The following is a 128,269-nucleotide window of genomic DNA, read 5'->3' as shown; positions in this document are numbered from 1 at the left end:
GACATAAAACAAAGAATCTTGAAAAAGGAAAGTGAACTTAAAGAAAATATCACAAAACAAAGAGAGAATCTCATCACAAAATTAGACAAGCTGTGGAAGCCAAGAGAAGGAGAAATATCAAGACAGTTGAAGGATGCTAAAGAAAAATATGATGCCCTTGCAAGAACCAGCGCTCAAATTGAAGAGACATTCCAATCCCACAATGCAACAGCTATTTTTACAGCTTCTGGAAAACTGAACAATGATTTACCTTCCAGACCAGTGAATACGTCAATATCAGAACAAAAATTAATATTTTCAGAAACAAGAAATCTTGATTATAATAAAGAAGTCTTTGGGTCAACATTAACCATTCCAGAGTGCAAAATCGCTGGAAGATTTACATCAGATACAAAAGATAGCATCTACAAAATTCAAACTTTTGAAAATAATACAAATATCTTATCTTCAACAAACAAAATAACCATCAAATCGTTTGAACTCAAAGATGCAAAGTGTATCACTACAAGTATAGCAAAAGATAAAGAAGTAACTATTATTGACATGACAAAAACATCGGATGATAAATTACTGTTCACGGTTGCTGCACCAGAAATTAGATGCCTATCGACTTTCAAAGGGGACAGTAAAATTGAAACATTCACATCTATCTGGCCACTTATTGCCAGAGGAATTCATGCTACTGATATAAACATTCTAGTTGGATTTAGAGAGCACGGAAGTAATTTCCCACTTCAAAACGAAAGCAGAAGAGGAATACTTGTATATGATTATAACTGTAGACATATGAGAACATATGAGTATGACACAAACAATCAGAGATTATTTACCTTACCAGATACAATATCAACCAATATAAATGAGGATATTTGTGTAATAGATCATGTTAATACCATGTGGGAAGGGAGGGTAGTTGTCATTGGTTTGTATGGGAATCTTAAATGGACATATAAGGGGCAGCCTAGTATCAACTCTGAATTCAATTTTGCACCTATTGACCTAATTACAACAAAAGAAGGGTTAATATTAGTGTCAGATAGAAACAGCAATGCTGTTCACATGTTATCTATGGAAGGTTGTCTAGTCACTAGTTTGAATAAAAATCATGGTATTGAGAAACCTTTGGCTCTAAATATAGATCAAAAGGGCCAGTTACAAATAGGATGTTCTAGTAAAGGAGCAAAAGATGGGCTTAGTAAATTATATACAGTAGATGTTTCTTTCTAAAGAAAACTCAAAGGGGCCTTTTAAAGTCATGCATCCGACATGTGAATTATACTTTATTCATGTCAAATAAATAGCTCTATTGAATTTTGCCGTTTAAAAATCCCATCACATTTATAGAATATGGAAGCTAGCTGGTTTCAAACCAACTATAGACATTAACATGAATGCTCCTTCGAATATCAACTTATCATTGTGGATACTTTCGTTTTCAACCGTTCCTATAGCTATATATATAGAGAGACTTTGCAGAAATAAAATTTTCGGATTGTTCCAACATTGTTGATTTATTTATAAAAGAGATCCTAAATTAACATATATATATTCATGATATTTTATATATTCTTACAAAGGTCAAGTTGCAATTGTGTGGAAATTGTTTATAAAAAATGATTGATTTACAGTATCCAATTAAGAATATATTATTAAATGCCTTTTTAGCTCATCTGACCTAAAAAGTTGAGTGAACTTTTCTCATCAATTGGCGTTCGTCGTCCTACGTCGTCTTCGTCTGTTAACCTTTACAAAAAACTTCTCATCTGATTTAACCAGACTTGGCCACAATCACCACTAGGGTATCTTGTTTAAAAATGTGTCCTATGACCCCACCTGCCAACCAAAATGACCGAAACGGCTAAAAATAATCATAGGGACACAATGCAGTTTTTGGCTTGTATCTCTGAAATTAAAGCATTTGGAGCAAATCTGAGTAAAAATGTTCATCAGCTGGTTAATACTTATTCGTCCTTAAATTTTCAGACGAATCGGACAACCCATCGTTGGGTTGCTGCCCCTGAATTGGTAATTTTGTGGATTTTTTTGTTTTTTTATAATGATCTTATTATTAAAGATAGAGATTAACTGTAAAGAGCAAAAATGATCAGCCATGTAAGATCTACAAATAAGTCAATATGACCAAAATTGTCAATCGAATCCTTAAGAAGGTTTAACCTTTTTATCGGACCACAGATGAATTATCACGTTGTGATTGGTTAAACGCCGTCACGTGGTGACCCCCTATGAGACCGTATGGAAATTGTTTATAAAAAAGGATTGTAAATTTATGTAATCTTTTACAAAAATCTTCTTCTCTGCAACTACTGAAACAAATTAAACCAAAATTGGCTTGATATTTTTTCAAAATAAACTATGGCTTCAAAATGAAATAAGTTTTTATTCCTATTTTAAGGTATCCTGAGATACAAAAAGAGGTATTTGATAGAACTAAAAAGGGTGAAATAACAAAAAACTAGACATAGTGATATGGATGTCCTGCACTCAACTCTGAAGTAACTGATTATTACAAAGTCAATGTAGAACTTTCTTTGAGATATAATGACCCAACAAAGGCAAAGTGTTATTACAAAATAACTTTAAAATTTAACCGCTTATACCCCAAAATTGACAAAGTTCAACTATCTCCCAAAAGAGCAAATATTAATAAATATCAAAACCCTGACCATATGCACACCTTTAATATATGTACAAACAGCCAGCAAAATGAAAACTTGTTAGCATTCAAATTGTAGGAGGAGTTATCTGGAAACACTCCTCTTATGCAAGTTAATACTCCAAAAAATGACAGAGTTCAACTATCTCCAAAAAGAGCAAATATTAATAAATATCAAAACCCTGACCATATGCACACCTTTAATATATGTGCAAACAGCCAGCAAAATGAAAACTTGTTAGCATTCAAACTGTAGGAGGAGTTATCTGGAAACGCTCCTCTTATGCAAGTTAATACTCCATAATGCTCCAAAAAGAGCAAATATTAATACAAATCAAACCTTGAACACATGCACACCTTCAATATATGTACAATCAGCAAGCAAAGTGAACACTTCCTAGCATTAAAATTGTAGGAGGAGCAATCTGGAAGCGCTTGATCATTTGTTTTTGCTTAATGTCCAGCGGCAAATATTTCATGCATGTTCGGGACGAGAACAAGTCATCAATAAATACAATAGGTAGTCTTGTAATTGAGGCCATCTTGGATGGAGGTCACTGAGGAAAATTTATGCCTCGTTCACACGTACATTTAATCCGAATTTAATTCGAATCGAATGCGAATCGAATTCGCTAATCGCGTTCACACACTCATCTTTTTTAATTCGAATTGATTCGAATTATCTAATTCGCATTAGAAATACTCTTTTGTTATGACGAATTGAAAGTTAACGTCGTTTGGACAGTAAAGCGGATTGTTTGTAATTAATAAAACATGTATGTAACTGTTCAATGATGCTATTATATTTGTATATGTAAATTTTATAAGCTGTATTGCTTCTGAATAAAAGACTATTATTATTATCATTATATTGGATAGAGCAAATATTAATACATAGAGGCTCCTGTGTCGCTCACCTGATATTTTTATTTACAAATGATGCATGAAATAATGCAGCCGTTGTACTTCTGCTTTAGTTTCAGCATGTTAAGAGTTATAAGATTAAAACTGCATTTTACCCCTATGTTTCTTTTTTTTAGCCTTGTCTGCCATGTTGGTTGGCAGGCAGGGTCATCTGACACATTTTTTCAACTAGATACCCTAATGATGATTGCAACCAAGTATGGTAAAATTTGTCTCAGTTGTTTAAGAGGAGAATATTTTTGTAAAAGAAATAACAAAAAATAACAAAAAAATGGTAAAAATTGACTTCAAAGGGCAATAAATCCTTATGGTTTCATTTGACCATTTTGGTCATATTGACTTAATTGTAGATCTTACTTTGCTAAACATTATTTCTGTAATCAGAAACTTTAACTTAAGCGGGACAGACAGACGAACGGACACACAGACCAGAAAACATAATGCCACTCTACTAAAGTGGGGCATAAAAACTGCAAATTTCCTTAAAATTACTTAATCCTTGGCAGCAAACCAACAACGAATAGAATAAAAATGTGTCAAAGAGACAACAACCCGACATAAGAGCAGACAAAATGGACCTTCAGCGAGAAACTGCCGTACCCGACGGTGTGTTTTAGCCTAAACAAAAAAGTGTACTAGTTCAGTGATAATGAACTTCATTTTAAACTCCGAAATATAAACAAGAAACTAAATTTCAAACAAGTCAAAACAATCACAGGAGCTCCTGACTTGGGACAGGCGCAAAAATGCATGTTTAACATCGGTTTATTGACATCTCAGCCCTCCCCCTATACCTCTAGTCAATATAGAAATAAAAACACAAAACATTGTACAAAGAAAAAGTTCGAGTCCGATGTCAGAATAGGTAACAACAGACTTTTTATATATAACTTTCTGTTATGTGTGAGCCAAGACTCCGTGTTGAAGACCGTACTTTGACCTATAATGGTTTACTTTTACAAGTTGTGACTTGGATGGAGATTTGTCTCATTGGCACTCATACCACATCTTCTTATTTATATTCATCTGGTGAATAGTGACCTTAATTATTGATGATATTATTACACATCCTATTAATCCATAAGACATTTCTGAATATATGTAACTTTAACAACAAAACTTGTGTTTGATCCTAAAAGTGAACGAGACATTTTTTTGTGTCCACATCAAGAATATCGAGAAGGTATCCACGAAGTTGACCGAGTCAAACGAAAATTGGTACTTAGCTTTTTCTCCTCCGAGCAAACAGCATTTGAGAGTAGAGTAAAGACTGAGCGTGTCAGAATAATATGTCAATCCCATATCTTCCTACCGTAACAAAAACGTTAAAAGTCCGACAGCATGTCAGCCTATAAAGAAGAGCGGGGATTTATTAAGCTTTCATCATCGATATCATTAGATACAGGCACTTAATCTGATGTACAGTAGTTGTCGTTTATTTATGTTATTTATACGTGATTCTCGTTTTTTATATAGATTAGACCGTTGGTTTTCACGTTTGGATTGTTTTACACTAGTAATTTTGGGGCCCTTTATAGCTAGTTGTTCGGTGTGATCCAATGCTCCGTGTTGAAGGCCGTACATTGACCTTTAATGGTTTACTTTTATAAATTGTTATTTGGATGGGGAGTTGTCTCATTGGCACTCAAATCACATCTTCCTTTATCTACTTATCGTATTTAATAAATCTGATACGAGTATAGTAGTATTAGCTGAACTGTACTCTCACTTTTTTGTATGTTAGAAAAACTAAATGCAAAACTTTTTTTTAATAATATTAAATGCTTCGCTGAGCGAAGCCTGATACGATCAGAGGTCGAACCAAAAACAATTAGAGCAAATTTTGGTCGCAATATTCAAGGTTTATATTGTCTGAATTTGGATTGTAATCAAATATTTAATTACATAATAGAAGTTTCTGACCCAAAAATTTAAGGTCAATGATCTTAAAAATCTATTGAAATTTATAACATTTTGAAAAAAAGAATATGAACCTCTATAAAAAAGTGGCAAAATAAATACCCCCGACTTTTTGATCCCCACTTTTACCCAAAGAAATAACCCAAACTCAATCGTAGCCTTCCTTTTGTAGTATGGAACCTAGCAGTACAATTTTTGATAGATCAATGCACTACAACACAAGTTAGTGTAAGGAAACTAGAAAAAATACGTTTTCTGATGTTTGGGGCGTTTATCCCCAAACCTCAATCCCATCCTCCTTTTGTGATATGAAAACTTGTGAATATGAAAACTACACTGACAAGATGATTCCCCAGCTTGCATATAAGCTTACAAAGAGACATAACTCAACAACGGTAAAAGCGACACAACAAAAACTGTATACTTAATCTGAGTTTTGTGGTTATAAGCATTGTATATAAAATGTATAATATTTGGTTGAGGCAAAGTAAAGTTAGAGAACGGAAACGAAACATTCAGCATTTTTTCCATTTTTAAAGACCATAACTTTAGAATGGTAAAAGTAATCCTACCCAAATTCAAACTTGGTCTGTGTTTCGTGGTAATAAGCATACTAGTATTGTAAAGTTTCATAACATTTGTATGAGGCAAGCTTAAGTAAGAGAACGGACAATGGGAAGTGCGAACGTGCAGAAGGATAAGGGTAAAACTTAATGCCCCCCCGCTATGGCGGGATTATGAAAAATTATTCGTGTTCTGTTGAAAAAGGTCATGACTACTGTGTTTTTCAAGCAAAACTCCAATTATCTGATGCGTGATGTGCGATCACGCAAATTTCTGAGTCATAAAATTATATTTTGGCTGTGTAAAAGCACAATTCGTTTTGATTTGAAGGTTTTATAAAAAAAAATAACTTGGAAACTTGAGGTTACATGGTTACTTAATCTTATAGATATGGAAACAAATGGTGAGACTTTGATTGGTTAACCTCCATTGATGGTTTTTATCAAATGCAATTAAATGTTATGAGAAATTTAGTCTGTAGTATTTGACAGGAGTAAAACTTTACTTATGCCAAATATTTTTTTATTTGAAAAAAAAGATAAATTCTGCATAACTTTTTGTGAAATGTCAATTTAATAAAGATAACGATGGTTCTTACAAACATTGACATGTACACATACTGGTGTGTACAAACATTGATGCGTACAAATTTTGACTTTTTCAAACATTGGTGTGTACCAAAATTGATGCACATAAACATTGTTTTGAAAAGCAAAGTTATTTATGCATTTATTTGTGCCTAGTGTTCTTGCGTTTGTTTTTACTGTATTTTTGTCATGAAGGGTAATCCTGTTAGAGATACTTTTGTTAACATCGCATATAAGCGGGGGGTTTGGTTTGCTATAACACATGGTTCAACTAACCAAAATCATGGTTCTGTACCAAGTCTGGAATAAGGCAGTTGTTATAAAATAGTATTGTAAAAAAATAATACCTATAAATAAATTGTGAAGGAGACAACAACGCGACGAAAGAGCAGACAACAGACGAAGGCCACCAATGGGTCTTCAACGCAGCGAGAAAATATCGCACCAGAGGTGGTTATCAGCTGAATGTTTGTTTTTGTTGTTGTTGCATTTAAGTCTTTCTGTTGTTGCATTGTTTTCCTCCTATAGTTGATGTGTTTTGGCTTCTTTTAGTTTGTTACCCGGATTTTTTTTAATTCTCTTAATCGATTTATGACCTCCGAACAGCGGTATACATTTGTACTACTGTTGTCTTTATTTGGTACACAGTTTACATGTTTTAATTTTTGCACCGTATAATTATTCTATACTCTTTAGTACCGAATTTTTTCAATAGCTTAATCTGTGAAGACAAATATTAGAGAAAACAAATCAATTCAAAATTTTAATCATCAGAATTATACTGGACACACTGTTGAATAATGTCCAGAAACCGGTTCGTGACCTTCATTTCCTCGTCATGGAATTCTTTCATCATTCTCATTCGGTCATCTTCACGTATTTTCTGTTCCTCTCGGTATTTTTCGAAACTAGCCAATAATGTTTGTAAGTCGTTATTTTTGCTTTTTTTAATTCGTTCTTGTCTGGATTCATTTTCAGAACTCGAACGTTTCCTGTCATTACAAAGGTCAATAACAGATGTATTTTGATAATTATGGCGACCGTTTTCGGTGGGGTGTGATAATGGTGCTGTCGTGGTTTGTATGGGACTAGGAGGTGGATTTCTCTGTTGAAAACTAGATGATTGGTGACTGGATAGACGCCTCTCGGTATGATTGTCTGATGCTTTCTGTAGTCCAAGACTCTGTCCTTGTGAAATTTGTTTGTTGCCACTAGAGCTATTTCGTTGTGCGGAAGCTTCTAATAGCATGGATGCAGAAACATAGAACTGACTATTTGGACTAGAATTTGGTACAGAATGTGCTGGTGTATTATTCGATCTTTTATCAAAGGGTGATTCAGAGTTCGTTTGAGGAAGGGGTGAATGTTGAGGTCCTTGTTGGCGTTGTGTAGGAAATCGATATGCGGAGTGATCGGTAGGTGGAGAGGTTATAGAAGAACTTCTTTCTTTTCCTTCAGAAACTGGCACCACTTGTACGTTATTGGCATTCGGTATCAGACGAATCGGCGATGGCTGGAGATTCACTGGTGTCTTTCCATCGTCAATACCAATCTGCATCTGAAAAATCTCGTGTAACTCGGAAAAGAATGCGCATGTTCTAGACATATTTCCAGTCATGCAATTATGCTGAATTGTATTCCTGTAACTAGTTTTCAGGTTCAAAAATTTTCTTTCACAACGATCTGCGTCAAAAGCGTATCCATTCTGTTGCATTACGTCTGCTATTTCCCGCCAAACCACTTTCTTTTTCACGTGAGGATTATTGAATTTCATTTGCTTTTCACGATAAAGTTTCAACATCAGAGCGGTTGCTGAGTCACACCATTTAAAATCCGACATAAGAACTGGACTTTCTGGTGGCATATTCTGAGATTGTTCGGCCATTTCTGCAAATAAATTAAACGATTTCTGATCTGAAATATAAAACACTCTAAGGTGAATAGTCATTCATACATAGAATAATTCTATTAATTAAATGTTTCGCCGCCTATGACAATATTTATTACTTTATTTAAATGTACTTTAATCCCCCAATCAAGCCAAACATCTAAATCATTTACTTTCTTTATTGTCACGTGAAATCATTTATGTGATTGAATTGCAGCAATTTTGGGCCCCATGACTTGACGGTTAAAAATATATTTATCATTTGGCAAGTTAAGTATATGTATATAATTTAGAAGGGGCAGGTGGCCGAGTGGTCGACCTAAGTAGGCCACCTAGTTAAATGTACCATTCTAAAATGAGGAGATGTGGTATGATTGATAAAAAAATCGCCACATAATAGTCAACAGTCATAAAAATCTTTTTGTATACAGATTAGACTGTTCGTTTTCTTGTTTCTTTGGTTTTACACTAGTAATTTTTATGCACTTTATAGCTTGCTGTTCGGTGTAATCCACGGAATCGTATTGAAGAGGGTACTTTGACCTATGATGGTTAACGTTTATACGTTGTGACTTGGATGGAGTGTTGTTTCATTGACACGCATACCACATCTTCTTATATCTATTGTCGTAAGCTTGCTGATCTTTAATTGACTCTCTTTTAAAATATTACCAATGCTATGATCTCCTTTACTCGATTCTTCATTCTGTTGGTCCATCTTTATCAACTAAAAATAAGAAAACAATATAGTTAGCAATTGTTAGTAAACGTGATGACGACGATAATGGATTATTTTGTAAGGTCCAGTGGCAAATATTACATGCATCATATAGAGGATGGAAGAGTGTATGCAATAGAGAATAATGGACCAAATTTAAAGAAAAAAAAAGAAAAAAAAAGAGAACAATGAGAAATAGGGTTAAAAATAAGGAATAGAGATATACAAGTTTTATTAAGATATTAAATTAGAATATTGGGCATAGTGAAAATGACCTAAAAAGCAAATGATACAGAAATGAATTAGGACCTAAAACTCATACCAATTGTGTATTCTTATTTTTTTTAAATCGTTTCCCTCTATTCTTTATAAATTAAGCCCACTATTCTCCGTTATTCCCTGTACTTTTTTCTCATTTTTTTTTCAACTTCTACCGTTCCTTCGTATTTATAATTTTGTATTTTATTTTTATATATTTATTTTTATTTTTATTTTTACTAACATGACTTAAACAAGGCAAATAAATACACGATGTCAAACAATTTAAAACACTTTTAAACAATTAAAATGTAGAAAGATACCCCCTTATCAACAGGTGCCTCCTTGGTTATTAGAATACAAATCCCATAAGTAATGTTTGTTTTCATTTATTACATACAATTAACTCTGTCACAATACATATTAATTTATCCGAACTTTCTCGAGTATGGTATTTTAAATTAATATGTAAATAATTATAAATAGATGTTTACCCTCAACATGGCCCCTCAATAAAATACAAAGTATTTACATAGAGATTCACAGAGCATGACGGATCAAGGCCAACATAATCATGTTCATTTTTAACATTTTTTGCATGCAGTGAGGACTTACTTTCTGATTAATCAATCGTGCATATATTGTAAATAAACAAAGTAAAACGGGTAACATATTGTTTACATAATGGCCTACTTATGATAAAATTATGATTATTGTGGTCTTTGTCACCTTGTAAAGTCGGTCGGGAAAAGGGGTCATTAAAATCATTTAAGCGTTGTCAGCCTTTTACGTGCATTTAATTTTGTCAGTAAATATTGTTTGTTGGAAATTATTATTTTACAAATGTTCCGGTTTATTTTGATACTGTAAATTGTATGATATACGTGCCTGATAAACAGAATGATCAGCTTCCTAAACACTACAAACATGATCCGCCATGTTGGAGAAAAACCAATTGATCATGATCGTGATGGGGGCTCCTGAAGGGTATTTTATATACTGGAAGTAAATCGTTTTGAAAATGCTCTAGAATACTAAAATATGTAAAAAAAAAAAAAAGAATGTTTGTATAAAATGAGTTCACAAAAAAAAAATAATTAAGAAACTAAAAATCCTGCGTCAAAATACTTTGCCATTCATAAATGATTAAATTGATTATTCATGTCAATATCGGATCTTGGTTATCGTATTTAATTGGTCAAATATGTTAAGTAATTTGAAGGACTGGTCATTGTTTCAAGGTTGAGAACCTTGGAGGAAACACTAGAATTTCTGTTATTTTTTTTCAAGTCGGCCCTACTTTGAAGAACGTTAATAATAAGTTCATAACCCCATCTTTCAAAGGCATTACAATTTCACCCCCTCCAATATTGATAAATATTTGTCAATACTAGTAATTTAGATCTTTATAACAAAATATTTGTATATATGATTTCTATAAATAATATGATATTGTTACAGAAGTAGATCAGGAGTTTAGATAGGAAGCGGATCAATAATTATTGAAAAGGGGGGGGGGGGATAATTCATGAAATTGAAATATATTCAAGCGAACGAAAAATATCGATTTTTTCCCGGAAAATCATGTCAATCATGCATAAAAATTAAAGGTGGATGAGGAACGAGGAGGGGGTGCTTCTCCGCCCTGGATTTGCCACTGTCAAAACTGAATAGGAAAGTTGGATGATGTGCCTGCCACAGTTTTATGGACATTTCCGTTGTGATCTCTTTTTTTTCACTGAATCGAAAGACGTGGAGTGATATTTACATGTAGACAATTGAAAATCTATTCAACAAACTTTTAATATTAAAAAAGAATAAATAGCAATCTTCATCATCAGGCGTCTATAAATGTCACATTACAGTCTTCAACGGACTAATATCTTTGACGTAGATTTTAATTGTAGTTCAAAACAAGTTCATTACTCGCGGTTGATCAATTGTCAAATCTAACTTGATCTATTGTTAATCTACTGTCGTTGTATGAACAATGCTATCTTCACGTGTTTAAGGTTGATTTTTCTAATCCCTCTTTTATAAACACCAATGTAATTAAGTTTACTAAATTTTATTAAGCAACTAATTCCAGCGTTATCATAAAACAAAAGTTTACATTGAATATTCTAAGTACCCCTTGTATTAAAACCTAGTTCAAAACCCAATTTCAGCTTATAAATCAAGTTCTCTCAGACTCAACTATCAATCAAAACTCCTGTGATAAATTCAGATTATGAGCGCAGTCTGCGAAAAAAATGACCCTTTTTTCTAAATATGCCCAGCCCTAGTGTCGACAAGATGAAAGACCTTGAGTGGTTACTAGTATACCTGCATATAAATACAAATACATGTATAAAAGTATTTAAACAAAATAATGTTTATATAATCAATACAGATAGTTTGACATAATTTCTTAATTCTTTATTTAAAAGCACTTTACGCCCATATGGACCAATGGCTTAAAACATTATACATAATATACAGTTTACATAAAACAATGAAAATAAACAATGGAGACACTTTGAACTATAATTTGTAGTGACTAGTATTTTACCATAGATGTTATACTAATAGATCAAAACTGTAAACCCTTCCGGGGCACATGGATTTATCCACAGTTGGCATTTGACGTCGATGTTATAGCGTTGCTCTGGTGTTTATTCACTGTAAACACTTTTAAACATCCTTTGCATCTGATCATTATTATGAGATTGTCTGTTTGGGACGCTGAAAGCAAATCAGAACGTTCAGTGTCAGTGGCGGATCCAGACGGAGGGAGGGGGTTGGGGCAAATGATGTTCTCCGTGACAACGTCTCAAATAATACACAGAAAAAAGGACGATCTTTCGAAAAGCTTGATTTACTTTAGAACTAAAGTTTATTGGTTGCAGCTTAACAAACAAATCAAATCAAACTTTTTATTGCCATATAAGCCAACTTATACGATTTGTGACAAAAACAACATTAACATAATGAAAGAAAAAAAAAATGCATAATCTTATTTAGCAAACTAATGAAATTAAGTCACTATAGTGAAAGAATGGAACGCTCTTTTGTGTATATGTATACAAAAAACGTTGACTGTGTACACATTTTTAGTATGAAGAGTTTTCATTCAAAATGCGCAGCGGTCAATGCCTTAACACATATCATTCTATCTGGTTGTTTTACTTCGTGTTGGTCCTTAATGTATGTTGTACTGTTATACCACTGTCCCAGATAAGGAGAGGTTTGGATTCCGCTAACATGTTTTACCCCGCAACATTATTTATGTATGTGCCTGTCCCAAGTCAGGAGCCTGTAATTCAGTTGAATTGTTTGACATTATACGGGGCCTTTTATAGTGGACTATGTTATATGGACTTTGCTCATTGATGTAGGCCATACGGTGACCTATAGTTGTTAATTTCTGTGTCATTTTGGTCTCTTGTGGACAGTTGTCTCATTGACAATCGTACCACATCTTCTTTTTTATATATGCAATATCTGTCATTAGAATTTAAATCTTCAAATTCAACCGATCTTATCACAACTGAGATGTGTAACTGTCGTAGATATCGTTTTCAGATTCACATGATGGCATTTATCCAATGAAGATGTCACAATGATAATTTGCCACACGTTAGTATACCCGGTAGATATAGACTGATCTATGTTTAGATTTGTTTATATTTGAGCGTCTTCATTTCTGTTTTCGTTTTTATTTGAAATGGTCTTTATTCCCTTTTCCCTATATTTAAGTACCCATTATTCTCTTTTTTCTATTGTGGTATATTTTTTCTATTCATTACTGTGTTGGACCAATTTTCTATACTCTTACATACTTGTCAAATAATTCTTTACTCTGTAAAACCTACTTAGATCCCCATATATAAAGAAAAAAGAAGTGCAATCACGACAAATTTGAATTATGCTTAGCTCAGCATTTTACGTCCGTGATCAAAACAACAACAGAAGAAAACACAACAAAAAAACACGTAACACTTTTACTAATCCATCTTCGGCAATAAATAGTGTCTATAACATTGAGAATGAGAATGTGAAATGTGTCAAAGAAATAACAATTCGCGCTAAAGAGCAGAAAACAGCACAAGGCCACCGATGGGTCTTCAATACAGCGAAAACAATCCGGCACCCGAGGTGTGACTTAGCTGGCCAATACAAATAAATATGTACTATAGTTTATTGTCATGGATTAAGGACATCAAACTAAACTCCAAAATATACAAATGAACTAAAATTAAAAATCATACAAAATTTACAAAGGACGTGCATAGGCTCCTGGCAGGACAGGCGCAAAAATGTGGTGGGGTTAATTAAACTTTTCTTGTGAGATCTCAACCCCCCCTTTATACCTCTAACCAATTTAGAAAAAAACAATAACACAGCAATACGAGCAGTATACAACTCAGTTTAAAAGAAGCATATGCATGTATTTATATAATGTCTAGGTTACGATCGTTAACATCTATATATATGATCTGAGGGTTAATAGCAGACAGATCGTGGCATTAAAAGCTAATTCTTGAATGGACATAACGCATTTATGATAATTTATTAGTTAAAATAATAACGCTAAATACAAAGCTAGGCAAACTTTGAAATCCAACTGGTACTTTATCTATGGTTTGAATTGTAGTGGGGGAGGGGAGAATAAAATTTGATAATATCGTTTATCGCTATTTTGTGCATTTTTTCTTTGATCTTTTTTTGTGATAATTTTCATATCATGCTTCTCGCTTGAGATGGAAAAATTATTGCTAAAAACTAAGGAGGCCACGTGGCGTTGCTAACGAAATTAACATTGAAATTGACAACGTCGTCATAGGTAAAATAGCGATAAACAGATTATCATTGGTCATCTCAACTCGATTGCTTTTCTCACTTTCGCTGTTCCAGCTCAAGCGAGAAAATCAATCTCGTTGAGATAATCAACGATAATCTATAAAGCACAGGAGTTTTAATTTTAAAAAAATGAGGCAGGATGACAATTTAGGTAACATGAAAAAAAATTCAGAATAAACAAAAAATGTAAAAAGTCAGGACTGAAAAGAATGTAAAGTAAATAAGCAAAGTAAGAGATTACAACTAAAAAAAAACCAGCACACAATTTTTCATTCTTGTCCCCCGTCCCCCATAAAAATCAAATGGAAGCTCCCCAAGAATCCCAGATGTCCGTAACACAAACTGGGTGCAAATTTGATACTGAGTGCAATTCGGGTACTGTGATGTTATATAAATGACGAAATATAAATTTTACAAAACAAAAACAATTTTGACATTGAACCCTTAATAACTTTACAATCTTATTTTTTTAATCGTTAAAATGACCATAAGATAGGGTCAGCACTTTTCAAAATCACGACTTCTAAACAATTATTTGCGTGTTTCATTTATTTATCAAAACATGTACGTCAATAACTTAACGTTAAGAAAATAATATCTCATGGTTGATTTAATTATAACATGGTACTTGGATAGCCAATGGCCCATCGGTGATATATATTCAATTAACTTTTAGAGGTACCATTTAGGATTTAGTACCTACCTTTAATTTGTTTTCATTGAATACAAACAGTAGACAGTAATACAATTTGCATTTTAAATTAATTCAAACTTATTAAGAAGCTTAATTATAATTTTACATGGTATTATTCAACAAACACATTTAAGAAGACATGGGTTTAAATTAAACCCGTGACGATCCTCATGACTATCTATAATATAAAAGATACCCAGTACCCCGAATTCGTTATAACGCAAAATCACCTTCAAAATGGAACAGTTAAAGTTCCTTTTCTATTTTATTTGGATTGCTACCTGTGCAGCAGAGTGTCCGGAATCTGATGCAAATTTACTGAAATGGAGCGATCATGCTGGAACGTGGAGCGGCTCGGTAAATATACTTACATCAAGAATTAAATAATATTCTTGCATTTTACAATAAACGACATTATAATAATTGGCCAATTTCAATATAATATTTTTTCGATTTGATTCAGTTTGGAGCCCTCTCTTGGGGGTTTTGGTAATGTGATTACATGGCCGTTTTCTTAGGGATTATTTGATAACCATACCAAATATTTAAAATCTGAGTTACTGTCTACAAAAAGTCCAAAACATCCTAAACAATCCAAAAACTTTCGTCCCGAGTCACTACAGTCGAGCACACACTAGAAGCTGTACTTATTATAGGTCCATTTTTATACTTGTTTTAACCAATATCTTTATCATATACTGATTTTAAGGAAATTGCTAGCACTGCATGCCGTACTTCCATGTCTTTTAATAGTCAGATATATTCAAAAGGGACAAGCTGCTCATTTTAAATAAAATTTCCATATGTTTGGCATTGAAGTAACAAAAAGGAACACTTTCCTTAATTGATAGACCAAAATTGTTAAAATTTAGATTTTTTTTATTGGATTGTCAAAAGTTCACAGATAATACGAACTGTTTATGGGTTGAACACTTGAAAAGTTCAGAAATGTATCTGATACTATTTTCTTAATTTTTGTGAATTGCGACGGAATGGTTGCCACAAAAAAACAAAAAAAGAACTTACATTTTTTTTGAATAATTGTATGCAGCATTTAATGAAAAAAAAAAAATACAATTAAGAAATAAGATCTGGTATAATGTCCGATGAAACAACTCTCCACAATAAATCAAATTACAGAACATAACATATATAAGTCACCTTGTGTCCTTCATCAATGAGTAAAACCTAAACCGCATAGTCAGCTATTAAAGGTCCCTATAAGACCAATGCAAAACCGTTTAGACGAGAAAATTAACGGCCTTATATGTACAAATAATGAACGAAAAACAGGCAAATACATAATGTGGCGGGCTTAAACTAGTTTAAAGGCGCAAACACTTCCCGCTCCATAAACATAGGATATTGGTGTAACAGTACAAAAAAAGAACACACTTTATTGTTTTAAAATGTCAGTTACGGTTGCAATAAATTATGAATTAATAGTGATAACTATGAAAATACAACCTCGAAGTTGTAAATAACGACTGAAAACCATTACAATTGTCCGTTTCAGAATCAAATGCATCCTGGGTAATATTTTCAAAAGTGTACACCAAAATGTCATGATTGGTTAAAATTGTAATAAACAATGGAAATTCGACCAACGACGTGACGTTATTTTCATTTTGGGGTACGAACAATGAAACTACCCATGATTCTTTAGATTCTGAAAAGGCTAATTGTCCTGGTGTAAAATTATCTAAGGAGATATTGGTCTGACTAGTTTTCCTACAGATTCATCTAAATATGTTTGAGATTACAAGAGTTGGACCATTAGAAACATTTTAATTTTGACGATTTTTTAATATTCACTGATAACTCATTCAAAAAGAAGATTAGTGTTATTTGGATTCTCTATATAAAAACCAACATGTTTAGTCAGCCTAACTAACTGAATTAATAAGAAAAAACGTAATTCCACATGTATATAGTACTACATGTATCATATAAACTTTGCATTGAAATTGAGAATGGAAATGGGGAATGTGTCAAAGAGACAACAACCCGACCATAGAGCAGACAACAGCAGAAGGTCACCAACAGGTCTTCAATGCAGCGAGAAATTCCTGCACAGGCTTCTGACTTGGGACAGGCGCAAAAATGCGGCGGGGTTAAACATGTTTATGAGACCTCAACCCTCCCCAAATACCTCTAGCCAATGCATTAGTTCATATTTTTTGTTTTTGTTTAGTGCTTTCCAAATTTCCGTAAAATCATCGTTTAACTAAGTTTTAAACTAATGTTCTTCATTTAATTTGATAGATTGACAAACGCCTAGGTTTGCTCGCCATGAGTGCACGAGATCATGGATTCGATCCGCGTCGAAACCTGCAGGGTCGCATCGAAGACTTGAAACTGTAATTTGTTGCTTCTCTGCGTATCACACTCGACATTAAGGACCAAATATAATAAGACTGGTCGGCTTTTAGTAAAAAAATTGTTCCTGTGGATTGTTTACATTGTGAACTACCATGTTGAACAACCTGACTCGTCCAAATAAAATGTAATATTAAGGAAATTTTAAAAGATATTATGTAAATTTAATTTGATTAAAAAAACAAGTACATGTGAAAGTACGATAATATTTTTACAGTTAAAATCTGGTATCTAAACATTTGTTTTCTTTGCGATAAATATTTGATTTAAATTTCGTTTTTGTCATTTTAAAGTGGTTAAATAAAACATTAATGTGATATTACTCGAACGATTTAAATCTTTTATTACCTTTTTGACCGTTAGCTATTAGATTTTATTTTATTAGTCTATTTCTAAAAAATAAACGACCACTTCGATAATGATGGGAGATAACACGGGATTTGGGATCCAATCGAACAGACACTATCTAGGCTGTTTACAGGAATGTTTTGGAGCACAGTGCTTCATTGATATATATTAAAGAAAAAAAAAGAAAAATCATACAATACTAACAAAGGTCAGAGGCTCATGACTTGTTTTTTGAGATCTCAATCCCCTCAATTAAACTGATTGAAAGAGTATGTCTTCATATATGCATACTATATAATATGTATTTATTATTTTACTACAGCCTCCAGCTGAAAATGACAACTTGACAATCACACAACCAATATTACTAGACGAACAGCCACCAACGTTATACTCAATAATCATTACAGCTACTGGTAAATTAGTTTGGGACCCAAACACTGAGGTCCACTTGAAGGTACATTGGGTCCAAGTTGACGGAGAACTACACATTGGGTCAGAGGATTGTCCATTTCTGTCAAACACTCACATCACCTTTCTAGGTAAGCAGATTAGGGATGGGGTTGTAGTTGTGGGGGATGTTGAGGTTGGGAATAATCCAAGTTGTTACACCTACACGTTTAATAGTACTGATATGACAATTGGATTCTCAGTTAGCAAAATGTAAAATCACAAAAATACTGAACTCCGAGGAAAATTCAAAACGGAAAGTCCGTAATCAAATGACAAAATTAAATGATAAAACACATCAAACTAATGGACAACAACTGTCATATTCCTGACTTTCTACAGGCACTTTCGAATATAGAAAATAGTAGATTGAAACTGGGGTTGTAGCGCTCAACCTCTCACTTGTATGACAGTAGCATCAAATTCCAGTATATGCATAACGATGCGTGAACAAAACCGACATAAAAGATAAAATTGTAAAAATAGGGATACAACAGTCATCAACGTGTCACAATCTCCATTAGCACAAACACAAACAAATATTTAACAAAGTGCACAATATATAATGCATCTATCAAATTTAACAACAACATTCATTGCTTACTTATATATGTATTTTTAAATCAACCTATAAAGGATTGACACATTCGAAGTCATGTGACTAGTGAATAGTCGCATGTTTGACGTCAGTATGTAAACGTCACACAGGAAGATATATAAAATAATTTTGTCGTTCAAAGTATTTTCAAAATTATAACAGAACAATAACGTAATGCCGGAATGTTTAAAAATACAGTAACTTCATATGTACCAAAGAAATAGAAAAAGTCACACGTACAAAACACGCCAGCAAAAATGAAAGATAATTCAAGCAACACTTTGACGGGATGTATAAGTACCGAGCCACGTCAAATAGATATCACTGAAAACAGATTAAAAAGTAAAAGTAATATTTATGATAGAACAATATAACATGTTTTTAAGATTATAAACAACGTCAGTACGCAGAATCTTTACACCAAGACCATCTTGTATTATTTGTGAAGTTGATACTTATCATCAAGGTCTTTGCACCTTCCGATCAACTTTTTTAAGTACAATAACAAGATGCAACAATGAAGAAAAAAGTATTTCAGTCACTGCACGTTTCGAAGCAGTTCCAAGATAAAGGCTCTCTACTTATAATGAAACACACTGGTACCTAAATCCCTCTTGTTGCTAGAAACAAACAGACAAAAGACAGGGAACCATCAGTATATCCCACGATAAAGAGCGGTGTTATTATTCCACTATTTATTTTAAAAACAAATTAAAATCACGTTGACGATGACTAAGTTAATACGATCTGTAACTTCAAAGAAAACGACAAAAAACATCATACTTACACATTTTAATTACCTCTCTTAAATATTGACGTTTTACCGATAAATAAACTTTTTAGTCAAAATGGTAAGTGATATCTTTAAATGTTATAAATAAAATCATTGGTAATAAAAAGAACGTTATATGCTTTATTTTATAAATATAAAAAAGAAATGAGAAATATATCCTTTTAAGTTCTTTGATATTAATGATGAAATGTATGTACACAAAATGTATTTATGTTATTATATACTGTTCTAGTACTTTTAATTTATCTTATGTTTGGTATCTATGTACGCTTTACTTATTTAATGGACCCCCAGGAAGAGACATTTTGGTTTGATGAGTTAAATGGTATTTATCTACTTAGTACATTTACTTTTGCCTTGGTGGCTGAATGTTTTTTAAAGTACTTTATTTAATGTATCACTATCCTCTCAACACTTGGGTATGTGAGTACTAACCGCACAGTCACATGATTGATGCGTAAAACTCGGATCCTAATTAACAAGAATTACTAGTTATCACACCAAAGGTCGTGGGCCCGGGCAATCGGACTTCCCTCACCAATTAAAACTAGACGCCACGATATAGCTATGACTACTGAAAGTGGCATATAATACCAAACAACCAATCATTCGTTAAATGAACATTATAGTCGTATGAAACGAGTGAGTGGTAAAAAATAATGTTTTTCTATTTATTGAACCAATGCATGTATATATCATAAACTTAGTCCCCTGTGCACGATTTTATATTTGTTTACGCAAATATATGGTATAATCGTCATTTTTGTTTTATCTCTGTCTGTTATGATTTAACAAATATGGCTGCTCATTAAATGCCGTGTTTTGAAGTCGAAGTTTACCGATTGTCACCTTATAGTAAATAAATATAAAAAAAGCATGGGTATTGAGCACGTTTTTAACATGTACAATCAGATAATTGTTTATTTTAATGACAGATTCATGCGTTTTACGAACACCGGATTTTTACGAGGAGGGTTACGCTTAGGTCACTATGCATACGGAAAATATTTCGATGAATGGATTCCTGGAAGCAAGCAATTAAAAATAAGTAAACTTCATCTAAATGTGGACAAATTAAAGAATTTTCATCAGAAAAAAAAAGAAAATGTACATAAGTTGTATAATGAAAACTATCCATTTAGTTATAAAAAAACATATGCATCTTTTTTTTAATCTAAGGTTTCTTATGACTTTAAAGGCTGATTTGATTTCGTTGTAATGACATTTGTTCTATAGTGAATGTAAAAACTTAAATGACACATGTATTTATGTAAGTTCCTTTTCTGATAAGTCGATAAACAATGTAGTTCATCTATCAATTAGCCAAGTATTGTTAAAATAAAAGGGACACAAATAATTTGCTTCATATTGAGCAAACGGTAATGGGAATATTTCATTTTGTAAGACAGTTGATATTGATGTCCTCTTCGCAGTCCGCGTTTAAACTGTGTCGATTTCGTTGAAAAAACTAAACTAAAAATGAATAACACATATATCTGAGAGTGTCACCTGAAAATATATAAATTACACGTAGCTGAGAGGATGACAGAGCAGATTATTACCACGAGAAAACATTGTCAACCGCGAAAAAGCTAAAACACCCTCTCAGCTATGTGTTATTTAATTTATTATATTGAATGTCATATTCTTATTGTCATTCTAGCTTAAATTAAAAGAAATGATATCTGTTGTCGTTCACAAAATAACGTACGTTACCATTCTACAAAATTAACAAAAGTGAAGCAAAAAGTATTTTTTTTATTTAATATTTAAGTTGGTAACTAGAAAATTCATAAATGAGACCGAATGATAATTGCACTGCTCACTTTGACGACATTGAACAATATCACCGCATTTAACCCGGTTTAATTCTTGAAACGTTTCGATGAATTAATTGTTCACATATTTTGCAAACTTTTGAATTGTTTGTTTCAGGAAATGTTGAAGAAAACAATCTTGGTGCCGGCGGAGATAAAGCATTGTTTGTTACTGCTGGTGGAACACTCGAAATTCACGGAAAACCAAAACTTTCCTGGACAAAATTTGCGCAGACAGCTCCAAAATTCAACACCGAGACAGAAGTTATTGCTAGCCAAATAGTAAGTAAAATTTGATAACATTCAGGTACACTGACTAGAGAAACGGGAATGTTTGGCTAATTGGTCTGAGTTGTTCAAATATCGTATCATTAGGTTGTGAGTAAAAAATCCAGCACGTGACAGGTGCGCGAGACTCCTATCGGTCATTCGTCACAACTCGGCCGATTCCGTACCTCATATAAAAGAGGGACGAAAGATACCAAAAGGGACAGTCAAACTCGTAAATCTAAAACAAACTGATAACGCCATGGCTAAAAATGAAAAAGACAAACAGAAAAACAATAGTACACATGACACAACATAGAAAACTAAAGAATAAACAACACGAACCCCACCAAAAACTAGGGGTGATCTCAGGTGCTCCGGAAGGGTAAGCAGATCCTGCTCCACATGCGGCACCCGTCGTGTTGCTTATGTGATTACAAATCCGGTTAATAGTCTAATTCGGGAGGTCAAATTCATGAAAGGGAAGGGGATTATAGTTACGACGTAAGGAACATATCCGATATCATTTGTGAAACGGTTATTCCATAACGGTCAACCAACTCGTGATGGCGTCCGTAAATATAAGATAGGAGAGTAGCGAAGTCAACCGAGGGTTGCCGATTATCCTATCGGTTGATTTTTATGGACACTGATTCGGGTTTCTTCCATCAATAAAAACTGAGTGCTACAAAATAGACAACAATACTTATCATCAATCAATCAATCAGTTAATTTGAATAATCTTCTTACAGGAAGATACTAATGAAAGAGGACTAGCTGTTTACAGTATTAACCCAACTACCGGAGAACTAGTTGACTCGGCTGTCTTCAACTTTTTGACCCAGCGTAGAAAATATCCAGAACTTATAATTTCATTTGTAAACTTCTTAGATGGTAAGATTTATTATATAGAGCTTTTTGTTGCGTAAATCCTGACTAATATTCAGAGATAAATGTGTTACAGTTTTTCAACATGTTTCAAATGAAGATGAATACGTGACAAATGAGCAGTGTCCATAATACATGTAATATAATGTATGTGAATTTGTAATATCATACCTAAACATCAATATTCACGATCTAATATACACATAAAGTGTACTCTAAATAAAAGTTATATTCCTGACGTGATTTTCTAATTTTTATTTCCAAAACTGTATTTTAACACAAAAATTTAAAATCGATATTAGAAGTTTAAACTTCAAATTAAACATGGTCGATTTTTTTTAAAATCTTTTCGACAATGGCTATTTTTTTTATATATATAATAATTACTAATAACACCTCACAATGAAAAATCCGTCAGTAAAATGTATCTGCGAATTAGATATATGAATGAGAGAAACATATTATTTTGGAATTTTGTAATAGTTATTTATAAATTTAATATCAGTATTACAAATTTAATGTTGAATCATTATTAGGTATTAGGATTGATTGGTTTTTTTTTAGAATTTCAAATGTGACGTCACTTTGTGCGTTGATGCTTTGGCTAACTCAGCTGTGTGTTTTTATGTGCTGGACTAAGTTGTTTTTATGTAATGTATCCGTTTTTATTTGTAGTTAGTCACCACGTCAGTTATTAATGTATATCTATTATATAGTCATTTAAAAAAAAAATAATGTCTGCAAAAGTATAAATTATTCTAAATAATAAGGATGTTCTTATCCCAGGCAGAAAAACCATAGCCGTATCGGGCACTAATTTTTGGAACGTTTGGTCCTCAGTGCTCTTCAACTTTGTACTTTTTTGGCTTTCAAACTTTTTTCATCTGACCATCACTGGTTAGTCTTGTGTGGACGAAACGCACGTCTTACGTATTAAGTTTTAAACCTGCAGATACCTTTTGTAAGCTATTATGCGTGTGTTTCTTTGTCCTATGAGTTCACTCATTTATTTGTATTGTTGTTCTTTTAATGTTATATTTAACATTGCCATAAAAGCGGGAGGTTTGGCATGTTACAAAACCAGATTCAATCCACCATTTTTTTCTTTAAATGTCCTGGTACCAAGTGAAGAAAATGGTCATTGTTATATTATATTTCGTTTCTGTGTGTGTTACATTTTAATGTTGTGTTCCTGTTGTGTCGTTGTTCTCTTATTATATTTGATGCGTTTCCTCCAGTTTTAGTTTGTAACCCGGCTTTGTTTTTTTCTCAATGGATTTATGAGTTTCTTACAGCGGTATACTGCTGTTGCCTTTATTTAGCATAATTTAGGTCTAAATAATTATATGGCCAAATTTCATTTTTTTTTTGTGTAAACTGTATTTTGTATGTAAAATTGTAAAATACAGGTATTCCCGATGGCAACATAGTTGGTATTGCAATACACAAAGACCTACCTCGGAGAGGTGACATCACTGGAGCACTTGAAGCAATCGAGATTTTAGCTGGACAAACAGATGGAACAAATCCGCTCAGGGACGACACTGAGGTTGCAATGTATGCTCTTCTTACAACAAAAGGTAAAATTAAATAAATGGTTTTACGTTAGCTATTTCGTGGCCCATTTGTCAGCCAAGACCGTGCTGTGACGTACTAGTATATGTATAGTTTACTTTGTCTCATTATCAATCATACCAGACCTTCTTTTATCTATTTATTCATAAAGATATGAATATGATTAAGCAACAGGGACAGCATATAACAGCTGTCTCCAAATTACATGTATGTTCTGCCTACACCAAAATGTGAAACAATAAATCTGTTCAGGGATGCTTAAGATGATTATACACTCTTCTTTCAACAAAAGATAGAACAATGAATTTGCTCAAGGAAACAAGTGATCCTATGTCTGGTATTCTGATAACCAAATGTGTTTACTTAGTATGACTAACATTGTCTTTGTCAGAAATGGAGTACACGTTCTTGATAGTGAGAACCAAGATATCGAGGATTGAAGTTGTGTTCTAAGTAAGATTATTGTGATAAAAACATAAAAAGAAGCATATTCTATTTACAGGTTCAACTTCCATGACGAAAGAGGTGTACCTACCGTTGAAGTCAGAAGGCAAAACGATTGCCGAAGCTTCAATGGTTGTTGCAGAATTCATCGTCATTGTGACTAGTACATTTGATATGAAAAGGAAAAGATTGTCTAAAGCTGAAGTCTTGGTAGCAGTTGATTTGAAGTACAGACCCATTTTGACTTTTATAGAAGATGTCAGCACATGGGAAACAGGTAGCAAAAGTCATAATTATATAACAATTGAGTAGAAAATAATTGTGCAGTTGTCTCACATTTTGTGTTATCCATGTGGCTAACTTCATGATATACACTTATTTTCCTTCATTTTTGATGGCCTTACGGTGATCTTAAGTAGTAAACATCCATATCCTTTGACCTTAAGTTAGTCCTAATTATTTTTATGTAACATTTCTCTTATCTTATTTTCTAATTTCAATTCAGTACTCATATCAAACAAGTTAAAATAGTTTCACATTGATGATTTCAAAACTGTTTTTGTTTTGTTTCTTTATTTCCTATTCTATAAACATGATAACAGAAACAATTGTTTTTATTTGACCATGAGGTGTTAGATTATGTATACATAAAATTTCAATTATATTTTTATTGAAAACCGATATGAATTATTTTCATACTTTTTACATTTTCCCCCTCAATTTTGTCTATTTTTCGACAATTGAGAAAGAAATGTTTTTCATCTTCTGTTATTTTATTGTATAGGCGATACTGTCGTAATTGCATCTACCGACTATGACTGGAGGCAAGCAGAAGACAAAACTCTCATTGATTGCCCGTCCTGTAGTGATAAACAAATACGGGTGTCAAGTAAGTTATTGTAATAATAAAACTCACGTGACCAGACCTTTGTGAACAGATGCGTAAAGTTATGATTTACTTTTGATTGTTATCCTATATTTTCGATATTGGTTGATAATATGGCTGGGTCTTTTATATTCTCTTTTTATAAAATAATATTAAATTTAAAAAAAAATGGATTTCAACTGAATCATGGCTAAGAATAGTGAAGTAATTTATGGAACTCTTTTACGCGTATAAGACATTGCGATAGCTGTTTGGTTGTATGATTGACGCCGGGGTTTGATTGACGTCAAGTGCATTTCATTGATAAATTCACGAAGATGGATATGGAGGAAAATAACATTGAATGGTTTTCATATTTCATTCATTTATCATTAATAGTTGACGAAGAGCATTAAGAGAGGGAGGCAAAGCTATTCTTATTATTGCATCATGTATTGGTTATCTTTTACAGGTCCATTGAAGTTCACTCACTATGGAGAAATCTACAAAAATGTTGATATGAGAGGCGAAGTCGGACTACTAACCAGAAACATTTTGTTCGACACTGAAGATGCAGAAGGATCGACTACATATGGTGGAAATCTTAAGGTTATTATATCACTGTGTAAACAAATGTCATTCACAGTCAGAAAAGAAAAATACAAAAAACACCGAACTCCGAGGATAATTCAAAACGGAACGCCCCTAATCAAATTGCAAAATCAAAAGCTTCACCTGTCATATTCCTGAATTATTATATGCATTTTCTTAAATTATATATCGCCACGAAAAGGTACCTGTTTGTGCAAACTCAGTGCATTGATCATTTCAGGTTCCGGAACTATTTTTCTTTACTTCATCAAGTTGGTGTAGAGTAAGAAGTGTGGAACATGCTGTTGACATATCATCTATACTGTAACATTAAAATACCTAATTTGAAAGTTTCTTTCCACCTACGCTTATTGCAGACAACACTTTCCTTTCTTTATTTATTTTGTAGATTTAGCCTTAAATAATGTGTTGTTTCACACTTTTAGTTTTCAATACGTAATGAATGGTAGAAGGATGGGTTAGAACCGATCCCCAGACGACCCAAGTTTCTTTTCTGTAATGGAAGTTTGTAAATTGCATCCATGCTCAAATTCACATCCCTAAAAATGTAATAACAGACGTTTTGTTTTATTTCTTCACATTTGTAGAGCTTTATTTATATTCAAGTAATAAAAGAATTCGTAAGCATTAATATTGAAAATTCCATTATATTTAACTCTATATTGATATACTGAAAAGATTCAAATTTATTCGTATTGAAAATGTCAACATTGAACTCTATGTTGAGGTACTGAAAACATTAGAAAGCGTTCATACCGAAAATGCCATTAAATTTAACTCTATATTTAGGTACTGAAAGGATTCAAAAGTGTTCATATTGAAAATGCAGAATTTAATGATCTTGGTCAACAAGAAGTGTTAGGTACGTAAAAATAATCTCAGAATAGATTGTTCTTCACTGTTTTTGATTTCTTTTTATACAGCTAGGTATTAAGCAAGTAACATTACAGAAACATCTGTTTTCTACTTTTGAAAAATCGAATCAGGACATTTTCTTGAAAGCGAAGATCAGACGACAGTTGTTTACCAACTTTAAAATCTGATAAATAATGTTATTTAACATACACTGAAGGAATGTAATGAACTCAAACATAACTCATCAAAGTTATCTGGGTTATTATTGTATACACCAAAAAACGCGTTTCGTCTACAACAAACTCATTGTTCATGCTTTGAATAATAAGAATAGTTGAAATGCAAAATAAAACACGCAGTTGAACAGTATTGATGGCTTGCGAAACATGTTGGAAATAATGACTTCAACTTTACCACTTTGAACTTTGGGTTATTTAAGCTCTCCCACAGCGCCCTTCTATCAATGAAGCCAAGAAAGGAAATTCAACGACTGGAATAACAATATAATTAGGATATATCAGCTCTATAGACAGGCGTTATTGGAATGGTGCTTCATAGAAATGGAAAGTTAACAATTTGTGATAGATCCGTTCATTTTAGTCACTGAAATTTGAAATATTCTTTTTTTTTATTATTTTATCAGCTGTTCAAATATTTTGGACTCGGGCATCACTGTAGAGATTCTTGTTGTAAAAATGCAGTAAAATATGTACTATTAATATTATCTTATTATTGGCATTCATATTACATCTCATTATCTTTATATTTATCAATTTTATGTTTGTTATTTAAACTTACAGGCAGATACCCAATTCATTTCCATATGTGTGAAGATGTTGATGCTGATGATGCTACTCGGCCATGGATCAAACACAATTCTATACATCATTCCAACAGCAGATGTGTTACTATACACGGAACACATGGTCTTATTGTAAGTATGATTATTGGTTATGACCGATACAAGGTAAAACAAAATACTGAACTCTAATTGGCCATTTCAGAACCTAAAGCGTCATGGGTAATTTCATTGTTCGTACCCCAAAGTGAAAATAGCGATACGTCATTGGTTGAATTTCCATTGTTTATAACGTTTTAAACCAATCAAAACGCTTTGGTGTACGCTTTTGAAAATATTACCCAGGATGCATTAGATTCTGAAGCGGCCAATTTAAAGTCGAAAATGGAAAGTCCATCAAAACTGAGAAAATCATACGAAACCAATCAACGAAACAAGTGTAAGATATAGTCGTGTACATTTCTTATTTCCCCTTTTCGTAAAGTATAAATAAGTGTTACGATAATAAAACCTTCAAAATGCTGAAACACGGCCTTTAAACGAAGTGCTTTGCGCTCATGTATTAGTAATATCATGCTAAAAAATGTCCTGTTGAAACAATTGTCAAGTGAGATATAGTACTCTAAATATACTCCAATATCACAATAGTTATTGATTTAGTGAATAAACTCAATATGAATACTAGACTTTAAATTGTGAATGCTTGACAAGCGTTCCAACTGCCAGAGGCTCATTAATGGCACACAAATAGAGTTAGAGTAGCGAGAGAGAGAAAAGTATGAAGTGAAGAGCATTTATGAACCAATTCCGAAAAGTTCATGCTAATTAATCTAGGGTAACCTATTTTATAGATCTAATACTAGTACATTTAAATGAAGGTCGATTTTGATCATTTGTTTGTGTGTTTAGGTTGAAGATAATGTATGTTACATGACAAAGGGTCACGGTTATTTCTTGGAAGATGGTGGCGAAAAGAGAACGGTATTGAATGGAAACTTAGGACTCGGACAGGAAAAAGGAACACTTATTAAAGCCGATAAGTAAATATCTTATTTATCTCATAAATGCATTTTTCTTCCAACAATAACTTTGGTAGTTTTTAAGTTGCCACTTAAGAAAAAAAAATCACAATCTGCAATTTTTCAAATTTATTATTTCAACATCTATTATTCCTTAACAAGCTGTGCGTATTTTAAAAAAAACATGTGCTGTAATATAGAAAAATTTGTTGATATTGGACAAAATGTTTTACCCTGTAACAAAGTCCCAACATCTAAAAAATATCTTAAACCTCTCCTGGAAGAAATACGTCAAAATTTAAAACTGCCATTTTACTTCTTTCACAGATCACCATCTACCTTCTGGATTACGAATCCTCTTAGTAACGTCACAAACAACGTAGCAGCAGGGGGAGAGGTAAAGGTTTTCTTAATCAGCACTGTAGTTTAGTTTATATTCAACATTCAACTTTCAACATTCCCATTTCAAAAATACGTTTTTTAACATTCAATATTCAACATTTGTTTTTTCAACATTCAACATTCGACATTCGATTTCAACATTCAACATTCGACATTCGATTTCAACATTCCACAATGTTCAAATTCAACATCAAAATATTTGTATTCATCAGATTAATATTCTTAAAATTTACAATTACAATTTATTGTTTGTTCAGGCCAGTTTCAAGCAAATGATTATTCTGCGAACGTTGCCTTTTGGGTCGCTGTTTACTCAGACCGTATAAGAACATCTAAATCTATCAATGTACTTTTGACATGTAGAATGTAATGACTTATTTAGTAAAGCACTATGGGACTGTGTGAGGGTTGTTTTCACACTTTTTCAACTCTCATGATCTCTGTCATCGCCTCGAGTGTTGGAGTTTATAGGTATGAGCCCCGGTAAGGTCAACCAAAGACTTTGTAACTGTGTTTGCTGTTTCTCCGCTTAGTACGTGGCATTTAGGAGAAGTCGTTTTGGAGTAAGAACAATGTGTCTTGGTAGGAATACAGGATTAATACCTTGTGAAATAGCACGTTACAAATCTGGCTCAGCGTGTCGATGTAGTACATAGTAAAGTTTATATTCCTTTCACATTACCATGTTGTCCTTTTGAGAATGCGTTTAATTTGTCACTGGACGTGAAACAGCCTTCCAACCATTCATAAACAACTTTTATATTTCACAGGGACGAGGATATTGGTTTACATATCCACGAATTCCAACGGGACCCTCAGCTGATAAAGGATACATGTTAAAAGACGAAGCAAGACACACAGTTATTACTGAATTTGACAACAATGTTGCCCATTCAAATAGACAGGTAGGGATGGAAAATATTTTCACCTCGTTTTTTCATGACGAAAGGACAATTATGGTACCGATGTGTTATTACGGGTTTCCCTATTGAAAGAACTACAACAATCACAAGTAACTAAGTAGACTTTACATAGATAAATTAAGTCGTATAAGAAAAGCAAAATGAGTATGTTAAATTTGATGTATGCCTTTTTGTGCTTCTTTGTTACATTTGTAGTTTTTATAGTGATATTAAGATGATAACACAATATTTACTGCTGTTCCCCTATTTTTGACATTTTTACTCTTTGAGTATGTTTGTTTTGTTCATGCATCGTTGTCAATGTAATGGAATTTGATGCGACTGTCATACAAGTGAGAGGTTTAGCTAGCTATAAAACCAGGTTCAATCCACCATTTTCTACATTAGAAAATGCCTGTACCAAGTCAGGAATATGACAGTTGTTATCCATTCCTTTGATGTGTTTGGACTTTTGCCTTTTGGTTTTGGATTTTCCTTTTTGAATTTTCCTCGAAGTTCAGTATTTTTGTGTTTTTACTTTTAAGGTAGCATTTGCTTATAAGTTAAACTGAACCAAGTACCTAGTTATCAAAATCTATCATTTTATACATGTTATATCTCCTGATGTTTACAAAAAAAAGAGTAAATTAACGAAAATATCGAACTCCAAAGAAATTGCAAAACGGAAAGTCCCTTATCAAATGGCAAACTCATACACATAAAACGAACAGAATACAACTATTGTAACTAAACTTGATACAGGTATTTCCTTATTAAGAAAATTGTTAATTAATCCTGGTATTATATATGTTATAGGTAGCTAAACCTCTTCCTTGTATTACATTCAAATGGACATAGCCATTTATTCAGAAGCTTCATATACTGTAATATGTTTATTTTTGGTTGCCATATTAATTTCAGCATGGATTTTTCCTTGACAACGAATTTCAACCCGACGGAAGTGCTTCAGGATATAACAGATATAGACCTAAGGAAGATCCCATAATGCACCTGAAATATAAAAATTCTACTGATAAACCATCGATTATAAACAGAATGACAGGTAAACAATTTATAGATATGATATACACAGGTATAAATTGGAAACAATGTTGTGACCTATGACTGTGTTGGTTACATTTTTGGTTAAAGAAGACTTCAAGTCTTCTGAAGGCAAATGGCGCCGACTTTAAAATCATAGAGCCTCCGTCTGCCGCATTCATTTTTGTGTATTACAACTTCCGATTCCTCACACCGATTTTAACATTATTAAGCATCTCAATCATTTAATTTGTAAATTAGGATTGAAAAACAATCACTATCGAAAATATGTACCCTTTTCTTTATGTCAATCTTTAGATTTCATCTCGTCTACATGAACGTAATTTGTTTACTTGTAACCGGATGATTTTACTGATATTTGTAGTACGCATGCGTACATTTGGTATCGGGACAACTCGTCCTGTTTACATGTTCGCCCTTGGTCAGTTCGTCCTGTAGTCCGTATAGTACAGTCGCACTGTGTTCATTCTCTTTATAAGAAAATAAACCCTGGTTTGCTTAGAGCTACATGTTCATCTTTTCTATCGATTAAATAACTAGAATCATGCAAACAGAATAAAGAAAAAGGCATATAAGTTCATCATACAAATATAAAACTCTTTCTAGACAATCCAGATCGTGCAAAATACTTCACTTAAAATTGTAACCTTTAAAATTGTTGTCACGCACTAAAAACCCAAAATGGGAACTTTCAAAAGTTGACAGGTATGTAACAAGTCTTTCTATGTTTATGCCCCATTTATTGGCATTATGTTTTCTGGTCTGTCCTGCTTCAGGTTAAAGTTTATTGCGGAGGTAGATTTTGATGAAGTTGAAATCCAATCAACTTGAACTTAGTATACATGTGTTCCTTATGATATGATCTTTCTAATTTTACTGCCAAATTAAAGATTTTACCTAATAAAATCAACGGTACCAATTTTGTTGCACCAGATGCGCATTTCGACAAAACATGTCTCTTCAGTGATGCTCGTGGCCAAAATATTTGAAATCCAAATCTTATATAAAAGATGAAGGGCTATAATCCAAAAGGTCCAAAAAGTATAGTCAAATTCGTGAAAGGAATCAGAGCTTTGCATGAGGGAGATACATTCCTTAATTTATAATAATTTATAATATTTTGTAACAGCAAATTTTAATAACACAAACAATCCGTATTTTCATGCCAGTACCGAAGTACTGGCTACTGGGCTGGTGATACCCTCGGGGACTAATAGTCCACCAGCAGAGGCATCTACCCAGTGGTAGTAATAAAATCAACGGTACCAATTTTGTTGCACCAGATGCGCATTTCGACAAAACATGTCTCTTCAGTGATGCTCGTGGCCAAAATATTTGAAATCCAAATCTTATATAAAAGATGAAGAGCTATAATCCAAAAGGTCCAAAAAGTATAGTCAAATTCGTGAAAGGAATCAGAGCTTTGCATGAGGGAGATACATTCCTTAATTTATAATAATTTATAATATTTTGTAACAGCAAATTTTAATAACACAAACAATCCGTATTTTCATGCCAGTACCGAAGTACTAGCTACTGGGCTGGTGATACCCTCGGGGACTAATAGTCCACCAGCAGAGGCATCGACCCGGTGGTAGTAATAAAATCAACGGTACCAATTTTGTTGCACCAGATGCGCATTTCGACAAAACATGTCTCTTCAGTGATGCTCGTGGCCAAAATATTTGAAATCCAAATCTTATATAAAAGATGAAGGGCTATAATCCAAAAGGTCCGAAAAAGTATAGTCAAATTTTCACAGTCCACTGAACATAGAAAATGATTGTACGGATGGGAAATTCATGTACTTATGACACATTTTTGTTTGAAGAAAAAAAATACGTCATAACGATAATTGAACAAAGCAGGCTGGGTTAGTGGGGCTGCTTTTATGGTACATTTTGTAATTCAAGTTACCTTTCATTCACCTTCTTCCACCTCAGAGCTATCAGCTCTTTGATTTAGGCATGTGTATGCAAAACAAATTCCTTTGTAGAGGGGTATTAAAACAACACAAACAAAATTTCCCAAAAGACCAAAAAAAAAGTTAAAAAGTATATTTTTACAAATGCATTCGATTTGCAGGTCTCAAACTGATATCTTAAACTCTCCTGATTGTCAAATAAACGGATCACCAGATGTAACAAAATGAAACGTATTATTCATGTATTGCTATACGGAAAACAATACACTTGCGCAAATATGGTATACCGGCAAACAAGAGGTGCAAAAATGTACACGGTATCCGGATAAATGTCTCTTTATTGTTGTTAGGAATCGAAACGGTTTTTTAAAGATAAATATAAATTAATATAATACCTTTAAATAACGTTAAAACTTTGATATGAGAGTATCACGTGTGAATATAACAACAACAAATGTGAAGTTTCAACAAGGTATCATTGTTTGGTACATTTACTTGTTGTGTAAGTTATTTTTAACGGAAACAATATTGACGAATTTTAAATAGTTTTCCTTTTTTGCTGAGACCTTGATACAACAGATTTCGAACAGTTTCCAAACATAAAATTTCAATAATTTTTAATTTATTCAACAACATAAACTAGTGATGCAGATTTGAGCTATTTCTAGATTCTTAAGTTGTTTTTGGTGGTAAAACTTGCATCTCCTTTGAGGATAATGATGCTTTATAACTCCGTACTTTATTTAGCCCTTTTAACATACTTCATTCTAGCGTCCTTTGAAGACACACCCTTAAGGGTACACATGTTAGGTCCTGGTATTTTTGTTTTGTGTGATTACATACTTTTTTATTTATCCCTTTTAGGCTACAAAAACAGTCCCAGAAACGCATGGATTAGAGGAGGAATGATCAAAGTAGTCCAGGCATCGTAAGTCATTAATCAATATCTGACTAAGATTACGGAACATCTGACATCTCAACCGGTTTATGGTGGGGTTCCAATTGATTTTATGATGTGCGTTGTGTACTGAAGCGTGTCCTCTGTCTATTTCTTTGTGTGCCATGGCGATGTCAATTTAAATTCGACTTATACGTATCTTACACATATCTTTTTCAAAAGTGAATATTTTTTTAAACATTTTATACTTGGAAATATTCCTCTTTTCAGTCTTCATTTGAAGAGTTTAGAAACTAATAATCAATCGGATAATCACACACATAAGTATGCAGTTATTTGTAAATATAAACTGTTTAACATGTCTCCTCGTTATAGGATTCCTGAAGTTATACAAGAAGCTATATTCTGTCTGACTATTTGTCATTGTTATCATTTGTTGCAGTGGAAGTAGTGAGTTATGATGCTTTGTTTTATTTTTGTGATGTTCTAATTCGCTTTATAACTTCTCTTTAGGATCGAAAGTAAAACAAACTAGACTTTTTACTTATTACAAATAAGTAGTTTAATTTCTTGGTACTTGTTCAAATAAGAGCAAACAAAAAGAAATCAAATCAAAAATTAAATCTGTTCACCTTTATTAGCAAGTTTACTTACTTCAGGTTATTTTGTCGTATAATTATAACATGAAACAGAATATTTACACTGAACATGTTCCAATCAACAGCTTCATTTTACTTTTTTACGTTGTCCTTTGTTGACTGCATAAGTACCATGATGTCTTACTAGAGTGAAAACCTGTCAAAAAAAAGAGAAACTCCAGAGTCAAAAGTCGGCAATATGAAAATCTATTAATTTTGCTCACAATTGAGAACTAAGAAGCAGCAGTCAGTATAGTTTACAGATACTTAAATCTTAAAATTCACTACAAAAGATGAACATAAAAAAACCATAAACGAGGGTATCAAATCAACTCGAAAATAGAGCGACACCAGGGGTTGAAGTCATAAAACTATGATCAGTGTTTGGAGCACAAAAATCATGCTCGAAACATGAAATCCAGCAATTTGATTGGTTGATTTTCGAGTCTGAGTACACAAATCATGCTCGAAAGTTTTATGACCGTGAGGCCAGAGTCAAAAGTCGGCAATATGAAAATCTATTAATTTTGCTCACATTTGAGAACTTAGAAGCAGCAGTCAGTATAGTTTACAGATACTTAAATCTTAAAATTCACTACAAAAGATGAACATAAAAAAAACATAAACGAGGGTATCAAATCATCTCGAAAATAGAACGAGACCTGGCCTTGCGGTCATAAAACTTTCGAGCATGATTTTTGTACTCAGACTCGAAAATCAACCAATGAAATTACTAGATTTCAGGTTTCGAGCATGAGTTTTGTGCTCCGACCACTGAGCAAAGTTTTGTGCAGTCAAGGCCTGGGGTTGAAGTCATAAAACTTTGCTCAGTGCTCGGAACACAAAAAAACATGCTCGAAACATTAAATCCAGCATTTTGATTGGTTGATTTTTGAGTACGAGTACAAAAAACAGACTCAAAGTTTTATGACCGCAAGATTATATTCGAGGAGGAGCGTTTTGCATGCATTATTACTATGCAAAAATTAGTGAATAGGACGCAATAAAAAAAAGTAAAAATCAGAACCTTTTTCTTGTATCAAAAGATCTAACGATGTGACAACATGTGCCTTTGTTATTTAAGACACAAACATCTAGAATCATCTTTATAGATTCAAAAGTGGTGTTTATTTCAAAAATGTTGTGATTTCAAATTCATAAATAAAGAACCAAAAATTCAATCTCTGTCTATCAACAAATGCGAGATTGTTTCCTCATTGCAAAGTTTACTGTGTAAAAAATTATAGGAAATTATTTCTTAATATCATACTATCAAATACTGTGGAATCATTTATTTTCGTGTGTATCAATTTTCGTGGATTAACGAAAACTTGCATATTCGTGGATAATGAATTTCGTGGTTTTGTCAATCTCTGTATAGAAACCTATTGAAAAGTAGATTTTCGTTGAACATTTGATTTCGTGGTTCCACAGTACCCACGAAATCCACGAAAATTGGTATCCAACGAATAATAATGAATCCACAGTACAATTAATAGCAAATATGTTTCACATGACTTGGTTATAAATTGTCCAAGTTTTGCAATTCGACACAACTACTACAAATATGTACATCCACTATGAATTATTTGTGTGAAGTTGAAATCACCCATTCGTAAATTTGACGGACGCCATCAAGAGTTTATCAACCGTTATGGAATAACTGTTTCACAGATGATATCGGATATGTTCCTTATGTCGTAACTACAATACCCTCCCCTTTTCAAAAATGTGACCTACCGAATTGGACTATTTACCGAGTTTGTAATAATGTGACCAACATGACGGGTACAATATGAGTAGCAGGATCTGCTTACCCTTTCAGAGCATGAGAGCACCCCCAGTTTTTGTTGTGAGTTTGCGTTGGCAACTTGCTTAGTCTTTAATTTTCTATGTTGTGTCTTGTGTCTTGTGTCTTGTGAACTGTTATTTGTCTTTTTTTCTTTTTAAGCCATGGCTTCGTCAGTTTATTATCGATCTATGAGTTTGAATGTTCCTCTGGTATCTTTCGCCCCTCTTTTGTGTTACTTTTTTTTTTCTTTTTTTTTGTGTATTTTCTTTATTCTTTTGCTGTAATTATAATGTTTATTATAGATAGGGATAAGTGTAAGCAGCAAGAATGTTCAGTAAAGTAAGATCATCAAACATATAACCATCACCAAAACACAATTTTGTTATGAATCTATTTGTGTCCTTTGTTTAATAGCAATATAGATCAAGGTGAACGGTGAACGGTGAACGGTGAACGGTGAACGGTGAATAGTGAAATAGTTATTCGCTTTTAGCAGCCAGTATTCATCAGTGGCGGATCCAAAAATTTACAAAAGTGGGGGCCCACTGACTGACCTAAGAGGGGGCCCGCTCCAGTCATGCTTCAATGATTCCCTATATAAGCAAACACATTTTTCCCAAAGGGGGGGGGGGGGGCTGGACCCCTTCTAAATCCGCCTCTGCTTTATATCCTTTAGTTTCTTTTTCTGTCTTCTTTATTCTATCAGTCATATTTGTTTTAAAGTTTTCTTTCTACAAAATCGTTTCAACAAGTGTGTTTGACTTAATATGGAATATTTAATAAATAAGTATATAATACATTCTTCATTTTTACAGGTTATCAGACAGCGCCGAGTTACTTAATATAGTAAAGTAAGTTTTACATGAAGCTCACGTATGAACACACGCACATAATCACAAGGAATACTTGTATAATAGCTTTCTTTCGTTTTAAATTTTGGGTCAGAATTTGATTAATTATTGTTTTATATTTAGCTCACCTGGCCCGAAGGGCCAAGTGAACTTTTCTCACCACTTGGCGTCCCTCGTCCGTCGTCGTTCGTCGTCGTCGTCGTCCGTCGTCAACGTTAACTTTTTACATTTCAAACTTCTTCTAGAGAACCGTTGAATGGAATGAAACAAAACATTGCATGAATGTTCCTTATGAGGTGCTGTCCAAGTGTTGTTACTTTGTAGCCGATCCACCATCCAAGATGGCCGGCAATGGGAGACTTAGTTTAACAAAGGACCCTACGGGAAATGCATACAATTGACTTCTGTTAGAGAACAACTGAATGGAATGAAACCAAACATGGCACGAATTTTCCTTATGAGGTGCTGACCAAGTGTTGTTACTGTATAGCTGATCCATTATCCAAGAAGACCGCCAGCGGGGGACTTAGTTTAACACAGGACCCTACGGGAAATGCATACAAATGACTTCTTTTAGAGAACAACTAAATGGAATGAAACCAAACATGGCACGAATGTTACTTATGAAGTGATGACCAAGTGTTGTTACTTTGTAGCTGATCCAAGATCCAAGACGGCCGCCAGCGGGGAACTTAGTTTAACATAGGACCCTATGGAAAATGCATACAAATGACTTCGTTTAGAGAACAACTGAATGGAATGAAACCAAACATGGCATGAATGTTCCTTATGAGGTGCTGACCAAGTGTTGTTACTTTGTAGCTGATCCATCATCAACGATGGCCACTAATTGGGGCACTTAGTTACACATAGGACCCTATGGGAAATGCATACAAAAGTCTTCTTCTAGAGAACCACTGAATTGAATGAAATCAAACATAGCCTAAATGTTCCTTTCCTTATGAGGTTGTGTTGTTACTTTATATGATTTCAAAAACCCACGTAGAATTAGGTGAGCGATACAGGCTCTTGAGAGCCTCTAGTTATTTTCAACATTACTATTAAATTTTAGATTTAATAATTTGGTCTGGGCATAACTGAAGGGACATTTATTTTCAACCAGCGCATTTAGAGCAGGATAAATTATACGATCAATGTGAATTGCCTCCGTTCATTAATTTAGATAACTATTCTGTGCATCTGTTACTATAAATGTAATGACTACTACATGTTTCTGTTGAAATGTATTTTAACTTGAGTGAAAGGCGTAGGTCCACTAAGACTCCTTTTTGGCCCCAAAATATACATGTAGTAATTTTACAAAATGTTTAAAATGTTAATATTAGTTATTTATTGGACAGTAGAATACTTCTGCTACACAAGTATGGACTGTTTTTGACAATACAATGCACATATATCGGGTACTAGTACCGTACAGTCATGCTTAATTACTGAAATCTTCACAATTCTAGCATTTTAGTTAAATTTCAGGCGGTTTTCGTGTAAAACGAAAGTGGCCGCATTCGTGTTCATCCCTAATATTGAAATGTAAGTTGTATTTTAGATAATACATAACATATATAAAAGTTGATGATGAACACGAATGCGGCCACTTTCATTTTTAACAAAAACCATCTGATGCCATTTTTTCCGCAACATTTGGTAAATTTTTCATATTTGAGCTTGAACCGGATGGTTTTTAATGACTAAATCAGTTCAAATGTCTCACATAAACTAATTGATTCAAATGAAATAAACACTAAAGTTTAAATAAAGTGGTCAAAATCTTTCGTCAGATGAACCTGAAATTTGAGGCCAAAATCGGTGCTTACCGGACCTACTCCTTTGTCTTTACTTTCTTTTACTAAATCGCATCTGTTGTCAATTATTAATGTTATAATTTATTGTACATCGTGTGATTCTATGTATGATATTTTTAGAGAGAATACCGCCGTGCAGTTCATTGACCAAAGTGTATTTATAGGAGATTCTCCTAATCTAGGAGAGCCAGCAACAATTAACGACCAACCTGTATCAATTGGAAGATCTTTCCCAATGCTTTCTAAAAATATGTAAGTAATGAAAAGCCATAAGAACACTGCTACAATAGAAAAAGATCTAACACCAGATAAATGAATTGATAGCAGAAAAAATTAATCCATTCTTTTAGGAATGTTCTGATCTCCCATTTTCATTGGCTTGTTACTAGTACTTTATTTGCCATTTTAAAACTTTACGATTAGAGCGACATTGAAAAGTCTCTTTAAGACGCAATGCCCGTCTGGCTATCAAATGCTCAGTTTTGCATCACTTATGAGCCAATATTTGCATGATATACGATCATTTCTATAGATACAAATTAATTCTAAAATATGCATTTTGTGCAGTACAATTGATATAGATTGGGTTATTATATCTGCGGGTAACTATAAGTCAAAGGGGAAATTACCATCATAATACAACGGACTGTATTTCGGTATCAAATTTCATCATTAGTTTATTTAATATTGCTTGCTGTTAAAGTTGATAATCACTTAACAAACATCGAGACGGGTGATTCCGTACCTTCATCAAGATAATCACATGAAAAACATCGAGACATGGTGTCATTCGTCACAAATCGGCCGATTCCGTACCTTCATCTAGATAGATGTATTGCCGATTGACATAGTGTGTGTGTGAAATCTTAACATCAACAATGAATTACAAAAAAACGGAAATTTAAATATCCGAACATAGAATGAAAACGGTTAATTGAGGTGCCGTGGTGTAGACACTAATCATCCGGTGACCATATAAATAACATGCGTAAAATCACAACAAAAATACAAAACTTCAATGTATAAATAAAGAAATACCAAAGTCTCTAAAAAACCGACAAAATCAAACGGATTTCTTTTTCGACATGAGCGGAAAATATTTCGAATCCCGTCAAGAGAAAAACAAAAAAATAGTTGGGTTAATATTTAGACGGATTATGTATATATGTATTATTTATTATAATTGATCAATTGATTTACTGATATTTTTCATTTAATTTTTTAAGGATGAACAGTTTCAATCAAAAAAATGGAATCGTCTTGAGAAGAGGGCCTATTTATGTGACAGATGTGTTCTTTGATAATTTTGCTGATAACGAATATTACCAAATGGGAGCCATTGGTTGGGATAAACAGCTTAAACAATCACCTTTCCACAGCTTTACTAATGCACAATTTGGTTTTTCTGATGTATGTTTATTACTTTAAGGATGGACTTATAGATTAAACAAATATAGAATTTAAAATGGATATTATAAGCCAGAAAAGCATTAGTTAAGGAAAAAGTTATCTAGAAATATTGATAGGTCATAAACCTCTTTTTTGAGATTTTTTTTTGGAATGGCGAGAAAAAGCTGATTTGGACTTTTATCTAAATTTGGATAGGAAAAATCAGGTCTTAAATCCATCAGAATTTTCTTAGATTTTGATAAATGGCCTTATATTGAAATTTAAATAAAGTCGGAATTTTCTAAAATGTTTATATTAGTTTGGATAGAGAAATATCGGACAAAATGTTAAAAAAAAAGACTAACTAGTACCGTCAAAGTTAAAAATAGGTTATGGAGTTATAAAATGTTATTTAGAAAAAAAAATTGCACTCAATCGATACCGTGTGTTTTTATATAGTATTTGATTTATAGATACTATTACAGAATAGAGTTTCCGATTATTATTTGGTACCTTTCTTACTTTTTCAATCTGAGCGTCACTGATGATATTTATGTAGCCAAAACACGCGTCTGCCGTATTAATTATAATCCTGGTACCTTTGATAACTATTTCCATCTTTCGATACACATCTATTTATTTTCCACAGCCTACCGAAGGAAACCGAGTTAGAGATATTCTTCAGGATGAAACGGAGCGAACTGGTGACGATATCCGAACTTTCAGAGATATGGATAACTCGGTAACGGACCTATCAGCTGACTCGGTCGTTACAGTTCTAAGTCCTGAAGCCTTCCATATGACAGAAGATTGTAAGATAAGGTCAAACTGGAACTTTGGATACTGTGAACATGCTTTTGGTAAAGTAAGTTGTTAAATCTTTTATTATCAGTAGCATTATTAAAAATGCAAATTGAATTATGCAAAAAGACAAGAAGATATGAGAATTTGAATTTGATTCACCATTAGTGACGTTTTTAAAACACCAGACTTACAATTATAAGATAGTATCAAGAGGAATATTTTTATTGATTTGTTTCCTAATTTTTGTTGAGCCTGTGATTTACAGCAAAAGTAGGCGAGACACTGGGTTCCGTGGAACCCTTACAATTTTTTTATCAGTTTATCCTGACCATTTTTTTTACATAAATTGCTTGCTAACCTTTTTTGGCCAAGTTGCTCAATCTGCCTTCTATTTTGTTTAAAACCTCTATCCTACCGGTTTTTTGTCAAATTTGATTATAGAAACAAGCTTCAACCACGAAATTCCAAGCTTCCTTCATGGAATAGGTACATTAATTATGTGGTGGAATTGCACATGTTTAGAGTCGAAAACCAACCCCTTGCATTGGAAATTGGTACAATGACACAACACAAAAACGAACTATTTAAATCAATATACGAAAAATGAAAAACAAAGATGAGAAACAGAAATGAACAATAAACACTGAAGTATAGTTTCGTGATTTAAGAAAGGAATCTGTTGGTCAGTGGTTGTCATTTGTTGGTGTGGTACATAAGTGTCTCTTTTCTTTAATAGATAGCTAGAATATACCGTTGATTTGCCTGTTGTAGTTGTTTAAGTTGTTTACACTTGTTAGTTTGAGGCACTTATAATAGCTTGCACTTCGGTTTGAGCCAAGGTACCGTGTTGAATGCCGTGCTTTGATCTACAATTGTATACTTTTTTCGCAATAATTGCAGAGCGGTTTCATTGGTTCTTTTACTACAACTTCTTATTTTTACATATAGAAATATTCCTTAGTATGAAATGTCAAATTGTAAGAACTTCTTGTCGCATTCAGAATATCTGGAAGAAAACCAAGTTTCTATTTATTGTAGCTAAATATTGGTTTGCATTGATACAAAGTTAGGAATATGACAGTTGTTATCCATTCGTTTGATGTATTTGGACCTTTGATTTTACCATTTGATTTTGGACTTTCCTTTTTGAATTTTCCTCGAAGTTCAATATGTTTGTGTTTTTACTTATAATAGAATCACTAAACAATTCAAAGACGATATACACTCTTGAATAAGCCGGCTATTACCAGATTTTTTTTTATTCTGTTATGGAGAACTGAAAATCTCTAAACTGCAAATTATTGTTTATTTCAGTTAAAAATACAGTACTCCTCAGAAAACGTTTTAACGATGACAAGGGACGATAATTACGAGACTGCTCGAGTAGATGCGGATTTACCAGAAGATGCCAGCTTTCTTGTCATTACAGGAGACAGTTACAGTTATTCTATGTTTTTCGAAGAAGAAGTTCCAGAAAATATTAATATACAAATGATAGGATTGTCAAAGTAAGTTTCAAAACAATTTATAATAAATGAAAAGATTCTCCAAGAATATTCAGAAAGAATTTATCAAAAATGGTCAGATTGTCAACGTAAATTGAAAAAAAGGGAGATAAAAAACGATCGGATTGTAAAAAAAGGTTATAAACGAAATTAATTTGAAAAAAATATTGGATTTTCAGTGTTAGCTCACACTGGACGTCATGCAACAGTCGATAAAATGAATCACAATATGTTCCGAACGATGTTTAGATACAATGATCGGGCTGTCAAAGCAATATTCAAGACACAAGATATCAATGTCTTTTGATTATTTCTGCCGATAGGTGTCATTATTTTGCATTTTTTTTTTATTATATATTGAATAATACACGAGTGGAAGAGGTTTCCAGTTTAAAACATATATGTATTAATTACTTATACTATAGTAGAAAAGTTACGTTTATTTGATACTGTACTTAATCTTACTGTAAAGCTCATTTGTACAATTATAGGAAACTTCTATATTCGGTGACATTTAGGCAAAATTATGACAAAGTTTTTTTCATTCCTGTGGTCTTAACATAACATTATGTATGATTGCTTATTTAGTTCAGTATGATCCTTCTAATTTTATATATTGAAATCGTTCGTCATCCCTTGATCAACAAACATTGATGTGATAGATAGCTTATTTAAAAGAATCTGCTGAAATATTACATGTAACAAAATGCCGATGTTTACACACACCTGATATAGTATGTGTTTGTTTTATTATAACCAATCTGTCCGCATTTCTGATTGTTACCAAACACTGGAGCCGGTAAGTTAACAGGGAACCAGTTTCGCTTCCGGACATCATTTATGTGGTGTTTATATTGCCCAATTATTATTTGTCTTACATCTGTTAGAAAATGATGATGAATGGAAGGTGTATTCACTTATAAACGTTAAATACCACGTTTCGTAAATTGTTTTTGTTTAAATATCAAAGGAGTAGGTCCGATGAGGGCTGATTTTGGCCTAAAATTTATGGTTCATCTGACGAAAGATTTTGGACACTTTTTAAACATTTAAGTTTCTATTTCATTTGATTCCATTAATTTATGTAAAAGATTTAAACTGATTGTGCCGTTAATAACGCTCAAAGTCTAGCTCAAATAAGAAAAATCTATTAAATATGCCAAAAACTGACACTTTTCAGACTGTTGTCAAAAACGAAAGTGGCAGCATCTATGTTCATCTCCAACCTGTATATATGTTATTTAATATCAACAAATACAACTTATATGTCTATATGAAGAATGAACACAAATGCGACCACTTTCATTTAAGACAGAAATCGTTTTTTGAATTTAACAGAAATGCTAAAATTGTGAAGACTTCAGTAATCTAGCATGACTTAATGATGCCAGTACCCGATATATGTGCATTTTATTGTCGAAAACAACCCATATTTATGTAGAAGAAGCATTCTACTTTCCAATAGATAACAATTTTGTAAAACTGCTATATTTTGGGGCCAAAAAGGTTCTTACTGGAACTACTCCTTTAAATGTTTAACGAAGAAAAATTGTTCTTTGTAACATATGCAGACTTTATAGTTTGCTGTTCGATGTGAGCCAAAGCTATTTGTTGAAGACCGTACTTTTACCCATAACGGTTTACTTTTACGGATTGAATTGTGATTTGGATGTAGAGTTGTCTAATCACATGTTCCTATATCTATCTGGATAAAACCTTGAAATCATATATTCTCAAAAACATAATTCTTACACAATCCACGAAAACATTTTCACTTGATAGAATGATCCGCCCTTTTCAAAAGTTTTTCAAGGATGTACTTGATTAATATATCAAAAACATATAGAGTTTAAATTTGATATAATCGGTCGAATGAGCATTACGGCTTAACATATTGATAGGTTATGGAACTCCTTTTTGATATTTTTTTTGGCGGGAAAAGGCATACTCTGACTTTATCTTTATATTGGGGCCTCAAATCATAAGAAAGGGATCTAAAAACAGCTGAAATTTTTGTATATGACCATTTATGAGCTATTGAATTCTTAATGAACAAAGTGAAATATGTGGCATAATATGCTACCCTAAATTTTAGAAAAAAACCTAAAGAGTTTCATTCATGAGACAAAAAAATCCTTTACCTAAGTAAATTCTTAATAAGAACTACAGAACTAAGTGTGAATACATCAATTTGTAGACAAACCAATGATAAAGTTAATTAAACAGCATAACTTTGTCTTAAATGCAGTTATCAATACTAGACAGAAACCCACAAACGTTATATGTTGGATTAATGACCTTTTGATGTCCAACTTCTGGGTCCAACTTTGTACAATAAATGTGTTTTCTCATGATTCGTCTCATTTTTCAGATCACAAGGTGTACGACTAGGAGTGTGTATCCCATCTGATGCCACTTTTAAAGTTCGCGGAGGAAGGGTGAAATGGGCAGCCGTAGATTCATTAAGCGACGTTGTTGCTATTGGAGACTATTTTTACGATTCCGATACAGGGTTTGTGTTGTTAATATTATTACATTATTATATAGTCTGAAGTGGCAATTTATCTGTACACGATTTATCAATAGCCAACAGTAAAAGTTTACATCTTTTCAAATCAAACCACATCAAACAAATCCTTCTAGAAATGAAACGACTGGTTCATAACCCCATTGCTTTCTACTGTAAAAAAAATTAAAAAAACAAGACATTTGGATTTCATGCGTCCGAAATTTTGCAGGTTCAAGATTTAATAAGTACTTTGTTTTTTTTAAGTTTAATAAAAGAGTCAGTTATTTTATATCAAACAATATCCTGACTTGTGCAGACCCATTCAACATATCTTTAATTGCATATTAGAGCGCACTGGTTCCTGCAAGTTGGACATTTTTATTACAAAGATAAGAAAAACTAAACAACATGACAAATGTGCTCTCCAATTATTATTTCATGTTATTTTTTTTTAATTACAAAGAAACTTTTAATAAGGGCTTCACAGTGATCACAAGTATCTTAGCTTTTCACTACATACGAAAATTACCTAAATGTGGTACTAAAAAAAGTAACAACTCTGCTTAGAAACTATTTTGATTAACAAATACCTTCTCGTATGTTTAATGTCTGACCGGCCTTAAAATATTTGGTTCAAATCCTCCACAAAATGCAAAAAAAAGTAAAATCACAAAAATAATGAACCCCGTGAAAAATTCAAACGGAAAATCGAATGGCAAAATCTAAACATCAAACACATCAAACAAATGAATAACATATGTCATATTCCTGACTTGGTACAGTCATTTCTAAGGTAGTACATAGTGGATTGTAAAAATCACATCAAGATGACCTAACAAGTTGTAGAAACTTATTTACGAATTTAAAGTTTAGTGCTGGTTTACCGGCAATCCATGGAACTTGATGGAAGAATTACTAAGCAACAAAGTTTTTTCGTTAATAAATTACCTTTTTTGAAAATTTAGGATCCAAGTCTCTCAGGCAAGTTGACTTCAATTTTGTTTTCATGTACAACATGGGCAAGTTAGAAGTAATACCTCGACCGCGCTTTGGACACACCATATTCATAAAACATCAATATTAACGTACAATAAGATGAATAAGGTTTGATGATGTGAACCTGTCTTTTTGTTTACTTGTTCAAAATGTATATTTTTGTTAAATTTATGATTTTTTTGTGTAAATAGGTACCTTGCCTTATTTCTGGCTGACCTGAACGATTTTGAGCCTGGGGAAATGGGTCAGTGTGTTGGAGAGGGTGAAATGTGTAAAAGAGTAATGATAAAAATTGAAAGCGGCGATTTAACCGAGTCTGACTGTTTAAGTGCTGTTCATGAAAAATTTAGCCTTTCATCAGATTCTGGTGTGGTAAGTTTATTATTCAAATTGAAAGGGACACTTACTGTCAAAATCATGTTGTTCAATTTGCCCAAATTTTCATAATTGATTTTCAACATACTAAAACATATTCAAATTATAATAAGTCTTTAATTTACACTCAACAATACATATACTAGATATTTTCTGTGTATTTTAGTCTAGACGCCATCTTATTAACTAAAGAAATTACCTCCGAAAGCTATATAAACATAAACAAATATATAAAAAGATAGATACAATTAGATTTTTCTATGTCTGTTTGATTTCATGTTATATGTTAAGTAGATATTTGCAATGTTAGGGACGACATAAAAAATGAATGAAGGAAAAACAAAAACTTAACTTAAATAGTTTTTTTTTTGGTGGGGGGTCAAAATTGCTGCCAGTTTTGTTTAATTGATATCGATTTCAAATATATCCTTATTGGTCTATGCTCTAGGGGTAGAGGGACAGTGAAAAAACGATATGAATTATTTTTTTTTATCCTACATTGAACTTTTGATGTCGTCCTTTACCTGTATAAGAATTATCAAATATGTCAATCAAATAATTTACTTATTTGACTGTCCCTTTGGTATCTTTCGTCCCTCTTTTACATTTGTTTAAATTTTATTGTTTTCATTTTTTTCTTTTAAAAACGGAACACGCATGAATCTTCCTAGCTAAGGTGTTAGATTGGAGTTCACGTGAATACGGATTCAATGTGGGCGAATTATTCAGTTGCAAGTGAATAATTTATCATCTATGTATTTTAACTTATTTAAGCTTATTTTGACAAAATTTATGAATACTGGCTGCTAAAAGCGAATAATTATTTCCTTATTTCACTTTTATAAATAATTGATCCAAGCAAACAAAATTAGCTCAACCACGAATTTAAATGTTTAACAAACTACTAATTACTGTACAGTTGTATTCACACTTCAATTCATGAAAATTAGTACCCACGAAAATAACTTAATCCACAGAACGTTACGTATTTAATTATATATTTTTCGTCTTTCAGCATGTTCAGTCCGATTTCCGAAGAAAACTAACAACACTACTCGAACTACTTAGTGAAAGACGTAGCCACGGAAACAGACAAAAACGATCTGTTGACACTGCCGGAGCGATAGATACCAGAGAACTTCCTGCCACTGCTAATGAACCACCTGCGGTAAGAAATTCTCTTTTTTATTTAAGAATAATACGAAAAACAAACAGCAGATTCTGAATTCTAAGATCTCCCTATAAATAGGATATTTAGAAGATAAGTCAAACACATTAATGGTTTTCTGTTACAATCTGATTCTATTTTATTTTTTTTAATCTTTTTTATGCGTGTCTAGCTGATGCAATTTTGTAAAGATATTTCACGTCTAGATATATGCATAATTTGTATCTATCACAGCTGTATTATGAAACGATTTCAATAACGCACATTACAACGGATTTCATTTCTTAAAAACAAGAAGATTTGGTATGAGTTGCAAAGAGACAAATCTCCACCAAAGTCACCAACAGACCTTTAACAATTTTTATTCATTCTAATATTACTAAGTTATTTTGAAAAAAAAAACCCAACCAAACTATGGTATCCTACCAATTGTCATTAGACGACATGCTAGCATGTGAGTCAGTTTCTCTCAGATATAATAGTCATATTTATTTAGACATTTTACATTTCTTTTCAGAACTGGGGAGCAGGTTCAACAAGAGGATAAGAAAAACTGGGTGTCAAATTCTAAATTCTAAATGAACAAAACCATGTTAAACATATCTGTTTCGTTGTACCAATAAACTGTGTCTATTTGTTCACCTTCTCCTCTTGTCTTTTGGATGAACATCTATTCCAAAACATTTGCAATACACAATGAAACTTGTTTAAACCGATTATTGTATTAACCAAAACCAAACATGTTCTTTAGACCAGTCATATCAAATGGTGTGCGTTGAGAACCTTACAAAACCTTACATCTGCCAAACCATACAAAATATTAAGTCTCGAAGAGGTTCGATTTAGACAAGTGTTAGGCTTTGTACTCCACGAAACCTCTTTTTAAAATATTAAAATCAATTTTATCACCAACCAGAATCAGGCTTTAAAGTTGTAGTGAAACTGCCTATTACAGAGGTGGCACGATTCAGATGCGGATACTAAAAAAAATCACATCTTAGAGTACATACAATCTACGACTCTTTCATTTTGCAATGGTATTAAAACAAATACAAAAAGACATAATATTCTAAAAAAGTACATAAACAGACGAAATAAATAATGAGATAATAATATCAGGAACAATAAACTAATTGAAGAACTTAGAAATCAAAATGAGGAAACAATACAAACTAACAGATAGAAGAAAAAGATAAAGGACGATTGTATAAACAGGTGTCGTATCCCCAAAGAGAAATCAAATTGGAACTATTCTACATATTACAAAGGAGGAAACATATAGGCTAGGAATACCTGATGAGAATAAGACTAGGTCTACATGAACGTAACCGAAACACCGTTTTTGTTTTTAGTATACACACAATAATTAAACTACAAACATGCAATTGTGAATTGCTAGAAAAATATGGAAATAAATGCAGAAAATGTATTCCATAACTAGAAATATTTATCATACACTGAGTTTACCAGATCTTAATTACTCGCAATGTATGCACATAGGAAATTGATTTGAAAACGAAGATTTATGATAAGATATACTGGATTGGTCCTGGACCCGATTGATTTTAACAAACCAATTGATCATGATCGTGGTTCCTGAAGGAGATTTTATATACTGGAAGTAAATCGTTTTGAAAATGCTCTAGACTACTAGAATATGTAAAAAGAATTAACAAACGAATATCATGTATAAAATGAGTTAACAAAAAAATAATTAGGAAACTAAAAATCCTTAATTCCACTTATAAAAGCAGTTACTTTTAGGGGGTTAGGACCTTTATCAGGACTTCGGGATCGGGTGTTTATAAGCTCGGGATTTCGGTATTGACCATTATGGGATCCGGGAATAATTTTTTCGAATTTGTGGACCTCGGGCTTTCGTATTTTTAAGCCCGGGATTTCGGGATTTCGTGTTTTTATACCTCGAGATTTCGGGATCAGGACCCCTCTTACCCTCTCTCTATTTTGCCATTCATAGATGATTAAATTGATTATAATGATCTTAGTTATCATATCTTATTCCACAATAGACAGTATATTTACTCTGCATATTTTATTTGAATTACTGAGACAAAAAAAAGAAAAAAACTTTTTTTTGTACTTTTATTGAGTTTGCTAAAGCTTTCGATACAGTTTGGAGATCTGGTCTTTGGTCAAAACTCATTTTACATACAGTGAATAGGAAATGTATAACAATATATTTGATATGTATAAAAATGTGGAATCACAATGTTTTAGTGATTGGGAATATTTCAGACTACTCTTCATGTAATGTAGGTGTAAGACAGGGAGAAAAAATACCTCCTATACCTTTTTCTATTTATTAAAATGATTTAGAAAGCTTTTTTCAGAACAAAAATATAAACTGTTTGAAATCTTTATCAGATCAAATAGAGAACGAGCTAAGTATGTATTTAAAACTGTTTGCTGTATTGTACGCAGACGACACTGTACTTTTGTCAGAAAGACAAGCAGATCTACACAAACAATTAGACGCTTTAAAGGAATATTGTGATACATGGAAATTAATAGTCAATGTCCCTAAAAGCAAAATATTAATTTTCTCTAAAGGTAGACCACTACAAAATGTTAGTTTTAAATATGCTGATATTGAGTTAGATATTGTTGAAGAATTTACACATCTTGGTGTATTATTTTCTAGAACAGGAAGTTTCACAAAAGCAAAAACGGAACAGGCTGATAAGCAACAAGGGTTATGTACGATATTCTAAAAAAGGGGAGATAACATAATTTGAATATTAAATGTCAACTAGAATTATTTCACAAAGTAGTCAAGCCTATATTACTATACGGGTGTGAAGTCTGGGGAATTGGGTAACACCTCTGTTATAAAACGTGTTCATCTAAAATTTTGTAAATAACTGCTTAATCTTAAAACATCCACGCCGGATTATATGATATATGGGGAACTTGGCCGATTCCCACTAGATATTTTTATTAAATTACGTACTATTAATTATTGGGAAAAGCTTGAAACTGAGGAAAATAAGAAACTTTCTGTTATTCTATACAATCTTGCTACTGGTAGTTATAATGGAAATATAGCTTGGTGTAAGAATGTTAGATCTGTGCTTGATAATTGTGGACTATCAAATGTATGGAACTCTAAATATTGTATAAGTGAACATTGGTTGTATGAAACTGTTAAATTAAGATTAACTGACCAATTCAGACAGACATGGTATGCTACTGTACAGAATTCTCCAAAAGCTCTAAATTATAAATTATTCAAAAATAGTATAAATTTCGAAATCTACTTATGGCAAAAATATTGCTTCTTTTTGTAGATTTAGAACGTTGAACACATAAATTCCTATCAAAATTGGTAGATGGCAAAACATTCAGAGAGAAAATCGTATTTGTACTTTGTGCAATTCCGGTGACATTGGCGACGAGTTCCATTATAATTTAGAATGCTCGGTAATTGACGATAGTACACAACTGCTACTAAAAAGCATAATTTTATAAACAAACCAAATATTTTAAAATTTCAAGGTCTAATGAATAGTAGTAACCCGTCTGAACTAAACAATCTGTGCAAGTTTATAAGAATTATTATTAAATGCCTAGAATCTCCTGGGTAATCACTTTATTTCTCTATTTTACACTTGTATTTAAAAAATTATACTATGTTAATTTATTTGTATATGTCTCTGTACCATTGTACTTTGGTTCATGAGAATAAAGATATATATATATATATTGGTCAGACATGTAAATTAAGGACTGGTCATTGGTTTACGGTTGAGAACCTTCGAGGACACACTAGAATTTTGTTTATTTTTTTAAGTCCCTACTTTGAAGAACGGAACTAATTTCATAGCCCCATCTTCCAAATGCATGACAATTTCAACCCTCCAATATTTGTCAATACTAGTAATTTAGATCTTTATAACAAAATGATATTTTTATATACACTTCTATTAATAATATGATATTGTTACAGTAGTAAATCAGAAGCGGATCCAGAATTATGAAAAAAGGGGTGGGTGTTAATTAATTAAATTGAAATTCAAGCGAACGAAAAATATCTAATATTTCTAAAAATCATGTCAGTCATGCATTAAAATAAAAAGTGGATGAGAAAAGAGGAGGAGGGGGGGGGGGGGGGGTCTCCGCCCTGGATCTGCCACTGTCAAGAAATAGAAAAGTTGGATGTGCCTGCCACAGTCTTATTGACATTTTCTTTGTGATCTTTTTTTTTCAATCGAGAGACGTGGAGTGATAAAAACATGTACTAGACAATTGAAAATCTATCCAACAAACTTTAAGATAAAAAATAAAATAAATAGCAATCTTTATCATCGGCGGTCTATAAATGTCAAATTACGGTCTTCAACGGAAAAAACATCTTTGACGTAGATTAAAATTGTAGTTCATACCAAGTTCATTAATTGTCAAATATAACTTGACTCTATCGTAGTCATGATCTACTGTCGTTGTAAGAACGATGCTATCTTGTCGTGTAACTTCTTAAGGTTGATTTTTCCAACCCCTCGTTTATACCAATGTAAATAATTGGTGTGTGTATTTTTTTTATTTCTCAACTGGTTCCAGCGTTATCATTAAAAACAAGTTTACATTGAATATTCTCAGGGTGTGAATGGTTCTTTAACAGAATAAAAATAATGGGGAAATTTAAAAAAAAATTAAGAAGATGGAATAAAATATAAAAAAAAAACAGAAAAAAATGAAATAAAAATATAAAGAAAACAGAATAATTGAGAGAAGAAAATGCATAGAAGAAATGGCCTATTTTGTTTTAGAATACAAAAATCAAGAGTTATCGGACCTATATTGTACCAGACCCAATTTTACATATATTCCGTAATTTGGATAAGCAAACGACAATCTAAAGAAATTCTCTTTTCGTAATTAATTTTCAAATACGATGCAACAGTTATGACGTAACGTGTTCCCCATGACAATGGCTCAAATATTCGGAACGTTCTTTTCTGTAAGTGTATAGGTTTTCAAAAACCGTCTACCGTGTACACATTTTTAGCATGAAGAGTTTTCACACAAAATGAGCGGCATTCAATGCCTTTACAGATCTTTACGCATATCATTCTATTTATTATTACAGTTACTTAAATATTCAACCGATATCTGGCCATTATACTCCGTTTTCGTCCTTAACATGCAAGCAATATCTGTCATTAGAATTTAAATCTTCAAATTCAACCGATACGATCACATTTGAGATGTGTTATCGGAGATATCGTTTTATTCACATGATCGCATTTATCCAATGAAGATGTCACAATGATAATATGCCACACGTTATTACCTGGTAGATATAGACAGATGTATGTTTTGATTTGTTTATATTTGAGTGTCGTCATTTCTGTGTTCGTTGAAGGTTTAGGAAGTATGTCTTTGTTCTTTATTTGTAATGGTCATTATTCCCTTTTCCTTATATTTAAATACCCATTATTCTCTTTTTTTCTATTGTGGTATATTTTCTCTATTCATTACTGTTTTGGAACAATTTTCTAAACTCTGTAAAACCCACCAGATCCTCATATATAAAGAAAAAAGAAGTACAATCACGATAAACTTGAATTATGCTCAGCTCAGCATTTTTCGTTCGTAAGTTAAACAACAACAGAACAAAATTGGAATGTGTCCAAAGTACACGAATACCCCACTCGAACTATCATTTTCCATGTTCAATGGACCATGAAATTGGGTAAACAATATAATTTGGCATTAAAATTAGAATGATCATACCGTAGGAAACATATGTTCTAAGTTTCAAGTTGACTGGACTTTAACTTCATCAAAATCTACCTTGACCAAAAACTTTAACCTGAAACTCCCACTTTTATTTTCTATGTTCAGTGGACCGTGAAATTGGGGTCAAAATTCTAATTTAGCTTTTAAATTAGAAAGATCATATTATAAGCAACAAGTGTACTAAGTTTCAAGTTGATTGGACTTCAGCTTCATCAATAAATACCTTGACCAAAAACTTTAACCTGAAGCGGCACGGACGCACGGACGGACACACTAACAAATGCACGAAAGAACAGACGAACGAACAGACGAATGCACATACCAATAAAAATAATCGTAGGTGGGGCATGTAGGCTCATGACAGGACATGCGGAACAAGGCAGCGGGGTTAAACATTTTTTTGTGAGATCTCAAGCCTCCCCTAATACCTCTAGCCAATTAAGAAAAACAAACTCACAGCAATACGCACAGTAAAACTTGGTTTAAAAGAAGTATATGCATGTTTTCATGTATATATATATATATACAACTCGTCTAAACATCAACCCAACAATGTTAGATCTGTAAATTTGCTTTCGCAAATTTTTGGTTCTTCCCTCGCCGGGATTCGAACCCATGCTACTGTGATATCGTGACACCAAATCGCCTGCACTGCAGCCGTCCCGCTAGACCACACGACCACCTTGGCTCTCAAAAAAAGAGCTTTCGGTGGCCATATGTTACCTTTCCACGTCAGTTTTAATCTAGCGGCGTACTACAGTACATGATATATAAGGCATGAAGATGTTATTGTTACAGATCAGCTAAATTATCTATAGTAAAGGATCCTACAAATTAATGTAAGATACAGTCACAGAAAATAATTATATTCATAAGTACGTCTGAGTCAGTGACAACCCTACAACAGATGTATCCATCGGATCGCCATCAATGATGGTGATACATGGCTGTGTACATAATTTATATACAACTCGTCTAAACATCAACCCAACAATGTTAGATCTGTAAATTTATTAGTTAAAATAATAACGGTTTACAGAATAGGCAAAATTTGAAATCGAATTGGTATTCCATCTATGGTTTGACTTTAAGTAGGGAAGGGTGAGAATAAAATTTTGAAAAACGGCAGGACAGTAGTTTGAAAATGAGGCCAAAAAAAAATTAAAAAGGCAGAACCGAAAAAAAAATGTAAAGTAAATAAGCAAAGTCAGAGATTACATCTAAAAATAGACCAGCACACAATTTTTCATTCTTGTCCTCGTCCCCCATAAAAATCAAATGGAAGCTCCCCAAGAATCACAGATGTCCGTAACACAAACTGGATGCAAATTTGATACTAAGTGCAATTCGGGTACTATGATGTTATATAAATAACGAATTATAAATTTTACACACAAAAACAATTTTGACATTGAACCCTAAATAACTTTACAATCTTATTTTTTTAATCGTTAAAATGACAATTAGATAGGGTCAGAACTTTTCAAAATCACGACTTCTAAACACTTATTTGCGTGTTTCATTTATTTATCAAAACATGTACGTCAATAATTAAACGTTAAGAAAAGAATCTACCATGGTTGATTTAATTATAACATGGTACTTGGACAGCCATCGGTGATATATATTCAATTAACTTTCAGAGGTACCATTAAGGATTTAGTACCTATCTTTAATTTGTTTTCATTGAATACAAACAGTAGACAGTGATACAATTTGTACTTAAAATTAATTTAAACTTATTGTAAAAGCAAGTAGCTTAAATATAATTTTACATGATATTAATATTATCAAACAAACACATTTAAGAGGACATATGTTTCAATTAAGCCCGTGCTGATCCCCAAGACAATCTATAATATAAAAGATACCCAGTACCCCGATTTCATTAAAACAAAAAATCACTTTCAAAATGGAGCTGTTAAAGTTCCTTTTCTATTTTATTTGGATTTCTGCCTGTGCAGCAGAGTGTCCGGAATCTGATGCAAATTTATTCAAATGGAGCGATCATGCTGGAACGTGGAGCGGCTCGGTAAATATACTTACATCAAGAATTAAATCATTTTCGTGCATTTTACAATTAAAGGGACACTAGTTACGAGATAAATGAAAAAATATAAAATATTTTAATTTATAATATGAAATGAAACAGACCTAGACAAATGCACGAGTCTGTTTGTATTTATAATGATGTTCATATCGCTTATATGGCAATCAGAGGTCTTCGGGCGTCAACTTGTCGGTTTTGACTATTTGATTACCAATTATTTAAGAATTGAGTTGAACGTGGTGTCGTTTATTGTCTACAACAAGTCTTAAGCATTCTTAACAATCGAAATACCTTGTCCCGAGTCACTAAAGTCAAGCTCACACTAGAAACTAATGATAAAAAAAACCACAATGGTCCTGTTGTAAAATAATGACTCAGGGTAAGTTGGTTTGAACTATTTTCCTACAAATTCTTCAAAATATGTATGGGATTACACGAGTTGGATCATTAGAAACATTATAATTAAGCCGATTTTCTAATTTTCACGGATAACTTATTTAAAACGAAATTTGTTTTATATTGGAATGACTGTAACTATATGATCAAAAGAAGTAAAGACATATACGTTGTTCTACCTACATAGATATAGGAAGATGTGGTGTGAGTGCCAATGAGACAACTCTCCATTCAAATAACAATTTAAAAAGTAAACCTGTATATTTATACTTGTATCTTATGAATTGAATTGTATTAGTCTTAATTTTTGTTTATATTTTTTGATTTCCAAATTGATATAATCATTCTAGGAATAACTAAAGAATAATTTTACGGTTTTGAACTACTGTATGAAATTGTGAATGGAAATTGGGAATGTGTCAAAGAGACAACAACCCGACCATAGAAACAAACAACAGCAGAAGGTCACCAACATGTCTTCAATTTAGCGAGAAATGCGCGCACACGGAGGCGTCCTTCAGCTATACTATAGTATAGTTCTAAATAAACAAATGTCTAAGCCTGAGCCAAGGTATGCTCGCCATGAGCGCGGGAGATCATGGATTCGATCCGCGTCGACCCCTGCATGGTAGCATCTAAGACTTGAAACATTTTGGCGTAAAGTGTTAAGACTGATCGACTCTTATTCAGAAAAGTGTTCCTTCTCTTAGTCAGAAGAGTGCTCCTTCTCCTAGTCAGAAAAGTGTTCCTTCTCTTAGTCAGAAAAGTATTCCTTCTCTTGGTCAGAAAAGTGTTCATTCGGACTGTATACCGTGTGAACTACCTTATCGAACAACCTAACTTGTCGATTAGGTCTAGTACATATAAAATGTAATATAAAGGATTTTCTTAATAGATATTATGTACATCAAATTTGATTTGAAGTGAGAGTACGATAATATTTTAACAGTGAAAATCTGTTATCTAAACATTTGTTTTCTCTGCGATCAATATTTTATTTTGAAATTAAATTTTGTGTTTTGTCATTTCAAAGGGGTTTAATAAAACACTAATGTGATATTACTCGAACGATTTAAATCTTTTATTACCTTTTTGGCCGTTAGCTATTAGATTTTATTTATTTGTCTATTTCTAAAAATTAAACGACCACTATAATAACGTTGGTAGATAACACGGTATTTGGGATCTAATCTAAATTTATTGTTGGGCTCCAGGCTATCTAGGCAGATGACAGGAATGTTTTACTGTCCCTTTGGTATCTTTCGTTCCTCTTTAAGAGCATAGTGCTTCATTGATTTATATTAAAATAACTAAAATAAAATGAATACAAGACATACAAGACTAACAAAGGTCAGATTCTCCTGGCTTGTTTTGTGAGATCTCAACACTTCCCATATACCTCTGGCCAATGAAGAAAAAACCCACAGCAATGCGCACAGTAAAACCCAGTTTGTAAGAAGTCCAAGTCCAATGTAAGAATAGAAACTAAGCATAATAACAATGATACATAGAATAACAAAGAACTACTAGCAGTTACTGACATGCCAGTTCCAGACCTCACTTAAACTGATTGAAAGAGTGTGTCTTCATCATATGACTATTGTATACTATGTATTTATTTTTTACTACAGCCTCCAGCTGAAAATGATAACCTAACAATCACACAACCAATATTACTAGACGAACAGCCGCCAACGTTATACTCAATAGTCATCACATCTACTGGTAAATTAGTTTGGGACCCAAACACTGAGGTCCACCTGAAGGTACATTGGGTCCAAGTTGACGGAGAACTACATATTGGGTCAGAGGATTGTCCATTTCTGTCAAACACTCATATCACCTTTCTAGGTAAGCAGATTGGGGATGGGGTTGTAGTGATGGGAGTGTTGGGGTAGAAAATAATTATAGTAGTTACACCTATACTTTTAATAGTACTAAGTAAGTTGGGTTCTAAGTACGCAAAAAGTAGAAACACAAAAATACTGAACTCCGAGGAAAACTCAAAACCGAAAGTCCGTAATCAAATGGGAAAATCAAATAATTAACAAAGAGGCACATAAATGCATATATCAAATTTAACAACCACATTCATTGCTAACTTATATATATATTTTAAATCAACCCATTAACAATGATAAAGGATTGAAATATTGAAGTCCTGTGACTAGTGTAGAGTCACATATGTGACGTCAGAACGAAACGTTACACAGGATGAGATATACAATAATTTTGTCGTTAAAAGTATTTTAAAAAAAAACCAGAACAATAACACAATGACATAATGATAAAACAATCACATAATGGCGGAATGTTTAAAAATACAGAGTCACTTCATATGTACCAAAGACATACAAAAAGTAACACGTACAAAACCCACCTGCAAAAATGAAAGATAATACAAACAACACTTTTACGGGATGTATAAGTTCCGAGCCACGTCAAATAGATATCACCGAAAACAGACCAAACAGTAAAAGTCATATTAATAATAGAACAAAGACATAAAAACAATATAACACGTTATTAAGATGACACACAACGTCAATACGCAGACTCTTTACTCTAAGACCATCATGTAATTTTTATGAAGTTGATACGGAATATTTATCAACAAGGTCTTGGTACCTTCCGATGAACAATTCTTTAGATAAGGAAATCATTCGACGATAACTTAAAACGATCTCTAACTCCAATTTTAATGAGAACGATAAAAAAAAAACCATTTTACTAGCACTTACTCACTAACCTCTCTTAAATATTGACCTTTAACCGATAAATAACCTTTTTAGTCAAAATGATAAGCGGTATCATGTTTTATAACGATTAAAAGGTTTCAACGATAATCAATTATAATACTAATGTTAGCAATAAAATCACTGGGGTACAATGTAATAAAAGAGAACGTTATATATCATTTATAAAAATATAAAAATGAAATAAGAAATATATCATTTAAGAAATTGTTTTTGATGCTAATGTTAACATGTATGTATTAATATGAGTATATTATGTTCTAGTACTTTAATTAATCTTATGTTTGATATTTATGTACGCTTTGCTTATTTTATGGACCCCCAGAAAGATACATTTAGTTTAATGAGTTAAATGGTATTTATCTACTTAGTACATTTGCTTTGGCCTGGGTGGTTGATTGGTTTAAGTACTTCATTTAATGTATCACTAGCCTCTAAACACTTGATTATGTGAGTACAAACATGACAGGTGCTTTAAACTCTGATCCTCATTAACTAGAATTACCAGTTATCATATCGAAGATCGGTCAGTGATCTGGGCAATCGGACATACTCCACTAATAAAATGGCCTATATTATGACAAGACCTACCTATTGTATTTTTGTTGAATTGTTCTCTTCCCGAACCTGCATGAAATATTTGCCACTGGACGGTAAGCAACCAACAATCAATAATTAAAACTAGTCACTACGATATAGCTATGAAAATGGCATAAAACATTAAACAACCACTCAAGCATGAAATGAACATCGAAAGGCTGATTTGATTTCATTGTAATGACATTTGTGCTAAAGTGAATGTTAAAATTTAAATGACAAATGTATTTATGTAAGTTCCTTTTCTGATTAGTCGATAACCAATTAAGTTCATCCTTCAATTAACCAAATATTGTTCAACTATAAGACACAGATAATTTGCTCCACATTGAGCAAACGGTAATGTGAATATTTCATTTTGAAAAGACAGTTGATATTGATGTCCTCTGCGTTAATTCACGGTCCATGTTTAAACTGTATCGATTTCTTTGAAAAACTGAACTAAAAATGAATACCACATATATGAGAGTGTCACCTGATACTTTATAAATAACACGTAGCTGAGAGTGTGATAGAGGAGATTATTACCACTAGAAATCATTGTCAACCGCGACGAAGCTTTACCACCCTCTCAGCTATATGTTATTTAATTTATTATACTGAGTGTCAAATTCTTATTGTTATTCAAGCTAGAATTAAAAGCAACGATCTCTGAAGAAGTTCACAAAATAACATACGTTACAGTTTAACAAAAATAACAAAAGTGAAGCATGAAGATTTTTTTTAATTTATTATTTAAGTTGGTAACTGGACAATTCATAAATGAGACCGAATGATAATTGCATTAATACTTTGACGAACAATTTCACCTCATCTTACCCGGTTTTATTTTTGAAACGTTTCGATAAATTAATTGTTCATACATTTTGCAAACTTTTGAATTGTTTATTTCAGGAAATGTTGAAGAAAACAATCTTGGTGCCGGCGGAGATAAAGCATTGTTTGTTACTGCTGGTGGAACACTCGAAATTCACGGAAAACCAAAACATTCCTGGACCAAATTTGCGCAGACCACTCCAAAGTTCAACACAGGGACAGAAGTTATTGCTAGCCAAATAGTAAGTAAAATTTGAAAATATTAAGATACACTGATTAGAGAAACGGGAATTTTTGGCCACGTGGTCTGAGATGTTCAACTATCGTACCATTTGCCTGGTTCTCCGTAGGTTGTGAGTACAAATCCAGCACGTGACAGGTGCGCAACTCCTATCGTTTGTTCTTTCCGGGCACATATTCGGCTTTCCTCCATCAATAAAACTGAGTGCTACAAAATAAATAACTGCCAAACATCAATCAATCAATCAATTAGTTAGTTTGATTAACATCTTTACATAAGCAACACGACGGGTGCCACATATGGGGCAGGATCTGCTTACCCTTCCGGAGCACCTGAGATCACCCCTAGTTTTTGGTGGGGTTCCTGTTGTTTATGCTTTGGTTTTCTATGTTGTGTCATGTGTACTATTGTTTGTCTGTTTGTCTTTTCATTTTAAGCCATGGCGTTGTCAGTTTGTTTTAGATTTATTAGTTTGACTGTCCCTTTGGTATCTTTCGTCCCTCTTTTACAGGAAACCACTAATGAAAAAGGACTAGCTGTTTACAGTATCAACCCAACTACAGGAGAACTGATTGACTCAGCTTTCTTCAACTTTTTGATCAATGGTAGAAAATATCCAGACCTTATAATTTCATTTGTTAACTTCTTAGATGGTAAGATTGTTTATATAAAGCCTTTTGTTGCATAAATTCTGATCTGAAAAGCACATAACGTGTAATTTAATAAAAGTTTATTCCTGACGTGATTTTCTTTTTCTTAGAAATTGTTGTTATTTCAAAAATCGTATTTTCACACAAAAATAATAAAAACTCGATTAGAGAAATTTTAACTTAAACTTAAACTTTAACATGGTCTACTTGTTTTAAATCTTTTCGACCATGGCTCTCATTTATATAAGAATTACAAATAAGATCTTACAATGGTATTGTTTTCAGTTGTTTGCAGTTTGTCGGGAAGCATAGAAAAAAAACGCCTGTCAAATGTATTTGCTAATTTATCAGGAATATGTCAGTCGTTTGATGTATTTTGGAATTCTTTTGTCTGATTAAGAACTTAATATTCATATGGCCATTTATTTCATTTTTTTATTTGTGTAAACTGTATTTTGAATGTAAAATTGTAAAATGCAGGTAGTCCCGATGGCAACATAGTTGGTATTGCAATACACAAAGACTTACCCCGTAGAGGTGACATCACTGGAGCATTTGAAGCGATCGAGATTTTAGCTGGACAAACAGATGGAACAAATCCGCTCAGGGACACTGAGGATGCAGTGTATGCTCTTCTTACAACAAAAGGTAAAATGATATAAATTGTTTTACATTAGTCATTTTGAGGCCCAGGTGTAAGCCAATACTACATGTTGAAGGCCGTGCTGTGACCTACTAATATATGCATATAGTTTACGTTGTCTCATTAGAACTCATACCATATGTTCTTATATATCTATTTAGTCATAAAAATATGACTATGATTGAGCAACAGGGACAGTCTATAAAAGCTGTCTCGAAATTACATGTATGTTCTGCTCACATCAAAATGTGAAACAATAAATCTGTTCAGGGATGCTTATCATGATTATACACTCTTCTTTAAACTAAAGATAAAACAATAATTTTGCTCAAGGAAACAAGTGATTCTATGTCTGATCTTCTTATAACTAAATGTGTTTACTTAGTTAACATTGTCTTTGTCAGAATGGAGTACACGATCCTGATAGTGCGAACCAAGATATTGGTGATTGAAGTTGTTTTCTGAGTACGGTTATTGCGATAAAAACATATATTAAAAGAAGCATATTTTAATTATAGGCTCAACTACCATGTCAAAAGAGGTGTACCTACCGTTGAAGTCTAAAGGCAAAACAATTTCTGAAGCTTCAATGGTTGTTGCAGAATTCATCGTCGTTGTGACTAGTACATTTGATATGAAAATGAAAGGGAGGTCTAAAGCTGAAGTCTTGGTCGCAGTTGATTTGAAATACAGACCAGTTTTGACTTTTATAGAAGATGTCAGCACATGGGAAACAGGTAGTTAAAGTCATAATTTTATATCAATTTAGAAGAAAAAAGAATTTTGCGAAGTCTCACATTTTGTTATCCATGATGTATTGGAGGCTTACTACACGATATACACTTATTACCATTCACCTTTGATGGCCTAACGGTGATCTTAAGTAGTAAATATCCATATCCTTTGACCTTATGTTGTTAGTTTTCAAACTAGCTATCACACGTTATGTAACATTTCTATTATCTTATATCCATAGAAGCTTAATTTCTATTTAATAAGTAATAATAGCGAACAAGTCAAAATAATTTCACTTTTACGATTCTAAAACTGTTTGTTTTGGTTCTTTATTTTCTGTTCTATAAATGAAACAATTCTTTTTATCAAACCATATAGTGTGGGATATGTATATCGTAAATTTCAATTATATTTTAATATATGAAAAATCTATTTGGATTATGTTCATACCTTTTACATTGTACCCTCGATTTTGTCAATTTTTCGACATCTCATCTTTTGTTATATTTTATAGGCGATACTGTCGTAATTGCATCTACCGACTATGACTGGAGACAGGCTGAAGACAAAACTCTTATTGAATGCCCGTCCTGTAATGATAAACAAATACGGGTGTCAAGTAAGTATCTGTAATAATAAAACTCACGTGACAACACATAGACACACCAACAATGGTATCCTGATTATTATAAATATTGACGTTATAGCTAAATGTTAAGGTTCCGACATAACCTTTTTGAATAGATGCGTAAAGTTATGTTTTACTATAGATTGTCATTCTATTTGTTTTATTCTCTTTTGGTAAATCAATAAACTGAATAATTTTTTTTTAGATTTTTACTCCAGCATGGTTAAATAATTCTCGAAGATGGATATGAGGGAAAATACAATTAAATGGTTTTCATAATTCATTCATTTATCAATAATATTTGACGAAGATCATTAATTTTAAGAGGGCAGCACAGCTATTCTTACTATTGCCTAATGTATTGGTTATCTTTTACAGGTCCATTGAAGTTCACTCAATATGGAGAAATCTACAAAAATGTTGATATGAGAGGCGAAGTCGGACTACTAACCAGAAACATTTTGTTCGACACTGAAGATGCAGAAGGATCGACTACATATGGAGGAAATCTTAAGGTTATTATATCGCTGTGTAAACGAATGTCATTCACAGTGTGAAAAGAAACATACAAAAAACATCGAACTCCGTGGATAATTCAAAACGGAACGCCCCTAATCAAATGGCAAAATCAAAATCTTAAACACACCAAGCGAATGGATAAAAACTGTCATATTCCTAAATTATTATTTGCACTTTCTTAATTCATATGTCGCCAGGAAATGAACTAACGGAATGGGGTACCTGTTTGTGAAAACTCTGTGCATTGTTTCCTTTCTTTGTTTACTTTGTAGATATAGCCTTAATCAATGTATAGTTTCACACTATTTAATTTTCAATCCATACTGCATGGTAGATGAATGGATAAGACCCAATCCCCAAACGACCCAGGTTTTGAATTCGTATTAGTTAGTCGAATAACTGCCATTTTGTTTTATTTTTTCAAACGAGTAGAGCTTTATATTGAGATATTGAAAGGATTTAAAAGCGTTCAAGTTGAAAATTCTATTACAATTAACTCTATTTACAGGTACTGAAAGGATTTAAAAGCGTTCAAATTGAAAATTCTATTACAATTAACTCTATATTTAGGTACTGAAAGGATTCAAAAGTGTTCATATTGAAAATGCAGAATTCAATGATCTTGGTCAACAAGAAGTGTTAGGTACGTAAAAATAATCTCAGAATAACGTTTTTAAATGTTTCGATTACATTCTATATAACTAGAAGTTAAGCAAGTCACATTACATAAACCTCTGCTCTCCACATTTTGAAAGATCGTGGCGGGAAATTGCTTTGAAAACGAAGATCAAATAAACTAAGACAACAGTAATTTACCGCAATTCAAATATCGTAGATCGAAACAAATCATACAAACTCTAAAGGAATTTTATGAACTCAAACAACACATTAAAGATATCTAGATTTTGATTGTGTACACCAACTATGTATTTCGTCTACCACAGAATCATTGTTAACGCTTTAAATAAGAATAGTTGAAATTCAAAACAAAGCACGAAGTCGAACAGTATTGAGGGCTTCTAAAACCGTGTTGAAAATGATGACTTTAACTTCACCACTTGGAAATTTGGGATTTTAGCTTCCTCATAAACATCACCCCTTTATCAAGGAAGGAAATTCACCTACTGGAATAACAATATAATTGGGAGATATCAACTCTACATGCAGGCGTTATTGCAATGGTGCCTCATATAAATTGAATGTTCATAATTTCTGATAGATCCGTTCATGTTAGTCACTAACTTTAAAAAAAAAAAAATATTTTTTGTCTTTTATTATTTTATCAATTCTTCAAATACTTAAGACTCGGACATCATTGCAGAGACATGTGTTGACAAAATGCAGTTAAATATGTAATATTAATATTATCTATTGGCATGCATACTACATCTCATTATCTTTATCTTTATCAATTTATTTTTTGTTACAGGCAGATACCCAATTCATTTCCATATGTGTGAAGATGTTGATGCTGATGAAGCTACTCGGCCATGGATCAAACACAACTCTATCCATCATTCAAACAGCAGATGCGTTACTATACACGGAACACATGGTCTTATTGTAAGTATTGATACTGGTTATGTCAGAAAAAAGTATGACTAAATACCGAACTACAATGCAAAATTAAATATGGAAATCCTTGAAAACGGGACAAGTTAAAGATATAGTGCGTATTCAGATATTTAACCCCCTTTTTCGTAACGCAAAAAAATGTGTTTAGATAATAAGTCCTGCAAAAATTGTTGAAAAAAACAGGCTTAACGCTAAGTGCTTGGTAATTGCATGCTTGTTATTTTGTACTCCAAACCCACGTTTGTCTACCACACACTCATCAGTGACTTAAGTCTTAAGGCCACTTAGTATTCCTACAATTCAATGTTTTCTACACAGTCAATTCATGATTATGAATTTTCTAAACAGTTGATTCATAAATATGAATTTTCTTAACAGTTTATTCACAAATATGAATTTTCTAAACAGCTAATTCATAAATATGAATTTTGTAAACAGTTAATTCGTAAATATGAATTTTCTTGACAGTTAATTCGTAAATATGAATTTTCTTAACAGTAAATTCATATCTGATATTCCATGTCAACACATAAACGCGGACTACTGCGCTGGTGATACATTTGGAGAGGAATCATCCACTGGCAATTTATTGAGGAAGGAAGATATTCGATTATACACCAATATGATCATAAATTCTATGTTCGTTATTTTTAACTAATGTAAAAGAATAATGTGCAAGATTACAAAAAGACTTAATATAAATATTTGCTTTGTTATAGAATAAGGTTAAAAAATAATTGACGTTAAGATAACTACAAATTTCAAATTTCAATAAAATAAAAAATCAAACTTAACCATAAGGCGAATAAGAAAATAATAAAACTATAAAAAAGGAAAAGGAAGAACAAAAGTCCACAAAACAATGAATTGAAAACTACAAGACCGAAATGAAATCGAGTGAACCGGGAGAAAGACAAAACTCCCTTTGCAAGTGACATTGTTTTGTGGACTTTTGTTCTTCCTTTTTTTTTTTTTTTTTTTTTATAGTTTTATTATTTTCTTATTCGCCTTATGGTTTTATTTTTTATTTTTAATTATTGAAATTTGAAGTATGAAATTGAAGAGCATTAAGGACCAACATTCCGAAAGGTGGTTGTCAAATAATCTAAAGTTATCTGTTCTGTATATCGGATGGTTTAAAATAAACTAAATTTTAATTTGTTTATATTTAGGTTGAGGATAACGTATGCTACATGACAAAGGGTCATGGATATTTCTTGGAAGATGGTGGTGAGAAGAGGACTGTATTGAATGGAAACTTAGGCCTCGGGCAGGAAAAAGGAACACTTATTATTGCTGATAAGTAAATATCTTAAATATCTCATTAATGCATTTTTCTTTCAACAACAAATTTTGTAGTTTCTAAGTCATTGCAAGTGTGTGAATTACCTCTTAAAAATGAAAAAAAATTTCAATTCTACAGAATAAAAAAGTTAAAATCACAAAAATACTAATTTCTTAGGAAAATTCTAAACGGAAAGTCGATTATTCACTTATCAAATGGCAAAATCAAAAGCTCAAATACATCAGACGCATGGATAGCTGTCATTTTCCGGTTTTGGTATATGCAGTTTGTAATGTATAACATGGTGGATTAATCTTGGTTTTATAGCTATCTAAACCTCCCACCTGTATGACTTCGCATCAAATTCCACTTTATTATCAACGATGTATGAACAAAACAAATAGACATACTACTAGTATGTAAAAATGACAAAATAGAGGTACAACAGTCACATTAGTGTTATAATCTTAATCACTACTGAAAAAAACATGTAACAAAGAAGCACATAAAGACATATAAACAAAGCACATAAGCAAAAATGAAAGACAAAAAAATGTCATTTAATCGCCTATTATTCAAGAACAAACTATACGGATTTTGGACACAGGACAAGTCACCGAACAGTATGCATTCTTTTGCTGTAGTAATCTTTTGCCTTTTTGCGGTGTACTGTCATGCTGTTCCACCGGATACTTGTTAGAAGTAACCCACAGCTGCGGACAGCTTGGATCAGACGGTTCATCAGATGGTGCAGGAGCTAACGTTACTGTAAAGTCTGATCTGCATGCATTCGCAAAACTGACATGCAATAATAATGGCGTTCCATTCACAGTAAAGATGGCGGAGATTAATGACTCAAATACTGCAGTAACAACAAACCTGTACTATGACGATGATTCCACTGCAACCCTTGGTACAGATTGCTTCTTTTTCCATCCCGCTCAAGAATCTGAACTTTATGTAGTTGAGATAGAAGTATTCTGGGGATTCGGGAACGCCACATTGATGGAAGATTATGAAACCTACACTATAACGTGTACTACCAATGGAGAGGCTTCACAGACTCTTGGTAACAAAAAGATTGATGACAATCGAATTGTGACAACGGATGGCTTAGTACATACACTTGGTGATGCGTATGCTGGTAGTTCGACCTTGACACTAAAGAATGTTTTGGGAGAAGACATAAGTGCTACTAAAGTATCTATGGGAAAGAAAATTTACTTGGGATTTGTCAATTACTGGTGGTAGTGAACAGGGATTAACACCTTACGACTGTTATGCAAGAAACAGCGATAGTTCAAAATCATTCAAGATATTAAATGCAGGGTGTGGTGATGGCATTGTATTTAAGAAATCAGTAGGTTTTACAGTTTCTTGAACAACAGCTAAAAGTCCATATTTCAAAGTGTTCAAGCTTATTGAAACTGACTCCGCCAACACTGCTGTAAAATACAGCTGTTTATTTACCACATGTAATAATACCTGTGATGGGTCCAGCTGCAGTCTTAGTTTCAGAAGTAAAAGATCTATAGACCAAGATCAAGACATGATGATGGCGGATTCAGAAACATATCGCATTGAGCGACCAACTTAAAGTGATCAGAGTCAACGTGGGAAAGAAAGAAAAAGAAAAAGTGACGACACTAAGGAGCACGATCTCTCATCGGTGGCCTTATTCTGTGTGGCATTACTGTCAATATTGTCACTCATTTTCTCTTTATATTCATGTATACGACAAGAACGATCTCTATCACAACGGGAATGTGTTCCAGAATGCCCACAAAGTGAGATGTGTCCATGTCCAGAATATCCTAGACGGGTTTAGGACATTGTTAAATCAGTGATTAAATGGTTCTAGTCTAAAAAAAAAAGAAAAAAAAAAAAGAAAAAAAAGAACAAGCTATGCGTATTTTATAAACCATGTACTTTGATATAGAAAAAAATGGTGATATTGGACAAAATATTTTAATTACCCTGTAACAAAGGAAAAACGCACTAAGGCCCAATATCTGACATAAAATCATATACAACGTACATGCTTTACACAGCCAATTTTGCATAGGTATTATTTTTGTACCTAAAATCCGTAGTTATGAAAATTTACTTTCGATATTTAGTACTATTTCTTTACTTTAAAATTATTGAACTATTTACGTACCTGTATTTAACAGTACTTGATTTGTACTTAAAACTTTGGTACAGAAATAAAACCAAAAGCGATCACAATATTCCATATTTGAAAATTATAAATTTAAGAGATTTGAAATAGACATACTATCAACGTGCTGAAAATGTAACGGTGTAACCAAAATAATGTAGTACTTAAATTTTCAAGTACTGTAAAATACAGGTACCTAAATATAACAATAATTTAAGAGTAACAATATAGTGCTAAAAATGAAAAGTGGATTTCCAGTACTACAAAATTTTGATACAGACATAGTATCTATGCAAAATTGGATTTGTAGGAAGAAATTCGGCAAAATTTAAATTTAAATTTAAAACTGCCATTTTACTTTTTTTTCGCAGATCACCATCTACCTTCTGGATTACGAATCCTCTTAGTACCGTCACAAACAATGTAGCAGCAGGGGGAGAGGTAACTGTTTACTTAATCAGCACTGTAGTTTAGTTTTTCCACTTTGTCAACTCTCATGATATATGTGGTCGCCACAAGTGTTGGAGGTCATAGGTATGAAACCCGGTAAGGTCAAACTAAAGATGTTGAAACGGTGTTTGCTGTTTCCCTGCTAAGTTCGTGGCATTTAGGAGAAGTCGCTTTGGAGCCAGAACAGTGTGTTTTGGTAGGAAGACAGGATTGATACCTTGTGAACTAGCACGTTACAAATCTGGTTCAGCGTGTCGATGTAGTACACAGCAGGGTTTATATCCCTATCACACTACCATGTTGACGTTTAGAATATGCGTTTAATTTATCACTGGACGTGAAACAGCCTTCCAACCATTCATAAACAATTTTATATTTTACAGGGACGAGGATATTGGTTTACATATCCCCGAATTCCAACGGGACCTTCAGCTGATAAAGGATACATGTTAAAAGATGAAGCAAGACACACAGTTATAACTGAATTTGACAACAATGTTGCCCATTCAAATAAAAAGGTAGGCATGTAAAATATTTTTATCTCGTTTTTTTCATGACGAAAGGGCAATCATGGTATCGATGAGCTTTCACAGGTTTCTTTATTGAAACAACTACAACAATCACAAGTAATTAATAAATAAATTTTAAAACGGAAAGTACCTTATCAAATGGCATAATTATACACATTAAACGAACGGAATACAACTGTCATACTCTTAACTTGATATAGGTATTTTCTTAATCAGAAAGTTTTGAATTAATCCTGGTATTATACATATTATAGCTAGCTTAACCTCTCACTTATATTACATTCAAATGGGCATGGCCATTTATTCAGAAGCTTCATATACTGTTATATATTTATTAGTTGTTGCTACATTAATTTCAGCATGGATTTTTCCTTGATAACGAATTTCACCCCGACGGAAGTGCTACTGGATACAACAGATACAGACCAAAGGAAGATCCCATAATGCACCTGAAATATAAGAATTCTACTGATAAACCATCTATAATAAACAGAATGACAGGTAACAAACATAATAATATATATGCATATCTATTATACAAGTTCGTGTTTAAGATAGCTAAATAACTTTAATTTATGATAGAAGAGTATCACGTGTGAATAAGTCCATAAACAATCTGAAATTTCAACAATGTTAGTTTTCCTTAATTAACTGAAACACTGATAAAACGGATTTCAAACATTTACAAAACTAATTATTTCAATGAATTTTAATTTCTTCCACTGGTGATGCAGATTTATTCAATTTCTGGAGTCTTAAAATGTTTTGGTGGTATAACTTGACCCTCCTTTGGGAATATTGGTGCTTTGTAAATTCGTATTTTTTGTTCAACCTTTTAACCTTATTTCATTCGTATTTTCTTTGAAGACAAATCAAATATTAGGTCCTGGTATCTATGATGAATCTATTATTAAATTTTTCTTATCATACGATAAGTATATGAGTTTAAAGGGTATAAAAAATAACGTAGTGTGATTATTGACTTTTTCTATATCCCTTTTAGGCTACAAAAACAGTCCCAGAAACGCATGGATTAGGGGAGGAATGATTAAAGTAGTCCAGGCATCGTAAGTCATTATTTAATATCTGACTAAGATTACGAAACATCTGACATATTACCCGGTTTTGATTGGGTTCCAATGGACCAGTCATTAGTGTTTTGATTGTGTGTTGTGTACTGAAGACTGCCTTTGGTCTTTTTTTTGTTTCCACAGGAGATGGCATTTTAGATATGAGTATCTTTCACATATCTATCACTTATCTATTTCAAACGTGAATATTTTTAAGACATTTCATACTTGGATATATTCCCTGTTGAAGTATTAAGTTGAAGTGTTTAGAAACTAATAATATCAATAAGATACTTACACATGGGAGATGCAGTACATATCAACTGTTAAACTTGTATCTTCGTTATAGGATTCCTGAAGTTATATCAGATGTTATACTTTATCTGATATTTGTCATTGTTGTCATTTGTTTCAGTTCGAATTAGTAAGCTATACTTATAAAGCTATAAAGAAATAATCCATGGCAGCCATAGATTTGTTTTCATTTAACCATAGGTTTTGGCATTTATATTCAATTATTTTACCATGAGCACTTTTAACTTTTCTGGTGTTTTTCTTGATTCTATCAGTTATATTTGTTTTTACAAAGTCTCATTTCTACATAATCGTTAAAAAAATGTATTTAACTTACTTTGAAATATTTAACAATGTTTAATATACTAGTATACATTCTTCATTTTTACAGGTTATCAGACAGCGCCGAGTTACTTAATATAGTTAAGTAAGTTTTACATAAAGCTCTCGTGTGAACGCACACACATAATCACATACCACACTTGCATTATAGTGTTTTTTTCGTTTTAAATTTAAGGTCAGAATTTGATTAATTATTTTTTCATTTTTATTTTCATCTTTAATATAAAATTTTAGATATAATAGTTTGATCTGGGCATTACTGAAGATACATTTATTGTCGTGCGTATTCAGAGCTGAACAAATGATACAATCAATGTGAATTGCCTCCATTCATTAATTGACATAACTATTCTGTGCATCTTTTACTACAAATGTAATAACTACGACATTTTTCTGTTGAAATGCATTTTACGTATCCATTTAGTGAATATTAACTTGATCGAATTTTGCCTTAACTTATAACTTACTTTTACTAAATATCATCTGTGGTCAATTATTAATGTTATACTACATCGTGTTATTCTATATATGATATTTTAGAGAGAATGCCGCCCGTCAGTTCATTGACCAGAGTGTATTTATAGGAGATTCTCCTAATTTAGGAGAGCCAGCAACAATTAACGGCCAACCCGTATCAATTGGAAGATCTTTCCCAATGATTTCTGAAAATATGTAAGTAATGAAAAGCTATAAGAACATTGATACGATGGAAAAAATCTAAAACCAACAGAATGAATTGATACCAGAAAAGCTAATCCATTCATTATTTGGAATTCGTCTTCTCCATTCTCACTCCATTCTTACTTTGTTTGTCTGACTAACAAATGTTCAAATTTGGATCAATGATATGCAACATTTCCAAAGATACAAGTTTATTCTTAAACATTTTTTTTGTGCGGTGCAATTGATATAGATTGGGTATTATTCATACGCAAGGACTATACATCCAAGGAGGGGGGGGGGGGGGGGGGTTATCTTCCTGATACAACGGATAGTATTTCAGTTACAAACTTCATCGTATGTTTATTTAATATTGCTGTAATAATGATGTTGGAACGCGATTTTAATTTTGGAACCTTTCTCTGATTTATTTTTTTGAAATGGGTCTCGAGCATGATATAAAGTAATTTAAAAGAATATGTTGTTGTTGTTGTTGAAGTTGTTAACCACATGACAAACACCGAGATATGGTGTCATTTGTCACATCTCGGTCGATGCCGTACCTTCATATAGATATATTGATTGCCGATTGACATGTTGTGTTTGACATCTTAACATCAACAATGAATTATAAAGAAACGGAAATAATGTTTAATATCCCCAATTATAATCATAACTGACAGTGAATTGAGGAGCTGTGGTGCAGACACTATTCATTCAATGACCTTTATACAGTGGAGCCCATTTAAACCGAACCTCTTGGGTAGTAAAGATTCTTTCAGTTTTTGGCGATATACAGTTTATCAGGTTTACTTTGCAGACAATTTGATATGACGAAATTTAATAATCTTTAGAAAAGACCTGTTTTGGAATATAAATAAGTTTTCTTAATGAACTTTTTTTTAAATGTTATAAAGTCATTTTATAAAAAAAAAATCTGTTTGCAAAAGTAGGGATTTTTCTTAATATTAAGGGTGTTCTTTTTCATGCAGAAACCCCAAGCCGTATTTTTGGCACAGCTTTTAGGAACTTTTGGCCTGCAATGCTCTTCAACTTTGTACTTGTTTTGGCTTTAAAACTGTTTTCATATGTGCCTCACTAATTAGTCATGTGTTGACGAAACGCGCGTCTGGCGTATTAAATTTTAAACCTGGTACCCTTTGTTAGCTATTCGCGTGTTTCTTTGTTCTATATGTTCTTTCATTCCTTTATATTGTAGTCCTGTCATGTAATGATGTTATTTTAATATTTTATTTTTCTTTGCCATCAAAGCAGGAGGTTTGGCATGCCACAAAATTAGACTCAACCCATCGTTCTGTTTTTAAAATGTCCTGTATCAAGCCAGAAAAATGGCCGTTGTTATAATATAGTTCGTTTCTGTGTGTGTAATATTTTAATGTTTGTTTCTGTTGTGTCGTAGTTTTCCTCCTATATTTGATGTGTTTCCCTCAGTTCTAGTTTGTAGCCCAAATTTGTTTTTTTCTTAATCGATTTATGAATTTCAACAGCGGTGTACTACTGTTACTATTATTTAAGTTAGAACCGGTATATGTATTAACAAAATTACGTAAATATAAGCACATTAATGTTAAATTAACAAATGTGTATTCTTCCCTGGCCAGGATTTGAAAGCATGCTATGTATATATCTAACATTATCGAGCCAATATTCAGATGAGTAAAATATACATAAAGTGTTTTCAGCCTTGTATCACAATCACCGGTGAAACGATGGATGACATGATGTGTCGTAGAGGTGTCACTGCTTCAGACTTAATTGTAATAAAATCATTTCTGTGACTGCATCCTACATCAATTGGTAAAATCCTTCTGCATAGATAATTCAGCTGATCTGTAAAATTTACAACTTCGTGCTTAATGTATAGTATACTGTGTTATGACGCTAGACGAAACTAACGAGGAAAGCTCCCACCCGGCAGCGACATTTTATTTTCGTATTTTCGAAGAGACTATGTGGCCATTGCGCTATCGCTGCGGGCATAGTGCAAAGTGATTTGGTTCCAAGGTCCAGATTTTGTGAAATCGAATCCCGGCCAGGAAAACAAAAAATAGTCGGGCTGATGTTTAGAGAAATTATTTGATCAAGTTTTATTTGTTATAATTTTTTCATTGTTTACTTTCAATTTTGAATTTTCCTCGGACTTCAGTATTTCTGTGATTTAAAAAAAATTATTTATAATTGATAAACTACAATTCTTGATTTAATTTTCAAGGATGAAAAGTTTCAATCCAAGAAATGGAATCGTCTTGAGAAGAGGGCCTATTAATGTGACAGATGTGTTCTTTGATGGATTTGCTGATAACGAATACTATACAATGGGAGCCATTGGTTGGGATAAACTGATCAAGCAATCACCCTTGCACAGTATTACTAATGCACAGTTTGGTTTTTCTGATGTAAGTTTAAAATTTAGATGGAAATAGGGAATGTGTCAAAGAGACACTAACCCGACCATAGAACAGACAACAGCCTAAGGTCATCGATAGGTATTCAATTCCCGCACCAGGAGGCGTCCTTCAGCCTAAACAAATATATATGTTTATACTAGTTCAGTGATAATGGATGTCATACTAAACTCACAATAATACACAAGAAGCTAAAACTAAAAATAATACAAGACTAACAAAGACCAGAGGCTTCTGAAATGGGACAGGCGCCAAAATGCTGCGGGGTTAAACATATTTATGAGATCTCAACCCTCTTATTCATGAAAGATGGACTAATGTGAAGTTATACAAATGCAGATTTTTTTTTATGTAAGTTTATTACTGTAAGGATTGACTTATACTGTAAGGATGAACTTATATTGTAAGGACGGACTTATACTTTGAGGATGGACTTGTATTTTTTGTCTATCTGATGAGCCTTTTTCAACTGATTTATATACTAGTTCGTTCTCATGTTGTACTGTTATACCACTGTCCCAGGTAAGGGGAAGGGTTTGGATCCCACTAACATGTTTAACCCCGCCACATTATTTATGGATGTACATGTCCAAAGTCAGGAGCCTGTAATTCAGTGGTTGTCGTTTGTTTATGTGTTACATATTGGTTTTTATTAAAAAAAAAATACATAAATTAGGCCGTTAGTTTTTTCGCTGGAATTGTTTTACATTGTCTTGTCGGGCCTTTTAAAGCTGACTATGCGGTATGGGCTTTGCTCAATATTGAAGGCCGTACGGTGACCTATAGTTGTTAATGTTTGTGTCATTGTGGTCTTTTGTGGATATTTCACATTGGTAATCATACCTCATCTTCTTTTTTATATTATGTGAAACTAAACAAAACCTAGAAATTAAAAATGAATACTATTAGTCAGAAGAAGATTATGTAAGGAGCAAAACTATCTAGAAATATTTATAGGTCATTATACCTGAAGCTCCGTTTTGATATATTGTTTTTGTTAATGGCGAGAAAAGGCTGCTTCTGACTTTAACCTTATTTGGATAGGTATAATCAGGTTAAATCGAAAGAAAAGAAATATAGAATTTTCTTTAATTTTGATAAACCGCCTACTATTAAATAAAATAAAAATTTGTCAAACAGTCTATATGAGTTCGCATAGAGAAATATCGGACAAAAGGTAATACAATAAGACCAACTATTACCCTCAAAGTTAAAAATTCCACTCATCAATACCATGTGTTTTTGTATAATTTTAGATTTATAAATGATTTTACGGATTTCAGTATCCGATTATTATTTGGAACCTTTCTAACTATTTTGATCTGAGCGACACTGATGAGTCCTATGTAGACGAAACGCGCGTTTGGCGTAATAAATTATATGCCTGGTATCTGTGATAACTATCTAGCCACCTTTCCATTCACATTTATTTTTCTACCACAGCCTAGCGAAGGAAACAGAGTTAGAGATATTCTTCAGGATGAAACGGCGCGAACTGGTGACGATATCCGAACATTCAGGGATATGGATAATTCCGTAACAGACCTTGGTGTATCAGCCAACTCTGTCGTTACAGTTCTAAGTCCTGAAGCCTTCACATGACAGAAGATTGTAAGATTAGGTCAAATTGGAACTTCGGATACTGCAAACATGCTTTTGGTAAAGTAAGTATTAGACGTTAGTATAATTGTATAGTTTCTACACATAACCTTTTGGGTGGAGAGCTGTATCATTGGCATCTTCTTATTTATGAATACAGAAAGAAAAAATTGGTAAAACACATTCACCAAATACTAATAGTAACTCTTCAGTTCTATTTTGTCGAATTTATCTGATCAATTTGACCTTGAAAATCAACTTTGAGAAACTAAAATACAAATATATCTGGAAGAGAAACAATTGTCTTTTAACGGTAGCTGAATATTGGTTTGCCTTGAGAGAACGATTAAAAAATTAAAATGGCGATTCACATTCTTGAATATACCAGGTATTACCAGAATGTTGTTATGCCCCATTTATGGGTATAATGTTTATTGTTCTGTGCGTCCGTTCGTTCGTCCTGCTTCAGGTTAAAGTTTTTGGTCGTAGTAGTTTTTGATGAAGTTAAACATTGTTAAAGTCAAATCAACTTGAAACTTAGTACACTTGTTTCCCATGCTATGATCTTTCTAATTTTAATTCCAATCTAGAAATTTTCTCCAATTTCCATGGTCCACGGAACATAGAAAATGGTAGTGCGGATTGGGTATCCGTGTAATGGGCATACATTCGTGTTTATTCTGTTCTAAAATTCTCTTAAATAAACATTGCTGTTTATTTCAGTTAGGTATAAAGTACTCATCCGATAACGTTTTGACGATGACTAGGGACGATGATTACGAGACCGCCCGAGTAGATGCGGATTCATCCGAAGATGCCAGCTTTCTTGTCATTACAGGAGACAGTTACAGCTATTCTATGTTTTTTGAAGAAGAAGTTCCAGAAAGTATTAATATACAAATGGTAGGATTGTCAAAGTAAGTTTATAAATGAATTGGTAGTAAATGAGAAGATTCTCAAAGAATGTTCCGAAAGAATGTCACATACATGGTCAGATCGTCGATGCTAATTATAAAAAAGGGAGATAAAAAAAAACAATCGGATTGTCAAAAAAAGGTTCAGAAAGAAATTTAATTCCAAAATAAAAAAGAAATTATTTGATAGTCAAAGTAAGTTGGATATCATGAAAACAACAATCGATTAATGAATCACATTATGTTACGAAAGATGTGTAGATAGGTGTCAGTCTATTAACTTTTTAGTTATAATAAATTCGATTATTCAAGTGTGAGAGAGAATTTCAATTTAAAAACATATATGTACCTAAGTTTATATATGTAGTATTTTCACTTTATAGAATCATTCATAGGAGTATAACATTGATATCATTAGCCAAATGAGCATTAGGGAACAAAGTAATCCTAACAAATTTCATACGTTTTTCTTGTTTCTCTTTTTTACATACATTAGTCCATTGGTTTTCCTGTTTGAATGGTTTTACACTAGTAATTTTTGGGGCCCGTTATAGCTTGCTGTTCGGTGTGAAGGGCTTCATGCTGAAGACCTTACTTTCACCTTTCATGATATACTTTTATAAATTTTTACTTCGATGGAGAGTTGTCTCATTGGCACTGATACCACATCTTCCTACATCTACTCACATATTAATTATATGTTATGGAACTCCTTTTTAATATTTTTTTTATTGGTGGGGAAAGGCTGACTTTTACTTTATAATCAGGATCAACTTATTTGTTCTCAAATCAAAAGAAACAAAACATAAAATCGGCTGATTGCAGTTTAATATGAACAAATTGGGTGTTATGTGGCAAAATATTTACCCAATATTGTACAACAAACCCTTAGTAGTTTCATTCATTTGACAAAAAAATTCTATACCTAAGTAAATTCTTAATCAGAACTAAAGAATTAAGTGTAAATACATCAATCAATTGAAAAGATAAGCAAACAACATCAATTTGGCCAAAATGCAGTTTACAATGTGTACTATGTTTTTCTGTTTGTCTTTTTCATTTTTAGCCATGGCGTTGTCAGTTTGTTTTAGATTTATGAGTTTGACTGTCCCTTTGGTATCTTTCTTCCCTCTTTTACAACAATAGATAAAAGCCGTACGTTATATGTTTGCTTTATGACGATGTCACTTCCAGGTCAAACTTTGTACAATTATTGTGGTTTCTAATGATTTGTCTCATTTTCAGATCACACGGTGTACGACTAGGAGTTTGTATCCCATCCGATGCTACCTTTAAAATCACCGGAGGAAAGATAAAATGGGCAGCCGTAGATTCATTAAACGACGTTGTTGCTATCGGAGACTATTTTTACGATTCCGATACTGGGTTTGTGTTGTTAATATTATAACATTATTCTATAGTCCGAAGTGGCAATTTATTGTCCACGATTTATCAATAGCTAACAGTAATAGTTTACATGTTTTTGAATCATAACACATCAAACAAATCCCACTAGGAATGAATTCACTGGTTCTGCTTTCTATGTGAAAAATAATAACAACAAGTTTGGATTTCATGCGTCCGAAATTATGCAATTTCAAAATTTAATTGGTACTTTGTGTTTAAGTTCAAATAAAGTGGCAGTTATTTCATATCAAAACAATACCTTATATTGACTTGTGCAGACACAATCATCATATCTTTAATTGCATAAAAGAGCGGACTGGTTCCTGTTAGTTTGATATTACAAAGATAAGTAGAACCATGTACCAACTATAATTTCATATTTTTTATTCTTTTTTTGCTATTAAAAAGAAACTTTTAATAAGGGTTCCAAAGTGATTCCAAATGCCTTAGCATACAAACATTACCTGAACGTTTTAATTATTTACAAAGTTACAGCTCAGTGTAGAATCTATTTTGATTAAAAATATCTACTTTTTCCGTATGTTCAATTTCTAACCGGCCCCAAATTTTAATTGTAGTTATATAATTAAAGAATTGAAAATTGACTTCTGCTTGTTGTCCGCCAGTTCATGACAGGATTACTTAAATAGTTTCTTGGTAAATAAATTACACTTTTGTTTTTATAAATTTAGGTTTCATGTCTCTCAGGCAAGATGACTTCAGGTGAATGTGTGTATTTCCTTTCATGTACCTTATATGCATGGTAAAAGTAACACATCTAAAGGGCTTTAGACACACCATATTTATAAAATACAATACAATTCATCAATAAGGGCCGACATCAAAAGTTTAATGTATGATAATAAATAAACTTTATTTACATAGATTTTTCACTGACCCTCACCCTCTCTGAAATTAATTTGGGAAAAAATGATTGACAAATAAGGATATATGTAAAATCGATTTTGGATAAACAAAACTTGCAGCAACTTTAACCTCAACCCGAAACCTTTTTTTATTAAGTATTTTTTTTTTTATCCCACATTGATCTTTTGATGTCGTCCCTGGGAGTAATAACATCTCACACAATGGGAACCTGTCTTTTTGTATACTTTTTCAAAATGTATACTAGTATCCGTATTGAAATTATGATTTTTTTGTGTGTTTATAGGTACCTTGCCTTATTTTTGGCTGATGTAAGAGTAATGATCAATATTGAAAGCGGGGATTTAACTCAATCTGACTGTTTAAGTGCTGCTCATGAAAAATTCAGCCTTTCTTCAGATTCAAATGTGGTAAGTTTTTTTTCAAATTCCAATGCTGTCAAAATCATGTTAATCGATCTGACCAGATTTTCATATTTGATTTACAACATACCTAACACTTATTCAAATCATAATAAGTCTTTAATATACAGTTAACAATACATTTTATGTGCATTAAATCTAGAGGTTATCTTAATAACTATAGAAAGGACCTACGAAAACTACCGACGGTCACATAAATTAATATAAACATAAACATAGATCTCGTGCAATTAGATTTTTCTATGTCTATTTGATTTTATGTTAAATCTAAATAGATATTTGCAATTTTACCTGTGTGAGAATTATTGATCGATCAATCAAATAATTTATCTATATTCCAATTTCAATGATAAAATTATTTTCTTTTAAAGCCGGAACACGCATGAGTCATGATAGCTTAGCGGTTAATTGAAGTTCACATGCATACGAATTCAATTTGGTCGAATTATTCGGATGCAAGTGAAGAATTCATCAACGATGTATCTTTGCTTATTCTGACAAAATTTAACCATTCTGCAATACTGCCCGCTAAAAACGAAGTATTATTACTATAATTTTACTTTCATTAATTATACAACCAAGAAAATCATAATTTAATTTTAATATATTTATATCGTTTCAAGTTTAATATCCCTTTAAGTGTACCGAAATTAGTGACTTTATTTCAAAAGGCTTTATTTGCGTTTTATAAGACAAGGGATATTTATACTGTGTTTACTACTGCAACATCATAAACGATACCAATTTTACTACAGCAGGTGAGCTTTTCGAAAATTTGTGTCTCTTTATTAATGCTCGAGGCCAAATGTTTAAGAGTCTAAAACACTGAAGTGACAAAATGCTTTCATATATTTGTACAACATCGTTTGCTATTCTGATGTTTTTCTTATGATAACATTAGTAACGACAATACTTGATCGTTATTTAACGTATTTTTTCAAATGTGAATACATTCTAGTACTCTTTATGTCGGACAATGCCTAGAACATTCGTTGCTAGTACAGTGTTTAAAGTGTTTAAAAGGTTTTCAGCATAATGTTCATCGAAAAGAAATTATAGAATTGTGCTCTGGTATTAGCCAAGTACATAAATGACCGGCATCTGAACTAAATAATTCCTTGATCGATACATAGTACCCTGGAGTCATTAATATTCGTGAATACCGATTTTCGTGGGTTTCGCGAAAAAAGCTTAACAAAGAAATTAAAGGGTCAACAAAATATAAACTTCTATAAAGTTTTGTTCACACTTTGGCAGAACCCAAACACTACAACACTACTCGAACTACTAAATGAAAGACGTAATCACGGAAGCCGACAAAAATGATCCGTAGACACAGGTGGCGAGATAGAAACCGGGTATATCCGTGTGGATGTATGCCAATCGTCTGCATTCATTAATATATAAATCATTTATCATATAACATATTATATTACGTCTTTCAGTCCGAAACCCGAAGAAACCGGGTATATCCGTGTGGATGTATGCCAATCGTCTGCATTCATTAATATATAAATCATTTATCATATAACATATTATATTACGTCTTTCAGTCCGAAACCCGAAGAAAGTTTACAAGTTTACTAGAGCTACTAAGCAAAAGACTTAATCACGAAAGCAGACAGAAACGAGCCGTTGACACAGCTGGAGCGATAGATACCAGAGAACTTCCTGCTACTGCCAATGAACCACCTGCGGTAAGGAATTTACTTTCCAGAATAATACGAACAATAAACAACAGGTCCCGAATTCCAAAATCTCACTAGAAATACGATATCAAGGAGATGAGTCAAATATGTTAATGAATTTTCTTGTACAATCTTTTTTTATTTTCAATTTTTTTTTCAAAGAATTTCAAAGAGAAATTGCGCGTCTAAAACACAAAATTTATAAGCTGGTAACTATGACTATTTTTTTTTTTAGAAACTATGGTTGTTTGGGTATTGGTTTGGAATAAACCCTACATTTTATTATGAGTTGATTTAAGATTTACTTGACCGGTTGACTATTTGTTTTATCATCGGCCCGTTTGATTTAATTTTCTTAATTGGATACAATTTCAGTTATATAATGTCAATACTTCTACTATTGTGAGAAACATAAGACAGAATACAGTTTTAATTGATCGTTTACAAACCAGAAGTAGATATAGTGTACGTTACATATCAACTTTAAATCATAAACGTAATGCACAACTAACTCTCTTGCAGTACGACATGTCTGTATCACATACTCTCGTTCAATACGTTATGTCCGCTTCACTAAATCTTGTGTATTAGGATACCATTACAATCATTTTCATTCTACACAGATTTCATAAAAAATGAACTTATAATGCTTTACATGAAGTGTCTTACTGATTGTCACTTTAATTGACATATGAGGAATAACTATCATGCAAATCAACTTTTCTCTCAATTATTATATTTGTTTTAACTGAGATGTTTTGTAATTCTTTTCAGAACTGGGGAGCAGGTTCCACCAGAGGATAAGAAAATACAGGGTGTCAAAATATAAATTCATCAATAAAAAAATCATATGAAACCACATCGGTTTCATTGCATCAATATAAATGATTTTGTTTATACGCCTTTTCCTCTTGACTTATACATGTTTTATATTACACTCTATTCCAAAGCATTTGCGATCTACAATGAAACCTGTTATAAAACGAAACCTTGTCAAACCAAATATGTGCTATAGCTCAGTCATATCCAATTATATGCGTTGTGAACCTGATGACACCAAAAATATCTGTCAACTTAGCATCATCTTAACTATGGACATCACGTGTTAGATTGAGTATTGTCATTACGTTGTCTGATCTTTTTTTTTACCGAACGTAACTTATTCCTGAATGTGACTGTTTTGCTGAGTGTGAATTCGTACTGCTTTAAGACGTGGCACGGTACTTTTCCATCCCAAGTTCATTAGTTGTGTTTTGTTGTTTTGTTTGTTGTTGTCATCGGAGTTTGTCAAAGGTCTTAATGTTTCTAGTTGTAAATTGTATCTTTTTATATTGTATACGTGTGTTGTGGATGAGATAACTAATCACCCAGTTCATTTGGTAGATTTCATTTTGGAACAACGAAATTTACACGATATATTTGGTTTGCAGTTTGATCATAAGAAACACAGACAAAGCTTACTAATACAATTAATCATCTAATTACTACTACAATAAGATATTAATTAGTATTATAATTTTCACTGTTCATCCAAATTCTCTCTTAATTTTCGGAACACATTTTAGAAATTTAAATGTTACGTCACTTTGGACGTTGCAATGACTTTGGCTAACACGGCTGTGATTTTTTAATGTATTGGTTTTTATTCTATAGCTGGTCACCACTTCAGCTAATCATGTAGATCTATTACATAGTCATTTACTAACAATTTTGTTTTACATTACTATATTATTCTTGATAGTAATGATGTTTTTGTCCCAGACGGATAACCCTGGCCGTATTTGTCACAACTTTTTGGAACTGTTGGTCCTCGACGATCTTCAACTTTGTACCTGTTTTGGATTTCAAACTTTTTTTCATCTGAGCATAGTTTTGTGTGGACGTTACACACGTCTGGCATATATATTTTTTTTTACCTGGTACCAGTTGATGGCTATTATTCGTTTATTTTTCTGTCCTATATTTTCTCCCATTTATTTATTGTAACCCTGTCGTGTAATGTTGTCATATCAATGTTATAATTAACATTGCAATTAAAGCGGGAGGTTTGACATGCTACAAAACCAGGTTCAACCCACCATATTTCATAAAATGACCTGTACCAAGTCATGAAAATGGCCATTGTTACATTATGGTTCGTTTCTGTGTGTGTTACATTTTGGTGTTGTGTTTCTGTTGTGTCGTAGTTCTCTTATATTTGATATGCTCCGCTTAATTTGAGTTTGTAACCCGGATTTGTTTTTTCTCTTTCGATTTATGAATTTCGAACAGTGGTATACTACTGTTGCCTTTATTTAAAGTCAATCGCTGTTCTCTTATAAATGATTTAGATTCCTCTAAAGTTTGTGATATCTTGAAAGATTGACTTCACATGCTAGGACAAGTAAAGCTATTGGATAACATGAATGAGCAGGAGTACCAATGTACCAATGTTCAAACTAATAAGTCGAAAACAAAACATAAACACTAAGCAAAACAAACCCAAATTTATACCAATTTCCTCTGAATTTTTTTCAATCTATGGGTAAATTCTGAAACGTTATTATTAGTTTTATTCATGAGATAAAGAGGTTACTCACTTATTAGCAACAAAAAGCGTAAAGAAGATAATGTAAACGAAAAGAAAACATAGCTTCTATTAACTTTTTCAATTAAGCGAATATTGAAAATTAGTTATTTTGTTAATAATTGTACAATACATTTGTCTCCATGTCGCATTTTTTGTTTCATGCCACATTCTAGTGAGAGGGGAATTTTAATTTGTCATTTGATGGAGGTACGATTTTAACAAAGCAAACTCATAGAACCGCATTTAAAATGTATGATATCAAAATATATCTGCGCATGCCTAGTTTTTTTTTATAATAGTTATCAAAAGTACCAGGATTATAATTTGATTCGCCAGACGCGCGTTTCGTCTACAAAAGACTCATCAGTGACGCTCATATCAAAATATTTATAAAGCCAAACAATAACAAAGTTGAAGAGCATTGAGGATCCAAAATTCGCAAAAGTTGTGCCAAATACGGGTAAGGAAATCTATGTCTGGAATAAGAAAATCCTTAGTTTCTCGAAAAATTAAAACTTTTGTTAACAGGAAATTTATAAAAAAATAAATAACCACATTATTGATATTCATGTCAACACCGAAGTGTTGACTACTTGGCGGGTGATACCGTCGGAGACGAAACGTCCACCAGCAGTGGCTTTGACACAGTGGTGTACATAGTTATCAAAGGTACCAGGATTATAATTTAGTATGCCAGACGCGCGTTTCGTCTACATAAGACTCATCAGTGACGCTCATAACAAAATATTTATAAAGCCCAACAATTACAAAGTTGAAGAGCATTGAGGATCCAAAATTCCAAAAAATTGTGCCAAATACGGATAAGGAAATCTATGTCTGGAATAAGAAAATCCTTAGTTTTTCGAAAAATTAAAACTTTTGTTAACAGGAAATTTATAAAAAAAAAATGACCAGATTATTGATATTCATATCAACACCGAAGTGTTGACTACGGGGCTGGTGATACCCTCGGGGACGAAACGTCCACCAGCAGTGGCATCGACCCAATAGTGTAAATAGTTATGAAAGGTACCAGGATTATAATTTAGTTCGCCAGTCGCGCGTTTCGTCTACATAAGACTCATCAGTGACGCTCATATCAAAATATTTATAAAGCCAAACAATTACAAAGTTGAAGAGCATTGAGGATCATAAATTCGAAAAAGTTGTGCCAAATACGGGTAAGGAAATCCATGTCTGGAATAAGAAAATCCTTAGTTTCTCGAAAAATTAAAACTTTTGTTAACAGGAAATTTATAAAAAAATGACCACATTATTGATATTCATGTCTACTTGGCGGGTGATACCGTCGGGGACGAAACGTCCACCAGCAGTGGCTTTGACACAGTGGTGTTCATAGTTATCAAAGGTACCAGGATTGTAATTTAGTACGCCAGACGCGCGTTTCGTCTACATAAGACTCATCAGTGACGCTCATATCAAAATATTTATAAAGCCCAACAATTACAAAGTTGAAGAGCATTGAGGATCCAAAATTCCAAAAAGTTGTGCCAAATACGGATAAGGAAATCTATGTCTGGAATAAGAAAATCCTTAGTTTTTCGAAAAATTAAAACTTTTGTTAACAGGAAATTTATAAAAAAAAAATGAACACATTATTGATATTCATGTCAACACCGAAGTGTTGACTACTGGGCTAGTGATACACTCGGGGACGAAACGTCCACCAGCAGTGGCATCAACCCAATAGTGTAAATAGTTATCAAAGGTACCAGGATTATAATTTAGTTCGCCAGTCGCGCGTTTCGTCTACATAAGACTCATGAGTGACGATCATATCAAAATATTTATAAAGCCGTTTAATTACAAAGTTGAAGAGCATTGAGGATCCAAAATTCCAAAAAGTTGTGCCAAATATGGGTAAGGAAATCTATGTCTGGAATAAGAAAATCCTTAGTTTCTCGAAAACTTTTGTTAACAGGAAATTTATAAAAAAATAAATAACCACATTATTGGTATTCATGTCAACACCGAAGTGTTAAATGTTAGAATACTAAAACTCAAAACATGAATTAAAGAAAATAACAAGACGGCAACATTACAACACACGAAAAATTCAGCATACGTTTTTCAACTTTATAAACTGCAATTTAACCAAAATTGAAATGTATAGGACACTTTCTCCACCTGTTAGCTTAACAATTACAATTTCGTATTTTGATGTAAAAGTTTGATGTAATGCATAAAATGTAAGGTAAAAAATATCGAGTGAAAATGAGGTATCATATTTTATTTGGTCTTATAAAAGATTCACAACAACAAGAAATGAATCAACAGATATGACTGTCACTTATTTTTGGTGGCACCACATTTACATGTTCAATGGCTGACAAAAAAAATATTTACTTACCTGACGTGTGTAAATGTTTTGTGATAATTTCAGAGCTCAACTTGTAGTTAATTTTGTTCTGATTGGTGATGTCTGCTTTCTCCTTTTTTTTTGGCTGATTTAAATGAAACATTTCTGTATATTCATTGACACACTCCGACTTTGTCACAGTCTACCCACATGCACAGCAGGTTTTTGACCAACGAACCAATTGTTTTGAAAAGGTTGGTATCTGTCCCTCGTCAATTGCTGCTAGTTTCGATGGTTTGACTTTGCCTTTTTTTGTTATAATCATTAGAACAAGTGACATCACACGTTTTGTATATGAATAAAACACAACACGAAAGCTAAGGATTTCTATTTCGATCAAATTTTAAAGCACAATAATGTCACTTTTGCAGTAATATCATCTTTTTCTATGCCGTATACATCATCTTCCGTTACTAAATAGTCAATAAAAAATATATAGTTTTCAAAAGTACCAGCCGAGGCTAATAAATTTAATACGTCAAACGCTCATTTTGTCTACACAAGACTCATCAGTGACGCTCATATCAAAATAGTTATACATAAAGCCAAACAAGTACAAAGTTGAAAAGCATTGAGGTCCCCAAATTCAAAAAGTTATGCTAAATACGGCTAAGGTAATCTAAGCTATGGATAAGAAAGAAAATCCTTAGTATTTCGAAAAAAAATAATAATCTAATACACAAAATATTCTAAAAGATGAAGTCTACAGTAAATAGTTGACATTTACGGAAAGTACCGCATACGATTTACACAAAAATTAGACTTATCAACATTACAATAAACATATATTGAACTTTGAAATTAAAATAAAAGACAACAAATTCAACATAGTTAGACATATTTTATTTATTCTAAAGCTGAACGAATATGAGAATTCATTGTTTCAAGCAACGAAAAAACTTTTTTGTGAACACACCAATTTGACTCCAACAACAAATACGCTTAAAATGAAACATCCTGGAATTTTGACAAATCGGTACACGGACAAATCGGCACCTACCATAGACAAATCGGCACCCGTGAAAGACAAATCGGCACCCAGACAAATCGGCACCTCACATAGACAAATCGGCACCTTATAAATTATTTATCTTTGATCAGTATATAGTGAACCAAAAAATAAAATTTCCTGGCACTGTTTATGTATGAGGGCATGAACTCAATTTGGTGTTCAGTGTTAATAGACAGCAATTATGTTTGAGTGTTATTTATTTGTCTCCTGCACTATTTATAACATTATTAATTTGTCAATATTGTACATTGTTTCTTCGAAATATGTATCTTATTAAGAGGTTAATTCCTTTTAGTTATTTGTTCGGCACCCAGACAAATCTTTGAATATATGTATCTTATCAAGTGCTAATATTCCTTTTAGTTATTTGTTTGTACACAAGACTGTACTGCAGCTTAGTCATTTTGATAGATGTATTATTTGTGTGAATTCTTTTTCCTGAAACAATGAACATTCTGACTTTATAGATTTTACCACACATGTACTTGGAATGTGCATGTACTAGTTTTAATGTAATCCCTAATTATGTTACCATTGTATCCATAATCAATAAAACACATGTAGAATATTAATAATATTTATTTATTATATCTATTATATATTATTTTCAACAGTTTATGCATACATGTAATAAATGTAATAAATAGTAATTAATAATAAATGATAATAAATAACCTTTATTTAGTGTCGGCAAAGTATAATTTTAACCGACAAACAAAACATTTTTAACAATACAACACATAATACACAGCACTAAATGAAGCACTAAAAGCATGGTTCATGGTTGTAATATATACAAGCACTATAAGTCTTAACACTCAAAGTCACTTTGGTGGTGGTCCGTAAACACTGGCACACTCCTTAAAGGAGTCTAGAGGCGGAGATGCTGTTGTTGCAATACTCGTCCCACAAGACAAAAAAAAACGGCCCTGGGTCTGTCTACTTTGTTTGCGCTGGTACCTTTGGAGCTTGCCTTCAGACACTAACTTCAGCTGTAGAGGAATATCGGACGCTTCCTTAAACAGCTCGGTAACCAAGGAATAGAAAGGCACTGGTCCTCTGGTGCATACTCTGGTGTTGACACTGTTATGCCACCCCTCGACATATTGTTGGTACGGATGGAGGACATGAAAACACACCAGTAGTCTACGTCAAACACACTGTTACGTATCCACGTCTTGTAGATATAGTCCATTACCTTCTGGACACCTGGATGGTTGGCTTTCTCGTCTAGCTGACGGAAGGTGTCTGGGATATGCTCTGGTGGGAGGAACGGTAAGGCCATCACCTGTCTCAAGTATGTATATACTGCATCCTTCGTGTTGTAGGCGGACTGAAAATGTAAAAAAGAATATTTTTAACTGAATGTTTTTTTAAAATTTGTACATGATTTGTCCACATTTAAGTATTGAGTAAAAAAAATCATATACATTTAATTCCAGGCATGAATAGAACCATACGATGACCTATAATTGTTAATGTTTGTGTCATTTGCTGCCTTCTTCAATGGTTTGGTACTGGACGGTTGGGTCATCTTCTGGGATGTCACCTATAGACTCATCTGCTATGGAATCTTCTTGTACTTGCTCAGGATTCTCTTTACTCCCTTAAGTACAAATGCTGTTTGCTCTATCAGAGATTGGCTACAGTAGTATGGAAATGAAAAGTATGCAAGGAGAATTTCAGTTATGATAATCTATAATAATTAAAAAATATTTAAAAGCCACTTACCACTGTTGCGTGTTCTATGTTGCCACTTTTGACACCCATCACATTGCAAAGCTTCTTGTCTTGGACGCACAACATTTTGGCACTGTATACAACTGTCGTCTGACATTGTGTTAGAAAGAGCATCCCAGAAGTGTTGACCTTTATATACGTTTCTAGGTATTTACTCATTATGGCTTGCACACGCTGTTATGTTAGAGGCTTTTTATATTAAAACAATAAAATATTGTTTTCAAGTATTGTGTTGTCTTAACAGATGTAAGGATCAAACGAGAACACAAGCTGCAAACACAAGCTGCAAACACAAGCTATACACTTTTGATCTCTACTGAGGAATTGTTAGATTTAAACATAAAATACTGATTGATGCATAACTACAATTAATTATGATTTAATTATGATTCAATTTAATAATGTTTATTCAAACAACAACTATCAACAACATATCTAACACTCAATTATGATTTAATTAGATTATGTTTATTCATACATAATCTTTAAGAGCTTAATTAAATGATGATTGTTCTTTTTGTGATGCACATTTTATATACAAATTATAATATCTATGCAACAATTCTTTAATTTTTGATAATAAATTTATTTTTAAAAACAAGGTGCCGGATTGTCTTGGTGCCGATTTGTGCGGATACCAAAATGTGTCCAAATTGGATGCCGAAATGTCTTCGGACTTGGGTGCCGATATGTCTTGTTACCTGTTGCCTTCATACTTTAAACGACAAAATTATTTTTATGTCTACCTGTACGATTTTCAAACGCGCAATTTTACACCAACAATGAATACCTTCTATCCTTTACGGGTAGACTTTATATAGATAAATTAAGTGATATAAGAAAAGCAAAATGAGTATGTTAAATTCGATGTTTGCATTTTTTGTGCTTCTTCGTTACATTTGTTGTTTATATAGTGATGCATGTATGTATGCCCTCATACTTTGAACGACAAAATTATTTTTATATCTACCTGTGCGAATTTCAAGCGCGCAATTTTACACCAGCAATGAAAACCTTTTCTCCTGGTATAAACCACCCATCAATGTAGACATAAAACCAATACTTCTACCAAATAAACAAGTATAATCAATACTTGTACCAAATATCCAAGTATAATCAAAACTTGTACCAAATATCCAAGTATAACCAATACTTGTATCAAATATCCAAGTATATATATGTACACACTCTGCATATAAACGCCATAAAAGGCTATAATAAATACCAAAAGACTTTGTAAAGTGGATAGTCGCACGACAACGCCGATGCTCTATATTTAATGATAAATAATCTCAATACATACATATATATCTACACATATAATATATAACTCAAACATCAGTATCGACACAAAAAACTCTCCAAATAAAAAGCTTAATAAACTTTAACCAGAATTAAAATTTAACAAGAAAATTCGACTGCTCAGATTGACGATGTCGTGCTGAATGATAACATAGGCAATAATATACCGCGAAAATAATTTTGAAGCGGGAAAACATTACGCCCTCTATGCTACATATGATGAAACACCCAGGAGAAATTAATTTCACTCTAATGCACTGCCCGTTTAAACGAATGAAATTATAACTATCCTTTACGGGTAGACTTTATATAGATAGATTAAGTCTAAGAAAAGCATAATGAGTATGTTAAATTTGATGTATGCCTTTTTGTGCTTCTTCGTTACATTTGTTGTTTTATAGTGATATTAAGATGATAACACAATATTGACTGCTGTACCCCTATTTTTGACATTTGTACTCTTTGAGTATGTTTGTTTTGTTCATACATCGTTGACAATGTAATGGAATTTGATGCGACTGTCATACAAGTGAGAGGTTTAGCTAGCTATAAAACCAGGTTCAATACACTATTTTCTACATTAGAAAATGCCGGTACCAAGTCAGGAATATGACAGTTGTTATCCATTCGTTTGATGTGTTTGGACTTTTGATTTTGCCTTTTGATTTTTGATTTTCCTTTTTGAAATTTCCTCGGAGTTCAGTATTTTTGTGTTTTTACTTTTTATATCACACGTAACATTAAAAGGTTACTTCCAATTCAAGCTACAATTATAAACTGGGAGGTCGGAATTTGTATACTGTAAATTCAGAAATTATTGCGTGCATTTATTATTGCCATTTTGTCATTTTAGACTGAAATGCGATTTTAATTATAACGATTTTGAGAAAAATCCTGTTTAATTCATATGAATGATTTCAATACGCGAGTTTAAATTTTCTGCGTTTACAAGTCTGTCGTATTTTTCGCAATAATAAAAACCTCGCAATAATTTCTGAATTTACAGTATTAATCTATTTAAAGATATTGACACAAATGGATGGCAAAGATATGACAAATGTGGTGATATCAATTTTCAAAATGTCAACTCGCAATTCATGAGCAGTAACATACCTTCTGTCGTCCATACACGTGCGTTAAAGAATGACAGAAACGGAAAAAATCAAGTTTTACTGTTAAAAAATATGATACTAAAGTAACAAAAATACTGAACTCTGTGGAACTCTGTGGAAAATGAAAACAGAAAGTCGTATTCAATCAAAAGTTCAAACACATCAAACGAATGGATAACAACTGTCATATGCCTGTCTTGATACAGGCATTTTATGACGTAGAAAATGATGGATAAAACCTGCAATTTACAGGACACTTTTTCAAGTATAATCGTCTGACGGTTAATTTCATCGATTGTGACTAATTCTCATTTGTTGCAAATTGACAAAATGTGGATTTGTAAGGCATATGACACAGACAGTGTTTGATGAATCCGAAAACAATTTATACGACGAAACTGGATGAGAGATACTAACGTGAAAAACGTGAAATGTTCCAGAATATAACTCCTGTACTACCGTTTAAATATGTGTGTGTTATGTACATGATTTAAAATAAATAAAAATAAAATATGTTCAATTAGTTATCAAAATATCACCTGGATAAACAATTTAATACGCCGGACGCACGTTGTACGTTAATTATTCCCCAGTGAATAGTTGTATCGCTTGCAATCATATCACATGTACTTATTCTATGTGATAATAATGATGTTTTATATTTATTTTTTCGGTTTCTTATATTTTTGTTCTCATGTCTGTATAAGTAATCTCTCTTGTCACGTTCAGCACTTCGGATCATGCTAGTTAATTGCCTGAAAGACTGGACATTACTTAATGATATGCCTATCAGTAACTGATAGTCAGACATAGTAAAGGCCATTTGTTGAGATGTTAGTTATGAATGATAGAATAAGAGAAGATTTATTGCAAGATAATATGTAAATTTGTAAATTAAAAGTAGGCTTCAAAAGCATATCAGTACCAAAGGTTAAATGCAACTGAAACATATGTCTTGATAGCATGTATCCAAAGTGCCCAAGCTAAATTATTTGAAAAGCAAAGATGTATAAATGTGAAGAAACTTTACGAGCTAAGACACAAAAATAAAAAAATAAAAAAAATAATTAAATAATGTTGAAAAAACCTGTTTTGGTACAAAAAAAATATAGATATAAATGATTGATAATTAAATCCAGGTAATGACAAGGAAAGTATAAACAAAAAGGATATAGGATAAAAGACGGAATCGTTTTAAACATGAATGATTAAAAACATTACCTCCGTAAAGCCAGTCACGGCACAATGCTCTCCAAATTTGTACTTGTTTGGCTTTATAAATATTTTGATATGAGCGTCACTGGTGAGTCTTATGTAGACAAAACGCGCGTCTGGCGTACTAAATTATAATCCTGGTACCTTTGATAACTCGTTAAAATATTCAATTTGTAAAAACGGATTTGAACCGATATCAGATCTTAATTAACAATCCGAAAAATCGAATAACCATGGTAATCTCAAATTGTAATAAACATACAAATTTGGGTCGCGATGTCTTGATAGGGTTTGCAAACTATTCACATTCTTATATTGATCGATTGAAAAATCACTGTCTATTCATAATTTCCTTAAAAGAATCTTTACCCAATTATATTTATTTCATATCTATCATGACATCTTATTGAAACGTGATCAACATGCAATCATTCATATTGTTAGATAAGTAGGGCTTTTATAGTAGAGAAATACTGGACAAGAAATGAGGTAAACTTTGTTATAAACAGGAATAAAGAATTTATTCCCTTTTGAAACACACATTGTATTTATTTTTTTCTAGTACCGTGATATATTCTCCTGTAAAACAAATTTCTATATTTCTTCCATAAGAAACATACATAATAAAGCTTTTATGCTCGATGACAATTGGATTAAAAAGTAATATATTAGCGACATAAAAGTGAAAAATGATACAAGATTTAGATTTAAAAGATTTAAAATAAAAACAATCAATCATCCACCATGATAAAATATCAAATAGATCGGATTTTAAGACTTTTGTAAAAGAAAAGTTTGAAATGACAGCAAGAAATATATAAATTGGAGATCTCTTTTATATTGTTAATTTTCTTGTTTTTAAATTTTGTGGTGAAAGTCCGATTTAAGAAAAAAGATTGAAATTTAGTTTTATATATTTGCACACAACATTGCACAAGGAACACCATAAACAAATATATACTATTTAAGCTTTTATGGGATACCCAAAGTTTTTTTTCTAAGAACAGTTTTGGGAAAAATTCCAAGTTAAACATACTATTTTATAAGTTTAAGAATATATATTATGTATGTACCTTTATTTTGTATCTTGTCTTGTGAATTTTTTGATATGTGGTTAAATTTGCCAGAATGGAGCTATACTATACTGACAATCTATATATGTATACAAACACATATATATTACTGTCTAGTATTGTGATTTTATTTATTTTCTGTGTCCTAATTTGCGTCAATTGAACTGTACTATATTAACTGTAACTATAAGATTGACCACTTGACAGGGGTCAACAGTTTTAAAAATCACGATTTCTAAACAACTATTCGTATGCCTCAATTATTTATCAAACCATCTATGTCGATAACGAATCTTCAGGAAAGTAAACGTTAGACATTTGTACATGGTTAATTAAATTAGAACATGGACTGCCATCGGTTATTTATAATTAATTTAAGGGGTACCAATAAGGTTTTTGTACTTTAAACATTCATATTTCAGATTACTTAGATTTAAGTTAGACCCGTGAAGATCCTCTAGATTATCTCTTATAAAAAGGTACCCAGTACTTCGAATTAATTATAAAGAAAAGTAACTTTTAAAATGGAGCTGTTAAAGTTCCTTTTCTGTATGGTTTTAGTTGCTGTCTGTGTAGCTCACTGTCCGGAGTCCGACACAAATTTACTTAAATGGAGCGATCATGCTGGAACGTGGAGCGGCTCGGTAAATATTATTATAATTTAGAATAAAAGTTTTTTTATGCATTGTATAATAACATGAAAGTTATTATCATTTTCATTTTGGATTTTTGAAAGAAGTTGTGTATTTGATTATATACCATTGGAATAACTGTAATAATTAATCAGTCAAATATTTAATTACTTGTTATTAATACAATCAATTACTTTACAAAATAAACTATAATCCTGATAACTATTTCAATATAATTGAATTAAAAAAAAAAGAAATACAAATTGTATTAAATAATCATTTTAATGATTCATATTTAATGAATATATAACTCAGGATTGGCAAAGTATATCCAAAGCGTGAATACCCAGGTTGGAATGCTGGTATTTACTCCCAGAAACTGGTATTAATGGGTTATATGCTTTTTAATATCTAAAAAAAATCCGAATAGTACAGACTTGTTGTAGTTTAATAGAATTACATCTAAACATATTTACATTCTATTCAAATATCAATAAAGAGTGATGTTCAGAGGATTAAACATTCATTTCCTTCTTTATTTTCCTATTATTCATTGAAGTTTTGAATAGTTTAGTATAACTTTTTTTATTTTCATGCTGTGTTTTTAATAATCAAATTTTAACAAATGCATTTTATCGTAGTGTTTAAATAAATTGTAAATTTAAATTATCAAACAATCTTATTGCAAAATAAACACCCTAAGGGGACATGTCATGCACAATTATAGACATGAAAAGTCTGATTATTGTTATCTAAACAAATCTGTGTTATAATCTGATAATTACTTATCAATAAAAGATGTACATATACATTAACTGTTTATTAATTTTTTTTAGCGCCCTTCGATACCTAGCACAAACGTCATACCCCGTGACACCCCTAATTTTGTTCTAGTAATGGACAAACATTGTTAAGAAGAAATTGTTTTACATATACTTATGTAGTCTTGTTTCGTGGCAAATGAATACACCAAGACAATATAAAGTTATGGATTCTTTATTTCGTTTATATTGTAATCCAAAATAAACACCCTGTAATAACAATACATTATATTAATGGATGTAATATAATTAAGTAACTATATAAAAGATTTAAAACATTATGTTAACAATTATGAACAAGGAAACTGTTTACTTTTCCAAGCATTTCAATAATAAAAGAATACTATATAATTTCATTAAGTCGGAAATAGTGATCTCCAATTCTATTGTCTCATGAATACATCTAAATACCAAATCTAATCATAATGCATATGTCGATGCATTAGTAATACATTATAACAGTAATGCATTGAACTGTTAAATACCAAATTTAAATAAGCATATTTAAAAATAACATATACATGCAAAGCAAGAACATACGTGCAAACAAAGCATAAAGCACTTTCTAGAGCAGACAATACAATAAGCAAAACGCACATAGATTCAACATAACATAACCTACCTCACAGGTATTTGTGAAGGCTTGAACACAATAAGAATACAATCACATCAGGTTGATGCCGACATGGTGGGTCATCAATATGGAATATACCTGCAGTACAAATATTAAATTCATAACTAACCTAATCTGCATATCAAAATAAGATAGTTATTATCTTTATCAATTTATGACTTTATTTAATATCTGAAATTATTATAAAACATTCATTCCATAAAACTCAATAGTTTAATCCTTTTACTGAAATTTAGCTGTTTTATATAATTTACTGCTTTAACCATAAAAGCACAATTATTAAAGAGATTTAAAGTTCTTTTAAGTTTTCTATTATTACACTTACATATCACATCTACACATCATTCAAACATGCATTTATTCATAACATTCGTAAATCATGTATACATATAATAAGAAGGATAGATAATTAATATATTAGTATAAGAAGAATAACTGACCTTATAAATAGGAAAACCAAACTCCAAATAGAATATAATATTACAATTTACTAGACAATGAAAATGGTGTCCATTACACAAAGTGACCATGTAGAAATGTGAAGTTCCCGCCAAAGAAATTGACCACTAATCAATACCAATAAAACACAATTGAAACACCTGATAAAAGTCACAACTGAGCGAACCTGAAATATACACTCCGTATAGTTTAACCATGCAACAATATAATACTACACTATTACTTATATATAAAATACATTTATCCTAAAATAACACTTTACCACACTTATTAATTCTAAATAAACAATCATATATATTTAAAAAAAATATAACTAAAGATTTTTTTGGTTTTATGTAAATAGTTTGACCAAAGATTGGTCAAATCATCTTGTCGGATGAAAATTTTTAAAATAGTTTTTAAAGGGGAAATTGAGTTTTTTCAGATTTGTCTTTGGTGTCTACGTGTTCACTTGTGTAACAGTTGTTTAAACTATACTTATTTTCAGATTTTAAAATCTATACTAGAAGTCACAAACGAGTTAACTTATAAATTCAAATACTATGTTTTATTGTTATAAATATCTTTTATGTATTGCCTTTGTAAAATATAACTGAATCCTCTTATAAAATACAGGCTAGTATTACATATTACCCAGTAATGTCCAGTTTAACCAGAATATTTAATTATTTCACATTTTGCTGGGCAGTTGCCATCAAACCAATGTTTTTGCGACCCTTATATATAACTTGAGGAACAAAAATGTTTATTTCAATCATGTTGAGATATCATTAGATTTGGATATACATGTATTTAAATACAACATGTACAAACAAAGTGTTATTTTACTTAATTCATTAACATTATTCCAATGGATTATTTTAAAATTCATTGTAATCAGATGTAACTATGATTATTTGCCAATGTTATCATTAATTTAATCAGCTACTTTGAGAAAACGTGTAATCATTAATTTAATGTAATCGTACAAATGACAAACACATGGTAAATTAATCAATTACATTAAAAGTAATCGGGACCCATCTCTGGATTCAATTACCGACCTGGTCGTAAAAAAGACTTAACATATTTATTTGCTGCTTTTCATGAGCACATTGTACGTTCACGCTTAAAACGCTTCAACAGTTCGGCTCTTATTAGAGGTTTCTCAACATCTTACGAACGAACGAAAATCGCCCTAACTTGACGTGACTTGCCGTAATGAGAAAAGAGGGAGCAGTAATTTATCTTATAATTTTTGATTATCGGCTGTGCTTTTCTTCCCTTTGAAACGTCTTTTACATGTAAAATATGCATGTTTGATTTTTAAAAACCATTTTAAATCAAATACATATTATATTTATTTGATATTATAGGGTTATTGCATGAATATTGGGGAATATTGTCCCGAGTAGAATTTTATATTGCACGAGCTTGCGAGTGCAATACATGTTCTACGAGGGACAATATTCCCCAATATTCATGCAATATCCCTTTTATTGTATAGCAATATAATATTTGAAAGTAAAAATTGGTTTAAACTAAGATTTAAACATTGATGACCTCATGAATTTTGAAGATTTATTGCACTAGTGCAATATTAGAATTTATTGCACGCTAATTTTTGGTTACGTTCTGTGGCAAATATTATATTGCTATACAATATTATATAATATACAATATACAATTTACTGTTCAATCAACACAGTTGAAAGTCTTATCGATCTATACATTTAAGTGAAGAATATTTAATCAAAGGACAGTAATTGTACAAGAAATTCTAATAAACATAATGACACCATCACTAATTAGTATATGTGAAAAAGATAAATATAGATTCATGTATATGGATCGAAAGGGAGAGGATTTTTTTTAATCTTAGCTGGAAGCTGATTAACGGTAAAAATTCTTTCGTGGACACGAGGTAAAATAAATCTAGAAGTGAACGCCTTTCGATTTAAATTTGAAAAGAAAACATTCCAATAAGTTACGGGATAACTTCTTTGCCCCAACCACTTACATCCAAATGATTTCTTCTTATTGATATATTGTTATAAATTGATAGACTTAACAAGAAAAATAAAGGAAAATATTGAAATATATATTTAAACTTATATCTTGAGTTTTTTTGTTTTGTTATCATGGCCTTTCTTATTCTATTTGTGTATGTTTCCTCTATAGTATAATTATGAGTATATACATATTTTTTTTCTTGTTAATTGTTTCCGTTAAGCATATATGGCATAATGTGCATATTTCCCCTGTTTTTCATATTTCTCATTTTTCTTTTTAGTTAGAGGTGTAATTTATAAAAATATATATTTTGATAACTATGTGACTGCCAGTTGTGTTAGGGCTGTAGCACGCATTCTTTCAACAAGAACACACAACACTCTATTTCTAACGATAGATCAAGTGCACCTTTGAATTTCTTTAACTGATTCCCAATAAATAGTAGAAATAAAAAAGCTATGTTACGATATGAGCGTCACTGATGAGTCTTATGTAGACAAAACGCGCGTCTGGCGTACTAAATTATAATCCTGGTACCTTTGATAACTTTTTACGACATATCTATTCAAGATACTCTCCGATACGCAATTATGAAACTCATAGTAACTCAAACCGATTGGACTCATAGAAGGGACGTGTGGATATATGAAATATATTAAAGTGGTGTTATCTCGATCACTTATCAATCCTTTACCAAACGCTATTTTCGCAATGAAATGAATGGAATTTTTCCACTGAACGTTAAACACCAAACAACCAATCAACCAATTGCAAACTAGATGTGTTGAATTTTTTAATCAAGGACTTTATAAGAAAAAAAAATCTTTTTGAATGGACATGATGGATAAGGGAGATAAATCGAACGCATATATACGACATGTCAACAAACGAAACTCAACGTAAGAAAACGAAACTGTAACAACAGAAAATATATTGGAACGCGGATGTTTAATGACAACAATAAAATGCACGGTTGCAAAAAATGATATTAAGTTGTTAACTGTTGTCTCTTAAACACATTGCAGTATCGATAGACATTTATTTGGATTTTTTATTATAACAACATTACTGCTCCATAACGATACGTTCGTAGAGTTTCCTCCGTTCGTAAGATGTTGAGAAACCTCTAATACGAATAGTGTTCAATCAAACAATTAACCGAGCACTATTTCGAAAAATCTGACTCGTCGTGTTGGTTATGAGTAAATAAAATGGAAGATAAAAGAACATTTTTTTAGACATTATTTACATCTTATTTGATTAAGAAAAAACAAATACACTGTAAACAACGATAACATTTTTAAAGTAAACATCGAAACCGTTGTTTTCTGTTTGATAAATATCTATTAACAAAATAAAATTTAACTTTTTTCATGTTAAGATTATGTGATAGAACACAAATCTGACATTGTTTGACACTTACATTAAAAGTCAAATAATGCAAGTCTTGCGTTATCCTTTTGATCGTCAACCATTAGAATTTGCTACACCTTTTTTTTTCAATTTTCAATTTTGTTAAATCTTTTTTTTCCAACTCCAATGAAATGGAAAATTCTTAACACACCTTCTTTATGATAATAATTTGTTCGTGTAATTTGAATGAGAGTGTTTAAATATAATTAAACGCCATATTCAGCTTATATATTATGAGATAAATATAATTTTTTTAAATTCACGGTTCATAGCTTATCCTGTTTGGGATACACTAGAGTCTATTGAGGGTTTTTCATTTCTGAAAATATTGAGTAATTTTCGCCATTCTTAATATCTTTACCCTTCATTTCTATCGTTTATACTCTAGCACCCCATAATTTTCATTCCGTAACATTTGTGTTCTCTGTTCTTGCTATTTGGCCCCAATTTTCCATCCATTAATCCTTATTCTTTCCTCTATAAACCAAATACCCCCTCAAGACCTTCAATCATGTTATATATGTCATGTGACCAATTTAGATTTTGATTTCAAAAATCATTTCACATGATTTGGAATAGATTACTATTATCCGAAGTGCATCATAAACTTATTTGACTGACTGATTATTTTGTATTTTAAAACATTTTTTTATTTTTAGATTCAGGTTGCACTATACTATAAAAAAATCTCCTTCTTTATATATATTTATTCTTGTAGCCACCAGCTGAAAATGACAACCTGACAATCACACAACCAATATTACTAGACGAACAGCCGCCAACTTTGTACTCCATAATCATCACAGCTACTGGTAAATTAGTCTGGGACCCAAACACTGAGGTCCACCTGAAGGTACATTGGGTCCAAGTTGACGGAGAACTACATATCGGATCAGAGCATTGTCCATTTCAGTCAAACACTCACATCACATTTCTAGGTAAGTTAAAGGTTGATTTAAGTCGTTACACGTCTACATTGAATATAATCTATATAATGGTTTTTTTTCTGTAAGCAAATGTTACAATAGCAAAAATAGTATTTTAGTCACTGCTCTTTTCGAAGTACTTCCAACATGTAGGTTTTCTTCCCTGCAACATACAAATGATACTGGTATCTGAATCACTCACTTTAGTGTTGGAGAAAAACAAATAGTGAACCAGTTTACTGCAAGATATAGAGCGGTGCTATTATTGCTATTCGTCTATTGAAAGCACCTGGACAATACTTTATCGACCTATCAACACCAAGTGAACGACATTTCTAACCTAAACTGAATTAAACCCCTTGAAACAAAACATTCGCTGTCTGTTGAATTTTGAAAACAGGAAAAGTAAAAAAGCTCCAATAATTTACCCGACGACAAGTTTATTATTCAATGTTTGTGTGTACGAATTATAAATCATTGCTCCACTATGACGACGATTGACACTGAACGAAGTCATCACATACAATTTAGTTTCCGTCAATCAAGCGTTTCAAAAAAGATATTTGTTTAAAAACTTTGTATAATTATTTTAATTGTTTATTTCAGGAAATGTCGAAGAAAACAATTTGGGTGCTGGCGGAGATAAAGCCTTATTTGTGACAGCTGGTGGAACACTCGAAATTCACGGAAAACCCAAACTATCCTGGACCAAGCTTGCACAAACCGCTCCAAAATTCAACACAGAAACCGATGTTACTGCTAGCCAACAGGTAACTTAAAAGCCGATAATTTGAATTTAACAAATGTGGTAAATTCTTAAAGTCAGTCAAGTGCTTATTATCAGTTTAGGCTTAATATAACTGATCAACGTTATTTACAGGAGTACCATGACGGATGACACTTTGCCACTTAGAGCAGGACCTAATGAACCTTTCGGAACACATATTATTTCTTCTTTATGTTGTATGATAGGCTAAATGCACAACATCAAAGAGTAATTCAGAGACACTTTACCTACTTTTAAACATGCTTACATTTGGCTTCTTAAATGCTTTTTGACGAGTTAATTTCTTTTCCACACATTTATAGTTTCTACTGTCAAATAAATATATTATAACAATAAAAAGATAAAATGCGGTTTGATTGTTAATACGACAAACATCTTCCAGTGACAGAATGGTTTTTAGGAGCATTAAAAACTGAATATTTTGAGAAATAAATCCATTTATACGGCTTTCAAGGCAATCTTTGTCTTAGGTTGATAATCACTACTCTAATCAGTTTCTAACAGAAAAATCAGTCATGGTTTACAATTCTGATAAATATATCAATTATTTTTGCAAAAGCAATGAATTTTAGAATTTTCCTCGGAGTTAAGTGTTTTTGTGATTTTACTTTTACGTCTTTATGATGTTCGATCCTCTTGTTTTTGCCGGTTTTTAGGAAACCTCTGGTTTGATCCATGTAGGGCCATTAAAACAAACTTAACCACTTACCTTTTTGTTTTGTTTTTCATAATAATAATTTATTTTGCATAGTTTTAAAGAAAAAAAAGATGCCAATGTTAAATGTATGAAAACTCTAAGGAGAATCTTTTCCCGCCAAATTTGTAATGGCTTATGTCTCGAAAAAAGCTCATCAACCCTTAGTTTTGATCTTCTCTTTTAGTTTGTTTATTTCTATACCATCATTTTATCAGTCTTTAAAAAAGCTAGTTATTTTGAGATAGATTAGCGAACATCCTTAGACGATCCTTCAAAATTTTAACACCATCTAAAAAGTCGGAACAATACCTGTTTCACTTATATGTCAACTTTCAGACTTATCCACCTCAGAAAATTCAGTACTGTGCTAATAATTTGCTTGCGTTCAATTCAGTACTGGTCAGTAACTTTCAATTAAGTCGATATGATGCTGATGTGCATAGATGAATTAATACTAGTGAACAGTCTAAACATAGACTGAACACAATTTGAATCAATTGAAAATTTATGAAAACTAAAAATCAGTTTTTTGTTCTTTTTTGTCTATTACAATAAAGATGTTCAGATCAAAATGTATATACCGGTGGTTAAACCTAGAACCAGTTACAAAATTCTGGAATTAGATATTAATATATGTTATCTTTTTACAGGAAAATACTAAAAGTAGAGGACTTGCTGTTTACAGTATCAACCCGACAACAGGAGAACTAGTTGACTCAGCTTTTTTCAACTTTGCGATCAATCGTAAAAAATATCCAGAACTGATCATTTCATTTGTAAACTTATTAGAAAGTAAGATATATTTCATATTGTACGTATATTCTGACTGAAATTAAATATATATGTATAGGAGGGTCTGGTTGGGTCCCTCAATTCAGTATTCGTATTAGTATTTTTCTGCTCTCTATTTATTTTGTCAATCATTCTCTATGTTTTGTATTTGAAAACTCCATTATTCTTATTTGTTTTTATACTCCTAAATTCAATATTCTTTATATTTTAAACATTATATTATTCTCTTTTATTTATATTTCAGCACTACCTTATTCTCTATTTTTTTTTATAAACATGATAAACTTATGTTTCTTTTTATTTGATTTTTGTTGCCCATTATCGTACAGAGTTTGCATATCATTCTGTGCCTGATAAAATTTTATTATGATATTGTTGATACTATGCTCATATGATATACTTATAACATCTCATTATGAGCATTTTGGGTAGATGTTTTGAAGTTTTAGAGGTATAGGGGGAGGATTGAGATCTCACAAACATGTTTAACCCCGCCACATTTTTGCGCCTGTCCCAAGTCAGGAGCCTCTGGCCTTTAATTGTCTTGTATTATTGTTATTTTAGTTTCTTGTGTACAATTTGGAAATAAGTATGGCGTTCATCATCACTGAACTAGTATATATTTGTTTAGGGGCCAGCTGAAGGACGCCTCCGGGTGCGGGAATTTCTCGCTACATTGAAGACCTGTTGATGACCTTCTGCTGTTGTTTTTTTTTTATTTAGTCGGGTTGTTGTCTCTTTGACACATTCCCCATATCCATTATCAATTTTATTAAATGAAATCCAACTATTTCAAACAAAATAGAAAAATCCCGCAGTCGAATGTCTTTGCGGTATATTTCTTTTCGGATTTCTAAAAATATCATATTGGCCATATAATGGCCATTGTTATATAATAGTTTGTTTCTGTGTTTGTTACAATTTAATGTTGTGTTTCTGTTGTGTCGTAGTTATCCTCTTTTATTTGATGCGTTTCAATCAGTTTTGGTTTGTAACCTGGATTTGGTTTTTTTCAATCGATTTATGAATTTCGAACATCGGTATACTACTGTTGCCTTTATCTATGTAAGCATTACATGGGCTGATTGTGATCTGATTATTCCAATGCCATATTTCATGTTTTACTTGTGTAAACTATATTTTGTGTTTAATACAGGTATTCCCAATGACAATGTAGTCGGTATTGCATTACACAGAGAATTACCTCGAAGAGACGACATAAGTGGAATATTTGAAGCGATCGAGATTTTAGCTGGACAGACAGATGGAACGAATCCGCTCAGGAGTACTGATGATGCAATGTATGCTTTTCTTACAACAAAAGGTAAAAACAATAAATCAGGTCAGGGGTATTTAGAATGATACGTGCCATATACAATTATAGACTGAACATATAAATATATACATGCTCTTCATGCAACAAACAATAACAAGTGAATCCGCTCAGGCAAGCTCATGATATTATGCATGCTTTTCAAACAACAAAATGTAAAATAATAATTCCATTCAAGGGTCATAAGTTCTTCTTGAAACTTCAGTTAAAACAAAACAATCATTCAGGGATACTGTGAATGTTATGTACGCTATTTTTGTCGATACAAAGTAAACAACACATCCGCTTATGAATACTCCTATTGATTAAACGCTCGTTTGAGAACATCAGTTATAACTCAATGATTATATTGAGGGATACTCAGAATGGTTAGTTCGCTCTTTTTACAACCAATAGAACCCAAGATGACTCAACGTTCTATAATAAAAGGTTAAGGATACCAGGGTTATTGTAATCTCTTCTCACCACTAAATGTTCAATAGTACTACTAATAGGAATATGAGATCTTGATTATGCGAAATAAGATAAAGAGGATTGAAGTCGATTTATAGGTCCATTTTGATGAACACATAAATAAAAAGGCATATTCTATTTACAGGCTCAACTGCCATGACGAAAGAGGTGTACCTACCGTTAAAGTCAGAAGGAAAAACGATTGCCGAAGTCTCAATGGTTGTTAGAGAAATTGTCATCCAAGTGACGAGTACCTATGATATGAATATGAAAGGAAATTCCAAAGCTGAAGTATTAGTCGCAGATGATACGAAGTACAGACCAATTTTGAATTTTATAGAAGATGTCAGCACATGGAAAATAGGTAGCTTCAGTCATGATTTGATATTGTAGAAAACAATAATAGCGGCTGTTAAATGCACATTTTTTTTCTATCTCGGGACGTTTATTTCATCATGTTCATGAGCAATAGCTCACACTTTTATTGTCACATCCTCACGTTAACATTTATTTTATCTTTGGGTTTATTTGAGGGTCTTGTATGGATCTTTATAATGAGTACAGAATAGTGTTTGTATTAAGACCTTATTTCCAATAGTCTTTTTACTTTAAATTGGCTCATTTTGTGTTATTTGTTTTTAGTTTTGACTGTTCTCTAAAATCTGTTTCTTTTTCGACAACCAAAGAAGAAATGTTTTGCATCTATTGTTTACTTTAAAGGAGATACTGTTGTTATTGCATCTACCGACTACGACTGGAAGCAGGCGGAAGAGAAAACTCTCATTGAATGCCCGTCCTGCAATGATAACCAGATACGGGTATCGGGTAAGTTTCAGATAATATGCTTTGAGCGTTCTTATGAACAATCATGAAGTTGAATCCAGAAAAGCGCTTCGGCCGCATGGAATTTGCAACTTGTCTTTAAAACACATTTCGTTTGCATGTATTATACATTTTTTCTGGTTTTAAGTGTCCTGGGTGAATATAAACCCGGAAAATCCTGCTTCAGACAAGAGAAATCAAATAGAACCTAAGTGTTATTTTTGTTTTTGTTTTTTTTTGTATCGAAAATACGTGCGTTTGCAGTATTTATAATTTTTTTGTTGCAAAAGATACATTCTGATTTTGATATGAAAAGGATTACAATCTGATTGATTGACTTCATTATTGGAGAATACTTATTGCATTTTTGTTTTGATTGAAACTTTTAAAAACATACCAATAGGCTAAACTGATGAAACAGCTGAAGTAGATGAAAAAAAACCCGCCATAATAAGATTTATTTTATGTGTCTTGAAAATCAGATTCTTGTGTGACTCTTACATGTCTTAGAAAATAATTGTATATATGGACTAAAACTATCATAAAACTTTGCAATAGGTGTGCAGTGGTATATTTGACATATTTATATACAAATGATAGAAGACAGAGTTCATCAAGGGAAAGCAAACATATGTCTAGTATTGCTTTATGTATTTTTTTTTAATCTTTTTTGTCAGGTCCATTGAAGTTCACTCACTATGGGGAAATCTACAAAAATGTTGATATGAGAGGCGAAGTTGGATTATTAACCAGAAACATTTTGTTCGACAGTGAAGATTCTGAAGGATCAACTACATATGGTGGAAATCTTAAGGTAACTAAAGACCACATAATAAGTCGATGAAATCGTTCACAATACTATCAATTCATTATTATTCATTTATGTAAATAAATTATCCGAAGCAGTGTCTGCTTCCTCTTAATTGAAAGTCGAATAATTGCTCTTTTTTGGAAATTACATAACTTCTTCATTTCTGTTTTTTTCTGTATATTGTAATACTTTGTAATATAAACACACAATGAGTTTCCAAACCATTATTAGGTATTGAAACATTTAAAAGTTAACATTGTCAACAATGTCAAGCTCTGAAAGTATTCGGGAGCTTTCACCATGACAATGTCATTATAGTTAATTCTATATTCAGGCACTAAAAGGATTCAAAAGTGTTCATATTGAAAATGCAGAATTCAATGACCTTGGACAGCAAGAAGTTTTAGGTAGGTAAAATAACGTTTTTTAATTGGTTCACAGTATTTAATTTAACAAGACAATTATATTTACCTCCATTTTGCTAGACCGTGTCGAGAAATTGCATTGAAAATGAATTACTTGACCTCAAATATAAATCTATAAAGATACCTGAGTAATATTTTGGACATCAAATACACGTTTCGTCTACAGAAGACTCATCAGTGACACAAGATAAAACATTTAAAAGGAGTTAATTTAGTATTAAGATGAAGAGCATTAAGGACACTTGACGACTCTTTTAATAAAATAAGTAAAAATGCCAAACGAAGCATTGTTAGCTTCCAAACGGTGTTCGAAAGAATGAGTTCAACTTCATCACTTTGAACTTTGGGTATATAGCTTCCTCGTAAAAAGCAACCATCTGTAAGGGAAATTATGAAAACAATTCAACGGCTGCAGTAACGTATTAACTTGGAGATAAATGTTCCATATGCAAGTGCTGTTGGAATGGTTCTTCATAGAAAAGGAATGTTTACATTTCGGTAAGATATCATTCCTTTTAATTTGCCTCAAAGATTCTGAACCGAAAATCATTGTCAATATTAGAAAAATGTCGACAAGGAATGAGCACATTTAGTTCCAATTGAAAAGTTTTGTTTTCTAGTTACTGTGTAATTGTTACCGGTTACATTATTGTTATATAATAATTTTCAATCCTACCACATATGATAATCTTTATAATGTCGTTAATTTCCTATTTGGATAATACACTTACAGGGAGATATCCATTACATTTCCATATGTGTGAAGATGTTGATTTGGATGAAGCTACAAGGCCATGGATCAAACACAACTCTATCCATCATTCAAATAGCAGATGTGTTACTGTACATGGAACACATGGTGTTATTGTAAGTATGAGCATAAATCTCTTAGTCCATGGATGAAACACAATTCTATTCAATATTCAATAGAACAGATGTGTTACTTCACAGGAGACACGCGGTTCTATTGTCCATATGGCTATGTGTTTATGTGTTAGATTTATTGATTTCTAATTTTCTCCCCTTTCATTCTTATAAAACGGAACGATGTCAGTTCAAACGTTATAATTAACCCATACATTTCTATGTATTTATTTTCATATTGTAATATTCATTGACATGGATCAGAAGCATGAAAATTACCATTCATTCATATTACCCAGAAACATGTGTAGTAAAGACTCCTTTTCAGGTGATAACAAGAAAAACATATAAAAAATGAAAACATGTTGATTAGTCTAAGCATACGACGCGCTTTTCTCGATAAACAATCCATAGGGACCATCAAAGCTGAATATTTGAAACCAAATAATGTTAAAGCACCGACACAGTTGAAAAGCCTTATGATTAAAAGGACCTAAAGGTAGCTAAATCATTAAGATCATCATTGTAAAAAATAGCACTTAGTCTAGTAGTTTTAAGGGTATGCTGAGTAAATGATATATACAGAAGAAGTAAAGAATTTTCTCATTTCTGAAGAAGTTCGGTAGATGAAATTGCTGTGAACCTTTATTCTTAAAAAATATAGCTCTTTTATCGATAATCAGTAACCGATAATATCGATAATTGTTTGTGTTTTTAGGTTGAAGATAATGTATGTTACATGACAAAGGGTCACGGTTATTTCTTGGAAGATGGTGGCGAAAAGAGAACGATATTGAATGGAAACTTAGGACTTGGTCAGGAAAAAGGAACACTTATTATATCTGATATGTAAATATCTTAGATATTCCATAATTGCAAGTTCTTTCTATCAAATGTCTAAGGAGCAGAATTAGCTCATGAAAAGTAATTAAAATCAGTACAGATTAATTTATCAAATTTATAATTTCAACTATTGTCATTCATGAACAAGCTGCATGTATTAAACGTAAAATCACGTGCTAAATATTTAAAAATGAAATAATAAAACAGTCATACTAAAACCTTAACATATTGCACATAAAAGCATTGTTCAGCTCTGATGTTACATAACGTATACTAACACAAAGTCAAATGCTTTAAAGATAAAGAAAATTTAAAACGAGATTAACGTACAAACGAGAAGGACTTACTTGAATCCATTACGTAATATTTTGAAGGAACTGTGAGTCTTAAATTATTTGAATTTAAAGACCGTAAACCAATAAAAAAATTATACTTATCTTTAAGTAGACATTTATTGAGATTGTCAAACGAGCTGAAAGTGGCGTTAAACACACCACCAACAATCAATCAATCAATCATTTTCCATGACAAATTAAAGAAGAAATTCAGCAAAATGTCAAACTGCCATTTTCCTGTTTTTCAGATCACCAACTACCTTCTGGATCACGAATCCTCTTAGTTACGTCAGAAACAATGTAGCAGCAGGGGGTGAAGTAAGTGTTTACTCAATTATTACTGATCAAGTAAAAACTAAACTCACACTGTCGGATGTCAAGTTGGTTCAGTGTATATTATTCAATATATGTTTTAAGCATTCAATATTAATGTTTTTAAGTTTTCGCACATCTAAAAACGAATTTACCATTACAATTTATCATTTTGAGCAGTTTTTTTTGTCAAGCATATTGTTATTTAGTTACTTTAATTTCAATTCATCATCAATTCTTTTATTTGTTTTCCGGGCAAAACTTTTCGGACTTATCTTCATATCTTTTATAAAGGGATGTATGTATTTTAACCATTCATATTTCTAGAAATGTTTAGATGGCAAGCCAGTAATCAATCTAAATCTGCCGCTGAACTTGAAATAGCCATCTACTCATTAATGCATTCGTCAACCAAATCATGAGGTAACGTATTAACACATATTTATTTTTGTTTAGGGAAAAGGATATTGGTTTACATATCCACGAATTCCTTTAGGCCCTTCAGCTGACAAAGGATATATGTTACAAGACGAAGCAAGACACACAGTTATATCTGAATTTGACAACAATGTTGCCCATTCAAATAGACAGGTAGGGATGGAATATCAGTTTTTCAAATCAAAAAGTACAAATTCAAGGAAAATCAAAATTAGATAGTGATTTATAAAATGGTTAAATCGAAAGCTCAAATACATCAAACGAATTGGAAACAATTGTCATGCTCCTGGCTATATACAAGCATCGACTTATGTAAAAAATGGTGAATTAATCTTCAAAGCTTGTTATATGTCTCATTTTTAATACATTTAAATGTGTTTTATTTACTGTAATATGTTTATTTGTTGTTTCTAAACTAACTTCAGCATGGCTTTTTCCTTGATAACGAATTTCACCCCGACGGAAGTGCTACTGGATATAACAGATACAGACCTAAGGAAGATCCCATAATGCATTTGAAATATCAGAATTCTACTGATAAACCATCTATAATAAACAGAATGACAGGTAAAACAATATCAAAGTTATATAATTTTGTGTTTCAAATAATTAAATATCTCTATATTATGAAGAGAATATGATTTTTTTTTTGCTGAATATTTTATTTTCCTGATTTTTTCTCCTTACATTCAAAGAATGAATATTAATTTTTTAATATTAAAAAGATCTAAAGTTGGCAAATTTGTAAAAAAAATGTAAAAACCTTAATACCGTATACATTTTGCGTATAACTTGTTTCAAATTTTAACATAGTGAGTCTAGTATTGCAGACCAAATTGATTTCTAGATTGTTAAAATATTTTTGTCAATTTGACGTATTTATTGCATCCCCTATACTTTCGGTCCTCTATGCTCTTGACCTAAAACCTTATTTAGATTTCATTTTTTTTTATTCGAGTGACACTGATGCATATTTTATCATGCTTAAACAATATCGGGTATTGAAAACAAATTTTGAGTCTTTTTATTAATGATGGGTCATTTTACATCCATTTCAGCTTATAAGAACACACCAAGAAACGCATGGATTAGAGGAGGAATGTTCAAAATAACCCATGCATCGTAAGTTATTTCTTATCGCTGTTATATGATGCAGGCGTATTAACACGCTTTGATATTTACTTCATAATAATAGTGATACTTTCTTTATTGCATAAACTTTTCTTCCAAATACTGATGCTCAAATATCGAAAATTTACTACAAATTGCGTTAAACAATTCGAGAGAATCACTTCCGAAATAAAGTAGATAGGGTGCATGGCAAGGAGAAAGTATGCATAGTTGACGGCACAATCATGACAATTGTGAATATAAACAAATATAAAATAGTATAAATATTTCGGCATCTCAAGATCCAAGACACCATGTTTGATGTGAGATTACAACACACAGTATCATCTCAGTTTCATGTGGTGTTTTATTCAAAATTGTTGACAATAAAATTAAAAATAAGTGTCAAAGAAAATGGCGAAAATCTAAGCTTGTAGTGATAACGATTAATTGATACAACATTGAAAACTTCTACTTTGTAAAATTGAACAGACAACTAGTTCTACTTGTTCTTAAACAATAAGATCAAATATATTTTTAAAAAGGCAGGGATACTCAAACGAATGGGATATAAGTGGCTCTCGTTCTGCAATAAGCTAGAACTGCTACAAAAATTCAAAGTCTATAATAATTCATTTTTCTCCCCCTTTTTCAAATTTTATCAGTTATCTCCTTTCATCACGTCTTAATTTGTACAAAATAACATTAAAACAACATGGCTTGCCATACTGTAATGTAGATAAGTAAATAAAATATATAATTGATTCTTCATTTAATAGGTTAGCAGACAGCGCTGAGTTACTGAATATAGTCAAGTAAGTTTTACTTAAGCACACGTATGAATGCACCCACATAGAGCACACACTTAAATGTACACACATTATCGCACCCGCGTACACATTCTTATTTTCGTTTAAAATATTTTGTGTTAATTCGATCAATTATCGAACCTTTTATTTTTACTGTTGCAAAATTTATTAAACTAATTTAACATCAATGAATAAAGCTCTCTCATGCAAAGCTCTGATTCCTTGTCCGGCTGTTGCTATCATTTCTGTCCTTAATTTAAAAAAACTTTTTTTTTCTCCAATACTTTTTAAATTGCATAATAGGCCTAGTCATTTATTGTCAAATGCGCATCTGGTGCAGAAAAATGAATGATATATCAATGTTAAATGCTTCCATTCCTTATCTAGGATTACTATTCTTTATTTTATCAGTTTAAACATGATGATTGTAACTACTGTCAAAATTATATTTTGAAATGAATTCGAACCAAACATTTATTGGATACTAACTTTGCCTTTACTTTTGTTTTATTTGAAATCGGTTATTAATGTTTTGCTATATCGTGTGATTCTATATATGATATATTTAGAGAGAACTCTGCACTGCAGTTCGTAGACCAGAGTGTATTTATAGGAGATTCTCCTAATTTAGGAGAGCCAGCAGAAGTAAACGGCCAACCGGTATCAATTGGGAGATCTTTTCCGCAACTTTCCGCAAATATGTAAGTAAAACCAAGCCATATATATCTATGACGTTTAAGAATGAGTGATCATTATTCAATCTTTACATTAGCCGTTATAATGAACTTGAATCGATTTTGAATAAATGAAAAAAATATATGACTAGCTAATACAAAAAAACACGTTTTTGACGACTTTGAACTGAATGAATTTTAAGGCCGTAGAACATACTCAAAAGATAATCTGCTTTACATTGCTTTCACATTTTAAGATTAAACGTTTCAATTCACGAAATCTAATACACTTTAGAAACGGCCTGTATAAAATAGACATACATATTCTTGATTAAATGTAAAAGTAAGACTGTTTCAAGTCAAGAAATTTGAAAAAGAATCAACAGTAGACATGTTAACATAACTTATTTTGAAACAGAAATATGTACCTTTAATAAATATTGTGTTTTTAATTGACTTTTAAAGATAGTTAATTCCTGTGCAAAAACAGATTTACCGGTAGACGAAAATTGACAATATAGATACTAGTATATTAATAACATAAATATGTTGTTATATTTTATTTAATTTTAAGGATGGAGAGTTTCAATCCAAGAAAAGGGATCGCATTAAGAAGAGGGCCTATTTATGTAACAGATGTTTTCTTAGATGATTTTGCTGATAACGAATATTACCAAATGGGAGCCATTAGTTGGGATAAAATGCAAGGACAATCCCCTTTTCATGGTATAACTAATGCACAATTTGGTTTTTCTGATGTAAGTTTATTGGTTGAGAAAGGTCCTCAGTAATTGAGTGGTCTTATTAGTTTCGAAACATTGATAACATTGATAAGAGATCAGGTCAATATAGAGTCTGTCAGTTTGAACTCAATACCAGTCAAGATGGTTTAGACTTTTAGTTCCAAACTTTATTGAGAGTTTAACTGCCTGCAAAAAGCACAACATTGAGACGAAAGATATTAAAGGGTTGACGTCAAACAAAAATTGACAAATTCATGGCAATATAAAACACAATTAAATATACAGTACCTAATATAACACAGAAAAAGCTAAAGGCTCAGGTACAGGAACGTCACCGAAACTGGTGGAGATCGTGAGTACGCTTAGCGAGGGTACGCAGACCCAGCTTCACACACACTAATGTGTGCCACATTTGAAAATAGAGGATCACCGCCAACAATCAATGCAACAAATCAATCAAGAACTACCTTAAAATCTAACACTTGTTCTATAAAGAATACAGCTACAAAAGAATGGTTGATTTTTCAGGTGCCGCATGTAGAACAAGGTCTGTTTACCTTTCTGGAGCACCTTCAATCATTGCCATATTTTGATGGTTTTTGTGTCGCTGAGTCAAGTTTTCTTCTTTTTGGGATTTTACTCTTTACAGGGATTTTGCACTCAATGACTGTCATGTCATTTTGACATAATACATTTACAGATATTTGTACCGAATTTGGTATATTATTGATATTTGGTATACTTCAAGTCACCTTGAAAAAGATTGTATTTCTACCTCAGCAAAGCAAAGGAAACTTATGATCATAAGACATAATATGCTTTATTATATATTGCATATACAATTCTTGTTACTGAATTTACCAAATAGGTACACATGTATTTACGGCAATAGCCATATGGTTGTTATTCTATACTCATTAATATTTTTCAACCACAGCCTAGTGAGGGAAACAGAGTCAAGGGCATTCTTCAGGATGAAACAACGCGAACTGGTGACGATATTCGAACATTCAGAGATTTGGATAATTCGATGCTAAGCCTTGATGTATCTGATGATTCAGTCGTTACAGTTCTAAGTCCTGAAGCATTTCACATGACTGAAGAATGTAAAATCAGGTCAAACTGGAACTTTGGATACTGTAAACATGCTTATGGGAAAGTAAGTGGTTGCCTTCTTTATCACCAGGATAGCTTGATTTCAAATACAGCGACACCTGGCTAAACCGAATCTTGCTAAGACAGAGAACCTGTGTAAACCAAACATTTTCTAAAGCACCGTCATATCAAATTATATGCAATGTAACCCTGATAAAACCGAACATCGTCCAAAAACCGAACATAATATTAAGTACCGAAGAGGTTTAGTTTAAACAGGTATCACTGAAACAAAAAAGACAAAACAATGAAACAAAGATACGAGGCCTTAAATTTGATCACCCAGAATCACAAGACTCATCGAAGGTGCCCCAATAAAACGAAAAGTAATGCCTAGGTTCTCCGTGAATATATATATTACCCGTAAAGCAACGAACGAATTCGTCTTTTTCATATTTTACCCAGAATTGGTTTGATTTTGTTGTGGCGAACTATGAAAATGTCTTAATAGAAACAGTATTTTTTTTTCAAACAGTTAGCTATAAAGTACCCCACAGAAAACGTTTTAACGATGACAAGAGATGATGACTACGAGACCGCCCGAGTAGATGCAGATTCACCAGGTGATGCTAGCTTTCTGGTCATTACAGGAGAAAGTTACAGTTATTCTATGTATTTTGAAGAGGCAGTTCCGAACGAATTCGGTATACTAATGGTTGGATTGTCAAAGTAAGTTGGAAGAAATTAATAGAAATGGGTAGATTCAAAAAAATGTTCCGAAAGAAATTAACTTTAGAAGGGTCGGATTGTGAATGTTAATTTTATCAAAGGGATCGGAATATCATTTATTTTCTCAAAAAGAAATCATCAGTTTGAAAGTTATTGGAATGTCAAAGTGAGTCCTAACTAGACACAATCAATTTTTCATATCAAATGATCGGATTGACAAACCATATTTCATACATATTATAGTACATCGATTAGATGGTAAACCAATGAAAAAAGGGCAGTTTTCAACAATAGACATACTTCTACACCTTACAAGTTACATTATCTCTTTGCCAAATTACAGTTTGAAGTTATTTCTTGAATTTACTTAAAACAATAGATGTCTTTTCACATGACTTTTCTCTTCTTCCAGATCACAAAGTGTACGACTAGGAGTGTGTATCCCATCTGATGCTACATTTAGAGTTTTTGGAGGAATGGTAAAATGGGCAGCCGTAGATTCCTTAAGCGATGTTGATGCGATCGGAGACTACTTTTACGATTCCGATACTGGGTGTGTGTTGTTATTGTTATTCTATTATTCTATAGTTTGAAATGCCAAATTATTTGTTCATGATATCTTAATAATCAACACTTATCGTTTATAGTTTTTACTTTATTGAAAAGCACTTTACGTCCATATTGGCCAATGTCTTAAAACATTTTACATTATACACAGTTTACATATATAAAACAAGGAAAAAAACTAAGCAGACACTTTGAACTATAAGACTATTCATTTCCCCGATTGATGCTGAAAAATTAATCAAACTTTTAAATTCATATTAGAGCGCACTGGTTCCGGGATACAGCAAGTAAAACCCTCTAGGAATAAAATCGCTAATGCAATATCAATCACTATTGGCTATCTTGTCTTTAGTTCAAACAAGGTAGTAGTAATTTCATGTCGAAACTATACCGTATCCCGATTGGTGCTGAATAATTAAATAAACGTTTACTTGCATGTTTGAGGGCACTGGTTCCGGGAAGTTTGATAGTAGATAGATAGGTACATTAGAACTCTTATTCCCTCCAAGAATTTTTAATACATTTTTGTATTACATGCAAAAGACAGATTTAACAAGGGTTCAACAGTAATCTTAAGTGCCTATAGCAAGTTACAACTCTGCCTAGGAACTATTTTATTTTAAATGAATATTACCTTCTTGTTTGTTTATTTTTTTGACCGACCTCCCATCAGTAGTTTTATTTCTCTAAAGCCAAAGCAATGGCATCAAGAATATCTGATGATTTAGCAGGTTGACATGTACTTACACAATTTAAGAATTGAAAATCAAGTGCTGGTTGATTGCCAGTCCAAGATTTCTTGCATAATCACTTTTGAAATAAATCTTCAAATGTTTTTTTTTAGAAATAACATCTATCAGGCAAGTCTACCTAAGGTGAATTAAGCTATTTAGATTTAGGTCCTCTATGATCAAAGTGAAAGTAAACATTAAAAACCCATTGGACACACCAAATTCATTTAACATGACTGTCTTGATTCAAAAGAAGTTATAAAATGTTACGAATCGTAACTGTCTTTTTGTATACCTTTTTAAATTGTTTCTGTGTTAAAACCATGTTTTCTCTATACGTAGGTACCTTTCTATGTTCTTGTCTGACTCGAGAGAATTTGAAGCAGGAGAAGTAGGTGAATGTGTTGGAGAGGGTGAAATGTGCAGAAGAGTAATGGTAAAAATTGAAAGTGGCGATCTTACCCAGACTGACTGTCTTAGCGCTGCTCATGAAAAATTTAACCTTTCATCTAGCTCGGTAAGTTGATTTTACAAAGTTAAGGGTTACGAAAAATGACGATGCCAAGTTTAAATGAAATATGCATCAATGCATACAACAATGTATAATGTCATTATTTAACCGGATTACAATAGCAGATAATGTAGTTTGTTCAAACATTTTATTCATTTAGATTTGAATGAGTCTTACTCCATGTTTGGCCAATTCGGGTTTAATTGTACATTGTTACATCTAAAATATTTTGTAAAAGTTTTGGTCAGAATTAATTCATAAAAAAATCGTCATTATCGCATAGTTCAACTTTCAACAAAATTGAAGCGAAGTTTAGTATACCCAGTAAAGAAGGATATTACATAAGATAACATTGATAATGGAAATCTTTGCACAACATGCCATTTTTTTTCTCACACGCATTCATGAATAGAGATATGAAAAATAAGTATAAAGTTGTGTTAGTTGACTTTATTATGTAATGCAACGTTAATTAATATGTTTTTTCGTTGTACCATTGTTCAATTGAGGCGATGCCAGAATAAAATGATATATATATATATATTAAATATTAGTACTGTAGAGGAGAAGGTTTTTCTGTCGAGCAATGCTTTGAACCTTTGTTTTAAATTAATATCCGCATAATTTTCATTGAAAAGACATATTGATATTGTTCTCGGGTATATGCATGCCCAACGTCTGCATTGATTGATATATTAATAATGAATCCTACTATATTTTTTAATTCTTTTAGTCCGAATCTCGAAGGAGGCTTACAACATTACTTGAATTTCTAAGCAAAAGACTTAGCCACGGAAGCAGACAAAAACGATCTGTTGACATTGCTGGAGCAATAGATACCAGAGAACTTCCTGCTTCTGCTAATGAACTACCTGCGGTAAGAAATTTCGCATTAGAATAACACTCATATTCATAATCTTACTCGAATATTTCAGAATTCGTTATTGTGAAAAGAAACTTTTGCAGCTCGTTTTAACATTCAAATGAACCATTACATATGAGCCAGTCCATGCGAAAAGGTACAAAAACGAAAATTTTACGAAATTCTAAACAGTGTGCATAATTATTGGTAGTAGACTTGTGATTTATAAAACACATTTACTTTTCCTCATATCATCAAGCTGTGGTCTACACGCACCTGCAAGTGCTGAGACCCCCCCCCCCCTTAGTTTTATCAAGATTTTTAATGAATTATTTCATAAATTTCAATCATTTTCAAAGTAAGGTTTAAATGGCTTGATTTGCCAATTGATAATGTTAGCCCCGGTAGCAGTGGGGATAAGGCTCTCGCTTAGGATGCTGAAATCAATGCAATCAAACCGGGCAATGGTTCGAATCCCGTTCAACTGATGTTGTTTTATATAATATTAAATAACTTAACTTAAACACAATATGACATAGTTTTTGTATTTTTCCTCATGATTTTATGTTGTCTTACTTTCTTTGAACATGTAGAACTGAGTGAAATTATTGACTTTTGTCTCTGTATAGTATCGGGTTTTTTTTTTTATAGTTTCTGGTCGGTAAAGCATTATTCGGGGGAACAAATGATTTTACTCTTGTTCACATACAAAAAATTCAGATATTTCTACGTCTTTTTCTGTTTTAGTTGACAAATTCGGGATATAATTGACAATTTTATGAATGTTTACATTAATGTAACTTTTTTCGGATAAATCGTTTTTCAAAAATACTAAAACAAACTTTGATAACGTGTCCTGTAAAGTTTACCAAAAGGACTTTTTGTACCTTTTCGCATGGACTGGCTCATATATCATCTAAAATTTGAAAAGAAATTTTAATGCACTACCCAAATGTTTGGCAAAAGAAAGTGAATGTTAAATCGAAGAATTGAGTAGGGACACACTTAATGAAACTCGAATCAATGATATTACCAGTTCATAGTTGGAAAAAATGATGAAATGTTGTATAGTTGACATGGAGATAAATCTCCATTAAGAACCAAATGACGTAACTGTTTGCAAATATAGGACACCATACGGCCTTCAATAGTGCTGATTTCTTTTATGTTATTTAGCTATACTGCAATCTTTCAATTCATCGATTCTCTGAACTTGACTTATAATGTTTGTATTTCTTTTCAGAACTGGGGAGCAGGGTCAACCAGAGGACAATAGATAATAGTTTATGAAAATTAAAATAAAACTGATAAATAAAATCATACTCATTTGTTTTGTTTTATCAACAATTATATTATGTACATGCCTTGTCAGGTTCACCTAAATTTCAATGATACGTTCATTGGTAGTTGCTGTCGTTGAACAACCCCTTAATAGTAGACTCGGTACACTATAATAAATAAAATAAGTAAGTATGGGCCTGTCCCAAGTCAGAAGCCTGTAATTCAGTGTTGGTCGTTTGTTTATGTGTTACCTATTTGTTTTTCGTTCACTCTTTGAACATGCATAAGGCCGTTAGTTTTCTCGTTTAAATTGTTTTACATTGTCATTTCGGGGGCTTTTATAGCTGACTATGCGGTATGTGCTTTGCTCATTGCTAAAGGCTGACCTATATCTATTAATGTCTGTGTCATTTTGGTTTCTTGTGGAGAGTTGTCTCATTACCAATCATACTACAACTTCTTTTTTATACTTAAAGTTGACGACGAAGTGTACGGTTTTTAATAGATAGCAAAAATCCCCACAAATAGAAAAAACAATGAACATGGAACTCAACATAGATGAATGAGTTCTGGGACGCATTTATGTAAATATTTGTAGAAAGCACATGAGGATGTCGCTTTTATAACTTATCCCAATGTCATGGACATTAGTCTCAAATAGAATTATGAACACATGTCACTGTTTGTTAGCTTGCACTTCGTGCACTTCAGATAAAAACCTTATACGTTGTTTCACGTGATGTAAATAGTTTATCTTATCACCACTGCAACGTATGAAGTCATATTTTCCGCAAATATAATTCATCTTTTGTACCTGGAAAACATTATATGGAGATAATTACACTATAAATATTATACCGTGAAGAAAAAATAAGGTATTGCTTTCTTTTCAATGGCGTCTATGGTTCACATAGGAAAGGAAGGTATGTAACATCTATTATACATCTTTTTATCAATAACACATTATTAAATAGAGATTGAAGTTTCCGAAACTTGACAATAAAAAAAAAGCAAAAGTAGAACGATGCAGAAACCAACATGTCCACAAAAAAAATATGAACCTAAGGACTCAGTATTGCAGACCCAGCAAAAAAACGGAAAGTGAATAACTAATTCAATATACAATAGTACTATAATCAAAAGAGCGGCGTAGTTTACCAGAGAGATATCCAGACTCAAAAGTAAAAAAACAAACTGACAATGCCTTGATGAATGTAAACAGAAAATAAAAAAAAAATGAATAGAAAGTTAAATCTTAACACATGTGTGTAATTTTACAAATTCTTTGACCTCGAGCATCACTGAAACGTTATTTAATTGTCGAAACACGAATCTAAGCTAGTTCAAAGAAAAGGATATCAAATATCCATATGATTTGTTTATGATAACTTGGCACAGATACCATAGGATTATTACAACATGATAATGACATTGAGTAAAGTGAAAATATGTATAACATTTGTACATTATAAGCCAATTAGTATTCCCATTTTAGTTCTCAATGAGAAAGATGTTGAAGACATATTTGACAGGTAAATATTTGAGAAGTAAAATGGCTAATTCTAAAAATATTCGTCTTCGATGAAATACAAGTTCAGTTAAGAATGCATCATCGTTTTGTAAAGATGATATTTTGACAATAGAGTTATTCATTATGATTATAATCACAATTTCGTCATTTTAACTGTACCATGTAAAAAAGATAAAATAAGGGTTCAAATATAATTGTGTTTATTAAATAACAAACTGTTTAGCTGGAAAAATTCAGAAATTATTTAAAGAAGATGTGTCAAGTCGTCAAAATAGAGAACCAAGAGAGAAAAATATATTGTGGCAGGATATGTAATGAGTGAACTCATTTTAAAGGAAAAGTCTATGATAAATTATAACATGACGTTCTTTAAACGCTGTGAGCACACATTCGAGGTAAAATGTTAATATATTGTTTGGTTCGTTTCAATCATTCTCCCACGTCAAATGATTTTTTTGTATAAATAAATGAGCTACCCGACGTCATTGAACGATGACGTATGAATATAAGCAATTTCACGGGAAAATATACGTTAGTGAAACCTACAAACAAACATCACAACAAGAAAACCTACAAACAAACGAATCAAAGATGTGTATTAAGCCATTTGTTTTTACATATAACTACATTTTCATTTCATTTATTCAAACCTATCTTTATACGTTTAGTAAAGAGTTTCAGTATATCACTGATTGAGTCGATGTAATAGTTTGTTTATTCACGGAAAAGGCAAATATTTGTCTTCCCCTAGAGCGATTCCATCCAAAATAATTGCCGTGTTTGTCCTTTAAAAATAGAAAATATTTATTAGGGCTTTCGCCCGCGGTAAAATCTGTGAAAGTACAAATCCCAATAAGTTATTTCACAAATAAACACGTTTATGTTTTGTTTTCTTTTAACCAAAAATGATTGTTTTGATTTTGTTAACACAAGATGTATAGGTTGTTATTTAGCTGGTTTTGTTACATCATTGCTTTGTTGTTACTATGGGGAAAACTTGGATAAGTATTGATTTATATTTGCGATACCAGTAATCATATTTTACATTATGTTACCTATATCTCAGATTACTTTCTATACTTCAAAAAGTCGTGTTTACTACAGTTTATAACACACGAAAATGCGGAGCAGATATAAGGGAAGAGAAAACAATCATATTGCTTTAAAGGCTGTATCACGTTTTCTTCTATATCAGTTGTAGATGCGATTTTATCTTCTATATAATATTATGAGGACACATTTAATTTTTATCTCTAATCAATTGTATAACTTTATAATTAAGCGTCCTGAGTTCAGCTTCTTCAAAATTAAAACCAACAACACCATCTAATGAAGACGAGTATGACTGCAGCAATAGATACAGAGGCTTAGCCTTAATAATTTGTAATGAAAACTTCAAAACAGAAAATCACAGAAGAGATTACTGTGACGACGAAATAAAACTAATGAAGGAAACATTTGGAAAACATTTAAACTTCACAGTTTTGATTTTCAAGGATTTGACTGCAGAGCAAATAAATTGGGTCATACATAGAGGTCAGTGGTACAGTTTACCCTTAATATGTTATATTCCTGTATGAAGTGATTTTCTATCATGAAAACATACCACTCGTTGGACAAAAAAAAAACTGGAGTCTTGAACGATACCAATTTTTAATGAAACTTGTTATAAGGTATATAATTTTAACCTGAGACAGGTCATCATTTAAATGATTCAAGTGCAAAGAACAGAGTATTTAAACGTTTAATTCGTATGTCGTTGAGGATTGGTGGCTTAATGTACAGTTTTCTGTCTTGGATCGTTTTTTAGTGTTTGTCCGTTGATGTTTACTCTGTCAAATGACAAAAAAAGATCTTTATTAGATAAATTAATTATTCTGAAAAAAATATTAAAAAGTGTCGAATAAGTTATTTTCATTTCCGCTTTTATTGAGAAACATAAAAAAAAAAATGGTTACCCTTTTAAATAGTTTATAACATAAATAACGTTCACAAAGTAACATGTATTTTTGTACATCTTAGAAATATATTTACCTATGTCTTCGTGCAATTATTGTATCATTTTGTAACTGAACAGATAATTTCTATCAAGATTAACGTGATCATCAAATTGTTTGGTATAACAACTATAACTATGAATACGCACATAGTATAGTAGATATATATGAAAGAGGGACGAAAGATACCAAAGTGACAGTCAAACTCGTAAATCTAAACAAACTGACAACGCCATGCCTAAAAAAGAAAAAATACAAACAATAAAACAATAGAACACATGACACAACATAGAAAACTAAAGAATAAACAACACGAACCCAACCAAAACACTAGGGGTGATCTGAGGTGCTCCGGAAGGGTAAGCAGATCCTGCTCCACATGTTGCACCCGTCGTGTTGCTTATGTGATTACAAATCCGGTAAATAGTCTACTTCGGTAAGTCACATTCATGAAAGGGAAGGGGTTTGTAGTTACGACGTAAAAAATATCCGATATCATTTGTGAAACGGTTATTCCATAGCGGTCAACCAACTCGTGATGGCGTCCGTAAAATTTACGGAGGGATGATTTCAACTTCACCATTTGGAACTCTTGGTTTAATAGCTTTTTTGTGAGCAGCAACCCTCTATCAAGAAAATCATGATAGGAAATGCAAGCACGGGAATATAGTATCAATTGGGAGATATATACCCCGTATGCAGGTGCTGCATGAATGTTGCTACTTAGAAATGGAAAGTTCACAATTGGAAAGCTGAAATCATCTCTTTTGTTGTAAAGTTGTGTTTTCAACCTACCCTCATTGTAAATTTCTAGATGTAAGTAAAAGATATGAAGCCGACTTAACTGTATCTGTAGTATTCTGTATCTCTAGTTTGATGAGATAGATGCGTTCCACATAGTCACCAATTTTTGAATTGTTTAGTGAAAGAACACCATCTATTTAGCGGAAAGTAGAGTTAAAGGATATTGCTAACTTCTTATTTTTCTTCCTAAGAAGTTCCTACATGAAGTCAGCCCCATAATAATAAAGAAACAAGTCGGCAAGTAGAGGAGCACAGTTTGTTCCCTTTGGACTGCCGACAGTCTGTTGAAAAACACGACTTCAGAATGTAACAAATATGTTGTCAATCAAGAAATCATGCATAAGATGATCATACAATTCTTACTATAGACACATTTGACTAGAAAAAAGTAAAATCACAAAAATATTGAACTCAGAGGAAAATCAATTTGGAAAGTCCATAATCACATGGCAAAATCAAAAAACAAAACGCATCAAAAACGAATGGACAAGAACTGTCATATTCCTGACTTGGTACAGGCATTTTCAAATGTAGAAAATGGTGGATTAAACCTGGTTCTATAGCGCTAACCTATCTATAACCCTATCTATAGAAGATAAACACAATATCTGAAAGGCCGGACGGTGAGCTATAGTTGTTATGTTCTGTGTCATTTAGTCTCTCATTGGCAATCATACCGCATCTTCTTTTTAATAATAACTGTAGTGTTTGTTTAAAATTTATCTATACAGATTACTTTGTTCTCCATCAGCGAAAACTATCTATTGATAAACAAATTGTTCAAAGAAAAACAAAAAAGTTGATTATAGATATTGACATGTAATTATAGTTTTGTTTTATAAAGCATGCAAACAACCTGGATTTCATCGAATGTCAGACTGTTTCGCATGTGTTCTTGCAAGTCATGGTGGCGAGGAATCAAGAGGTTCGAATGGTAAACCGACATTAGTGGATTTGAGAGACCAATGTTTATATGGAGTCGACCATAAACCAATAACAATGAAAGCTATAATAAAAAAAATCAACGACGTTAAAGCATTAAAAGATAAACCGAAGCTTTTTTTCATTCAGGTTTGTATCAATAGATTGAATTATTCAAAATCGTGAAAAAATATGAACAATGAATTACGTTGATGTCATTAATTAATAACCCGAGCATTATTTGAGTGCATTATTTAATTGGTAAATACAGGCCACAGTAGTATATCAGTGTTCAAAGGTCATAAATCGATCGAGAAATAACAAAACGGGTGATTTTACTTTTCACAAACTATAACTGAGGGAAACACATCAACTAACAGAGGAAAACAAAAGAACAAGAGGATTACTGAAAAGCAAGAACAACAAACATCAGCATCCATAGAAACGAACTATATTTGATAACAACTGCCACATTTTTGACTTGGTACAGGAAGTTTTAAGAGAAAAAAAGGTGTGTTGAACCTGGCTTCATGGCTAGCCAAATAAAGACAACAGTAGTATACCGCTGTTTGAAATTCAGAATTCAAGAGAGAAAAAAAATCCGGGTCCTGGGGACACCTGATAAAATCGGTGTTTTTGTGTCCCTGATCACATCCGATTGACATCTTTTTATCCTGAGCGGCAGGTCATCCTGTATAAAAAAAATATATTCTTCTAGTTTTCATGCTGTTTGACTACCGGATTTGTAGAATCCTCGGAGACAGATTGTCCACCAGCAAAGATTCCGGTATGGTTGTGATAAATAAAGGCAATAGTAGTATACCACTGTTCGAAATTTATAAATCGATTGAAAAAAAAATCTGGGTACACCAAAACTCCCGTTTATTTAAAATAATTCAATGTATAATCATTTATATCTAAATAATGAAAAAAAAATTAACGCATCAATATCTGTGGATTTATAAAAAAAATTAATAACGCTGTTTCTTTAATTTATCTAAATTACTTTATAACGTTCATTCGGCAGAAACTGTTTTCTCTAATTTTGTCAAGGGGTTAACATTTGGTTTCAAAGACATAATTTTACTTTTACTTTCCTTATCTTATTTTTAAGGTTTTCATTGTAAAGGTGGTATGAAATACTTCTAACATTAAGTAGCACATCATGTGTCGTCCACTTACAAAAAAAAATGTAGTACTGTATCAGGATTTAAAAAAAACCAACAGATTTTAGACTGCATCATACTTATTTCATGGTAACGTCAAATTTGGCGTACACATATTATGTCCGTTTTATTCTCCCCAGTATGCATGTATAACGATTTGAAAGCAGTACGTGCTTGCTATGCATATACATCAGCTTTACATTAATGCTTATATTTATAGGCTTGTCGCTCACGCACACAAATGAATATTACATCATCCGGTATAGAACATGGGCATACAATTGATATCAATAGTGCTTCACATGGAAATTGTCCAACTGATTGCACTGATGAATTTTATAAGCAGGCATTTCCTGAGTGTCCAACACAAAACGAACCGTCCCTGAAGGCAAACCATGGCATTATATCAGAAAAGAAGGATAACGCAGAAGCAAGTATCTTCCACAAACTCGGTCAATTGTTTGGTTTAAACAAACATGATGCAGAGAAGATAATTGAACCAGAGGATATCATATCCATTCTAGACCAATCATGTACCGATGATACCCTTATCGTTTATTCAACAGCTTCAGGTAACATAAAATTGACAATTTATTTTACATGCAATTATCTACTCAACTAGAAATGGTTAACTCATTTGTTTTTATGAAAACTCCTGAAATGATTTTATAAAGAGAAGTCAAAATAGATTCCTTATTCATGCAAACCGATTTATATATGGACGGAAGGATTGAGATTTATGTTTTATGTTTTCAACAATTTGAATACTTCCTTGTAGGTTGGACTTCGTAAATACAGCTGTTTCTCAAAACCCATCTCTTTTGGGGATATCTTGAATATTCATAGAAAATTAATTTTGTTTTCATACTGGTTCCCAGTTATGCTCTCTGTGTTCCATTTCACAGAGACATAACTTGGGAATGTTACCAGTAACTATACATGTGCATATTGTTTACATTGAAATATGTGGTAACCTGTTATTCGAGTTGGGGTAGTTAAGAATATTAGTGTTAGTTAAAACTCTGAAAAGTTCAGGGCATATAAACGTTGAAAATATGCCGCACAGCCCTTTATTATGACCTTTGAAAAATATGATGGTGCATTTGAACTTTCAATTCTAGAATTCTAAGATTTTTTTCTAAACTTCCTGGTGAAAGTAGTACAGTTTTACCCGTTAAGTGAGTTCCTATGGGAAAATGCATTGTTAATATTTACAGAAATGCAACCTGTAACTCTGTTAAAACAATTTGATACTACAAAGATTATGCCGTCGGATTAAATATCAAACTGTCAATTTGATAAAACGCCTTTTGAGATATTAACATCTTTATTTTTTCTACTTCGAACTTAATTTGCACTTTTTAAAACTATATTTTTGTTCGAGCGCAATTGAAGATCTTTTGGAGACGAAATTGGCGACTGGCGTTTGAAATTTATATGCTGATATCTATGGTGATTATGATTCTATTTTCTTTGTCTGTAACCAGTACACTACTGGTACATGACATCATTTTAATCTGATATATTTATTTAAAACTTTCAAGTTTTAAAGACAAGTACAAAACAGCAATGCATCTTTAATGTTTGTTATCAGGTATCATGTTGATTTCAGGTACATTTTAAGATATTCGTATTACGTTAATTCATTTCTGTTTCATTTATTATATTTGAAGAAAAGTATTCTTACGGAAGAGTGAAATTAGGTGGTTGGATGCTTGTTTGTCTGAATAAAGCAGTAGAAGAACAACGTCGTCAGTTAAACAGAAGCTATCACATCGATTTAATGGACATTTTAATAGCCGTAACTAGTGCCGTGGCTAAGAATTTTGAGACACACCTGTCAGATGATAATTCCACTCGTAAATGCGCAGTTGTATTTGAACATTGTCTCTATAAAGAGTTGTATTTTAGTAACAACTAGATTTAACTTTTTTAAAGTAATAATTGCAATTAATATGTATCTATATATATTAAAAAATATTCTTCATATATAAGACACTTGATTCAAGAGACTTCAATTTTTGATTTACCATTTTTTGCTATACGTTGATATGAAAATCATTTCCGGAGTAAATGTTTGTAAAACACTTTTATCTGTTTACATGTTGTACACGAATAAGATTGAGGATGGTAATGACGAATGTATCAAAAAGACAACAAACCTATCAAAGAGTAAAATTGAATCGGTCGAAGGCCATTAATAGGTCTCCGACACAGCTATGAAAAAAAAGCAACATCTGGAGGCGGTCTTTACCGGTCCCAAAAACAGACATGTGTACTATAGTTCAGTGAAAAAATGAACGTCATAGCTAACTCTATAACATATACATGAGCTAAATTCAAAACAAAACAAGTGTGTCATTCATCAAATTTATTCGTTTAGTGTATAGATATAAGAAGATGTGGTATGAGTCCCAATGAGACAACTCTCTATCCATATCACAAAGTGTTTATTGTATAGAACATTATTCAATATGTACAAATTACTTACAAATAACCCCTGTGGTTCACTTTTAGAAATAAAAATCTTATATTAGGAGCTACGTTTTTTTTTTTTGATGACGGTTTAAACATACACTCTAAGACAACCCAATATGTAGATTGTCACTGTACCTTTAATTGTAATCCTAATCGTAGGTGTATGAAAGGTTCTGCAAACGTCAAATAGCATGCTTAAATACATGCGCAATTCGTATGGCCAAGTGTTGTGAAGGTGAAGCCCACCATCTTTAAATGCAAATAAAGATTCAACGAGAATGACTTTATATGATTTTTTTTTTAAAGACCTACTAAAACTTTAATTTGTTCAATTCTAAATTAACACCTTTTGCATTTATAGCCTTATATAGATATTCAAGAAGCCTTGGCAGAATAGAAGAAATAAAAATCTATTTTTTTTTATAAGATTTGATTCTTACGACTTCAAAAGAAAAATAAGACTACGCTATATTTACAATAGATAGAATCGTAGCATTTTAGTTATTGTGGATTTTAAAATGTATTCTAGAACTCATAGTTTAAAAAATGGAAGAATCATTTTTATCAAAACATAGTTATAGGCATCACAAAAATTCCGTCTAAATTAGAATGAGGGATAAGTAAAACAACGACACAACTTACATGTTTCTTTTTTTCTAATCCAGTATTTAATTATTTTAAAACCAATACAATTAAAAGTACACAGAAAAACGTGCAAAGTCTAAACACTAATAACACATGGAGTAGTAAAAGTAA

The 128,269-nt window shown here is 32.2% G+C and overlaps 6 protein-coding genes, 1 long non-coding RNA gene and 1 pseudogene across 8 annotated transcripts in view; 6 read left to right on the top strand and 2 right to left on the bottom strand.

Moving 5' to 3' along the window:
* The window catches only part of LOC134694124 (uncharacterized), a gene marked incomplete at its 5' end in the record, with an annotated part of 1,852 nt that extends 390 nt beyond the window's left edge, over positions 1-1,462 (top strand). Inside the window, one exon of the mRNA XM_063555119.1 lies at positions 1-1,462. This exon is cut by the window's left edge and continues 390 nt beyond it. Coding sequence (XP_063411189.1) covers positions 1-1,227 — 1,227 coding nt within the window.
* A 5,957-nt stretch (positions 1,463-7,419) lies between these two features.
* On the bottom strand, positions 7,420-10,520 carry LOC134694576 (uncharacterized). Of its 2 annotated transcripts, none has more exons than XM_063555591.1 (3): positions 10,422-10,520; positions 9,230-9,284; positions 7,420-8,583 (listed from the first exon to the last, which is right to left on the bottom strand). In XM_063555591.1, exons 2-3 carry the CDS (start codon positions 9,273-9,275, stop codon positions 7,433-7,435), a joined length of 1,197 nt encoding a protein of 398 aa, XP_063411661.1. In that variant the 5' UTR covers positions 9,276-9,284; positions 10,422-10,520; the 3' UTR covers positions 7,420-7,432. The 2 variants fall into 2 exon arrangements, with proteins under 2 accessions (XP_063411661.1, XP_063411662.1); XM_063555592.1 differs by having other exon boundaries at positions 7,420-8,556.
* A 4,763-nt stretch (positions 10,521-15,283) lies between these two features.
* Positions 15,284-48,447, top strand: LOC134695415 (cell migration-inducing and hyaluronan-binding protein-like). The gene is made up of 24 exons (XM_063556658.1): positions 15,284-15,426; positions 18,119-18,338; positions 21,573-21,736; positions 22,474-22,615; positions 24,019-24,189; positions 24,687-24,905; positions 25,413-25,517; positions 25,966-26,102; positions 26,895-26,967; positions 27,761-27,894; positions 28,669-28,799; positions 29,106-29,175; positions 29,951-30,085; positions 31,004-31,145; positions 33,933-33,996; positions 37,212-37,247; positions 39,188-39,319; positions 40,294-40,477; positions 41,106-41,321; positions 42,575-42,768; positions 45,137-45,277; positions 46,462-46,642; positions 47,661-47,813; positions 48,331-48,447. Exons 1-24 carry the CDS (start codon positions 15,307-15,309, stop codon positions 48,358-48,360), a joined length of 3,294 nt encoding a protein of 1,097 aa, XP_063412728.1. The 5' UTR covers positions 15,284-15,306; the 3' UTR covers positions 48,361-48,447.
* Positions 48,448-55,479: 7,032 nt separating this feature from the next.
* On the top strand, positions 55,480-76,913 carry LOC134695416 (protein DDB_G0287365-like). The gene is made up of 20 exons (XM_063556659.1): positions 55,480-55,605; positions 57,651-57,870; positions 60,267-60,430; positions 60,941-61,082; positions 61,560-61,727; positions 62,241-62,459; positions 62,972-63,076; positions 63,464-63,600; positions 64,175-64,247; positions 65,034-65,167; positions 66,352-66,482; positions 68,997-69,066; positions 69,459-69,593; positions 69,965-70,106; positions 70,609-70,672; positions 71,361-71,396; positions 71,852-71,983; positions 74,205-74,388; positions 75,841-76,061; positions 76,720-76,913. Exons 1-19 carry the CDS (start codon positions 55,486-55,488, stop codon positions 75,997-75,999), a joined length of 2,535 nt encoding a protein of 844 aa, XP_063412729.1. The 5' UTR covers positions 55,480-55,485; the 3' UTR covers positions 76,000-76,061; positions 76,720-76,913.
* On the top strand, positions 67,037-68,100 carry LOC134695417 (vitelline envelope sperm lysin receptor-like; annotated as a pseudogene).
* On the top strand, positions 76,756-82,116 carry LOC134694123 (uncharacterized). Its single transcript, XM_063555118.1, has 5 exons — positions 76,756-76,913; positions 78,156-78,296; positions 79,489-79,612; positions 81,178-81,321; positions 82,087-82,116. The coding sequence occupies exons 1-5, from the start codon at positions 76,756-76,758 to the stop codon at positions 82,114-82,116; spliced, it is 597 nt and encodes a 198-aa protein (XP_063411188.1).
* Positions 82,117-94,166: 12,050 nt separating this feature from the next.
* LOC134694122 (cell migration-inducing and hyaluronan-binding protein-like) lies at positions 94,167-118,611 on the top strand. The gene is made up of 24 exons (XM_063555117.1): positions 94,167-94,359; positions 100,385-100,604; positions 101,199-101,362; positions 102,727-102,868; positions 104,025-104,192; positions 104,800-105,018; positions 105,375-105,479; positions 106,154-106,290; positions 106,622-106,694; positions 107,446-107,579; positions 108,295-108,425; positions 109,003-109,072; positions 109,523-109,657; positions 109,930-110,071; positions 110,563-110,626; positions 111,394-111,429; positions 111,993-112,124; positions 112,672-112,855; positions 113,778-113,999; positions 114,471-114,664; positions 115,077-115,217; positions 116,305-116,479; positions 117,207-117,350; positions 118,579-118,611. Exons 1-24 carry the CDS (start codon positions 94,240-94,242, stop codon positions 118,609-118,611), a joined length of 3,285 nt encoding a protein of 1,094 aa, XP_063411187.1. The 5' UTR covers positions 94,167-94,239.
* LOC134695418 (uncharacterized) lies at positions 95,328-96,397 on the bottom strand. The gene is made up of 2 exons (XR_010102758.1): positions 96,243-96,397; positions 95,328-95,880 (listed from the first exon to the last, which is right to left on the bottom strand). It is a non-coding gene; the product is annotated as an uncharacterized LOC134695418 (long non-coding RNA).
* Positions 118,612-128,269: the final 9,658 nt, after the last annotated feature.

This window comes from Mytilus trossulus, chromosome 13 (genome assembly GCF_036588685.1).
Source record: "Mytilus trossulus isolate FHL-02 chromosome 13, PNRI_Mtr1.1.1.hap1, whole genome shotgun sequence".
Classification (NCBI taxonomy): Eukaryota; Metazoa; Mollusca; class Bivalvia; order Mytilida; family Mytilidae; genus Mytilus; species Mytilus trossulus.
This window is presented reverse-complemented; position numbering and strand designations above follow the sequence as displayed.

Coding starts and splice junctions, on each gene's coding strand:
- LOC134695416 (XM_063556659.1), top strand. CDS start 55,486: ATGGAGCTGTTAAAGTTCCTTTTCTATTTTATTTGGATTTCTGCCTGT. Junction 61,728..62,240: donor TGCTCTTCTTACAACAAAAG/GTAAAATGATAT, acceptor TTTTAATTATAG/GCTCAACTACCATGTCAAAA. Junction 66,483..68,996: donor ACACTTATTATTGCTGATAA/GTAAATATCTTA, acceptor TTTTTTTCGCAG/ATCACCATCTACCTTCTGGA.
- LOC134695415 (XM_063556658.1), top strand. CDS start 15,307: ATGGAACAGTTAAAGTTCCTTTTCTATTTTATTTGGATTGCTACCTGT. Junction 27,895..28,668: donor ACGGAACACATGGTCTTATT/GTAAGTATGATT, acceptor TTGTGTGTTTAG/GTTGAAGATAATGTATGTTA. Junction 30,086..31,003: donor TTGCCCATTCAAATAGACAG/GTAGGGATGGAA, acceptor TATTAATTTCAG/CATGGATTTTTCCTTGACAA.
- LOC134694576 (XM_063555591.1), bottom strand. CDS start 9,275: ATGGACCAACAGAATGAAGAATCGAGTAAAGGAGATCATAGCATTG. Junction 8,584..9,229: donor TAAAGGAGATCATAGCATTG/GTAATATTTTAA, acceptor TTTATATTTCAG/ATCAGAAATCGTTTAATTTA.
- LOC134694123 (XM_063555118.1), top strand. CDS start 76,756: ATGACTAGGGACGATGATTACGAGACCGCCCGAGTAGATGCGGATTCA. Junction 76,914..78,155: donor CAAATGGTAGGATTGTCAAA/GTAAGTTTATAA, acceptor TCTCATTTTCAG/ATCACACGGTGTACGACTAG. Junction 81,322..82,086: donor CTGCCAATGAACCACCTGCG/GTAAGGAATTTA, acceptor AATTCTTTTCAG/AACTGGGGAGCAGGTTCCAC.
- LOC134694122 (XM_063555117.1), top strand. CDS start 94,240: ATGGAGCTGTTAAAGTTCCTTTTCTGTATGGTTTTAGTTGCTGTCTGT. Junction 105,480..106,153: donor TAACCAGATACGGGTATCGG/GTAAGTTTCAGA, acceptor CTTTTTTGTCAG/GTCCATTGAAGTTCACTCAC. Junction 117,351..118,578: donor CTGCTAATGAACTACCTGCG/GTAAGAAATTTC, acceptor ATTTCTTTTCAG/AACTGGGGAGCAGGGTCAAC.